Raw genomic sequence first — 144,179 nt, 5'->3', positions numbered from 1 at the left:
ATTATTATCATAACTATATATTTTTAAATACATCACAAATAAAATAGTTACCGAAAAAAAGTTATCATAATATGAAAAACAAAAGCACTGTTTGTTCATTGTCCTAGAGATTTGCAGGACAAATCGTGATTTTACCTTCGTGCCTCGCGAAAATAGAACGCAAGTAATCACACCACGCGACATCGAGTATCAACTTGTGTGTTGGACGAGTATATGCGTCAGTTCGCTTGGTTGGTGCAAAAACTGCTGACCACCGTTCCGACTCGTTTCTCGCACCTTTCTCGCATCTGCAATCAATCTTACACCACTTCCTCGTGGGATTCCTACCCACGTCGCCAGAGAGTTAAGGATGACCTTTGCCTCCAACGTTATACTCATCTTGAAGCTCACTACGCATATTGCGCCTGTTATGTTGAAATGCTAACGCTGTCTAATTTTATTTTCCAAATGGATATGATCGATCAATAACATAAAATCGTTAAAATAAATATAACCTCGTTCGCGAGATGGAAGTTAATGAAACATGCATGAGAGTGTTATTTCCGAAACTTCGCTATTTTTAGGATATTTATCAAAATTTGTAAATATTATATATGCGTTTATCATGTAGCGATGTTAGCAAAAAATTTGTAAAATATGTTAATTACTATTATTATTTACTGATTATTTCTGAAGAATATGTTTCTACTTGTGCCAATAATATAATAATAATAAATATTAAAATCAATGAAGATTAGTCAATCAGAGTAATTGAAGTCGTCCTATGCATTTTTTGTGTGAAGCGATTTAAAAATGAATGAGCTTAATAATACTTAGTAGCAGTTTAACAAGTAACAATTAAAATAAAAGCCGAATTATGCATTGTAAATTACTAAACACCTTTCAAGAGCGAACATGTATATTTTGTAAAATTTATCACAAATAAATGAGTATCGAGAAATTATTAAAAAATATATTCTTTGATACACGAAACAGTTCAGAGCATAGTTAACTGCCAATTTTAAATGAAACTTTTATGCTATTATTTGTAATAGATGTCATGGCTTTAATCAAAATATGATGAAAATAGGTACAGCATAGGGAATTATGTGCAGATTAATGAAAATATTATTGTATATTATGTATATATGTTGTAATCCAAACTAACATTATAATCAACACTAATTCTATAAATGGCTTTATTGTTACGTTGTATTGTATGGCGTTCAACAGCCATAGCCTAAGTTACTCAACATCATGTATGATAAATTAGATTATTTTCGGTAAACTGTATACAAATGTTAGATAATGGGCATTACGTTGCAAACAGCTATTGTAGAAGCCAACAATAATATAATGATACATTAACAACTGTGGCTAATACCAGTATTAATACTGTAGTAAGGGATTATAAATGACATTGCGTGGCAAATTCTCGGATATAACAAAGTGGATGCTAATCTCTGAGGAAATATTATCTAACTGTCTAACGTAACGGAGCAAGCTAGCACTATACTTATGTTTGTAGCTTTAAATGTAAAAACAATTTGTATTGTTCCATATTCTTTTCAACATTGACATTTTAAATAATAATTTTAAAATACATCTATATGTCATTAAAAGATAAGTTAGTTCCTACTGAACTTGAAAACTTGATTTTACTTATAAAGGCAATAAATCGCCTTAAAGAGTTCGATTAAAGTGGCACGAGCGAGGGAAGAAACTTTAGCATGACCGCAAGGAGAGAAGAGAAACGCGAGGAAATAAGTCAGGAATGTTGTGCACTATATCTGAGAAAGGTTTAAGCTTTCCGACACTTTGAGAGCGAAGGAAATGTCGTTTCCGAGACTACCGCTTTCCGATCGGAAAGCTTCCACCCTGTGATTGAACGAGGCTGCTATCACTCGTTTTGTTTCGCGACGATGGAGGGCTGATTTCAAACGAGATCCGAGATAAGGCATATGCGTACTGCCGTCGGAAACTCACCAGTCGGAAATCAGCATTTCCGATCGGAAACCGTAGAGGTTACGTGATAGCTGCCCAGAATAGGTTAATCAGAATAGATAATAATCTCTTAAGAAGCGTTTGTAGAATTATGTTGATTGTTATTTAAGGATTTAATCCTTGCATGTAAGAACAGCTGTAAATTTAACAATCGTATTTATATGTATAATTATACTTTGACTTTTAATTATAATTATACTTTTGATTTTTTTACAAAATTGAATTAAATGATAAATCTCTTTTTACAATAAATAAATTGTATATAAAATTAGAAACTTTACAGTAAAAAAGTCAATTATATATATAATCCTATTCGATTTTTTTTAAATCCAGGAACTATTTGAAATTTCCATATATGTATATTTATACATATACAAGCGCTTTAATGGAATTCGAAATAAAATCTATGTATAAAATAAAACTGGAATGCAAAGCCAAATTGTTAAGATATGTACAACATTGTCGGTGTTCCAAAATTTATTGCTCACACTAAAAATCTATAGCACGCGTTACATATACTATAGATTTCTATAGCAGTGAATTTTGGAACAAAGTCATTATTAATATTAACTTCATGAAGCTTTCTCATAGTATCGATAGCAAAAATAAATCGATAGCGTAATAAATTAAATATTTAGTTTAATTTCACGTCTTCGCTAAATTTTTTGTTTATAACAGTATGGTAAAATTCGTAGCTCATTCGCCATTTGATATATTCCATAGGGCAAAAAGAAAATCATTGAAGAATTATTCGAATTCACATATTATTACGTAAAATCATTATTTGCATGATAGCGCCGTCTTTATATTTGTTGCATAATTAAATAAAATGTAGCAATAATAATTATCTTTTTCAGTATAGCCAAATTTGACAAATCGGATAATTATACTTCAAAAGCTTTAAGGTTACGAGTAAATCCTAAATGTGGTGATTTCGACAATAAAACTGTAAATACCCTGGAAGTACAAAGAAATGAAGACTCTTACAAGAATAAATTAAAGGTTATTCCGCTGTAATTTGTTCGTAATATTTTCTTTCTAATATATCCTTCTATTGTAACTCCGAAGGTCTTTAATAACGATAGACTTTGACAGCCGTGAAAGCTCTCGCGAAAAGTACAGGGCTATCTAGGTTCCAAATTCGGTCGAAACAATTTATTGCATTCAATTTTTAATTAATTCATTATTCGCCGTTTAACGCATTAGTTGTAAAGTTTTAATATTAAAATATATTAGAGGAAAGTGCCCTATTATGAGACAGGATCCTAATATGAGATATGTTAAGCTAAAAGGCCCTATATAGGCCCTATCTGTTGATCCCACCATGAAAAAACCCCGCCATCTCATATTAGGATCCTATCTCATAATAGGGCACTTTCCTCTATCAATGTTATTTTTTATTGCTGTTGAAATTTATAACTTTATCGACAGGCTTTCACTAAAACATTCTGACAAAGACAAACACGTTCTCTCATGATGAGATAAGTTTATAACAAGTAAAGAAATATTAAAATTCTCTGTTCTTGATATTTCCTCTTGTTAACCCTTAAATGCGCAGTTTCTCGTAGTATTTTGTGAGTATACTTTAAATAATCAATAACTACTTAAGGACTCTTAAAAAAATATTTAAAAATTTATTTTTGACTAATTTGAAACCTTTGAACTCTTTAAACCCTTTGAACACTTTGTATACCATTTAAATCCTTTTTGGACTATTTTTGTGATTATGTGAGAGATGTACAAAGAGATATGCAAAGCTGTGCGGTTTCAATTTAACCTATAGGAGAGTACATCGAAAAGTTGCTTTGCATATGTGCACTTAAGGATTACCATTTGAAATAAATTAATAACATTGAAATAATATACTTCTCATTTATATCCTATTGTATTACTCATTATTTGAGCCATCTGAGGAATATCCGATATATGTGACGCAAATCCTGCACACGTCAGGATATTTATTTCTATACATGATAAACGGAAAGAAAAAAGGAAGAGCTCACTGTTGCTAAAGAACAAATTTTATACAGTTTGCGGGTATAATGGCTCAGCGTCGCGTGGAAGTGCGTTGCAACGGGCTTTCAACGACAGCTGAGCAATTGAAAGGCTGCCGAGAAAGTCAATAAATAGAATTCCTACGACACACTGTCGTCGTGTTGCGATTTCTAGGAAGTGTCAGCGCACTCCTGCGTACAATGAGAGGCTTTTAAACTTTCGGGTTCAATGAAGCTTTCGTACAGAACGCTTCCCAAAATTCAGAAGATGAAAAAAGTTTACGTGGCCCGTTTGAGAGAGCTCGCCATAATGAAAACTAAACAAACCTTTCTTAGCTTGTATTTCGGTAATCGCGTTATTACGTAAGAGAGATCTGGTAGCAGAGAAAAGATCCTATGGTATATAGGATATTTCCTTAACAGCCAATTAACCTGAATAATGAAGAACTGTACACAGGACATCCTAATTTTAACAGATATCCTTTAAAGAATTAATTTTTACCAACTTGATAAAAGTTTTTTATTTTCAATATTAGAGAGAATCAAGGTCTCTAAAAAATTCAGTTCAGTCAGAATTAACTAAAAATATGATTTTGCAAATTGCTTAGTTTGATTTAATTATAATTCTTTAATTTTTAAGATTACTGTGAATAAATTCAATCGGACATGACTTTTCTAATTATGTAATTAAAAATACATTCCGTAGATTAGAAACGCTTCGTACAATCAAGTTGAAAAAATAACACTACCTGTATATACATATATGCATTCTGTGTTTTATAATTTACGATGTACAATAAATAGATTAGAGCGAGTGAATACTGGAGGAATGTGCTTCGTAATCAATGGCTGTTAGTGTTACAAGGAATTGTAATAGTGATCGCCATTCTCACTATGGGAACGTGGATTGGACACGAGTGTATAAAAGAAGACATCGTCGAGGACGATCCTGTGGCACTATGGCGTTCGGTTGTCGCACGACTACGAGAAACCATCATTGACATGGGAACGGAATTGCGGTTAGAATTATAATTCATCTAAAATTTAAATACAGTAAAGTATTCTTATTTTAACTTAAAATTAAATTTAGTCTTATATCATTACAGACCGTGTTACCGTACTGAAATGGATACTCAACAAAAGAGAAAAGCGAGCATTCTAAAGCGAAGACGTATTTTGATGAATGAATAACTATTTTTTGTAAGAATAAAAAAAATTAAATAAATGTATTTTATCCTTGCACATAAACCCCGTTTATTTCTTCTAGCAAAATATCAAAAAGAATTTCTGATATTTAAAAATCTATATAAATATATGTATAATATTAACAAATGTATAATATTAATAAATATGAACAATATTGACTTTTGTAAAAGCATTCGACAGCGACAGTTTTATTACAATAATTTAATCACACGGTTATGACATATATGTATATTATTAACAATTTAAATGCTATTCAAAAAATATTAATTAGAGTGATAATTATCGTTTTTTTAAATTTTCCTCTTTGTCATCCTCATGTTCTTCGCAAAAGTAATTATTGCAATAATAAAGCCACATCGCTGTTGAGAGAAATAAACCAATGGGTGCTAAAAACCAACGATATTGCCTGCAACGAGCCATCGTGCCATTTGAAATCCTATAATCCAATATATTGATAAAATATTATTTATAAAGAGAGCTTTTAAATGTAACTAAATGAATAATTTACACGTAATTGATATGTATTAATAACAGATATCAAAAATGTGTTCTTGCGTAATTAAAAAAGCAGTACCTAATTAAGCAATACCGATGATCAACTTGAGTGAATTGGCTCTAATTACATGGACTTTACACATTGCGTTTTACATATTTTTCTTCAGATTTTTTAGCCAGTTATAAAACTATATTATCTGTTTGAATAAAACGTATAAAAAACAAATTTATACAATACTGTTCTCTGATCTCGTATCTCAAATTATAAATTTCCAGCGCCGAGTATTTCCAATTAGAAAAAACCAAGCCAATTAGAAAATGCCAAGAAGTGATACGGCATGTTTCAATTAACAATATATCTGATATTTTTGTAATTTTAATTTAAAAAACTATAATAAAAAACATAATTATAAAATATAATATATAAATATAATATAATCATAATATATAAATATTATAAAATATATGATACAATATAGTATAAAATATATTCTACAATATAGTATAAAATATAAATAATTAATAATTAATGTATATCCCATAAAAATAGAAATCTATAAACTTACTTCTCGCTTAATTATTCAAACTCTTATCAATTTGACATATATCTTGGTAGTCTTGGTTAATGTATTCGAGCATATTCGAAAGCATAATAAAGCATTACCATTCCTGCGCATACTTTGATAATATCGCCCATAGGTACTTCATTTTCTGTAACATATATCTAATCTAAAAAACCGCTCGATACTAAATATTAGTCAATTAATTACAAAAATCCAAAATTTTATATTGCATCTAAGTTGATTACCCTAGTATTTAGGTTATTTTTTGTTTTTCGTTTCACAACTTTCTTTATACGTATATACACATAGAAATCCAAATGTATCTACATCACGTAAATAAATCGTTCGTTAGCTAAATAAAACTAAATCAATCATCCATTAAATTGGATTAATATTTTTAGCGACACGTTGCGAAAACGCTTCGTCAAACTTCTACAAAATAGATTTATTGCGCAAAACTAACAAAAGTGATTAATAAATGCTACATAGAAGATAAAATATCGTGGGAATGTAACGGTCGAATATTAATGGAGATTAGTAACTTGGCATCACTTCTAACGTTATATGAAGCGTGAGGTATAGCCGACAGAACTGACGTTTATTTCCATTCGTGTGTTAACTTATTTATTACTTCACATTACTTCTGCTAACTAGAAAAATTGTATAAAAGAGGAAACTGGGAACTGACGTTATTAAAACAAGCGATGCATGCTAATGCATAAACGTATACTACTTAATAAAAATTGCCACGCTGCATTCTGCTTGTCTACCTATGTTGTCTTCTTAGCCAGTAAAAATGCGCCCAACATTTCTGTAGCTGCGCTCTGCCCTAACGAGAGAGAAATTTATGATGCACGAGAAAAAAAAAAAGAAAATTGCATTATCGGATTAACATTAGCGTAACTTCATTCTTGGAATTATTTGGATTCGGAAATGTCACGCGATTATCCAAATGGACAGAGATTTCAAAAATTAGAGGGACATATTATTTTGCCGTATATTTTTATTATCTTGTTTGTTAAAACATTATAGAAATAATCGCCTACTCATTTTTAAAGCGAGATATTGCCGAGATAAAAAAAATGTGTTGTTTGTAGGTTGTGTTCTAAAAAAGAAAACATGTTATTTGGGATTCAAATGCACAGAAATTCCAATGGAAAATATCATCTTACTATTCTTCTTATAAAGTTTATTTTCTATATGCTTGTCATAAAAGTCGATCACACAAATATCATCTTTATCATCTTATCATATTTTTTCTTTTATCATCTTCTTATCTCGTATAATTTTTTTATATTTACATATACCGCGTGTTGCACGTAAACTTTCAAGATTTAAATTTACACTTGCATTTAGGACAGAGTCTTGGTCTATTGCTATTTTCTTGCATCACGCAGAACATCTCGAAATCTTGTAAATTTATGTGGATCATGCGGATTTATATTAAATTGTGGAAAACATCGATCATACCTCTGTGGCCAAATTCACGATTGAATCGTATAACGATATCGAAAATATCTGAAAATATCGAAGTTATCGAAGATCTTTCAAACAGCTTAGCCATACGCTGTCGCAGGCTCACGGGTTTTGCGTGCGTCCAACATCAGCACTGACATGTCGATAAACAAGGTGCATTCAAATCACGATGCGAAGAAACGTGATACATCGCTCGCTGTCTCATCCGAGAGATTTATAAATGTACGTCGCTATACCGAGGTTACATTCTGATTCGCACGTGGCATACTGAACATAAATAATGTCAAAAAATGGGAAAATAGATTATCTCGATGGTAACGATGATCCCGAGGACATTCAGTGGTTTGAAAATTATGAGAAGCACAGCAAGAGCAAACATCTTGAGAGGCTGAAGAACGAAGATATATTGAATTACATTAAGGACGTTGAACAGAATTGTCACCTCGAGGTGAGCAGTGGCGACGAGGATTATGCCGGCACAAAAAAGTCCAGCAACTGCAGCGTAAGGTGTTCAGGTACACGATTTAGATCATTTAAAAAAATCAAATCTAGAGTGACGTCGAGAAAACATAAAAATACGGCTTTGAGAAGGGAGAGAAAACGGTCTCTCGGTCATAATGCCACGGATGCTCGCAATCGTTGCTGTTCGGCGCGAAAATCTCATTTCCGTGGTAATTCTGATCTTACCGTTCGAGAAAATTCTAGGAGAGATCTAAATACTTCCACTAAATCTATCTATCGACATCCGAATGTATCAAGAAATTCCTACAAGTATCGTGAATCTTCACCGACATTCTACGATTGGTATTCCAGAAAAAACCACAAAATATGGCCTGCAGTTACAGAAACGGCCAGCCTCGAAGTTACCGAAGACTGGCCTCAAAACGCCACTCGCGATTCCAGAATTAGCAGATCCAGAATCACCGATAGAAAATCTGCAAACGTTCATACATTTAAGTCACTGCGCAGAAATAAATTTGACGACAACTCATGTTACGTAAACATTTGCCCAAGTATTGCACCCAACAAGAAGACGACGGGAAGAAATCTTCGTTATTGTAACCGCAAACTTAGAAGAGAAGCACGGATGAGGAAATTAAATGAAGAAAGTAGCATCAGCAACTTTGAGAATCCACAGCCACTTAATAAAATTTATTCCAGTCGAGATACAGCGTTCTCTTATCAAGCTCCACTACGGAACGGAGGCTACAAAAGACGTTATACTTCAGGGTATCGTTATCCTGTAAGGAGATCCAGACGACCGACTTCTTGGGGTTTGAGTTCGCGATCCAACAGGTTGACGGCATCGGCGAGACTGCCCGAAACGAGCTTGTTATTGCAGGGACAAACTTTGCGATGGGAGAATAAAGGACCTCCGTTGAAAGCATCTAGTTCCATTATAGGAGCATCAATCAATAGGCGTTACCGGCGAGAGACGAACGGCAAGAACAACACAAATCAACGGCGACGAAGGCCGGATATTTTAGGGAACCAAGAATCGTTGTGCCATCGCGGATCCGGCCTCTTAAGGGAATCCGGGAAGCTGTGCGAAATGGTACCCACCCAGGAAGATAAGCAATGGCTCGGCTGCTGTTGCGAGAACGCCGAGCGAGACGAGACAGCGGACTGCTCGAGGTATTGCCGTTGCTCCGAAAACGCGAAAGATCTCACTCGGCTGCAACGCGAGAGCGCGCGCGCGCGTCGGCCAGTTCCAATGAGCAAACGAATCAATTATACAGCGGCAACACTCCGCAAAACGTTGCTTAAATCGGTACGGTCACGAAATAACGACGAAGGGGAATCCGAGATCAATTTATCGATGGAAGAATATTCGCAGAATGAGGATACGATAAGGATGTGTGAAAATCATGCATTCAACGTCTTTGATGATGCGAGGACGAATAACTACGACGATACGATCGACTTAAGAGATTTAAAGCCGCGCACATCATTTCGAGACGATCGGGCGCGCAGTGGCTCGAGCGAAGTGGCTCGGGAGTACAAGAAATTGAGCAACGATTTAAAGAGCAGCCAGGGAGAAGCAATGGGAACGCGGACGGCGTTACGAAAAAAGATTACCGCGAGATATCCTGCAGGTAAGGAATTCTCTTACGCGATAAAAAGTCCTGAAAAACGCGTGTCGAGGGACTCTTCAGGATTAAGATACGACGCAGCTGACTCCACATGTGAATGCAAGGAGCCCTTCCACGATCCTCCAGCGGCGTGTTCGACTGGTTCTTGCACCTGCATCGGGAATTGGGAGAATGCGGAGAGAAACAACAGCGATTCATCGCGAAGGATATCCGATACGGTCTACTGCTGCTGTTGCTGCTCCTGCTCGTCATCTACTTCTCACGACGAAAGGGATCCGGTGAAGAAACTCGAGTCCTTCTGCGAGCGGGTGAAGGCGGTAAATCAAGATATATTCCGCAAGCCGTCGAAGTCCACCTGTCGCAACGCAACGAGAACCAATGCGCGGGAATACGCTCACGGCGACGAGAAAAATCAATCCGAGTTCAGCGCTCGGAGGGCCGTCCGTGGAGCAAGATCTATCGAGAGAGAATGGTTAACGGATCCCGCTCGCCTGAGGCTTGAGAAGCCGAGGCGCAGACACGGCGGAGCGAACCCGGAGAAGATTCTTATTTATCCGCCGCGAGGAGAAGGCGGACCGCCTTTGACGCTCTACAAAAGATCGTCGAATATTAACTGTCGCGTGAAGGGCGACGCCAATACGGGATTCCGCTACAATGTGACGTATGTGCAAAAATTCATAAGCCCGATGTGGATTCCTAGCTTGTCGCCGGAAAGCCTTTCACGAGAAGCGGACAAGGAATGCGACTGTTCCGCCGATTATGGCTGAATCGGCGGTTGGCCCGATCGATTTCGTCCATTCGAAAATGAATTTGCTCGGGCTGCAATCACATGGAGCAATTGCGTTAATGGAGGTAGTATGGATGCACTTTCGCGCCGTTCGTAAACCTCGTTTTATTTACTCAATGCATGAATCGAATTGGTCGGTGTAGGAAATGTCGATTTATGAGAGAAAATTATTTCGAAAAATGTCAACTGCTTCACGCAATTCTTTACTAATAGATCTTTCGGTTCGCAAAAATTGTAAAATATAATTCAGACGAAAAATATATTTTTCATTGTAATATATACTTCAGCATTATGTAATCAGTAGAACATTTTATGTGTAAACATTTGTGCGTTAAAAAATACCCTGCGCTGCTTAGACACATACGAATTTATTAATGTAATGTCATATTATTTTTAGATATTAAATTTTTAGTTTATTATTCTTTCATTTAACACATATAAGAATAAAATATTTGAATGTAACAGTAATTTACATTTTGATTATTTTAAGAAACAAAATGGTTTGTAAAAGTAATTATTTTAAAACGCAGCTATTTTTTGTAAAGAAACTTTCTTCTATGACTTTACGAAGAAAAACAATATAAAATTTTATATTATGGAAAATATTTATTTTATAAAATGTATGTAAAATAATAAATATGTATGTATAAAAAAGTCTTTAGTCTTACAATTAGTTTGACTTAAATTAGACTTAGATTTAAATAAAATAGACTGTTAAATAACTGTTTAATTAACAATTGTAAGATACTTTTACGTATTAGAATCTCCCACACAAAAATCTACGCAATTTCTCATCTCGGATATGAAAAAAACAAATTTTAATAGAGACCTACCATCTAAAACGAAACTAGTACTGAGACACTGTACCATTTGTTAATTACTCAGCAAGCAAATCGGATAGCTTTTTCAACAGGAATAAGAGACAAATCGAAATAAATGGTTTTTCCTGTTAACTCATACACTTATGAAAATGGTACATTATTCATTTTACCAAAAACATTAGACAAAGTCTTAAACTTAAGTCTTAAATTTCTCCATTCACTCTGATATATCGAGTTTATGAATATTCAATAAAAGCAGCAAGTATTTTCCTCTCTTTTAATTTTTTCCTCTTTTTTAAATAGAAAAATACTTTTTCCATTTAAAAGAGATATTTTAGTTATACAGCTTATAATAATTATATTTACTACTTAATAATTATTTTGTTTGTTTATTCTAGCTCTATTAATGATTGCAGAATCTTTAGATTATTCTCTTAAAAGTCGTCTCTTTTCTAATATTTAATAAGTCAAAAAGTTGTGATAAAATGTTTCTGCATAAACATTTTATTTTAGATAAACATTTTAAATATTAATCAAATAAATACTAATATCATAATTTCATAAATAAATTATATTTTAGAAATACGTAATTATTTAACTAATTTTCTTATATCATACATCACTTTCCTCTGTTTAATATCTACCATATATACATATGTATACATATTAATCAAGATATCAAAGTTACCATATGTGTTAAATATTATAATTAAAAATATCGTATGCAATTACAGGATAAGAATTTGCAAACGTGTTTTGCCGAAATTTTCATCTCTTACAATCTGCTGATCCATGAAAAATTATAATAAATTTATTACAGATATTTAGCATAGAATTTATACATATAGATTCTACATATATATATAAATTCTACTACATATCTGATGTATATCATATGTCATCTGGGTAGCTTAAGTGTCTTTAGAAGAATCGACTTACAAGGACATTAGCGTAAATCAAATTCTTTAGAGATAAGTCTCAAGCCGTTACTACGTTTATATCTAACCGATTCTTAATTTTGGGAAGGCAATCAAGGTTTATCATGCAGAAACTTTTCTCGAAAATATCCAAAATAAGATAAGCGAAAAGAAAAGATCCACTGTCCGATGTTCTCAATTAAATATAATTTGTATTATTTTATGATCCAATCAGAATCTTTTTAAAAATTCGTTGAACTTCAGCATTATTCAAAATAGAGATTCAAAATATTTCTAGACAATTTCATTTAAAAACTGGATTCCTTTGACCAATTCCATCAAGCGTGAGCATACAACAACAATAGCGCAAACCACTTTGAGCCACTTGTTTCCCGTCATCATTGGAACAAGCAAGAAAATATTTACACGTATCGTTTTTTAGACGCGATTACTTCACAGTGCCGTATCCTATTCTTTTTTTCTCATTGTTCTTTCCGTCACGGTTCCGTGCGTAACAATGATTTTGTAAAGGAAACGTTCAAGCAGGGCAAACGATGACTGGCGTAAAAGAGTTAAAGCACTAATGAGATCGCGCCGAACTTTTTCGTTTATAAATGGCCGATAAACGAATGAGCGGCGCTTTTACGTGTACTCAATTTTCTGCCTTTTAAAGATAAACCGCAATTAAATCTATATATAGATTCTCGTTGTGTTGTTATGTAAAGATTATTCGTTTTTCTTTAGCAAACAGCTATTTTTTCAACAAAACTTGAAGCTTTCTGTCTAGGTATTGTTAAGATCTTGACGAAGATATTTAAGTGCAATCGTATCTTATTTCTCAGATTTTAAAAAAGGTTGAGGTACATTGCATTGTACAATTTATTTGATATAAAATAGTTTAATTAATTTATTAATAAATTATAAATTTATTTTGAATATATTTTGCATATTTATAATTGCTTTAACAAACTTAGTTATATATTGGCGTGATTGTACAAAGCCTGATGATTAATCAGTTTTTGTTAGAGTAGTACACTGCGATAGACGACTTTAAGTTCGCGTCGCAATACAATAAATTAGATTCCCGGCAATATGTCCATGCATTGCGTGCTACAATCGTCCTGAAACTAGAGAAAAAGGTATACTACGATAAAATCGACAGTGACGGATATCCTATATGTACACGGTGCATCTAATATAAAAAAAATCGATAGTTAGTGAAATCCTAAACCATTGCTTACGACCGAAGTGATATCTCGTTTTAAATTTCTTTAATAGAACGCAAAATAGAATAAAATATTTCGGAGGAAAACTGATCATGTATTCAATTTTCAAATATATATTTCATTTACATTTACATTATATATATGTATAATAACTCTATTACTCATATACGGTTTTATATTTATTTAATATTTTGCTTCTCTGATATATTTCAACAATTATTTATTTTAGGAAGAGAATTATTGTACAAAAATAATTCTCTTGGAAAATTACAATTTTGCAATTGCAATATTACTGTTGTTGTCGAAAAGTACTTTTTTAAATATCTTTTACATCTTTTATATCTAGTATTTTTTTATATCTTTAACGATAAAGCCAAAATGTATTTCAGTTTACGTCATTATTTCTTTCCACTGGAGCATATCTTAAGAAAACATTTTCTTTTGATTATATATGGCATACCTATAAATAAATAGAAACTGGCGCAATGTGGCGTAGAACGGGGATGTGTGGCGTGAAAAATTAAAGGAGGCCGAGACCCGCATTGGGTTGTAGCGCAACTGATAATGATGATGATGATGATGATGATGATAAATAAATAGAAAATGTCTTATGCGGTGAACGACGAAAAGACAGAAGCATGCATGAGTTTTCTGCATTATGAGACTATTACTGACATGTGTTTCAAATAGTATATACCAGGTTTTCTTCATCGTTTTTTTTATCACAAATTAACTTTTAATCTTTTTCACGTTAATTTTATACTCGCAACTCGTTGGCTCGCGTAAAGATACACGGGGCGGTCTCGCGCTGCGCGTGTAGGTACTTGAGGCGAGACACTACAGTGTCCCTTGATTTATTGTTACAATTATATCAATTCTTACAAATTTTAACTATTTAATATTAAATATCTGTAAATATCTGTAAATAAATCATTATTTTGTGCAAGATTTACTCCGGATTTAAAAAAGAATCAAATTATATTTTTGATATTTATACGTCTAAAGCGTAAGACAAAACGAAAGTTTCAATTACTTATAAACTAGCACTTATTATACTTCGACAATTTTGTTTAATGATAATTAATTTTAAGTTAAGAATTTATTTTTGAAAATGCACGAGTAAATCTCGGGTATTTTATATGTACACTGTGATGCCATGTATGCTCTTCTTCATCGCAAGATTCTGTTAGCACCCGGTGCGCGTTTTTTTGCGTTTTTAGCGTAAATGCGCTCTGCACTTCTCCCGTCGATAATAATTTGGCATTTTTGCACGAAATTTTTTGAACAAGTTTTTGCTTTCAAATTATACACACATAATACTTTTCCGCACAACGTCAATGCTTACATACACGTACAGAGGCCTGTTATTTCACTCCGTTTTATTCCTGATTAATGTCAATTAAAGATTAACGTATAAATAAAAGGTCATTCAAGCCTTAACATTTCAACTTTAATGAATAAGGATGAAAATCAATACTTATTGCAATAACAATTCTCCTCATATATAATAAAAACGTATAACAATATGCAATTTAAACATAAATTATTTAATAAATAAATATCTACACAAGATATGTGAGACTGACAATGCTGATGAATGTAGCAAGTAAAGATATATTTATGAAAAAAATTGAAAAATATTCAACAAATGATAAATAAAAACGTGAAAGAAAACACATATACGCGGAAATAAGCTGATTCGGAAATAAAATGGCAGAGAACAGTACAATCGTACTGGCTGGAAACTTGACAAATCAACCAACAATTTCAAGTAAATGCAACAGAAGCTATACGGAAGAGAAATTGCAGAAACTATGGACGAAAAACCTACGAACCTCTTCCGCGGTTATACTGCGTAGAATTTCTCCTCTTCAAAATACTTGTGTTCTACTGAATGTATCAAGATAAAACAATATTTCTCGAGAATTCTCAACTACTGTAGCTGCTTTAATATAATAAGTTGATTCCAAAGTTTGAAAGCAGAGACTTGAATGAAATTTTATGTTTTAAAACAAATTATTACCAGATTTTTTATTTTTCTATATGTTAGACAGTTAGATAATAATTGCTAATAAGATTTAAAACTAATAATATATAATATATATTGATACAAAATTTCTATTTAAATTATTTTTCTCTTAAAAATACAGTTTTTATGTTTTTATTACACATATATAAGGGAACCCGGGGCATAATGAGAATGCTAAGGGATTTAAACAAGTTTAAAACATATTAAAAATAAATTAATAAACTTGGTCTTGCACCAAAATATTCTTTGAAATATCCACTATAAGAAAAACACAAGTTATGCAACGTCTCGTCCGGATGGATATATGTGTAGTGCGCCCCCTGCGCAGTTACCAACAGGCGATTTTAAAGACTCTAAAACGCGCGTTTTTCTCGGTCCGCGCGCGAGTCGAGCGTCCCTTCCCCGCCGTAGCGCTTCATTGTTTTTCCTGTTTTGCGATTATCAACAGCGTGATTATTATCCTTGCTAGATTTCCGTCATTTATCGAGTATAAATGGACAAATCTACGCATAAATCAAGGAAGAGGAAGAAGTCATCGTCGTCCAGTCATCGTGATCGCATCGAGGATCTGGAAAACTAGTTATCGCAGCTGATCGAGGTATTATCGAGGAGAGAGGTTAGATATCCACATGTCGCCTCTTTATCGCCGACCGTGTCCTCTGCTCTCGCATGTCACACTGACCGAGAGTCGGATGGGAGAGAAAAATTCTGACGACATCATTAGAGAGGACAGCCCTGGTCGAGCGAGATCTGCCTCTCAGGTGGCAGAAATGGCAAGTCCTGCTAGACAGGTTAGGCCAAGGGATCCGCACGTTACAGGTGTGTACGCTCATCCCAGTTCTGTGGCACAGACAGAGGAGTCGACACAACCTTTTCCGATTAATCGGAATACCTTTTCTTCGGCTGTAGCGGGGTAAATAACCATTCAGATGATGGCTTGCCCACGTTCCCTCCCCGAGCTAGACAATAGTTTTGGCGGAGCCCGCTGCAGCTGAGAATTCGGCGGATACCCTAACTAGAGAGTTTTTCGCTGCCGTATGTCAAACAGCAGATATTCCTGGAACGACCTTGTCGTTCAGCAGTGGCGTGAGCTGGTTTGGAAGAGCCTTCCCGCGGATTAGCGAGAAGCTCTACTTAAAGAAGCACTCTTCCTCGGAGGAATTAGCCTTCATCAAGGCTCCTAAGCTAAACCCAGAGTGCAAATCGGCTTTAAAAAATAGGGCTATAGGCAAGAGAGACGAGTACTGTTGTATCAACCAGGATCAGGTCGGCTTCGCCCTCCTTGCTTTCGGAGAGGCATTGTCGGACCTTCTCAGACGAGAGACGCAAAGGTCCCTCATCGTCGAGGTTTGTGCTGCAGTCGGTAAACTCAACAATGGAGTAAAGAATATAGCAGATTTATACTATCGCCGTCCCTTGTCTAGACGGGCTCATATCAAGCCGGACTTTAATACTTTGGCCAAGACCACAACCGATACCGTTTCGGCAGATAATTTATTAATTAGTAATTCTTTCAGTAAGCAAATTAAGAACAGTCTCGAGGGAAAGTCCTCCAAGGACATTGTCAATGCTTCCTTGACGCTCTCGAAGGAGACTCAGCAGCGAATTAAGTACCCACGAGCAGCAGTAGCCAGTCGTCACACCGCTACAGGTCCCGCTCCAGAAGGTGTTAGAATAAAATCAGGTAACCAGAGCCGGCAGACTATCCGGTTTATTGATCCAAATGGACGGAAAATACATCCGATCCAGTGAATCTTCAAGCGGTTACAGATTATAAGCTACCCTTTAAGCACCATCCACCTCATTAGGAGTTTGAACCCTCCATTCATTTATCAGACAAGGAGATGCAAAGTACTATATGAGTCAGTATAAGGCCTAAATTTGATTTTAAGGAAAACAATTTTTTATGGATATAATTTAGACATTTGTATAATTACTGGTTATATAATGTAACTTTTCATTTGATTATGTATTAATTTATCCACTGATAAATGTAAACAGTTCAAGATTTGACTTTAGTTGACATTCGTACAAGAGAAATGTCGTGACATTGCATCTCTTTGCTGTAAACAGCTATCATGCCAGTGCCAACGGCACGGCGCTGCCACATATTCACGTCGCGTACAGCTGATCGAAAGGCCGTCAAGAAACGCGACAATTCATCAACTTTGATTGAATTTTTGGCCTTATTACACGTCAACGTCGTTTTGTCTTATACCTAACAAGTGCTAGAATGATAGAGCAGATATCCTGGTTGCCGATGTTCACGCTTATCGTCTACATTGCCACGTACAGCGTAGGCTGGAATCCGATTCCGTGGGCATTGATGGGTGAGATGTTCGCTTCGAACATCAAGGCTAGAACTTCTACTATAACTGTTTTCTTTAGCAAAGTTTTGAACTTTATCATAGCCAAGTTCTCCATCAATCTTGAAGAAGCGTTCAATGGCAAGTACGTGATCTTCTGGATATCCGAAGATTTCTGCATCATTAGTATCTTTTTCACGGTATTACTGTTGCCCGAAACAAAAGGCAAGACTCTTCAGCAAATCCAAGATGAACTCAATGGAGTGACTTCAACTATAAACGTCGAAAATAGGACAAAGAAGTGAAGAGAGAACGCTCACGTTCGATCATCCTGACGAATGGTATATGTTGAATACCTGATGAATTCGCGAGACACTTTGAAGTGATTAGATATTTGTAAAAAATGAGTAAGGTAAAGTTTTATAACATATCTAGGGATTTGCTATCATTATACACTGTAGAAGAATCAAGCAGAGTACCAGAAATGCGGATAACATATGTGCCTATACCACTGCCAAATTTATACAGATATAATCATATCTAAATATAGGTAAAAAAGGAATGTTTTCGATGAGCTTGGACCACTGTTCAGTCTTCTGTTACTAATATTGGTTTAATCACAAAAAAAAAAAAACATACGGAAAACGGAAAATGGATCAATTAACGAACAATGGTTCGATGATTTAAACGAAGTAAACGATAAATGAAAATTTAGAAAGAGTAAAACGGAGATTTTATTCTATTTTTGTTTAGATTTCATATGTACGCAGAGATATTTTTTTTTTATTTTTTCTACATGGAACCAAAAATACTTGTTTTCCAAAAACCTTTACACAATGACTAATACGGTTCATAGCAATTATATAATGCAACTGTATATAATGCAAGTCATACCATGCATATTTATAAATATCCTTGCGATATTTCGTTACGTATTATTGTATGCACATATTTGTAATTTTCGTTTTCTAGCGTAAAAAGAAGATGTGCCAGTAAACGTTACTACGTTTTCAAGCAAGTTCCTATTTGATCCGTTATTAGGAAACGTGGAGCAACAATAAGACTCTTTTGCTTGTATTTTATCAAGATTTAGTATTGCGTATGTTGGACGTGGAGTGTAAAAGTAAAGTGAAAAACAGAAAAGATTAATTTTGCGACGTATTTTTTATTCACGGATTAGAGACCAGTCATTTTGTAATACGTCCAAAAAAAAAAAAAAAAAAAACGTAATTATTTACGACGACAAAGATATCGAAATTTAAAAGGAAGTCGTTTAAATTTGATATCTTTAAAAGGCCAATAAATTGATGAAATTACGTGCAAAAAGAGAAATAGAGAGGGAGAAATATAAAGTAACTTTATTATGACTAATATTTTTAACAAAAATTTGACAACAACAAGACAGTTATCGATATATTTAACCATCTAGAGAAGACAATCAAAATATTTAACTATCTAGAGAAGACAATCAAATAATGTTATTTTCAGTTTTTTGAACTTGTTTCTTTACAAATAGTGAGTGAAATTCTCGAAAATTGTATGTTTCGGTACAATTTCCCATAAAATCTATGTTAAAAATGCCAACTTTGAGATTTAATATCTCAATAACTAGACGTCAAATCACCTTAACGAACGGAAAAGTGTGTTTTCTTCTTACACACCCTATCATTTCTTAGGGTTCATATTTGGCTCTATTTATTTTTCAGTTTCTATTCCTCCAGGGAAAAGGGAAAAATTGACGAGATTAACTCTGAACGTATCGCCAAGCCTTTTTTCTGCTTTCTGCAGAAGAAATAGGCTCACACCCGTTGGTGAGAAGAATTTTTTAAGAGGTAGCGGCGCTGAAACCACAGCGTCCTAGATACATTTTTATTTGGGATTCCGGCGCAGGTAATCACCTATTGATCTACTTTATACCCCCACGAGGATCTCTCGCTGGAAGTCCTCTCTAGAAAGTTGGTGACGCTTCTCGCGCTCACAATTGCTCAAGGGTTGCAAACGCTAGCAGCTATATAACTTTCAAACATCACAATTACCGAAACCTTGGTCATCAAAATTCCAGCCAGTCTCAAGACTTCGAAGATTGGAAGACCGCAATCCTTGCTCATCTTTAAACCTTTTGCAGACCAAACCATTCTTAATACCGGTTAACATATTGATCTTCTCTGTATTGCACAGTGCATGATTGGGATTCTGTATCGCAAACAGGATCTCGGGTGCAAATCTGGGCTTTAAATATCTACACATATATCCATCCGGACGAGACGTTGCATAATTTAGAAGTTGAACGAACTTACCTTAAGTGAAGTTCGACTATAATTATGCTGTCTCGTCCGGATGGATAGTCCCACCCTCCCAATCCCCAATTTCAGATTTGCAGCTTTAAAAGTATGAAGCGCTACGGCGGGGAAGGGACGCTCGACTCGCGCGCGGACCGAGAAAAACGCGCGTTTTAGAGTCTTTAAAATCGCCTGTTGGTAACTGCGCAGGGGGCGCACTACACATATATCCATCCGGACGAGACAGCATAATTATAGTCGAACTTCACTTAAGGTAAGTTCGTTCAACTTCTAAATTTTACTACAAAAGAATAGTTTAAAAGGACAAAATTATTGTTTTACTGAAAGCGTGAGTTTTTTTCCTTATTATACATTTTATGCGGGACATAATGGGATATCCCACAAAACTTTTTTATTAATGTTTAAAACTTCTTAAAAGTGATTTATTAGAACTTAGAACACGCAATATATGTAGGAATGTATTATTACACTTTTAATTATATAATAATAATATTTTATTAATAATACTTCTCTTATTATTACACTACACACTTTTCTTATTAAAATATAAATAAAAATCGAAATTTGGTGTAATAATCTTTGGCATCAATATCGCGTAATATAATATAGGTATTTACTGATAGCGTATGAAAGAAAAAATAAAATATTTTAAGAACAAGACGTTATGTCCCGTAGACTAATGCTCCGTTATGCTCTGAAATGTATAAGTTTACTTTAAGTAATATAAATCATGACAAATAATCAATATTTACACAGATACTTTATTATAAATTGACAAGAAAAGATCATTTAATTATGTAAATGTATTTACAGTAATAACAAATATAATTTTATCATTGTTTATCTTGTGCAAATGTATCAAAGAAACTGCAACTCAGTCGCGGAAAGCACAGCGAACGCATATTAAACAATTTGTAGAATCTTTCAGCTATAAATAATATCAAAGTTGATAATAACACGCGGTTAGAGACATCTAAGAGTAATAATTTCGAAACATTTCATTACTATCAGCATCTCTGTAAAGAGATATCCTATTATGCCCCGTGGTTCTGTTATGCTCTGGATTCCTTTATATATATAATATTTGCTAAAATAATTGCTTGATTAAAATAATCTAGAAATATAAGAGCTTATACAGCAATTGCGTATATATCTAAATTAACAAAAATACAACGCAAAAGTATCTAAATATGTACACGATTTCAATACTTTCAATACAAAGTTTGTTTCAATACAAACATATCTTCGAAAATTTTATTAACAAGTTTTAAATGTCAGCATTGCATAAAATAAAATAAAAGTGTAATATTAAATAACGTATAACGTTAGGTAGCATTATGACATTTGCGCTCTGGCAATATATAGATGTCTGCTATAAATGATTAATGCTCACAAGACTCTACAATTTCAAAGCATATATGATCGCGTTATATCGTCTCGATCTAGCCATTTAAGTGATAAATATTTATTAACTCTACTCTACGATCTATTCATAGCCAAATAAACAGTCGCGTTCCGCATTCTGAGGTTTAAAACCATTTCAGAAACTTTTTTTTAAATATGTATTGCTTTCTTGCATTATAATAAATTTTGCATTTTTTATTGCATTCCGAATTTTTTATATTAAATATATTTAAAGAAGAAACGAAAAAAGCAAATAATCGAAAGAAGAATATCCATCTTTTAAATTAATTTAACTTCAAATTTTAATTAATAATTATAATAACTTAATATTGCGTAAACGGTTTTATTGAATCCTAATTCGTGTTTCTTATGATTATCATTCTTTCCTCGCAATTCAATTATGATCACTGCGACTTGCGTAAAAATAGAACGATAAAATAAAATTGGGAAAACACGAAAAATGTAGATAATAATATCAGATAACAGAGACATTACGATCCTCCAAAAGGGGATGCTCAAAAAGTGGATTTTTATATCTGCGCAGGGAGGGTTGGAATAATACGGTTTCATTTATACCTAATGATCGCTGCTTTCAATCTTGTAATGTTCTATCTTCCAAAATCACATCTCTACCTTTTCTCATTCATATCCACGCGTAGTAACGCTTATACCATTGTATACATTACATTATATACAGTGCAATTGGGAGTATTAATCTTGTCCAGCGCGCATGTATTCTCACACATGAAAACTTTGAGAAGTGAGATTCTATGATTTTTTTACAAAATAATGTATTTGAGCAATTAACTACATAAGCTAAACATAGTTCTAGAATTGCAGTAACATAGTTCTAGAATTATTTTAAAATAAATTATGTCAAAATTTAAATAAAATCTTTTAATTTTTTAAGAAAAAACAGGTTTATAATAAAGAATAGATTTTAAAAAATCCTTAAGTTTGTAAATTCTTCATATATTATACTATGTACGAATTATATTGATTATTTTTCGTATTTAGTTGGATTCTTTTCGACCGTAACAAAAAATTTAATACATTCTAATCTACAAACGCACAATCGCTACGTATATAATATTTTCTTGTAGATATACGTTTGTAAAATTTCGGTAATATCCTTTTTGGTAACATAGGTACTTTTTGGTAATATCCTTTTTTACAAGACTTTACCAGGCTCACAAAATATTGTTTATCTCGTAAAATACGGCAACTTTTATAAATAGATTAGTATCATAAAATGCGCCGCGATTTAGTGCTACGGCAAGAATACCTATCTATCTAGAATTCGCAAATTCGCGTAACTGGATTAAACGATGATTAATAGACCGATTTTATCTTGCTGGATTTAAATATAATTTTTATGGCATAAAAATAATTCTAGACTAACTAGAATGGCGATAATAAATTAAATTGCTTTAATTACTATGCTCTATTATTCTTCATCTAATGTTCACGTTGATATGTAAAGGTCTGACGTGTCTTGCATCCTTATCTTAAATTTATCATGATATTGGTAACAGATATCACCAATGGATTTTTAGTAATAATCTCTGATAATTAGATTAAATTAATAAGCAATCCATTGAATATATGATATCACACGATAATTCCAGTTTTAAAATGATTTTCAAGGATACTGATTAAAATCTCACTCCCCTACATTTTTTCTACCCATCTTCAGGATAGTATTTTACTTCAACCACCTTTCGGCTGCAAAGGTGCTTGTGGGGCTTTTAAGGTAGCGATAAAAAAAATCATTAAACGTTGGAAACGTTATTCCAGGCAACATTTTATACCGAACAATTGCACGTTTACGTAATGAAAACGCTTCGAGAGACACTGATTTTAGAAGATCTGATAGGAATGATAAATAATTTAAGGTAAAATCTGTATGTACCTATAAAGAAAATATAACAAGTAACAAACATTTCAATCAAGCGTTCAGTATAACAAAGAGAGAAATTATTGTAATGTTCCTTTGTCTTATCCCAAGAAAAATACTCTTGGATAATGAGCGCACTTTTTTATTAAGAATGCAAAAATAATATGAAACGTGTCTGAGAAAAAAAAAATTAAAGCGTAAGAAAATCAGCGGATTGTACTATTCTTCCAATTATTCAAAGAGATGATAGACTTATTTTTCTCTTCCAGTCATTACGAAATGGCGAGGAAAGCTTTAAAAAGAAGTTTAGAAAAATGGCTTGTAAGATAACTCTCTCAACTACCCTCCAACTACAACGAGCTACTTCCACCCTTTAAAGTTTCCTTTCCATCTTCGACGTTAAAACAGCTACGTTACGCTGGATCAATTCGAATAAATAAACGGTGCAATATGTTCAAAGAAATATTAAATATAAGTCTTCTTCTTTATTTTTCTTCGTCTGAATTTGTATCTTCCAAGTTATCGTTATCTCGGAAAAAATATGTGTACATTTTTGCGGCCGAATAAAAAGTATATGTGTATAAAAAGTATAAATAAATTCCTCGTAAAGGGCAATGGACGGTTTTCTGCTTAACATGAAATGCATTGACCCTTCCCTCTACTCCCTAACTCCGTGACGACACATATCGGATATGCGGACGTCATTATATTACAGTATGCGAGAACGCTCTTCATGCGTCATTCTATGAGACTCAACCCTCGCTTATTACAAGTTATAAAAAACAAATTCTCAATGGATTGTAAAAGCATACTGCGCCTTGTACTGAATTTTCCACGCGATATAGTTGCGCTTAAATCGAATAAAAGTGCGGTTATATATTCTTAGTGGAACGTTTAATCTATTTATGCGGAGACGTTATCTATAGGCTATTCCTGTTTATATATAAGATGTGTCGTGAGATACGTGTAGCTCGATGATTATTCCAAACACGAAAGAGGCGACAAGTGAAGCGATTTCAGGTATATTTTCATACAAACTTCTATAACCATCCTGTTCTCGACTAGAAAATGTGTTACTAGCTAAATTTTGATATACATGATAAGTGTCGTTTATTTTTCTATAAACTCTTGCTTACAAACTAGTATAAACTTTTTTGATAAAATGATATATAAATTCTGCACGATTAGTCAAGCTTCCCTTTTATTTTCTACTCTTATTAAATAATTATTATCTTTTTGTACAATCAATTGGTATTAAGATTAGACTGAGCAGACACATCAACTAAAACCGACGCAAAGATATTTACTGCAAATTGAATCGCCATTTCGTTAGCCATTAATGAATGACCACTCGGTAAATGGTAGGCGACACTCCAAACCGACCGCGATTTAATCCTCTTCCCCACATACATATAATCGAAAGATTGGAAACGCGCGTCAATTTTACAGGGAAGTGTGCTCCGCGCGTGCACAATCGTCATCTAATGGATTTAAGGCCTGTCACACACAAAATGACATAACTGCATATGCATAACATCCTTAATAGCAATAATATCCTGTACATCTATAGAATATACTAAGGATGTACTTAATATACTGAGAACATCCTTATAATATTTTATACTTTACGATATCCTCTGAACATTCTCAGAATATACATTTGCTGTTAGAGTATAAGACTGCCTAGATCAATAAGCATCCAACGTAAAACATGCTGTTATGTAAATCAATATGGCTGGATGCTCATTGGACTAGACACTAGACAGTCTTACGTTATGCATATGCAGCTATAGAATAAACAATTTTAATGGAGAATAGCGTAAGAAAAACAGACGAGATGCGCGCACGTACATTTTGAGAGGAAATTATACTTGTGGTTTGGTAACGAAACATGCATAACGACTGTAATTGCCTTCAAACGACATTAGTTTGACAGCAAATGTCGTTAATCGCTTTAACCAACCCTTACATCCGTCAACCGTCGAGGATTCATTAAGAGACATTTGTCGCGGGGCGTCCGCGGAAAGCGTGCGTGCGCAACTCCAGGCTCGATATAGTCGTCCATAACCGCCCGATTCTAATTTGCCGACTCGTGCAATTTCACGGCTCGAGATTAAATTGTGACGTTAGATTCACCACTGCGTAAAAATGATCGCCGCCACCGCGGCGATGTAAAACAGAGAGCGGAGTAGGAAATGTCCGGAAGCAACGTGAGCGGCGTCGCAGACGATGTATAAAAACACGGCCCGATAACGTGATACGATATAAAAAGAAAAAAAAGAAAAGGAACATGTTTCTCCTCCGGAAAACGCACGTGCGAGCAGCTCTCGTCGTTACAACGAACTAACGTGCGTCGTAAAACACGTCGTAACTTGCCGCATTGGTAGAGTAACATCGGACACGGTAAATACGCGATGGGAGGATGAATCAGATCAATATCGAGCAACTCTGTCCAAGGTTGGATATAGAAATGATTGTCTAACGAAAATAATTAATTGACTTTCGTTCGCTTCAACGTACGTTAAAGAGAGTTAAAAGCGATTAGCAAGCTTTCAAAAATCCATCTATATTAATTTTTAAATTCGTTCCTTTGTTACTTGCAGATTCATCTTGTTAGAATTTTAAATTCCGAAGACCGCGCGTTCGCATTCTGTACTTCACTTCACTTAACAATTGAAGGTAATAAGATTCTCAGGAAATGACGTTGCATGAGACAAGCAAGATACAGAATGAAACGATCAGTGCTAGATACCGAGTTATGAATATGGATTTTTTTTACTGTATTTGAAACAATCATTAAACGTACATAGCTAAAATTTATACAAGTAATTTGTGTATTACAAACAAATAAAATTGAATCTTTATTAATTAAACATTTAATATTATTCAGCATATTAAAAATGTTACTATCAATTTAGCATATTAAAACCGTGGAGTTAAAGTGCAATCAATTTCTTTGCAACAACTTGTAATCGATGTATTCGCTTTGATCGTACTCGCTTTCGTAGTTATGAAAGAGTATGAGCGCACATACGATATATCGAAGAAGATATTTCTTTAAAGTTATGCATCTCGTAAGTTTTGAGAGGATTACTCTGTCAGTCCCCGAGTCCGAGTCACTAATTAATGAAAAGTTTTCCTACGAAATTTGTATGAATAATGATATCCATTATTTCGAGACTGCTAATAAAGACAAAAACAATAAATAAGTATAACTCCCACTATCATTTGTAAAAATCTGTGCGAGCAAGACTCATTATGTTATTTAACAATAGGATAAGTTACAACACCACTGTTTTGAGCTAATTAGCGTTGTAACTTCTCATCCGTCCATTGTGCGTTAACATCAAATCTTTTTTAAGAACAGCATAAGTTAAAGAAAACTCCAATTTGCTACTGAAAATATTAAAGCGCTTAACTTAATTTTTTTTATTATACTATTGATTTAAAATGCGAATCTAACGCGCTCTATTCATGAAATTCACGAAAATGAAAAGTACATATTGTGTGCTTTGTTCTTGTCTTTTTCATCTAAGGTCTCTCGGTCAACGTTCCGTTGACAAAACGTTGGAAAGAGAAAAGCTTCGTTGACTGATGGATCTTGCTTAATGTATATATGCTTTTAGAAAGAGACAACGGTACAGAATATTGTGCCTTTTCATTTACCAACGTTCTATAGCGAAAATATGAACATGATCCAGAAAGGTATGAAAAATCCGACAAAGTTACATCCATATAGATTCGCGCGTTCAGCGCTATGCAATAGAAACGCGCGATAAAAAGCAATTTCTATTCAAAATTTCAACGAATTTTATTCGTAAAAACCATATATTTATTGTGCGTAGTGTTGACAATTGTTAGGATTAATAATTCATAAAAATATTATTTTTCCATTTAGCGCGAATTTACGAGAATTCAACGTCCCTCCAGCCAGCACCGACACCGAGTGTTTTGTGCGACTTAAATAGAAAAACGGTATAATAATATTAATGACGTAACAAAGAATGATATGCATTTATCATAATTTTCTACTTAAAATGCCGCGCATAAATGAATGGACATTAATTGATACCCGATCGTATACAGTGAGTTACCAAGTCTTTGAAATTGAATATTCTCCAATTCTGATGTAAAACAGCTTCGTGTATTACATTATTGACATAGGAAATGCTAAAGTATGCTCAACGTGGAAAACAAAACAAAACAATTCAAATGCACTCATTAATATTAAAACTGTAAAAGATTATTTATCAATAATGATAGTGCACGATATATCATCTATTGCTGAAATAATTTCTTCATAAATTACAATTGCTCTGGTGTACCTATGTACATGCAAATATACACATTAATAATGTCGAGGTGTCCTAACGAGCGAGACTTAATTACTCGAATATTAATCTTTCGATTTAATAAAAACATTTTTTTTCAAGTAAATAAACAAAAGGTCGATTAAAACTTTTATTGCTCTACTTGTGCATTTGATAATTTATTCGCATATATCTTTGCGAGATCCGCTACCTTCTAATATTAGCTTAGTACAGTTAATTATATTTGCAAAGAAAAATTTTTATAATACTTACATAAAATTATAATAATTTTAGTAACATTCAGTAGCGTTCCAGGATAAAATTAAATTCCGTAACCTTCAATAGTATTTAAAAATTATTATTAACAGTTACTTCTATTCTTAGCCAGTTATTCTAAAGCTAGTCATTCAGAGATTCGACGCACACATCGCATACATGTAATTAGTGGTACAGTCAGAATTTAACGACGCGCAAGATAAGCGGCGCGAAGCGCTCCACTCAGTAATTACCTTCGTGGTAATCATAAAAGTAGGACCGGCACCGTTATAACATTATACATTACCTTTCGCACCGCTTTACACCTTCGCTCGTATTAACAACCCTGAAAGAGCATGCGAGCAGCTTTCAAGAGTATCTGCTAAATGTCAACGCGATATTGCCATAATTTCACGACTATTGCAGTTGCCGACTATAGTTATACGATACAACTGTAACTCTTCGCCACCCTATGTCTAGTGATGATCGTCGCAAAGATGTCTGTCGTTCCGATTGTGTTTTGCTTTCAACCTCCACGCTCACCAATTATATGTTTATTTTGCTTAGTTCTGAAGGTAGGCACCAGAGTAATGTTTCAATACAACGAGGTATTTTCCGCAGTTCTTTTCTCGCGGAGAAACATCTCTGGCGTAAGATTTTAGTCAACTATCAGTCTTGATTTGAACGTATAACGTGCGGTAGAGTTATTCGACCATGGAGCTATTTGTCATTTTTTTTTTCGACGAAATCTAATATCATTTTCTTCTTAAATTTCATTGGTATATTACTCTATTTTTTTTTACATAATACTCAAAGTTATGAACAATCTTATTTTACTTCGCCGCAATAGAAATAATAATTAACTTAGATGTAATTTTATATTTAATTGTACTACATAAACATTGTTTGTACGTTACATTTTTACGAAGAATATCGTATAATGGATGGTTACATAAAGTCATAAGGTATTATATTTTTGGTAAAATTAAGAAGAAACTATCATTTTTTTTTAATACAATGGCTTATTACCATTAAAATAAAATAATTTGTAATTATTATTCTTTAATTAATCATTATTTTAGAACAATCTTAATGTGGGATATTCATACCTGAATACGTTATAACCGTGAGACTTAACTGACAACTTTTCGCAGTACTTCCTTAACAGGTAAATGAGGAAATGTGTATGCTTATTTTAAAACGTGAATTATATTTATATATAATAACAACCGTTTTTTTTTTATTAAAGCAGCATCGAAATAAATCGGTAAATAGCGATGTCATGAAAGATCTTCCAAAAAACACTGTCTGTATGACTTGTACATACTTGTGACGAAAAATTTGAGCCTGGACAAAGACTTGTATGTAAACAGTTAGCTGAACTGAATAAATGATATAACAAATGATTGCTTGCAACCTACATTTTGACAATAGAACGATGAAATATCCATTATCAGCTATTTCGACGCTTCAGAATGATAACAAGAAGGTGAAAAACCGAAATTTGATCGCTCGTATGCATTATGGGCATACAATATTAAATCTGAGTTGTTATCTCTAACTAATGCAACAAAAACTTGTATTTTATTATTCTCGACTGCGCGTTTTATTTAACGACATGTAGTAGTACTTATTATTGATAACCCGTGCACATTTGTTCATTTTCATTTGTGTAGATATGATTTTATTCTTGCCTACTTGACATAATTTGACAAAGAATGTAATTACATTGCAGCTATATTATCGTTAGGCTATAATATTAAACGATCAGATTTATCTCATATTCTGTTTTTAATCCTACGCGATCATAATATTTAGAACACATTAAGAATATCTTGAATTGTAATATTCATCAATTAATCACATAAATTAATTAACTATGTTACAACTGGCATAGAATTTTACTAAAAAGTAAGAATGTATTATGTCAATTGTGGTAGAAGATAGTTACCGTAATAACATATCTACAAAAATATTCGTAACATTATAGATAAAAAAAATCATATATTTTTTGTTCTCTATATATAAAAGATTACATTCCAAATTTACAGTATATACTATGATATGATGTAAATATTGTGCGTATATATACAAACATCTATATGTACAATAAATATATATTATAATATATATTGTATATATTATAATACATATTAGTGAATAGCAATTACAATTGACATTTTAATCTAAAAAGCCGACTGATAAATGTATTAATATTGTAAATATTTTAGAAAAGGACAAAAATAATTTATAAAGCTGCTTTTCAGAAATAGCAATTTGTCAAATTTATATCCTTATCGCTAACAACCGCAGTTTTCCCCTTGCGCTAGTATTTATTTATTGGTTGCTTTGACATTTCATATTTATCAGGAGAAAGATAAATAAACCGTATATCACGAAAGCGGAATAAAGGGTATAAAAGCATAAACAGTATTAAATCAATCTTTTGATTATTGTAATTTTGAAAATTATTCAATCTGCGATACAACTTCAGTTTTGTGTAATTCGGTACAATTTTAAATATTATATACAAAACATGATATATATTTATATATATAGATATTGTATATATATATATATATATATATATATATATATATATAATATGTACAGAATAAATAAACTTCCTTTGCCCTCGTTCTTCACCAAACGAACGTCAGTGCCCTCGTGTTAGTCCTGCGCTGCGCTTGTATGTTTGTCACTGTATTAGTGTGATATTGCCACATAGTTTTCTCAGATAAAGAGTCATTATTTCTAACATCTGTTAACTTTAACCGATCATTAACTTTTCAGAATAATCAATAGAAGTTGGCTATTCTGAAAGTTAATGGTCGATTAGAGGTTGACAGACACTAGAAATCCCCCAAACATAGTCTTGTAAGAACAAGAGAATGAAACATCGATCGGTACATTAATCTAAAATAGTAAAACTTTCATTTGGCATGACATGAGCGCTCTTATTTGCTCTTGATATGAGCACTGAGCATAGATATATCACACGTACGTTAGCACTTTCAAAGTCTAATCTAAAAATTGTAAACGAAATTTTGCAAAATAATCATACAAATATAATCTAAAAGGTTGTAAATAAAAAATCAAAATGTTTTAGAGTCAAATTTTATGCCACATCTATGCAATTGAAGAAACAAAGATGTGATTACAAATTAGCGCTCGCCTAACGAAGGCAATAGAGGGATAAATATGAATCTATTTTTCTTTTATTGTTACTTAGAAAATACAGAATTATATCAAAAACAAAAGATTAAAAGCCAAAAATAAAAGTGCACTAACACACACATATATATATTGTTTCTTAAAATCTTGATCTATCTGCGCCAAGTTCCTATCTGTTCTTTCCTGTGCCACATATTTATATACGTTTTCATACGTGATTTTATAGAATATTCATCTCTCTCGACGCTACATAAATCTGCAGGATAGCTCCCAGAAGACACACGCGTCCAATTCGTCGCGTGTCAATATAAAACGACATTAAACTTAAAAAAGAGTATATTCTTATCGTTGCATATTCCTGTATTTATGTATTGCCATAAAATGATTCTCAAAAGAACTAACAGTGTTATTCTCAATTACATATCGTCCAATAAAAATCGTGTTTTAAATAAGCAGTGTTCGCTGCTATTAAATTTAAGTTATACATGATCTTTTCGGAGTAAGAGAATCAAATTTAAACACCATAATTTTTTAGATAAATATTATCTAAAACCATCATCAAACTCATATAAGGGCACATAGAAAAACTTAAGCAGTAAAACGTTAGCAGTAAGAAAATCAACAGTTGGATTTGCTATTACCACTTACCTACGTTATGCCACTTAAGTTTTTGACTGTGATTGGCTGATTTGCTTACCGCTTAAGTTTTACTGCTTAATTTTTTCTATGTGCGATGGCCCTAAAATATTCTTTACATTGTATTCAATCGTATGTTTATTCTTCATATTTCAAAATGTCAACATCGTTACATCTCCTTTGAGCATTTAATGTTACGACCTTGACTTCCGGTGCGCTTCATGCCCACGCGAACTGTGGAAAGGGCAATTCCGACTAGATTAGCATCAGACTCGCTACCGCTGCACATAGACAAGAACTAATAAACTGAGTCTATGGTAAACTGGTGGTCGCGCTCTCTCGCTTCGATTATGGCACGAAGGGTCGTGAAGTGTTCAACTAGCTGTTGTCCCGTCGAAGAACTCCCGTCTAAATACCATCCATGTTTGCAAATCAACTTACTACCAAGCAAGCCATACAGATACGCTTTCTCGGAAGACTGATGTTTTTTTTCCATTTACTTTGATACAAGTGCAAAATTAATTGAGTTAATTGAACAACTAATTGACCAAGAATTCAAACGGACGTTATCTTTACATACTGCAATATGCAATTAAATTAAAATTGTTAATAAAAAATTAATGTATATTTTTAAATTAATATCTGTAGGTACTTTATCAATTATTTACAGAAAATAGTAGTTTAGATGGTTAATAATAACTCGTGATCGCCCGTCGGACGATTTGATCATTATCATGTAAAAAATACATTTTAATCAATACGATAATATTGTAATAAATCTTCTCTTATTCTGTTTTAGTTAATAATTTAATTCTAATTTGTACATCTCAAAATTTAATAGCAGTTAACATACAGATATATACACTGGATATCATTATATTACGGTTTAAAAATTGTTATAAAATAAAATAAATTTTTAAGTAAAATGAATGGATTCTCTAATGACACAATATTGACAATACGTCACGTTTGTATTATGCAAGGTAGTATTTTAAGAGCGTATTAATTGAGAATTATTGCATTGCTTAATACGTATAATTATATGCTTTTACTATACGCATTACTGTGTACTCTTCTGAATTACAAGCCCAATCTTAATCCATATATCAAACACTTTCTGGCTCAATATGAGATTACTCCATACGAGCTTATTTTACCACATTATTTGGTTCTTATTTAAATAGCACAAATAAATTTATTCATCAATGGATGAAATGTCTTTATTAAACGATGCAAATTGTGTGCATTGTTGGTACTCAGATTTCCAGAAAACATTTCATATTTACTCGTAGATATCGTGTGCTTGAAAGAAAGCAGACCATTGAGGATCGGAGAGCAATTTGCAATTACAATGCCTTTCTTAAGTACCACAAAGCAATTCCATGAACCTCATCCTTGTAGCTCTTTCGATCTTTTCAAATGCATGATTGCACGATCTTGACTTGAGAAATTTGAATTGCAATAAGAAATTGAAGCAAGGAATGAAGATATTACGCTCTATTGTCCAGATTTATATACAACGTTTATATAGTCAAAATACTAAACCTTTTTATTGTTATATATGTTACTTTGTAAAATTCTTATTAGTGAATCTATAATTATGATGATAAATGTGTCTTTGGATAAACAATTGCATCTAAATAGATTTTTCTTAAGAAAATGATAAACAAAATAAAAGATTTATAGAAAAATTAATTTAAATTTAAATATCGAGCCTACGGAATAGTTTATTCTATATATTTTAAACTCTTTATTATACAACAGTTAAGAATAAATTACATTATTATTTATGATTCGTACACGAGAGATTATCTTTTAATATTAATTCTAATATTAAATATTAATGTTTTTGTAATCATTTGTTCTGCCAAACTGATTGAGTTATAACATCGACTGTCATGATACAAATTTTCTCATATTTAGAGAGGAAAGTACGATTCAACTTGTTATATCTTTTTGAAGATATCTATGGGATAAAGCTTTCTTTCCTATACGCTAAAATTATACACACTTTCCTAAGTCGTAAACGATATACAAGATGCCCCGCTTTTACTTATCGCGACCTTTTAACTCTCGGTGCGTTTTGATTAAGCTTAAAGTTACTCTTGAGAATCTTTCGAGAAAAGGGGGATACAACTTTATATCATCTCAAATATAAATAACTTTCTTAAACATCAATTAGCAAGATATAAAAGTAAAACTTTTTAAGAAAGTTTTATTAATAACATATATGTACAACTGCAATTTGCAGAAACAATATATCGCCCCATAAATTTGCACAAATGCCAGATTCTTCTCACATAATAAATTAATGTTCAGTAATGTTATATCATATTTTTATAATTTCATATTTTGTTTGATTATAAATAATTGTATGACAAATATAAAATCTGTATATCTATTTAATATTTTGCATTTATAAAGGTCTCCGCACAATAAAAAATATAAGGAACAAGGAACAAATATTAGCGATTAGGACTAAAGAATCAAGAATAAAGTTGGATGCACGATAAAAAATACAGGCAACGGAAACAGGAAATAACACAGACAATAGATTTTTAACTTATCGGAAGTCGTGTATTAATGCTACACCAGCTTTATTCCAGATTTCTTATTTCTAATCGCTAATATCTGTTCCTTGTTCCTTATATTTTTCATTGTGCGGGAGCCTTAATTAAGTAATATATATTTTTAATAAGACTTCTTTTCCTTATAGAATTTTATTTAAAGAAGATTTAATGGAAAGTAATTAATTACAACAAGTTTAAAGTTTCCAGTTCTAAATATGTTTATAGCTACCATTAAAATTTTCTAAAATATTAACTTAAAATGTATTAGGATATAAAATTTTATTACATTATATTATTGTATAAAAATATGTAAATTGTTATAATAAATTAAAGTTATATAATTTTATGATATAATAATTATTATACATAATTATAAATTAAAATATTTAGGTGTTAATTAAATGATTAAATTAATTTATATCATTAAACAAATAAATGCACTGCTTTATGATCGACGAATACAAAAGTCTTATTTTTTTAATTACGTTTCTGTGCTTAGGAAGCTAATTAAGTTCAAGCAATAACGGAGTGCTATTCAATTACCGTCGGATTAGCGTCCGGTTAGCTGGCAATGAGAAAACTTGTCTGCTTAGGACGATTACCGCTTAAGAGCGTCCAAATTATATTTACCTCGAGCTTCGTAATCCACGATTTACCGTGAGTAAATTTCTAACGAGCTTCCAATCAGGATCTCATCTTGCTGCAGGATCCCCCTTGGTCACTTTACCTGTTGCGATACACGCGACTGTGAGTTTTAAAAATAAATACGACGGCAACATTCTTACCCATCATTTGTGCATTGTAATTCTGCAATGATAGTTTTAAATACGCAAAGAAAAATTATAATTTATTCCAAAGCATTCCTACACGGAAAAAAAATGAAGTTGTTTCAATTAAACGTCGACGTCACGGGCTGCCACAAGCATATGTAGTTAATTTAATTGGATATTATTGGACCAAATATTTAAATTATTAAAACAATTATTTGATATTTTTTGTTCATTAATATTGATGTTGCATCAATAAATTTTATCTCAATAACACTGATGCTGTTGATACAAAAAATGATGTTGTTGATACATCATTTTTTCCCGTGTATTTCACATAATGGATATAATATTCTCTATAATATTCTTTGTGTACACTTTTCACTTTTTTTTCATATCTGGAGAGATTTTATTTTTTAAATTCAATTTCTTAACACAATTATCTTACCAAGAAAAATCGTCTTTTAAGATTTTTCAAGAAACAACTCGAATGTTTATTATCTGTTTTATGCCTTTATTTGTGTATTATGCCTCATGTAACCCAGAAATGTTGGGCATTTGCCGCGCGTCATAACAACACCCCGCTTGTACTTCATCACACGGTGCGTTGAAATCTCCCTAGCATCACCGTTTTGTACTATAATCAGCTATATCTTTCACGTCAGACGCTCTTCTGTGTGAATACATTTCATAACACATCTAACTTAAGATATATATCATTGATAAAATGTTGAAACCACAATTGTTAAAGTTTACTGATTTCAGTTTGCATTTATAGGATAATGAAATGCCACGTTTCTGACTTTTATTATTATAAATATTAAAAATATAAATTATAAATATATCTTACATTAAAACAAAAATTTCTATGGAAAGAAGAATATGTATACAATAACTAAATTATATTCAAAATTCAACTCTCTTGTAATGAAATTGCAAATAAATTTTAAGAATTTTAATGTACTTTATATAAATTGTGTCTTTTCAAATAATAGCTTTCATCCTTTATTATTAATATATTCTTTTTTTTCTGTACAAATTATTAGAGTCTTTTACATAGAAATTTTAATTCCTAACACGTCTTCTTTACTTTAAAAGTCGATATTATCTACAGGTTAATATAGCCACCCTCGGTCTCGCGGTGCCAACGCAAGTATTCACCTCTTTCTTTTCCTTGTTTCCTTCGTTAACACACAACAGTCACGCGAGCAATCCTACACATCGGCACATATGCAAATATGAGAAACAAGTGCACATCATATTGCGGTCGAATGTGTGACAAGATGATATCATTACGAACGGACGTGATATGAAAGCACGAAGTTTTCCGAGTTCCAGAATTTATTTTGCCAATCTACCCACGGGATACTGATGCACGCTGTGGGATACACGCAAAATAGATCAATGAGGTATTTCCGCTCTACCAGCGTCATGTTTGTCGACGTTGGGATTGCGAGTGCTTGACCGCCGCATATCTTGCATCGCGATGCAACCATATTCGTAGACGTAGCGGAATGCGCCGGTTTCTTAAAGTTATGGCCTCGACGAACGAAAACTTGGAGCGCTATAAGCTTTCCCACGAGAAGGTAGGAAGTAACGCGCGATTATATCTAACGGCCTGAACGCGAAGATCTAAATATGCAAAGCTGTTGCGTGTCGTGAAATACGCGAGAACTTTGAAATCGATAATGCGTCCTCCGCTTTTGTTTATCAAAGTACCACAGAGCCACCACGGAAATTGCCTACTTTCTTGGGAGCGGTTGTTCCGACGATAACAGTCTAGCGAAAACTAAAGCAAAATGACAACGGAAGATTTTATGCATATAAAACGATACATTTATCTGTGATGCATTTATGCCTCCCGAGAGTGTCGCTTATTTTATAAGTACTTTATCACACACTTTATGTAAAATATATAAATATTCTTGTTCATGTAAAAATATATACATTTGATACACATACACGTGCGTGCACATTATATAATTACAATTAAATTATTATTACATGAATTACACGATATTGTATTATACAACAATTCCTTTATCGAACATTCGAATAATATCGTTGCACACTGGTTTTGTAAAAAAAATAGAAAAAATATAGTTTATTAAATTTTACTCACATTTTATCTGTACCTCTTAATTGCAAAATCTGCATTATTATTACATAAAATTTCATTCCAGAACGTTTAGTAACATTCCAAATAGTACAAAAAATTTCATAATTCCTGATGCATTATAAATGCCGTTTTCGTTTTTACATTTGTTGCAAAAAAAGGCATGGCTTAGTTATGATTACGTAAAATACGAATTATATTTAATAAAATAGAAATATAAAAATTTAATAAAATAAAAAATAATTCTGGATAATACATCTTTATACATTAATAATAATTTAATAAAAAGTAATAATTTAAAAAAGCTTCTTTTTATTTTCTACTACATGCAGAAAAAATAGACTATTATATTTTCATTTAATTTATTTTTATTTAAATTAATTAATTTTTTTCCTGTAATTATTAGCGGAATATATCAAACGCAATTATTTCTCTATTCTGTTAAAGCAACGCTTTCATTCTCTCTTCGCGTTACAATCCTTCTTTTTCATAATATCATTGCCATTCAATACGAGACAACTAATGTTATATTCTCTCATATTTGTCCCAAGAAAAACATGCCCGTTTTTTCTTTCTCTTCTTCTCACGAGCGTGATTTATGAAATTTTCGTGCGAATCCTCCCAGGACCTACCTTCGTCACATCGTGAGATATTTATCTGACGGTTGTGTACCTTGTAAGAATATACAAACACCTAAACCGTATCTGGCGTACTGAGATTTTAAATGTTCTTTAAATTGTCTTGCCGCAGGGAGACGGATTTTATCTTCAGTATTCCCATCTGCGATCGCTGTATATTCGCTGATATTGAAGAAAGAGACAAACTCGATATGCATGCACGAAACACTTGATAAACCACAATTTTTCATATCGACCTTTTTACAGATCAAGTAAAAATCTCAGAATAAAAGTGATACGCGCAAATACCGTAGCGATTTTGAAATCCACTTACTGTCCGCTATCTCTTTAGTACGCTGTCCAATATAACATGCAACGTAAAGCAGCAGATGCGACATAATGTAATTGGAAAATAGCACGCTTCGTTGCGAATGACCGCGCCACAAATGTGACGCGTGAAACATCTCGCACAACTATTAATAATTATTTAACAATTGCGGTCAATGCAATAGGACTTACGTGTTTAATAGTTTATTGTAGAACACATACGTGTTCTATAATGCGGAAAATTGATTAAACAGAATTGTATGCATATCGAATTAAGTGATCATATACTTTGTTCTACTCCGATTATTGCTTTACGTGCATTTGATAAATTTTGTTAATTTATAATTTAAAATAACAACTAACCACATGCTTATTCTAAGTCAAAAATACAATCGATACTATAATAACAGATTTCAACGGTTTGGTTCTTTAAGTGGAATCTTTACGTAAAACGTTTTATCATTAAAAATCCTGTAATGATATAATATTGCTCAACTATGCATATCCCCGTACGCAATGCAAAATGTGAAGCAAGCTCAACAAGTGTACTACTAGTTTTCCTTTGTTCCTCGGAGCCTGCTTAAACGTCAAACTTTTTATGTCGCGCGATATTTCACCGTTTCTCACATTTTAAAATAGATATTAAAATTAACTCCGTTATGCCATTCGTTGAAAACATATGATTCATCGAACATGGAACTTTCTATTATTAAACATGCATTCCAAAAATTGCCTTGGAAAATGCATCAAACTGTAAAAATTTCATCTTGAAGCATATGTAATATATAATGGTATAAAATTCGCAACCACGGTTACAAATTAAATATCTTAGCACAACACACAATCAAAACTCAAATTAAATTTCTCTATAATTTAATTCAATTTAAAATCACGTTTAAAAAATAAAATTTATTATTTATCAAAATTATTTAAATGTATTTGCTAAATAATAACTTCTTCAATTTTTAATTTTTAATTTTTAATTTTAAGTAATTTAATTCAAGATTTTGTAAAGAAATAAAAAGACTGAAGATATTATCCTAAATAAAAAAAAGATTGAAAGAGAAAGTATGATAGCGTAAAGTAATCTATAGTATTTATATGATTGTATGGTAATTATATGTATGGTTATATATAATGGTATTGTAATTTATATAATTATCGTCGCACATTAAAATACCTTTATGCAAATTTCACAATAAAACGAAAAAACATGATCTTATAGAAGAAAATGTTTCATATATGTTTATTAATCTTGTGCTTACGTAAAGTAACGGAGATTGTAGGACAAGAACATTAGCAAGCAAGTAGTACGAGCGTATATGTGTCAGACATACTGATTATACGCGCGGCATCCAAAAATTAGTAATTTTATATATTGACAAGTAATTTTATATATTGCAATTGCAAGAGTAATTTTTGCAAAAAAAACAACGATTAATTAATATCTTAATTTTATTACTGATGTTTCGCGATTCTCATCAAGTTCGGTATAAGCGTTATATCGCAACGGAAAATTTTAATTAACTGCCCATCTTTACGCTCAGAACGTGATTAGCATTTTCTGTACTTTTTAATCAGATTAATTAACTTGTACGAATCCATCCAATTAGCTCTTGCTGTGACCAATTTGCAACATAACTGGAGATTATTGCATTACGAAATATTCCCGCATGGCATGACAACAACATGACAGTCTATCGTAATATATTCACAACAAATGGAAATATTTAACGAATTTATTAGATAAAAACTAGCGAGGGGAAAGTAATATACCTCGAGAATTTTTATTATCTAATTGTCTCATAATTTGCTTTAACGGAATTTTAATTTAATGTCTTGTTACAGATGTAATATCAAAGACTGAACACATGTGGATGACGTCGCGCGTCATCGAAAATTTTCGCTAAAAAGAGATTAATTGCAAATTGGGTCAGGAGTAAGGTAGGAAGAATAATTTCGCCAAAGAGCTTTATTGATATATAAAGCCGATAAAATCTAGCATATTTGCACAAAGAAATAGCCCCACGAAAACTTTCAGATGCAGAAAGGTACGTCGTAGCAGGAGAAATCGACAAGGCATTTGTCATCGCTGAATAACTCAATATATTTGCGTTCGACAGCATAAAATTGCGAATTGAGCCTAGCTATATTCGAACAAATGGACAAATTTAATCTACAAACTTGCTGTAATACGTAGTGTTTACGCAAAATAAGCGGATACCGCAGTATATCCAACCAATGGATTTAACTTTGACATTTATTGATATTTTGCGTTCTGTGGTTATAAATATGATACCTATAGATAAGTAATCTCTTGTGCGCACGAGGAAATAGCAATTTGTAAATTTATCTGGTGATAGACATATTTTTTGTTTTTTGGTTTTTTTGTTTCTTTTTTAAAATTTAATTAAGCTCAAATTTTCTATACAAAAGTTAGATTGAAGGTCCACGGAAATCAACGCTAATCCACGAATATAGGATAGATGTGGGTGTTTTGCAGCTCTTGTAACGAACGTTTCCCCGCAATACCACACATCCGTGTCGGTTTGAACAGAGGATAATACAAATGACAGTAAACCTCCCATATAACATGGGTTTATATAACACGGACTCGTATAACATGACAGAAAAATTTCAATATTTGTTTGTTTTAAAGTAAAATAAAAAATAATATTTTATCGTTTTATTTTTAATATTTTTTTTAAATTTTTTATAATAAATCTTACATTTTTTATAAATATGTGTTTCTAATTACATGTTTATAAATATATGCATACATAAATTATATATGTATATATATAATATAATCTTATGTGACTGTATAACACAGATTCATATAGCACGGGACGCATCCCCTGTGTTATATGAGGATTTACTGTATTTTAAACAGAGGACACTCTGACATATTGTCCAATTATCAAATCTCTATTAAATGATTTAATTATAGAATGGCATTTGTTAAAATTAAATATTGCGAGATAATCAACCATCACGATACGAAAAAATGCGAATCATGTGTCGATAAAACATTAATAGTAAACACTCTTTCGCAAAAAATTACAATCCCGAATTGTCCATTAAATGTAAAAATATTTCCTTGTGTCACAATATTGTACAATATACCATTTTGTTTACTCGAACTGGAGTATGAAATAAAAGCAAATTAAAATTAAAGAGTCAATTTGCAACATCATGAAGATTTCGAACAAACCGCATTATACGATGCAGAAGCTCGATACAAACATTTACATATTGCTGGTATAAATGATAAATTTCGTACGTTAGCGGAAGTTTTGTTAAAGATTAAATAACGTAACATACAAACTTTGTCCGTAATAAACAGTAGAGACGCTGTAGCGCGCAACTTTAATATCCCTGAACTTTAATTAATTAATAAAATATGGCCTCAATATCTTAAATATAAAGATTATTATTAAGATATATTATTGAATCCAATTAGAATTTTAAAATTAAAGTAACGTAATTACGTACAAACATGTATTTAATTATCTTCTTAAAATAATGTGTTTAGTTAAATAAGATGGTCTAGCGTGTCTTGGAGATATTATTGCATAAATAATAGCAAAATCTACGATTATTTTGATTCACCTATTTCTCCGAGGGAGTAGAACGATGTAATCAACTGATAAGACAATTCTCGTACACGAGAGAGACAAGTAGTCACTCTACGAATAATTTATTATTATCGTGTAGCCATTTGTCATGTCGTCAGATTGTAAAAGTAAGATATATGTATATAGCAGAAAGAAATCAGAAGATTCTACCAGTAAAGGTAAGGAAAGTAATCTCGATCGCGTAGAGCTATATCTACACGGTTTGCGTACATTCACCAATGTACATGTAGAACACATTAATTTCAAATCACAAAACACATAAAAGAAAAGAAAATAGGACACATTTGTCGATTTCGACTTTATTTCGTTGTACGTTACAAATGTCAAAATAATTTTAATAATAAAGATAATTCGCAATTGAGACTGAGCAGATATTATAAACATCAATTATAGATTTAAAATAATAAATGTAACATAAAAATAATTTATGTGTTTTACATATATGTATAACTGCTATAAAAATTTAATAATTTATATAGTAAAGAATATATATGTCAATATATGTATAAATGTATTAATTTTGCTATTCTCTATTTATTGGTTCCATGTTTAATCTCTGCTATTCCCGTTGGATTAAATATTATTGATTTCGATTTATATTTAAGATACACTCTGCTAAGTAGACATGAATTTGTGTCGCGAGCAATTTTCAATCGAAAACCTTTGTCTAAGCTATAATATATGTATGTACGAATTATTAAAAACTAACAATAAGCAGAATTATAAAAATTACAAAAAGGAGTTATAAACCAAAGAGGAGTACGCATATCTATCTCTTTAATTAAAACACTCCATTTCATATCCTTTTACATTTAAATAAACCTTTTTTTAATCAGAAATAAATATATATGTATAGAGAAGTGTAGGTATAAGATGAATGTGTGCTTATTTTTTTATTTATGTGTGTATATGTTAATTCAGCTGAATTAATATTTAATTAATATTATTAAGCAATCTTTATATTAAGATTTCCACGTATTAATTTGTAAAATTGCATGTTATTCTTTATTATATTTTAGCAGAGTTAATTTTATTTAATTAAAATTAAATTATTTAATTTAAATTAAAAATAAAGTATAAGCTATAAAAATATTAGAATAGATTGTTGGTTCAAGTAACCACTTAAATTTTAATCAACTAGCTTTTTTTCTACAAAATCTGAAATATACAGCAATTATAACAAGGGAAATAGGCTCTATATGTCGGTTTGGAAATGCCCGCGTATTAATTCATGCATATGTATGTAAACGTGACGATTCTCGTTCTGTTCATCGTTTCGCTATTCCTCCGTATGCAATTTCGGAAACCAGTAAACAAGATTTCGAAATATTATTTCCGTTTTGGAAAGTTTAATCGGATGATAGAGTATTATAATGCGCTTAGGAATGCAAAGTTATTTTCATTCCATTGTTCGAGATACGCAACCTGCGGTTATGGACTCGATGGACACGGATATCCCATGCCAAAATGAGGTGCTCAGATAATTTGATTTGTCAGTGATTATCATTAATAGCTTGTTAACTGGTGGGTATATATTGTAAAATATTATTTTATCGAAAAAGAAGAGAGAGAGAGAGAGAGAGAGAGAGAGAGAGAGAGAGAGAGAGAGAGAGAGAGAGAGAGAGAGAGAGAGAGAGAGAGAGAGAGAGAGAGAGAGAGAGAGAGAGAGAGAGAGAGAGAGAGAGATCAAGTGTTGTGCTTTGAAAAATTTCAATATCGTGAAATTATACCATCCGAATTATTTTATGACTTAAAGGTAAAAAAAGATAACTGTATACAAAGACTCTTGTAAGACTAAAAATTAGTTTACTTATAACATTTATAAGGGAGTATTTATTCTGTATACTTATATATACAATATATATGCAAAAAAGAGTATATAAAGGGAACATTATTTAATTTATTATTAGACTATTTAATTAATCACAATCTTAATTAGGCTCAATCCTGATGAAGATTACTAATCTCTCATGAGTAGGAGCTCCGGAAATTGAGTCTATAATTCGCTATTCCCTTGCATTCCTTTTCTTATTCTTATCGTTCCCTAAGTTGTAATCTCTTTGGTAAGACGCTCTCAAAACTCATCCAATCGTCTTTCCGCGTGTCCCATTTTCTATGCAAATACTATAATGAGAGAATGTATATAGGAAAGAATGTATATAAAACAACTAATGTAATTATTTTCTTTCTCGTCAAATCACATGCACATTGCAGTGATAATAAAATATTAATTGAATTATATTTTATAATTTTACTTTAAAGTATTATTTGTCCTACTAATAATCGAGATATGAGATAAGAAAAAGAAGCAAAGGAGTAAGAGTTGTATGAGATTAATTCTGGAAACTATAAAATTCCATAAGATATAACTTTTGTATACGCAGATATAATATTATAATATCTATAATTTTCTATAGTTACTTTATAGCATTGCAAAATAAAGGGACATTAATAGGTTATAGACCATGATTTCTCAACTGAATTACGATCGAGCTGAAAATAACATTTGCCAATTTATCCTCATGAATATGGAAATTTGCAAATTTCATTAGCGTTGCGGTTGATTACAGTTTGACATTATTTTAATAAATTTATTTTTACAACAAATCGGATAATTGAAATTATTAATTATTGGAGAATGTCATAGCAAAAGATTCTATATCAAATGTTTTACTTCAGAGATTAACATTGTATAAATTTTAAAGATAAGCATCCTGTACTTCTAGGAAACGTTTAATAATAAATTGTAATCTTAATTTGAAATTGTTCCTAATTTTAATTTAAAAAATTGTTAAACTATTCTAAATATTATATAAACAATCAGAAGTGATCTTTTTTCTCGCCAATAATGATTAACAAAGGAGGCGGTTTAATTCAATCTAACTGGCCATTTATTAATGTACAGGATGTTTCCAAATATGTGAGAAGCATTGCAGTGATGGATTCAGGATACAAAAACAATAAAAAAAGTTTACATAAACATGTGTCCTATTTGACCTTGTTGACGAGTTACAGTCATGTTTGTACTCCAGTAATGTGGAGTTGCTTAACGTTACAGATGCTTGAAATGGCCACATTCGGTTTGTATTTGTAAACAATGCTCAATATCTCCGCAATATTTCCCGACCTTGTTGATTTCACACATTCTATTGATTGAGTTTACTCACTTCAGTTCGTTCTCTTGCTTCTATTTAGAAGCACCTAATAATTTACTCAATAGAATGTATAAAATCGAAAAGTATATTCTGGAGATATATTGAGCACTGTTTATAAATACAAACCGAAAATGACCATTTCGAGCACCTCCTATGAAGGTAAGCAGCTGTAAATTACTAAAGCACAAAAATGGCTATAACTCGAAAACAAGATCAAATAGGACATATGTTTATATAAACTTTTTTCATTGTTTTTGTGTCCTGAATCTACCACCGCAATACTTCCCACATATTTAGAAACACCCTATATATTTTCAAATACATAACGTTTCGACAATGGTTTGCGGTCCTTATCAAGTGTATATATATCAAGTGCACTCTTGATAAGGACCACAAACCATGGTCGAAACGTGTATGACGTTGAGAATATATATTATTAAATGGCCAGTTGAATCGAATCAAACTGTCTCCTTTGTTATATAAACAAATTGTGCCAAATATTTGCTAATGTAAAATATTTGCTGAAGATATGAAAACGTTATTTATTATTAAAATATTATTTCTCATCAAGTCGTGATTACTGCAATATTTGCAGATCACACAGATCGCGAGCGCGATTGCCTAATCAAATAATTAAAACGATTGACCATAAGGGAATATATCATAGTCCGCACATTGCATAAGAATTAGCTGGATAATGAAACGTTTGAATAAATTATAAGTTTTCGCGCCGATTAATCTTCTGACTTAATTAGATTACCTGGAGGAATTATTGCAAGAGATTGCATTATACAAAACTTGCTAATTACTTTCATGATTTCTGCACACATGGGAATGCCCTTTGCCCGAGTAAATTATATACACGATCACTGTCAATTTAAACTTGTGGAACGGCCCCCAGCTAGGGACCTCGTTTCAACAACATATACTATATCTAAGTAAGACAATAACGTAAACTAATTATACTCCTAATAATTAGAGACTGATACTTGACCAGCACAATATCAATATAAAACAATTATAATAATGTCATTTAATTCTCTTAGGAAACTTTGGCTGTATTCCGATATTTACTGTCAGCAACTGTCAGTACTGAAAATCTATAGTATACACATGACGTAAAATATAGAAAAATATAGATTTTTAGATTTTTAGATTTTACTGACAGTGAATATCAGAATGCAGCCTTCATTAAATACAAAATGTAAATTAAGAAAACTAGTAAATTTATTTATTTAATATAAAAAAGAACGTTGCATCTCTCTTGTCGTTTTTTTTAAGCACTCAAAAGTGCTTTTAATAGAATCAATCATACTCACACATAATTACGATCTAAACTAAATAAAGAATGTGCAAACTAGCTTTCGGGTATTTTTCTTGCGCGAAGTACGGCGAAGAACATCAAAGAATCTTAATCCTTTGCACTCTGTAATAAATTCGCTATTTTATTTCAACAACTCGATAATTAAATAAAATCCTTTATTTTTAAAAACATTGAATTTCATTATAATACGTCGTCATGTTTAAAGATTTAATAACATAAAAAATACGTTAAACTTTTAGAAATATCCATGTCAAACATAGCTCCACATTCAAGTTACTGGAATAAAATGTGATATCGAGTATAGCTTGACTTCCGAGTAAAGGATTAACGCTACAATAGTGAAATCGAAATAACGATTATTCTGTCGCCAATATCCTGAAAGATTTCTCACGAAATCCCAGACAGAGGGAACTTCACCACGAGTAAAAATTTTCACCACGGAGAAATATCGTGGTTTGTACATGCGAGACCAGCGAGAGAGAGCGAGTTTAACCGTCGATTTTCGAACCGATAAAAACATGAGAAAGGTCCGCGGAATGGACAAGCACGATGGAATTTAAAAAGTTGCTCCACGTCCCGGGGCATACTCCCACTCGATAGAAACTTCGGCACTTATACTCGCGTCCACGTCCCGTAGAGTTCAATAAATACGATGTTCGTCCCCTCGGAGCACATCGGCTTGTTATAGTGGATGACTGTGTTTCGCGCTAACGAGCGACGGGTAGCGGAGTTAGCTCGGTGACGTGAAGTATGCTTCATCGGCGTTGGTGTAAGCCGCATTTGAAACGGCCGCAGGAGAATAGGTAGGTATCGCTGTCGTAAAACATCGGGAATTAAGATTGTCTCCGCGCGAGATTCCCATTCTCCGAACTAAGCCACATTCCGGCTGACGTTTCTCAAAATTGCTTTCGATCGCCCCTCATGCCATGCCGTACAGAAAATAGAATTGACCGGCATATGCCTCTTACAATTCAACACTCTTTCCGCATTTTTATTTTCTGCTTTTATAGAAATAAAGAAATTATTCTGCAAAAAAATATTGTGATATTTGCGTGTTGCATATGATAGATAAGCAGCTTTTAGAACAGCTTCTTGCAGTTTACAGAATTAAGTTGGATTTGTAAAATACAAATAATAATATTTCAAATAATATTTCAAATATTAAAGATTAAAAAATATAAAAAACTGAAACTAATAAATTACAATAATTATTAAATTGCAAACAAATAAAAGCTTCCAAAAACTCGTAAATTAATTTTCTAAATTCTTACTTCAAAATAAATGTTCTTATTGTGAAATATGGAAAATGCAAATTTCTAAAAAAATACTAGTCGAAAATATTTTGTTATTATCTTTTTGTCGTCTAAAAGTCATACGTTAATTGAAAAACAGTATTTGCATTAAAATGTTACAGAATAGCGGCTAGAAAGGTAGAAAATATTGATGCAGAAAACAGGAAATGGTATGTCAATGCGCAAGAAATCACAGAATAAAGAATAAAGGCCAGATATTAAATAAAAATGTTTAATACATTGAAATCTTGTTGCTCGTATTTTGTTTTTAACCAATAATCCAAAGCAGTTGCATTCTTTCTTTTATCTTTTTTTCTTTATGTGTGAAATATTATTAATAAATATAAATTTTAATAATAATTTTTTTAAATATATTTAATATTAGTGTTTTTTAAATTTAATGTTAAATATTTTTATAATCGAAATATTGTTAAACTGAAGTTTATGAACGGATGTTAATTATTTTCAGAAAAAAAATAATTTGAGTCAATTGTTATCGATGTATGCGCGGCAGAATTATTAAAAAAAATTGTTTAACCGTAAGAATTGTTTTAGTCTTTTTTTATTTGCTATGACATTATGTTATTATATTATACCTTTTATCACATGTTAAAGTTTGATAAAATATATAATTAAAGAACTTACGCGTTTTGCATTTTTGTTATGTGCATATCTTCCAACATAAAATGGTATAAAGCACTCAAATTTTGTCACGTAATGCTCTTAGTCTATAATATACTTCTAAAGTAACGTTATTTGCACGTTGCATGACATGTATTAACAAATTGTAGTTAAATCGTAAAAAACGTATTAATGTCGAATAAATGTAGTGCTTTTAATCAGTTTTATAAAAAAAGAGAATCTGTTTCTATCATATAAGGCTACACATATTACATCGGAAGCCTGTTGCTTCTATGATATAATCGAACATTGGCACGGAACTTGCCCGACGACCCTTGTCTGCGGACTAAACGACTGATGTTGGATTAAATTTGCACAAAGCTGAGTTAAGAGGATCATAGATTCCTGTCGTTACAACAAAGTATAGTTTGTACATACGTATAACTGAATATTTGAAAACAAAAAGCTTTTGCAGTTTATTCCACTCTTCAAAAATGACATGACTCAAATAATATTTATAATAATATGAATAATTTCTACCGAACTAATACAAGCTATTACCTCACAATTAGCAAAAAAAACCGTTTATCCTTTTATTACAAGATGTAATAAAATATTTGAAATGGAAATTGACACGACATAATTTTCACAGTAGAAAGAGTGTTCAAATATTTTCTTTATAAATGTCTTAAGCAGATCTAAGCATTATGCTAAAAGACTACAATTATATTTGCACATATATTAGTTTCAAGAGTTTTACTCGGATTAAATCATTTATATGTAAGTTATCTACCTTATATTTTATTAATCTTATTATTTCCTTTGTTCTATGACTTTCTTTACGTAACAGATAATTAACTATGACTTTCTTTACGTAACATAAAGTTTACGTAACAGATAATTAACTTTTCGTGAAAGATCTTCAGGCAGTTTTGTCTTATTAACCGTATGTACATTTTGTAAAGTTTATCAGTATAATGGCCAAATTTATAAGATACACGCAACGTATAAACTCTTAATCTGCGAAAAGCAGCCAAATTAAGGGCTTTAAGAAAGGTAATATTAAATTCATGCTATACTCACTCGACTCTTGATCTTACGAAAAGGCTAACAAATTTACTCTATCATAATTTATTCAATAATGAAGATCATTATCTTTGCAATTCCTTGTTTTAAATTAATTCTGTTTAAAGGAGATTGAAACCATTTCTTTTTAACTCTAAAGATATAATTTTCTATAACATAAATATGGTCACAACTACCAATAATTTAAGCATTTTTTTATATATCTGTAAAACAGAATATATTTTTTATTTGAACAATTTCTGTCTTTATTAAAATATAAGTCTTACCATTTTCAAGTACGAGTGAACATTATTTAGGTTGCCACAAGTTTAAGATTCATAAGAAGCACAATTTTTATACTTTTTTTCACTTTTTAAGCCATAAATTGTAAATTTTATGAAAAAAATAAAAAAAAACGCTAATAATTGATTAATTCTATAAACCATATTTTTAAAAAATTAATTATCATTAATTTTTAATCACTATAGCATTTCTTTTTATTCTTTTCATAAATCTTCTTCCATTTCTTATTAACAATTTCTTATTTACAATACACTAAGAAATGTATCTGTAAATTAAAAATTAAAACTTACCTTTCGGAAGTAAGACCGGAGACTTCAGGGCGATGTAACAGTTAGATCAGAAGGAGCTTGACGATCCGTCTTCAAGTTCGGCAATCCTCAATATCTCAAAGTGAGAGACCTGCTCGGTATGGCGAATACCAGTCGACTGACTGAATCCAAAGCTCCGCGTGGTTGAAGTTATACGTAACGCTAGCGGCGCGGTGACGTCACGGGGCACAAAGACCAATCAGAGGGCTGAGCTTGCACCCCGAACAGGGGTAGAACGGCCCCCACCGATCGGTTTAAAGAGAGCCTGCACCTGGACATGAACGGCGATCGTCTGTTCTCCTTTTATCGCGCGCGATCCCCCCTTTTTGCTCACTTCCTCGACCGCGTACTTCGCCCACGTGAAAAATGTTCAATTGTGACGTCGATGACGTGCCCTCGCACCTTGGTGAATGGGAAGGTGTTATAAGATCGCCGTTATTAAACGGATGGCGCAATATCGCGTTTGGTACGTATGACGAGTTCACTTACTTCGCTGACCAACCATGACCTCGCAGTTTACGCCTCGATTGGTGGTCATCGCCTGACTTGCCTAAAAAATGGGGCGAGTCGATACTTGTAACCCTTTCGCGAAATAAACGAACATGAATTAAAGATGCGTTCTGTTATTACCTTGTGTAATGAAAGGTGGTTAATATGGAACTAAAGCAATCGATGATTTATGTATTAAAACGTAACTTTTACACTCGAAAAAAACTACTTTCTTCCATACTTTAACATAAGTCTTTTCTTTAAGCCTTCCGGACAAAAAAGAAAGATAAAATAATATTTTCTTTTTTTTTAAACAGTACCTATCTTTAACATTTGCAGTAAAGAAATGTCATTTGACCAGGAAGACCTTTAAAAACTGGTTTTTATATTGCGAATTCAAAATTAAAGAAATAAGTACTTGAATATACACAGTTTTCTCTTTTTCTTCTGCTAGCACAATTTAAGAATATAATGAAAAGCATAGTAAGTATAACATAAAACATATTTAAGATTACATTTCTTCACGTTTTAATTCACTTAAGATTGCTTGCAACCAAAAGATAAATGTCATTATATTTCAAAAGACATTCTAGAATATGTCCACGTAAAAAAACATTTAACGTTATTAATACTTCGCACATAAAATTATATACACAAGAGTGATCATGATGTAACAGGACATGAAGCAGATACTATAAAAAAAAACCACTATAAAGGAGCACAGTTTTTATAGTAAAAGTCGCAATCATTATAATGTCCCTATAAAAGCCTGCCGGCATCATTAAGTTCGGCAGTTGTTCCAAAACGCGAAACGTCGTAATGTCCCTTTTTCTATCAACCAGAATACATTAAGCAACCGAGCTGTGCATTATTCTCGGTATTACCGTCCGAGAGAACCTGAATCATTTATCAAGAGAGACGGCATATCCAGAGAGAGAGATGCTATTCTCACCTTCGCATATTAAACCTCGAGCTATCATCAGGCACACCTTTTGTGTAATATAAGTTAATAGTCAATTAAAGCGGGGAAATCAGTCAAGACAATTAATTAAACGTTTCAATTTCTGATAATGATACGAGATCGACAGGGAAATATGTAACAGTTTTATGTGTAATGTCTTCATAATATTAGTTAGGAATCGGGATATAGACACTGTTAGTGCGGAGACGTAATTCTCACCCGAGGAAATAGACGTGATAACCGAATTAGAACCCCCAAAACGCGCTAATCGCTTTTTATCTGTGATCTCGGAAGATTGTAATCTTTATGGAGATTCATGGAACACAACTGGGGTAGGTAACAAACTTTGCTGTTCTGAAACATTGAAAATTTATTAGGCGCGCACACAAATAAAGCATTCGTATTCACTTTTGTACAGAGTGCTTTGACTTTCGTCAATTTGCTATTCTTGGTTATTGTACAATACAAATAATAGCAATATTAGTAGCATTTGCCTTAGTTCTCTAAAGTGCTATAAAGATAAATGTTATCAATGTGATACCACATAAGTTTTAACAGCACTCTTTGAATAAAGACAAAAGTATTTGCTAATCGTCGAACGTGTCATATGTTTGACATTATCGATTAACGAGATTCTCGCATTAAGCAATTGCAGTATATCTCTCTGTTATCGTCCAACTGTCACAAAAAACTGCCGCGATAAAAGCGAAAATTAAATATAAAAATGCACAAAAAATTGTGCTTTATAGCAAGCATATAACAATAATACATAATTAATAAATTCATCGATACACATTGTTTTATTTATACTTACACACAAATAATAACCAAATATTCAAGATAGGAAAAGAGAGAAAGAAAGAGAAAAAGTGAGAATGAGAATAAAAGTGAAAGAAAGAAAGAAAGAGAGAGTTATAAATTTAAATAATAATTTAGAATACGTTGATACTCAGAAACATATAATATCAAATAGTCGTAAAACTCTCGCAAAATTATATAAATCTGTATAATAGTCTATACATATGGTAATTTATATATAATAAGTGCACGAAAAATACATATTTTATACATTGTAATGAAAGAAGAGTACACCCATCATAATAAAGCAATATATGATTAAGGAAGATAATTTAAAAATAAATGTCAGAACATATATTTGTCAGTTTGACATTTAAATATTAATATCCATCCAATTAAGAAGTGAAAAAAGATGATTTATCAATTTAGAGACATATTTTCTCAAAAATGTCAGAGTAACTAATTAAATTTATATTATTCTGATATTCTAATAGATCGCTTACTTTACTTCTCGAATAGAAGGGAACAACAGAAGCGTTTCCGATCGATCGCGATTTGCGCCCATAGTCGCGAATGTTCTTCGTGAACAAAGAAAAAGTTACCTTATAACATAACACTTCTGTAGAGTATTTTTATAAGCTGATGTATTATATAAAAGACAAGTGGAGGGTAGTCGACGCCATTATACTGACCTTTGAGAAAAACGTGTGTGCGGCTTACAAACGCATATGTATGTTCAAGCATCCTCGTTGACATCCTCAAATTGGTTTTCTATATGTGTGTGTGAGTGTGAAAGAGAAGTCGAGAGGCATTATCTTCGATGTTCTATCTTCTCTGTTGAATTGCGTGTGAAGAGAACTGGGTCCGCTGTAGCTGTCACTTAAAAAACACTATACATAGTACCTTAGGCCTAGAAAAATATATTTAAAAAACAGATATAGATTCTCAAAAAAATTGCACAGCAATGTTTTCTTGATTAAAAGATTAAATAACTCTTTATTTGTTGCAACTTTTTAATTCCTTCTCATTAAATTTCTTAACGAATGCACCTCAAATAATATAATAATTAGAGCTATATAAATTAGAATAATAATTAATTGCGGAATTGCGGTTAATATCGATAAACAAATTTTATGAATTATACGAGTTTTTTAATTTATAAACTTTTTATTATGATGTAAGTCATTTCCATAATTAAAACTCTTGAAAAGTGGATTATGACATGTACCTCACGTTATAGTTGAACGATTTATTGTATGTATTATCGTCGAACACATTACAAAGTTAGTTTTCCGATTGAAGAACTGACGGTGGTTTTTCTTAAGGAGTTTAAGAGGAGTGACTATGGCATTTGCAAGAAAATAAAATGGCTTCAGTTTCACGGTCGATCTGTTATGGTCGAGAACCGTTACTAACGTTCAGAGAAGAAAATACCCCCGAGTGACTGTCTCCAACGTTCTTCTTTGAGAAACATGTATATCCTGCAATTCGTACATAGAGAATGTTTCGTGAAATTTGCATCAAATTTACCCATAATATCTGTCTGTTTATCACCTATCTATCCGTTTGTATATGTGGGGGAAACGAAGACAAAACGGTACACTTAACGAAAAAAAATATTTACGCAGAAACAGTAAGCTTTATCATAAAATTATTATAACATAACAAATTAGTATTTATTTCTCCTTATTACCTATTAATCAGACTTTAATCAAATCACAGGTAAAAAAGATATTAAATGATTTTTAATATCTCCCTTTTGGTCCATTTTTATTCATAGCAAGGTAAAACGGATTACTCCTGGAGTCAAAATGGACCTATCCATTTTTTTTCTGTGGCTTTGTCAATATCTTTGGTAGAATTATATTTAGTCAGTCTTCTTTTTAAAGTTGTTTTTGGCACATTATATGAAGACGACGCCTTATTGAGACCCATTGCACCAGTAGTAACTTTTACAATAGCATTTTTTCATACTATTTTCGTCCCAAGACTGTCGATTCATTTTTCTTTTGTAGTTATTTACCATCTAAATTAACAAATAATAATAATAACGCTTAAACACTGTCAAAGCCATAATGTCGTTAACAGACCATGTGTTTTGCTCGATCCGTTTTGCCCAGTCCGTTTTACCTTTTGGGTACTAATTAAATCAATCTCTAAACTTGAAATTATGTTGTATTATTTTTTTAATTTTTTTTACTTTAAAACCAAAAGAAACAATATTAATTTATATATGCATCAGTAAAACTCATTACGATAAACCAAATAAACTGAAGGCTAGTTGAAAATCGCAAAATTTAGATCAAACCATAAAAAAGAAATCTTATCTTGCCAAATTACAGTGCCGAGACGAATGACAGTTTCGAGCGCACTGACCAAATGTGAGTAGAAGACATACTATCTAATAACGCTAATTGCCACCACAGAGTGCTAATGGTTTAAATATATTAAGAGTGGTCCATTGTACCCCTGCAGGTGCCGTTTTGCCTTCGTTTCCCCTACGTGTGTGTTAAAATTGTTTACATTTTGTCATTATTGCAATTGTTTTATTATTCAATATGTTACATATATCGAAAAGCAGTAGATAATATAATCTTAAATTCAGAGAAACGTATTGTTGCAAAATCTCTTAATGCTATACTTGAGATTATTTGAAGTAAATTCCTCTTTATTATTTTATCTTATTTAATTACGTCTATTTGCTATTGAGAGTTTTTTCACGTATTGCTCGACTCCATCCGCATCCTTTTGTTTTACATTATTATACTATACGAGCTAGCAGATCGCCCATCACACAACACGAATGTTCGCTTGATTTATATCATAAATTCAATTGATGTCGAAACTAAAAATATCTCGCCACCGCTTTCCTCGCAGGCGCTTTAGCACATTTTCCGTTAAAATTTGCATGGCATTTTATATCTTAAAATTTATTTCTTACTGATCACGCGCCGAAAAATTGTAATCAGTTGATACAATTTCAATTGTGCGCTTGTGATTTTTCGCGAGAGGCAAAAATCTAATCTTTACGATCGTTTTATTATTACAAAACAAATTAAAATCACATAGAAATAAATTTTTTGCTAAAGTATCAATAAATTCTATTTGCTTCTCTAAAAATTATTTATAATAAAATTATAATACTTTATTGTACAATTAATTATTGCATTGTGCTTCAATATATATATTTTATGTTAAGCAATTTGGTTACAACTCATTCAATTTCTTTTTTATATCTTCAATCTCGCTCGTGAGTTGTAGTAGCATGCAATAATAGCAAAGTGTTGAAAAAATGTCGATATCATATCTTACTTACTCGGTTAGGCGGAGCGCGTGCCCCGAGGGCTTCGTGCCCCGGCGGTCACGGTGTTCTAGAGTCTTAAACGGAAATGTTCCGTTCGTAAAGAGTAAAAGAATGGAAAAGAATGGAAAAATTCGCCACTTGGTAGATAGACTACTTTTAATAGAAATAAAATTGTTTGTTCCGCCTGCTGTCACTGACTTATACATGTAAAGTATCTTTGCTTTTCTTGAACTGCATACTTTTTTACATTGCTTATTGACTATTGTTCTAATTTTATGACCATTTCGGGTAAAATCTTCGTAAATACAGATGTTTAAGTTCGTGACAAAGATTAGTTTACCAGGTATCGATTTTTATTTATAATATTTTTTCTTGACTATTAATTTTATCCCGTCGACCAAATTATTGTTACACTGAATTGTTTGTTATTTAGATTACTTGAGAAGGACCCAATCCTAAGGGTCGAAACGTCCGCGTCGTAACGTTTCAATATACGTATTGCCAATTGTAGTCGAGAATAATAAACTAGACTACTTTTAGTCTATAAAAGATTTAATCCAACACTATATTGATCGATCAAATTTGACGAAGAACCGCATCCTGTCAAAGGTCCTTGTTTATCTCCTTTCAGAAATTGATGGATTCCGATTTAATACTCGATATCCTGTTATCACCATACCGGAAGCACAGCGATCGAGTTAAAGTGACTTGTCGCGTCGTTCATAAATGAACATACATACATCGAACATTTGTGTGTTCATCTCCGATAAATTATTGTATCAACTATCTAATCCGGGAACGGCAAAACCTCTTGTCATCATAGCAACAGACGACTAAATTTTAAAACAGACTAAAATCTTATTGTTAGTCCAAAGATAGACAATTGCATGCATCGACGAACGCTTTAACTTTATATATGGTCTTAAAATGTTTGTTTATTTACTGCAAATTTTTATTAGATTTTAAGTGTCTCATATAATGTATTGACATGTAATATCCAAAATGCACAAAAATAATTAAAACACTTTTGATTTTGCCACATATGCGAAGTAAGCGAAATATTTAACTGTGAAAAAGTAGAATCTATTACGACAGCGACATAACACTTTTCGAAATCTGTTCTTTACATTTTCTCCATTCAACCGTAAAATTGTCCCATAGAAAACAAGATTGAATAGTCTGGATTCAGAAGCCAATAAGGAATGTGTCTCTCTTTTCTTGCGGGAGAAATAGCTGTTTAGATTTGTGTGTTTTATGCCTTGATGCATATGTTCGATCGTGATACTTAGATCGTACTCTCTAAGTTTCGATCTCTCATGTGTGAAGTCATTACGATAATCAAAGACAGAAAAAGGAATTTTTTCAAGAAAAATTATCAACTTTTCCGCTGTGGACGGAACACAAAATCGTTCTTGCCTAGTAATAAAACCGTATTTACATATGCCTTATTAGAAAACACATTATTTATTAGTCCTGTCTTAGAGACATTGCAAAAAAATCGTCTTCATAGCGTTAAGATTTTTAGTGAGATATTTTATATTTATAGTGTATTTCAGATTTTTTAAATTTATGCAATTTTTAATAAACCCGAAATTCTGTTGCAGTCTCAAAATTCTATTACAGTAAAAAGGTTTATTTGAAATTAAACAAATAATAAATTTTTATATAATTTAGTTGCGTTTCTGAAATTTCTTTTATTATTTATATCATATGTATACTTATAAAATATTTATAAAATACTTGTAAAATACAATTTGCGATTGTTCGTAACTCACAAATGACTGGACTTTTGATATTTTTATTAAGATCTGTACTTCGAGTTAATCCCAAGTTAGAATCAGCATGTAGTTAAAATTGGTACAATTCTACAATAGTAATTATTAAGAACATACCTAATCTATAAGTATAATATTTTCATAACTTGCAAATGCAGATTACCCAGTCAGTTTATATGCTTCCGTAAGTCAAACAGAAACATACTAGGAGACATTAAAAGGCACGATTAACAGTCAGACATTCTGACTGTTTTTATAGTAATAACCGCGTGATGAGTTTGCATCCGTTTTAGCACTCTTTTCAGATCGTCTAGCATGTAAATGAACTACTTGGCTATTTATAAGAAAAACATCGGCTACAATAAATACTGTTTACTAAAATAAAGCAAAATAGGTTGAGTATATACTTACTCCGGCATAATTTTTTGCTATAGCAAAGAAAGGTTTAAAATATATTTTAAAAATATATGCGTGTGCATGAAATAGAAGAAACGTTAACTTTAAAACGCTTGTTAGAATTTTCCAAGATGTTTTATATATTGAATATTTAAAAATACTTATAAATAAATAGATTTATTTAATTTTTTAGCATTAAATTATATATTTTTTCTACTATCTTTAGCTTTGGCTTAAGATATTAACAAATAAAAAATAAGATTAAAAGAATAATTTAATTACTATTGATAGCTTCAATTATTTATCTATTTCTTGCGCAAAATAAAAGATAGAAGGTAAAGTTTAAGCTCTCTAAAAGACCTCACATGTTTTTAAGACTCAACTAAGATTTTCTTAAACTTAATTGTGAGATTGGAAAGACCGTCTTTTTATTTTCTTGTTGTCAAGAAGGAGAAAAGAAAGCAGCGGAAATAGAAGTTATTTATATTTTCTCTTCAAACTATAATATTTACTTTCGTTTTCACTTCCGTTCTCTATTTCCATTTTCACTTTTTTTGATTAATAATAATTACAATGTTTTTTTAATTTTTCAACACATTTGTGTGCGCACTTATTCGAAACATTCAACATCACTTTCTTGCGCTTCCTTTAATCATACCTACATCCTCAGACAATTGTCTCTTCACGATACTCATAGTTTATTGCGAGAAAAATCTCAACTTCGATTTGCTCTTTTCTTTAGTTAAGCTATCACAATTGTTAGATACAAAGGATAACATCATCTAAACGGAACCGTTTTAGCGGAATCGTTCAATCAGATCGTAAAGGGAGGGAAAGAATAAAGGATACGATTGTGAGAATCCTGAGAGATAGGTCAGTGCACATCGAAAGAAATAATGGAATCAAACCAGCCCACGGCGTGCGTATCAAGGATCAATATGCCGAAAAACCGTTTTCACGTAATTCCGGAAAAGGGAGGAAAATCTCGAATAAAACGAAAAGAGAATTAACGCATAATCGACCTACATTTTGAAATGAAATCTCTTGACTTTCCATTAACGACATTATTTTCAATTTTTTTGATCGTTGCTTTTTTTGTGAGAAATTTTATCTTTTTGTTTTGAAATTAATAATTAAAATTCATTAATTAAACAAAATAACGTTTGCATCTTTATATTCAAATTATAAAAATGTTTTAAAATATTTATATTGGTGTAAATATTTAATATAAAAGTGTTGCTAAAACAATAACACTTTATTTTATTCATTGCGAAAAAGAGTTTTGATTTACCAAATATGTAAAATATTCTTAATGTCTACCAGCATCTTTATTTATTTGGACAATTTATCATAATACAACATACTACTTATTACTTACAATATCTATAGAATTAATACTACAGTTTCTACATTTATTTATTAATTCTATTTTCTTAGATTACATATAACATTATATATAACTATACGAAATATCTGTTAATATTTCAACAACTTACGACTGTTTACTCTTGCTCAATTTAGACACGATGCGATTATAACAAAAATTAATGAGTAACTTTATTGCAAAGAATACACTTAACAATATTATCAAAAGATTAAAAACAGTAAAAACCAGAAATGCATAGACATCGATCAGATTTTGTTCCACCCAGCTTTGAGATCTCAGCGGCGTTGCTAAACTTCCATTTGGTTGACGGGCGGCGTATTCAATGCTCCAAATAGCTAAATCTAATGGCGGTAATGGTCGATCCCGGAATTCGCTGGATAATCGTTTCATGTTTTTTGTATAACTGTACGAAAAATATTTTACCATTATAAATAATACAATACAAACTTAACTAAAGATAAAGCTACCCACACAGCAAAATATATCACCAAGATATCTAGAAGATATCTGAATGACGGAATATCTGATTGCGCAAGATATCATAAGAATATCTCAGAGACATCTCCAAGATTATAAAAAGCCATGATAATTTTATCTCAGATATGATATCTGATTCTGCATATATATCGGATATCTATGCCTCATTTAAAAGCAGATACCTATGTTACATACAACCCAAATAGCAAGAAGAAAATAATTTTTTTTAAATTCTCGATTTATGAAATTAATTGTTTTTCCGTATTTATTATCTGTTCTCTAAAATGATTCTTAAGAGTTCAAAAGAAATACATTTTTATGTCACCAATTCTGAGTCTTTCTTCAAATACAAAAAAAGTTCTTTTCATAAGAACTCGCAATAAATTCAAAATTATGCTTCGATACTGTTCCAATATTTTGCATTTTGCCATCTCTGCACTGTATGATATCTCGGAGGTATCACGAAAAATATTAAAGCCAAGTATCTCACAGGCTCGCCTTTTATCCTAATGCGTAAGAATTTTTGCTTACGAGAAGGTACTGGCGCATGTAGCCGCATCGTGGCAGCGCATGTTATTAGCGCTCGTCCGAGCGAAAATTTTCTGAGTCCCCTCGCGGCATGTTGCTTTCGCGCCGCGGTCGTTACCTCCGGCGCAGCCCCAGCAAAAGTTTTCTAAGTCCCTTCGCGGCGAGTTGCTTTCGCGCCGCGGTCGTTATCTCCGGCGCCGCCCGAGTGAAAATTTTCTAAGTTTTCTCGCGGTGTCTGGCTTTCGCCGGGACGAATCGGTACGGCGCACAGTGGGGCAAAAGCGTCAAAACTTGGCCAAAAGTAAGAAAATTGAAACCGTAAACAAAATATGTTATGTACATACAATTAATAGAAAACATATCTATATGTAAGTTTCTGATACATATTTGTCATTTTTATTGTTGCTGTCATTGTTATTATTTATCAAAGCTTAACCTTTAAGCGAACCGTTTATAGCTTTATGTAAGATACGTTGTCACTTCGTATTATAATATATCTCACAATTGAAAGTTTCCCAGATCATTCCAGCATGAAAACGATGTCTCCAGGTATTTTAATTATATATTTATATAAATAGTTAAGTTTTATTTCTTATTTTTATAACAAGTAGTACATTGTTTTAGTTTGATGTAAACTTCTTACTAGAATATCAGAGATTTTTAAATATTTATTATTGTTCCCGGCATCTCCCGGCTATGAATTTTTTTTTGTTACTTAATACGTTTATTTGCCTATAATATCGTGAAAGAAAATATTGCGCCTTCGTGTGCCTTTTAAAATTATTTAATATTTTATAACTAGAGTCCAACCGAAATCGAAACCGAAACTTTCATGGAAATCCTAGAAAAGCCATATGTATACACGCTCACATATATGTATATACTATACATTTTTTCTTTATAAATATTTTAATATTTAATTATTAAAATAATAATTGCACATATTATCACAATTCTACTATTACAATCCTATTGAGTTCGACCGAAACCGAAAACCGAAGCTTGGCCTAGAATCCGACCGAAATTACAGGTTGTGAAAATAGAATTGTGTGATAATGTGTGTAATTATTATTTTAATAAATAAATATGATATGCTGGAATCTCCAGAAAACGTAAAAAATTTTGAAAAGATATCAGAAAGTGAAGATTCCGAAACAAGTTCTGATGATGAGTCTCATTAAAAAATATTACCTACTTTTTTATTTAATAATATTAGTTTTTTACTTACATTTATCATTTTATTATATTAATATTGATGTTTTTATTTTTTTATATCGTTTTAATAATGATATAACTATTTGGATTGTTTTATTATTTTGACTTAACATATTCACATGTTTTTTTATTTGGAAATATTATTATTAGTTTATTGTTATTAATAAAAACACAGTTTAATAATGTACACTATACACCGAATATGTTATCGAATGAAATATGAGTATTTTATTCATTAATAAGTGAAATAAGTAATATATTTTCCTGCTAATATAACCTAAACTATTAATATAATCTAAAATATTAAGGCCGCCATTTTGTTTTTAAAAAATTACATACCATATTCACAATCAGCGACCTCGAAAACATATATCTACCGATTTTTATGCAATTCTGATGATTTCCCGACTTATGGCCACGTTTTAGTCGAAATTCCCCACTGTGCGGCGTCCAAGTCCTCTCGGATTGTTTTATTGGCTATGAATAAATTTGAGTTGATCTTTATAAAATATAAGAGCTAACTATAAATCGACCATATATTCGAAGGTAAATGTTGCAAAGATGTCTTTTTCAAAGATATAATGTGATATCGAGTAATGATGTCCTGCAGATATTCTGTGAATATCTGAAAATAAGATATCTCAGATTTGACTTGAAATTGTAGGCATAAAGATATCTGGCTATATCTCAGATATATTTGGTTATGTGGGTAAATATAGGCAAACATATAAACAAAAAATAAAATTCTATATTATATTCTATATTCTTTATAATTCTATATTATTTTTTAGATATTATTTTTACAGGACTTTATATAAAACTAATTATACTATGTTAATTTAGACATTATTGAAGATAATTACATTGTGTTTATTTTTCAAATAATAATTGAATATTAAAATATAATACCTTTTGTTGTAAAATATTTCTTCAATTGCGTGTAGTACGGACTGCGTGGATAGAATTTTAAAATCCAAACGAATACCAACGCCTTTAGCCACTAATATTTCCGCATTGGACTTTTGATCCATAAAAAAAGGTGTTATGATCATAGGTGTACCTTCCCAAATGGCTTCTTGCGTGCTGAGAAGACCACCCTGCGCCCAGAATGCTTTCACATTCTTATGAGCTAAACATAAAAATTTATTCTAACAAATTATGACTCTCAATTATTATAATCAAAATATGAAATTGATTTAAGCATTTTGTTAATTGTAAAAATTACATTTAAATTAATAACTAGTATTTCTTAATCAACAGATTTTGTTGCCTGCAAATTATTTTTAAACAAATTTATTAGAAAATAACTGACTTTTTTATAACAAGATTATATTATAAAATGTAATTGTGTAATTAAAAAAACCAAAATATCGTAATTATACAAAGCTATAAAAGAAAATAAAATTGTTTAGGCATTACGAACTACAAAATAACTAATTGTAAATGAGTTTAATTGCAAACGAGGACAATAATTGATTTTTTGTACCGTATATATTTTTTAAATTGAATTTTCACTATGATAAGTGATATGTGTAAGAATTGTTCAATCCAAAAACTAATTATAAGCGCGACGCGTTTGTGTAAATCTATCGCGATATTTTACTGAAATATTTGAGTGGTGATTTTAATAATATAAAAACGTATAAGTAATTTTTGCAATTACAAATCTCATCCTACTTAATGCTATTTCTAAGATAACACAAAACAATAATATCTAAAAATTGAATTTTATAGATTAACATTCTAATCGTTAATAAAAAATCGCAAGTAAGTCATAAGTAAACTTGAATACGTATAAAAGTTTTTTAAAGAAATGTATAATAAGTAATTAAACATATGTATATTGAAATATATATTATATATATATATATATATATATCATGTTTTATGATTTTCGTATTTTTCTAAGAATCGAGAAACGTACACAGAACTTCTCTTTGCGGTATCCATTTCACAGTCATTACATTGTCCGGTATTTGAAATGGCACTTTAGCTTTAGCATCTAGCTTCCAAATCACTCGTTGCTTCAGTTTCGACAAAGCCAATACTATGCTCTTAATCTTGTTTAGTTCAACAGTTTTGTATTTCAAATTTGTTCCTAACGATATTACGATGACTCCGCTCTTTGCTTCATCAAGAAATATCCGCACATCCTGCAAAATAATGATAAAAACATTTAATAATGTACGAAAATATATATCCTAATTTCCAAAACAGCTCAAAAGTAAGCAATACATTAAGAAAACGTATTATTCTATAAGCAAAAAGCAACGTAAAGGAGACCGGAGTTGGTTGTCTCATGGGATAGTTGTCACATGTTTCTGGATTTCAACTACTAGAAGTGCTATTGTATTGCGACTTCGTAAGCGTATATGTTAGGCAGTGTTTCTCACAATCACGTCGTATGCGTGATTTGGGACGCGTGATGTAACATTTTTCTGTGTTATTTTGAGAATTACTGTTTCCTGTGTTGATGAAATAAATTTTTCGAATTTCACTTAATTGTTAATAGAAGACACAATATTATATTTCTTGTTAAGTTTTTTTAAACTTTATATTTGTAATAGGTTCTGTGAAAAGAAATTGTAAGTCCGAGAATGTTCTAATGTTTTTGATTACGATCTTGTTAAAATTCTGTTTCCTTAGTATACACAATTTATTTGCTAATATTGCAGCTATATTTTTGCTACTTTTTAAGGGGATTCTATAGCGGCAGTGCACTTTATGCACTAAGTGCACACTTTAACTCGTATTTTATTTATTATAAATGTTTAAGAGCAAAAATGCAAAATCGGGCTGTGTCGGGCACTACATATGAGCTTACTGATTAAAAATATCCTAAATGGAATAAGATTCATTCGATATTTTGGCTAAATACTTAGAATCTTATTCCATTTAGGATATTTTTAATCAGTAAGCTCATATGTAGTGTCCGACACAGCCCGATTTTGCATTTTTGCTCTTAAACATTTATAATAAATAAAATACGAGTTAAAGTGTGCACTTAGTGCATAAAGTGCACTGCCGCTGTAGGATCCCCTTAAGTAACAAGAACACTTATTCTTACCTCAGAATATGTTACGACTACGTCTCCAACAATCGGTTGCACGACCTGAGCATGCAATCCTCCAGTCTCCAGGGCATTCGGTGGCAATGGAATCCCAGGCTCGAATGCACAATAACTATTGATTAATACGATACTAATACTGTCTTTTTCTATTTCATGTAATGGCTGGATTGAGTGGCCTATGTATTCCTCGGCGAGCCGTTGAACGATAGGCAAGAAATAATAGTGTCTCATGAAATCGTCCGCGATAAAATACAGAGTATTCCACGTTCTCTGCCACAAACCTACGGGTTTTGCAATATCTGAACTTGCATAAGGTCGAACAGTTGAGTAACTTGGACCACCGATATAATCCTTGAGCCATGGTGCAGCGCCTAACGGAATAAAGCCAACTATGGGTGGCTTACCTTTAGCAACCTGTAAAGAATACTTATACTGAGAAAAAAATACTTAAAAATTTATTTGTGAAATAAAAGCTTTATTTCACAAAAGGTTTATTTCTGTGAAATAAACCTTATATTCCACAAATAAATTTTTAAGTATTTTTTTTCTTTGTGTACAGGGTGACAATGGCAAAGTTGCTAAAACTAAGTAGCTATTATTTGTGTGAATGATTGAGAAGAAATAATGAAATTAATTAAATATTACTCTATAACAAAAAATCCGTTATTTTATTAGCACACAGTGCAAAACATTAGTGCATAATTCATGTCGTTGTATCTATCATCATTTTAATCATCTTATAAAATAAGTTATATAATTTTATATACATATAGTTCCAACTTCTCTTAGATTGTATTCTACAATCCATAGAGAGAGGGCCGCGAGAATTTTTACATTCTTATATTTTTTTCTTATATATATTACAGCCTAAAAAATGCTATTTATTTCAACTAATAAGCGATAATGAAAGTTATCACTGACTGAACAATGACTAAATACTTTCAAAGCTGTACAATGCCGCAAACAAAATTTGACTTACAAAACAATTTCAGTCGCTTAAAAATGCGACGGACTAAATAATTACAGTTTACTAAATATACATCGCTTATCATTACCTTCCACAGTCCATACAAACATTGATGTAGAGTAACGTCTTGCACTATGACATCAAACTTAACAGTCTTGATCATTTCTAAAAGTTCTTTCGCTGCATTAGTTTTTATCACTCTGTCACATCCATAGATGGCCCATTGATATGTACCATACGCCATATGAAATGCATTGTATTTTTCCCACTGTGCCGGACCATAATCCTCGTATTCATCGGAAGAATTCATAAGACCTTCAAAAACCTGAAAACGGTACTTTTTATTTTAGAAGGAAAAGACATGTAGAACTTAATAAATTAGAATTCTCGAAGGTACCTATATTAATCTTACATAAAATATAAAACAATATTTAAAAAAACAACTTATATTCTTTCGCATTTGTGTTTTACAAATTGTAAATAATAGATGCATATCCAGAATATTGTTGAGTCTTGTAATACATATGTACTTACGGCGTATGTCAAGTTCTGTGCGAGTTTACCCTCGACCTTAGTTTCGAGTGTGCTCACTGCGTGTACATGATGGCCTTCGCGAAGCAATCCTTTGACCAAATTTGTCGCCCAAATGTGATGACTGGTCGATGGAAGAGATTGCAGGAGTAAAATCGACAGCGGTTTCGACGATGTAACAAGGCCCATTAAAATACAACAAACAAGGTGAAACAAGATGGTACAACTTGTCATTGTTGGTACGAACGTGAAAGTCTCTCGCGTGATCTTCCGATCAATTCCAGAAACCGTATATATTAGTATACGAGTCCAGCACTACATTCCTCTACTCTTTGTTTCAAGTTAATAGCCCTTTTAACGTGTATTGATAAGCACAAAATTAACAGTAAGTAACAGATAAACTTGAAATTACGTAACTGGCAATTGTCGACATTTTCTCGATAACTTACAAGAAAACGTAAGAGACTTAGGAACCCAAGTATTCTTTTCCCGATATTTTAAATACAATAGATGTTTAAATACAAATAGACTAGTTTTGGATATTCTAGTATGTATCAGTAATATGTATCATAATAAGAAACACGTATTTTTTTCATAAGTAATTTTATGCACATTCATGAAACACACCTTTGAAGAAAATTGACTTTTATGTTTCGACTTTCTAAGTGAATATCAGCGATACAACAGGAGGTATGCAAAAATATTTTAAACAAGACTTTAATAGTCTCAAAGGTACTTTATAACGATGTATTTAGATTTTTTGAAAATACAATGTTATAATTTTTAAAATATCTCCACCATCTATTATATTTAAAAATTTCATAATATTTTTTTCAATTAAATTGAAGCTTATTTAAAGATAAGTTTAATCATGTAGAAAATAATAAAATTATTTTCTAAAAATATACTTTTCAGAAATAAACTATAAAGATATAGTGTATCTATTTATAATATACATATGTACTGTATATCTAATAGTATATCTAAAAGTATATCTAATATAACTAATATATCTAATATATCTATACTGTATATCTAAAAGTATCTAATAAACATATACTGTATATGCACATTATCTGTAACTGCCTTATATACCCACTATTTGCTTTATCAGCTTCTTTTGTTTTTTTTACAATTCCAATGCAATGAATATAGAATGCATATTCAGCACACAGTCATGAATAATTTTTAAGTATACTAATACATGGAAAAAAAAAATTTGCTACTATAGCAAATCTATTCGTTAAACATGGGACAACAAACATTTTTTGCAGCAAGAGCTATTAATTTTGCAATAATAGTAAAACCTTTTGTTGCAATAGCAAAAGTTTTGCTGAACCTTTTGCTACTTAGTAATAAGTCGCAAAAAGATTATGCTACTAGGTATTGCTAAATTATAGCTCTCACAGCAAAAAAATGTTAGTTATTCCTATAGTATCAAGTCCTTTTCTTTCCGTGTATTATACTATAACTATACTAATAATAGCAATACGTTTATGAAAGTAGTAAAATAAAAGTTAACTGATCCAATGACAAATAAACCGAATATTAGTTTGTCATCAAAGTTTATTCGAAAAAATAAAAAATTATTTAGAATGATACAAGGTTACACAGTAAAAAATAAAACGTAATTTTAACATTTTTTACATGTCCCAGAAAGTCCACTCTAAATTTTAAGTTAAAATGACTCATTCATCATGTGTTACTTGTTGACAAATTAGAAATGTTAATTAATTGACACTACTTTACATTTATATTTGTTCTTTTGACTTTATTTTTCAAGTTATATTAACACATAATATTAATTATTTTACAGATTTTACTTAAATTATGTGTAATGAAAATATTTAATTTTAGTAAATTTAATTATTTTGTATGTCAAAGTTTACGATTATTTGAAAATTTACGTTTAACTTTTGTTTATGTGTTAAAATAACTTTAAAACGTGTTGATTTTTTAAAGTAGGGGAGACCGGGGCTAAGCCGACAACGGGGCAAACTTGACACTAGGCTTTTTGCCAATTTAAATCTATCGTAGAAACTTGCCTTTCCTACTGTAAATGCGTCTTTATGTGCCAGTATTATCAACGGAATTTGGTAACATTCTGAGTTATAGTGTAATTTTTAACGCGACATAAGCGTTTTTGATAGTAAAAAGTAATTTTTCTGATCTCTCGAAAATTTCTACTCTTTCATCGAGCTTTACTCTTGCGAATCTACCGGTAAGTGATTTTGATGGGAAATTTGATGCTCTATATGAATCCGATAATCGTTTTTGCATATTTTCAAAATTTTCATGTTTTTGAAGTGACAAAAGTGAAAAACGACGTCCGGGGCAAAGTCAACACCACGCCGTTTCGTCGGCTTCCAGTAACAAACGATGCTTGTCATGCAGCCGTATGGCTCATGACAAATGTATGCGCACGTCCGATCGCGAGTTTACCTGCATTAATTGTTTTTCAGACATGAGTTTAGATGAAGATAATTGAAAGTTCAACAATTTTAGTTTTCATTATTTTAAATGATTGTTCTAGCTACTTTATTCCGAATTTTTGTACTTTTTAAATACACAATAAACAATGTATTTTCATTTTCAGACAGTAAAAAATAAGTTCCAGATCAAATTGTGTCGATCAGACAAAGTGTTGAGTTTGCCCCGGCGGGGTGTCGAGTTTGCCCCGGCATTTTTCAATTCGAAAATTTGTCTTCGCGTCACTTTTCCTTTCCTGGCGGCAAAACAAAGCGACGTACAGCAAAACTTCCCGAATCAATTTTGTACCTGAAGAAACACTCTTTAAATATGTACCATTGAATTTGCCTAAAAATTTTAATTAAATATTAAAAATTGCCTTTGAAAAAATAGTGTCGGCTTAGCCCCGGTCTCCCCTTTTAAAGTAGGTAATTGTGTTAAAAGAACTCAAAATAATATTGAATTTCTAAATAACATATATAAAGTGTTAAGTTATCACGTTGACATAAATGTAACACATGAAAATGTTAAGATAAAAATAACATAGTTGTATGTTAATTTTACATTGAAATAATAATCAAATCTTGGTGACACAAGAAAATTTTAACATATGGACCGCTATGTACACACGATTTTTTACTGTGTATAGAATTAAATGCATTGTTAACGCAATATACACTTCTTTTTAATATAATTTTGATTTATAATCTTTATATAAGCTTTATTTTTTAAATCTTTCATATATGTTCCTTTTCAAATTTTCCTTCAATTTTCTTACTTATTAAACCTTCCGTTTTTTTTGTTTTTAATTTTTTTATTCCTTTTTTTCTCTCCGGCTCAGTCGTGCTCAACTTGTATTCATGCTTAAAAAGAAAATTTATTTTACTGAAGTTAATTGTTTATCCCTCTCTAAAAAAGGCGTGCAAAGTCGATATTCGAATATATCGCGGTTATATTGTTGCCTCTTTTCTCCGTGATGCCGATTGGTTCTCTCGCTGTGCTTACTTCATGAGCAGCTGTCATCGTATATTTTGACAGTTGTGTGTAATGTTAAAGCTAAATAGCGCGCGCAAAGCGCGCGTTTGTAGTGTCTAGTCTCCTCTTCTAAAAAGAGCATGTCATCGATACTCGAATCTATCGAAGTATTGTTGTCGCTTTTCCGTGATGCCGATTGGTTCTCTCTCTGCGCTTACTTCATGAGCGGCTGTCATGGCATATTTTGACAGTTGTGTGGTTAACAGTGTAATAATAACAGTGAAATATTAAAAATAAATAGCGCGCGCGTAGCGCGCGTCTGTGATGTCTAGTATACAAAATATTACATATAATAACATCTAAAAAATAAGAAGTTAACTTCACGCGTGAGAACTCATGCGGCGTTATCAAGTAACTGACGCCTCTCCTCTTCTGTCACTCTGAACCGAGCGAAAAATTCATCAAATCGCGTACTTTACACAAGTATTTCTCGAAAATGAATACCGCAAATTGACACTTATCGCATATTATTTCTATTTTTATGGAGCATTATATACTAGTTTTTAAAAACATTTAGAAAAAACTTTTTTCACAATTCATTATAACGTCTATTTCACAATAGCTCGAAATAGGAATCCCATGTTAAAAGTTGAAACTTTGAAGCTCAGTATCTCGATTTTTAATGCCGCAAGAGGTACTGAAATTTATACCACGCATAAAGCACACCTAAATTAACGTATATTCACAGTTTCAATAAAATTGAGAAAAAATCGATTTTCCGGAGAACGTCCTTAATGGTGCTTTGTTTTAATAAATTTTTCAATTCTTTTTTACTATTTTGTACATTTAATTCTTGTACAAAATAGTAAAATTGTACAATTATACAAAAGTTTATATTTCGATAACCCGTTATTGATACATTTATGCATCGCCGATATAACTATATATATAAAATTGCGTTTGATAATGTAGAAATCTTTAATACACAGCAATGTCGATGATATAAAAATTTATACAATGTTGACAATATAGAAATTTTCGAGCTTACTGATGATAGCTTATTACCATCTGCACGCAAATCAGGAAATAACGCCCAAACATTCCATTTAATCGATAAAAAGTGTTGCAAAGAGTGTTGAATATTTTGTGCAAGCCTCGGGTAAATCCACGGAGAGCACAAACGAGGTATGGACCTCTGGCTGATACATTTGAGTTGCGAATGGATCGGTCAGAGATCGATCAATTTGCAACTCAAAATCGATACACGAAGATATCAATACAATAAGAGCGTTAAAGCGAATGATTTAAATTTACAATACAATACAGCGAGGGAATGCTTATTACAGTTATATTATGACTAGAGAAAAAAGTATATTATTATAAAATCGACAGATATAAACAGATACAGACATATTCTCAAATGCAAGTTAAGAGAATTAAAAAAAATAGGAAACACCGAATTATATACGTAATTTACTATCCAAATTCTGTTGGACTTCCTTTACATCTTATTCTTCTTTTCCTAAAATATGTATGTCTACTTTCAATCTCTCACTCTTACACATATACGGTCAAACTAATACTTTTCTAATCTATTATTCTTTAAAGACGTATAATATTAGACTTACTTAACCAAAAACGCAGTCAAATTAACGTAAATACGATATATTCGAGATCTTGAATACCAAATCATTTAAGAAAAGAGATATTTTTAAAATAAAATTTTATTTATTCAATTTTAAATTAATAAATTTTTTTTATATATGAAGCATTTTAACATTCAAGTTATTTTTATTCTTTCTTCTGCAGTAAATTTTGTACATCCTCATCTTTTTCCTCATCTTTTTCGTTACACTTTCGCTTCTCTTCATCTTTTTCCTCAAAATTTTGTACATTTTTATCTTTTTCCTCATCTTTTTCGTTATACTTTCACTTCTCCTCATCTTTTTCCTCATCTTTTTCGTTACGCTTTCGCTTCCTATACAAAGAATAATTTTTTTTTAGAAATGCCCCTGGTTGCTCTAACTTTTGTAAATTTTGAAATATTGGACTATTTCTAATTTTATTATATTCTTTAGTCTTTTTTTTTACCCTTATTTCATATATAATTCTTTAAGATTTGGTTGATCAGTTCTTGAGTTAAAGGCATTTAAAATTTTGAAAAATTTAATATAAAGAAAGAACCTTTTTACAGATTATCGCCAAATTCAATACCAATCATTTTAATGATACTTTATATAAAATTACCGATTATGTATATTAAGCAAAAATCGGTAACTTCTTCACTGATCATCGCCAAATTCAATACCTTTCTTAAATAATATTCTATCCATCAAATAACTTACACATTTTTTAAGCAAAAATCGATAACCCTTTCACCGACCCTTGCAAAATTCAAAACAACTTTATTTTAATGATACTCTATATAAAATTACATGTACGTCTTATACACTTTTTAAGCAGAAATCGGTAATCCCTTCACCGATCCTCAAAAAATTTAAATTCGACGTTTTCGAACATAAGAAACACATTGGCATCGAAAACTCAAAAAACAATTTTTACTTCGGTCTTTTCTACCCCTATTTCATATATAATTTTTTTAAATTCGGTTGATTAGACTTAGCTTTATATGCGATCAAAATTATGGACCTTTGATCGCGTATAAAGCTGGGTCTAATCAACCAAATCTTTAAAAATTATATATGAAATAGGGGTAGAAAATACTGAAAAATATAATAAAATTAGAAATAGATCGATATCTCCAAATTTGCGGAAGTTAGAGCAACCACAAACATTTCTAAAAAAATTCAAAATTTTTTTAAAAAAGAACCCCTTTACCGATCATCGCCAAATTCAATACCAACCTTCTTTAAATGATACTCTATCGATTAAAAAAAAAAAACAGCCCGATATCTCAATATTTGCGGAAGTTAGAGCAACCACAACATCAAATGTGCACATACACACACACATACGGACATTTTTTTAAGGCGATATTTTGACGTTTTACAACAATCTGAACATATTGGCAGAAAAAACTAAAAAACCAATCTCTTCGTTGGTTTCTTCTACCCCTATTTCATATATAATTTTTTTAAATTTGGTTGACTAATCCCAACTTAAACGCAATCGAAAGTTCATATACGAAATTCACGAAAACAAAGCTTCCTCTATGAGGAAGCAAAATACTAATAACTGTAAAAAATTTTTATAAAAATTTTGATAAACAATATATTATTTAATTTAATACAAAAAGAACTTTTATTTAACAAAAAATATTAAAATATTTCTAATATCTATCATATTGATTTATACAATTGGTTTTTCCATTGAATGCAATACAACATAGTATTAATTACACCTATGTGAACCTAGCACCCGACTTTCGAAAAATTAATTTTTTTACGGAAAACGTTAGCATTTCGTTTGTAGTTGTTTGTAGTGCTTTTCTTTTCGTTTGTAGTTGCACCGTTTAAAAGTTACAACAATTAAAAAAAATAAAAAAACCTAACTTTGCCAATTTTTGAGATATCTTAAATCCGCTTGCGCCATCTTCTTCAGAATCGTTTGTAGTTGTTTGTAGCGCTTTTCTTTTCGTTTGTAGTTGCACCGTTTAAAAGTTACAACAATTTAAAAAAATAATAAGAACCTAACTTTGCCAATTTTGGAGATATCTCAAATCCGCTTGCGCCATCTTCTTCAGAATCGTTTGTAGTTGTTTGTAGTGCTTTTCTTTTCGTTTGTAGTTGCACCGTTTAAAAGTTACAACAATTTAAAAAAATAATAAAAACCTAACTTTGCCAATTTTTGAGATATCTCAAATCCGCTTGCGCCATCTTCTTCAGAATTGTTTGTAGTTGTTTGTAGTGCTTTTTTTTCGTTTGTAGTTGAACCGTTTAAAAGTTACAACAATTTAAAAAAATAATAAAAACCTAACTTTGCCAATTTTGGAGATATCTGAAATTTTTTTCAATTGTTGGAACTTTTAAACGGTGCAACTACAAACGAAAAGAAAAGCACTACAAACAACTACAAACGATTCTGAAGAAGATGGCGCAAGCGGATTTGAGATATCTCAAAAATTGGCAAAGTTAGGTTTTTTTAATTTTTTTTAATTGTTGTAACTTTTAAACGGTGCAACTACAAACGAAAAGAAAAGCACTACAAACAACTACAAACGATTCTGAAGAAGATGGCGCAAGCGGATTTGAGATATCTCAAAAATTGGCAAAGTTAGGTTTTTTATTTTTTTAAATTGTTGTAACTTTTAAACGGTGCAACTACAAACGAAAAGAAAAGCACTACAAACAACTACAAACGATTCTGAAGAAGATGGCGCAAGCGGATTTGAGATATCTCCAAAATTGGCAAAGTTAGGTTTTTATTATTTTTTTAAATTGTTGTAACTTTTAAACGGTGCAACTACAAACAAAAAGAAAAGCACTACATACAACTACAAACGATTCTGAAGAAGATGGCGCAAGCGGATTTGAGATATCTCAAAAATTGGCAAAGTTAGGTTTTTTTATTTTTTTAAATTGTTGTAACTTTTAAACGGTGCAACTACAAACGAAAAGAAAAGCACTACAAACAACTACAAACGATTCTGAAGAAGATGGCGCAAGCGGATTTGAGATATCTCCAAAATTGGCAAAGTTAGGTTTTTATTATTTTTTTAAATTGTTGTAACTTTTAAACGGTGCAACTACAAACGAAAAGAAAAGCACTACATACAACTACAAACGATTCTGAAGAAGATGGCGCAAGCGGATTTGAGATATCTCCAAAATTGGCAAAGTTAGGTTTTTTTATTTTTTTAAATTGTTGTAACTTTTAAACGGTGCAACTACAAACGAAAAGAAAAGCACTACAAACAACTACAAACGATTCTGAAGAAGATGGCGCAAGCGGATTTGAGATATCTCCAAAATTGGCAAAGTTAGGTTTTTTTATTTTTTTAAATTGTTGTAACTTTTAAACGGTGCAACTACAAACGAAAAGAAAAGCACTACAAACAACTACAAACGATTCTGAAGAAGATGGCGTAAGCGGATTTGAGATATCTCAAAGTGGGGTGCGAGTCATTTTTTAAATGTTTATAATTTTTAATGTATTGAACTACAAACGAAATTTTTGTTACTACAAACAACTACAAACGAAATGCTAACGTTTTCCGTAAAAAAATTAATTTTTCGAAAGTCGGGTGCTAGGTTCACATAGGTATTAATTACAATATTTATGCAATTAATATTACATTTTCTATATTTGTATAATAACTTTTTAGATCAACATTAGATGCAGTAACTATACGCAATGTTTGATAATATTTCAACAGCTTAAGCTTGTTTGCCTTTGCGCAATTTAAATGTGGCGTATTAATAATCTATTGAAGCTCCATAAAACATCTGTGGTTGATCTATATGACGTCTAAAATACATCTATCAATACGTCTAATGAAGATCTGCTGGAGGTGTGAAATGCGGAACTATGGATGTCCATTAGACATCCATTAGAAGTTACATGGATATGTCTAATGGAGGTTTTGAATCTCCATGATGGACATCTAATGGACGTCTATTAGAGGTTTTTGTTCTGTGTGGGTGTCATCATCAGTATCTTCTAAATAGAACCGTATAATTGTTCATATGTAATTCTATTCCTTTAGCTCTATTCTGCATAGAGCTATTAAAATAAAGGTTAATATAGTGTAACCACGGTCTTAGACCGTGAGTGTAACAGTTAACAGTATACATATAAACTTACGGCGCAACTAAAGATAAAGTTGAATATGGGAAAACAAAATTTTATAATATATTATTTTTTGAACATTATTTTTATAGAAATTTATAAAACTAATTGTACTATGTTAATTTAGACACTATTGAAGATAATTATATTATGTTACGTTTTATTTTTCAAATAATAAAATTATTAGGTACATTAAAATACAATACCTCTTGTTGTAAAATACATTTTCAATTACCTATAGTACGGACTGCGTAGATAAAGTCTTGAACTGTGTGCGATATCGTTTTCAAAACCCGTTGCTTTCTAAGTAAAAAAATTTTTCCTATTTCGAATTAATGATTAAATTCATTGATTAAACAAAATGTTGTATGAATCTATAAATTCAACCTATAACAATTTTTTAAAATAGTTATATTGGTGTAAATATATAATAAAAATTTTGCTAAAAAATAACACTTTATTTCAATTATTGCAGAAAAGTGTTATAATTTATCAAATATACTTGAATATTTTTAATGTTTACCAGTATCTTTATTTATTTTAGCAATATTTATTATAATACAGCACACTATTAATCACAATATGTGTGCAGTTGATACTACACGTTTTCTATATTTACACACATTAATTCTATTTTCTTAGATTATATCTAACATTACATATAACTATACGAAATGTCTGTTAATATTTCAACAACTTACGACTGTTTAGTCTTGCGCAATTTAGACACAATGCGACTATAATAAAAATTAATGAGTAACTTTATTGCAAAGAATATACTTAACAATATTATCAAGAGATTAAAAACAAGAAATACGTAGATATCAATCAAATTTTGTTCCACCCAGCTCTGAGATCTCAGCGACGTTGCTAAACTTCCATTTGGATGACGGGCGGTGTATTCAATGCTCCAAACAGCTAAATCTAATGGCGGTATTGGTCGATCCCGGAATTCGCTGGATAATCGTTTCATGTTTCTTGTATAACTGCACAAAAAATTTTAATGATATAATACAAACTTATATTTGAACTAAAAATATAACTGTATATGAGAAGACAAAGTGAAAACAAGAAAGTATAAAAATTCTGAAATATGTTATTCTTTTAACATAATTTTTATAGAAATTTATACAACTAACGGATCTATGCTAATTTAAACATTATTGAATATAATTATATTGTATTACGTTTATTTCTCAAATAATAATTGCTATAGATGTATTAAAATACTCGAAATATGATACCTTTTATTGTAAAGTATTTCTTCAATCGCGTGTAATACTGACTGCGTGGACAAAGTTTTAATAGCCAAACGAATACCAACACCTTTAGCTACTATTATTGCTGCATTGGATTTTTGATCCGAAAAGACAGGTGTAACAATTATTGGTACACCTTTCCAAATGGCTTCTTGCGTGCTAAAGAGACCACCATGCGCCCAGATTGCTTTAACATTTTTATGAGCTAAAAAAAATATATTATAATAAATTTTAATTCTCAACTATTATCATCTGACATTGATATAAGCATTTCATTATCTATAAAAATCTTAGTTAAATAAATACAACCGATTTTTGCCTAAAAAGTGTACAAGTTGTAATCTTATATATAAAGTATCATTAAAGGAAGGTTGTTTTGAGTTTGGCGAAGATTGGTGAAGGAATTACCGAGTTCTGCTTAAAAAGTGTATAAGATATACATATAATTTTATATAGAGTATCATTAAAGGAAGGTTGTTTTGAATTTTGAAAGGATCGGTGAAAGGGTTACCGATTTCTGCTTTAAAAATGTGTAAGTTATTTGATGGATAGAATATCATTTAAAAAGTATTGAATTTGGTGAGGATCGGTGAAGGAATTACCGATTTTTGCTTAAAAAGTTACATGTATAAGTTATACATGTAATTTTATATAGAGTATCATTAAAAGAAGGTTGGTATTGAATTTGGCGATAATCGGTAAAAAAGTTCTTTTTTTATAAAATTTTGAATTTTTTGAGAAATGTTCGTGGTTGCTCTAACTTCTGCCAATTTTGAGATATCGGACTATTTATAATTCTATTATATTCTTCAGTCTTTTCTACGCCTATTTTATATATAATTCTTTAAGATTTGGTTGATTAGATCTAGTTTTATACGCGATCAAAGGTCCATATATGCGAAGTCCATATATGGAGCATATAGCCTGGACTCCCAAAGTCAACATCGATTTGGCATTACGTCAATTGTAAAATCCCACTTGTGCTACTAAGCTGACCCTTTTTTAATTCATAAAAAGGTTAAATTTAAAATTAAAAAAAGTGTGCAAATTATAGAAACTTGCACATTGCTTCCTCATCATTACAGATCGCTACTATTGCTTCTATTTTATTTTGCTCATAAAGCTTTCTCTATGAGGAAGCCAAACTAATAAATACTAATAATTATGCATCAAATAAAATACAAGCTTTCTCATAGAGGAGCTTTGTGAGCAAAATAAAATAAAAGCAATGGTAGCGATCTGTAATGATGAGGAAGCAATGTGCAAGTTTCGAATTTTTAAATTAATCTTTTAATTTATCTTCAAAATAAAATTTTCCTAATAAGTCATGCTAGAACTATTTGATTAAAAAAATAATTGTATACACTGAGAAACCCATTTGGTTGGAATAATCAAATTTTGGTTGACACAACATAAGTTATTTGTTTTTATATAAGCAAACAAATACTTTTGTTGGAAGTACAAAATAATTTTGTTGCTAGAATATGTATGTGGAACCAAATATTTTGTTCAAAGAACAAAAGATCCAATTCGGCTACAACCAAATACGGGAACTATTTGTTTGAACAAACAAAATAAATTGTGTTGTACGAAGAAAAATAATTTATTGGGCTACGAATTAACTACGAATTGCAACTATAAGAATAATTTTTGTTTTGGACAACACGAATTTAAATAATATTTGTTAAGGGAACAAAATACTTTCAACAAAAGAAGTTGGTTTCTCTAAACAACCTTATCATTTGCAGAAATCAATTGATTTAATTCAACGAAACAAAACTCGCCAACAAAAAAATTTTGGTTTTATCAACTAATTGGGTCTCTCAGTGTATGGGTTTGTATAAGTCTACTGTAATATTTTTCATATCATGAAACACTGGAATACCGATTTTAATACAATTTGAATTGGAAGTACATGAAAGTACCTAAATGATTTGTCAAATATAAATTTTATTTTGCTCAAAGTTATTTAAGAGAACATGTCACAATAATATCTAAAAATTGCATATTATAGACTAATATTCCAATTGTTAAAAAAAAGTCTAAAGTCACAAACTTAAATATATAAATTTGTTAAAAAATGTATAAATCAATGGATAAAATTAAATAAATATTATATGAAAATGTATATCGAGTTTCATGTTTTTCATGTATTTTTGTATGAGTTTCATGTACTTTTTGTATGTTTTTTAAGAATCGAAAAACGTACACAGAACTTCTTTTTGCGGAATCCACTTCATAATCATTATATTGTTCGGTACTTGAAATGGTAATTTAATATCTAACTTCCAAAGCACTCGTTGCTTCAATTTTGACAGAGCCAGTATAACGGCTTTAGCCTTGTCTATGCCGACACTTTTCCATTCCACGTTTGATCCTAACGATATTACGATGGCTCCGTTCTTTGCTTCGTCAAGAAATACGCGCATGTTCTGCGAGATAAAAATAAAAAACATTTCAATAATATACAAAAATATATCTTAATTCCAAAACAACTAATTAAAAGTAATTGATATGTACATTTACAAAACAGATTATTTTAAGCAAAAAAAATATCAAATTTATTTTAATAAAACTCGTACGATATTCTTTTATAAGTTGTTTTTTATAATTTATTAAATAAATAGAATTTTATTGTTAAAATATTATTGATTTCTTAAATTTAGCAATATATTGCGCAATATTTGTACAAGATACATACATAAGGAACTATATATATAAATTCAAATCATGAATATCAATCAAATTTTTTTAAGCTAAAAAAAGCTTGCTAATTATAGTAGGGGAGACCGGGGCAAAGTCGTCACCGGGGTGGAGTCGTCATTGCAATTATCTCGAAATCTGTATGTTGTATGAACTCGCCATTAATACTGTAAACGCAGCTTATGGTGTCCACGTGACCAACAGAGTTTAGTGAGGTTGTGTGCCATGTTGTAATTCTTATCGAGGCAAACGTGTTTTCGGAGGTCAAAAGTAAAATTGGTAATTGTGTACATGGAGAGGGTCACCTTGGATGACCTTGATATTTTAGTATGTTGTCAAGGTCACCCTCCTGAGTGACCTTCAGAAGATTTCAGAAAGCGCTCGTTGTTTATTCAAAAATTATTAACAAAAAAAGTTTGAGAAATGTAGCAGTTATTTTGAGTATTAAAAGGCATAAATGACTAATATATATGTCAAAATAGTAGCACGTTCATTAATTAGCATATTCATTAATGGGTTTATAACTTTCCAGGCGTGAAAAGCCCACCCGGGGAAAAATAGATAATATATAATTATATATAATTATATATGAGGCATTTCACGCCAATTCGCAAGGGGTTAAACTTCGACCTTTTTATTTTTGATGGCTGCTCGTTTTTTAACAGGTCTTTACGAGTACTATACCCATGTAAGATCGTTTTTATAATAAATGTAGCGTTTCCGAAATAGAGCCTGCGCAAAATGAGGACTGCAAAATTTTTAATGAATTTTTTCGTCTATTAGACAACGTCTAAGAAAAAAATTCATTGAACATAAAATACGCTATTTAAATCATAGTTTAAAAAAAATTACTCCTAATTTTTATAATAATAATTTTAAACTAATAAAGTAAAAAAACACAAAAATTTGAATATCTCGAAAACCCCATTTTCTATTTTTTTTAAATTTATAGAGAATATTTTAGGGAGTTTTAAGACTAGTCCGAAGTTGCGCAGAAAACTTGGGAATTTTTTATAGATTTTTTTGTGAGGCAGTAGTAATATTTGACTCACAAAAGTGTAGTTAAGAACGCGTTTCAGACAATTCTGAATCGATTTAAATATACTTTTTTTTAGTGATTGACGTTACTATGATGAAGATCTCGGCATAGCACACGACAATTGCGATGAACAGTGTGGGAAAGGCGAAAAAAATAGATTTATGAGGAAATTTAATTCAATAAGTACATTTATTTAAGAACATATTATTTATTATTTTATTATTTTGTGCTCAGTATAATTATTCGAAAATGAGTAATCTTTAACAATTAATTTATAATTTTTACTTGGTATTACGCAGTGGACACGTTGAGTCTGAGATATTCTTTTCGTTTGATCGTACCGACCTGTCAAAAATTCGGCGGCGATTTCATAATTTTTTTTGTCCCAATGAGGACTGCAAAATTTTTGTCCCGTCCCAATACGTCAAGTATTGAGACAAAAAAATTATGAAATCGCCGCCGAATTTTTGACAAGTCGGTACGATTAAACGAAAAGAATACCTCAGACTCAATGTGTCCACTGCGTCATACCAAGTAAAAATTATAAATTAATTGTTAAAGATTACTCATTTTCGAATAATTATACTGAGCACAAAATAATAAAATAATAAATAATATGTTCTGAAATAAATGTACTTATTGAATTAAATTTCCTCATAAATCTATTTTTTTCGCCTTTCCCACACTGTTAATCGCAATTGTCGTGTGCTATGCCGAGATCTTCATCATAGTAACGTCAATCACTAAAAAAAAGTATATTTAAATCGATTCAGAATTGTCTGAAACGCGTTCTTAACTACACTTTTGTGAGTCAAATATTACTACTGCCTCACAAAAAAATCTATAAAAAATTCCCAAGTTTTCTGCGCAACTTCGGACTAGTCTTAAAACTCCCTGGAATATTCAATATAAATTTAAAAAAAATAACGATGAGATTTCGCTCGATAAAACAATAGCAATATAAATACAAAAAACGGCCAATTTCGAGCACTTCAAGATGTTAAAAATGTATTAAATAATTTCGAAGTATACAATCAGTCGACGTTTCGGCCTAACGTGGCCTTCTTCAGGACATTAAAATTCTAACCGGTAAACGCATTACAAAACTCTTCTTCGCTTACATTAAATGAATCAAATCACAAACGTTAATATTTAAAATATTTAGATCTCGCCGAGGTATGTGGAGAATTGGTCATAATGAAGTCAGAAGTAATAATCAAGAGTTCTCTCTCGTCAAGTTATCCGCCGATTCACTTTGTCGCACGGACCGTCTTAGTGGCAACTAAACCGAAAGTTAAACATTTATGAAATAACCACTAAATTAATAATTGAGTCTCAACTCGCGACAATCAAACTCACATAAGCGGTCAACCAACAACGACGTGGGTGAATTCCTTCCATCACATCTCAAAAGCGTGTGTTCGTCGCAAAAGATAACAGACGACTGAGGCAATACTCGCATCGCAAGGGCACAATAACCCATAGTTAATGTTGTTAGAAAACAATTAAGATAAACGATACAAAATATCGAAATAAGCATCGTTCAATAGTTCCGTGTCATTGTTTAAATTTATACCATTTTTCTGCTCTTTAATATGAATCATTTCAGCAGTCAATCTCTTTTTATAATTATGTTCGATTTCTAAGATGCGTGCATTATCCCAGTCAAAAGAATGATTAAATTTTGTGGAATGCTCTGAGACAACCGAATGTTTTGACGCGTCCAATCTGATATTATTTTTATGTTCTCTTAATCTGGTTTGTAATTGCCTCTTAGTCTGACCGACGTAAGAGGCATCACAATTCTTGCAGCAGATTTTGTAAATTACGTCATTGTTAGAAAAATGGGCATTCTTATCTTTCTGGACCTTAATAATATTACTGAGCTTATTTAGAATACGATATCCCATCAAATTCTCTGATTTATTAACCACTGAGGCAATAACTTCGGAAGTAGATTTTAAATAAGGTATAACAATGAAACTTTTCTTTTGTTGCGTACATTCCAAATCATTACTCGTGTTACTCCTCTGTATCGATTGAAGTTTCTTCAGCCTTTTGTTAATATGTAAGAATAGAAAATGGGGTTTTCGAGATATTCAAATTTTTGTGTTTTTTTACTTTATTAGTTTAAAATTATTATTATAAAAATTTGGAGTAATTTTTTTTTTAAACTATGATCTAAATAGCGTATTTTATGTTCAATGAATTTTTTTCTTAGACGTTGTCTAATAGACGAAAAAATTCATTAAAAATTTTGCAGTCATTTTGCGCAGGCTCTATTTCGGAAACGCTACATTTATTATAGAAACGATCTTACATGGGTATAGTACTCGTAAAGACCTGTTAAAAAACGAGCAGCCATCAAAAATAAAAAGGTCAAAGTTTGACCCCTTGCGAATTGGCGTGGAATGCCCCATATATATGATTATATGTGATTATATATGAAATTTGGTGCTTTATATAAAATTATATATGGGTCCATATATATATCATTATATATGGGCATATATAATTCCAAATATAACTAGATATGAACAATAGATCATATATGCACTCATGTATGGATACATATAAGATTCATATGGAAGTATATATAACCTTATACGATTATATATGATTATATATAATTATACAGGCGATTAAAATATATTTAAATATATATAAATGTTTCATATACAATTTGACATAATTGTATATGAGTTCATATAATTTACATATAAATTATATATAAGAAGCAAGGGCGGCAGTGTGGTCTAGTGGTAGAGAGCGCCAGACTCGTAATCTGAGGAACCAGGTTCGAGTACACTAGAGCCATGTAAACATGGAATGTTTTTCCGAAGCTGCGCCCCTCCGTGCAAGATAGGCTCTTGTGCGGAGCAAACTGGGCTCCGTCTTTCGGAAAGAGACGTTAAACCGTTGGTCCAAAAGGGTTAAAGTGAGAGGAGAAAGGGTAGTAGTGTAAAGGTTTGGGTAACGTTCTTTATAAAAACGACTTGCAAACCCTGCGGGGATAAGCAATAAAGATAGTTTATGAGTTTTTTTTATATATAAGAAGCATTTATCCATGTAGATTATATATGATTATATACAATCATATATAAACTTTAAATTCGGATTATCCAATAGATGGCATTCGATAGAATTCGTTTCTCGTATTTAAAATTTGACGAACATTGGTATAAAAACTGTATCAAAAGACACGGCATTGTCTCACGTCAAGCAGTGCCAAGTTATAATATATGGAAGAAATCATTTCACTTTTGATTCTACAGTGTAGAGGGGCTACAATAGTGTAGCCCCTCGCAGGGGGGCGGAACCTACTGCCTCCACGCATACACTTTCCACGCGAAACGAGGTGCCACATTTCTCAAACTTTTTTTGTTAATAACTTTTGAATAAACAACGAGCGCTTGCTGAAACCTTCTGAAGGTCACTCAGGAGGGTGATCTTGACAACATACTAAAATATCAAGGTCATCCAAGGTGACCCCCTCCATGTACACAATTACACAATGTGTCCGAGGTCCATGTACGCAAAATTTTTTGCGCGTCAAAAATTTGTAATATCTTAAATATTATTGTGTCCGAATCTCAAAGTAAGTGATTCTAAAGAGTAATGCATGCTGAACACGAATCCAGTGAAGTTTTTTTATTTTCATTGATTTCTAATATTTTATGAGCGACCAAACTTGAAACTTGTGTCCGGAGCAAAGTCGTCACCAAGCCATATTATGGAGGCTTCCGGCGAAAATCAAAGTCAAAGAAGCAGCAGTGGTCGGATTCCGGCGAGGACTTTGATAATATGTGCTGCGTGTGCTCAGAAATGACAGAATAAAGCTGACGAGAAACGTGCGAGCGTAGGGCACATAAGTGTGTGTGCTTTTCTTGTAATTATTTTCCGCCATCGTGTGTTTAATTAATGTTTCCATTTTTCTATTAAAAAATTATTAATAAAATGTATCCTATTATTTCGCGGAATTATGAATTTTTATTTAAAATTCAGTCCGAGACTGGAGTGACGACTCCGCCCCGGCAATTTTGACATTTCAATTTTTGCACCTTTGTCGTTTTCATTCTATACCAATTAAACAAAGCGACGTAGACCAAAAATGTCCGTATAAATTTTGTAGCCAAGGGTTCACTCTTTACAGCGGTATACCACATTTTACTAAAATTATTTGTTTTGTTGTTAAAAATCGGCACCGAAAAAATAGTAACGATTTCGCACGATCTCCCCTATTTCTTTATTATTCTGAATAGAAGAATTCAAATGCAATACAAGAAAGAATGATACGTCCGATTTTGAGAGACTTTGGGTTTTGAGAGAATAAAATATTTTAATCACAACTTCATTAACATTCAATTTCCATAGTAGGTACGCACAGTTTACTTGCTAATATTTCTATTGCAATTTTTGGTAAATTGTGTTTCTCAAATAAAAAGAACAGTTACTTTTACCTCGGGATACGTTACGACTTTGTCCCCGGGAATCGGTTTTATGGCTTGGACATGAAATCCTCCAATTTCCAAAGCGTTCGGCGGCAATGGGATTGCAGGCTCAAACGCAGAGTGACTATTAATTAGTACTATATTAATTCTGTCTTTTTCTATTTCATGTAGTGGCCTGATTGCATGGCCTACGTATTCTTCAGCAAGCCGTTGAACGATAGGTAAGAAATAATAGTATCGTATGAAATCGTCGGCGATAAAATACACAGTATTCCACGTCCTCTGCCATAGGCCTACAGGTTTTGCAATACCCGAACTTGTATAAGGTCGAACAGTCGGATAACTTGAACCGGTATAATCCTTAATCCAAGGTGCAGTGCCGGACGGAATAAGGCCCACTACGGGTGGCTTACCCTTAGCAACCTGTAAAGAATACTTACAGAGTGACAAAAGCAAAGTTGCTAAAAATAAATAACTACTATATTGTAATAAATAGACATAATCAAATTAATCAAAGGTTATTCTGCAGAAGAAACCCACCATTCTTATTAACTCATTGTACAAAATACAATAAATACAACAAATACACATAAATATTAAAAATATAACTCTGTATACTATTTAAAAAAACGATTATTTTGGCTGGTTGCATGACTCAATATATATATGTTTGAAAAATATGGGAACCCATAACAGAGATTTATTTCAAATTCTCCGAAGACATAGTTACGATTAAAAAATGTCTTAATTATTCTGCAAGTTATTCAGATAATCATCACCTCAAAAATATACTGTTGCATCGAAATCTATTGTAATCTACGCTACGAAAATCTGTTTTTTAAATAGTCAGCAGTACATTGTTTCAGTTGAGTACGAAAATCAATCAATAACCGAAGATTGATCACTGGAACAACGCGCGCACAAGCTAACATTTATTAATAATAGCAGAGATTTATAAAAGCCATCGCTTTTTGTAAAAGTGTTGCGATTAATTCTGCAACTATTATATTTCCTTGTATTTTACTTTTATTTAAAATTGATATTATTGCAATAATATTTTCAACATTGTTATTTGTAAGAGTGCGAAAGTGCCGAGCTTCTTATACAGTTTGCGGAGGATCTCTAGACACAGCATTCTACCACTAAACCACTGCAATTAATCCTTGGCCCATTTTTATAATATTTATTTTTACAAGTTTATATATTCCTTTTTCGTTACGTACTAATAAAAATAATTTTTTTTCTACACTATAGTGTTTAATTCATTTTATTCTGTATATTTATATTACAAAATATATAGTTTTATAACTTCGATTACTCTTTATATGTACAGAGAAAGTGCCACGAGACTTCCTCACGTTCTGACATTTTCTCGTATTTTATGTATTACAAAAGCCTAAGAACCACCATTTATTTCAATATCTATCCATTTTCAAGGAACAAACGTAAATAATTATTATTATCGCTGACTTAAATAACGATTGCACATTTTCAAGGCTGTGTAGTATTACGCAAACAAAATTTTACTTATAAAGTTGCTCAGTCGTTTGCAATTTAAAAATGTGCTGAATAATTGCAAATTACTAAATATACATCACTTATCTTTACCTCCCACAATCCATAGAAACAATGATGTAGAGTAATGTCCGACACTATAACGTCAAACTCGACAGTTTTGACCATTTCTAAAAGATTTCTCGCTGCTTTGGTTTTTCTCATTTTGTCACATTTTATGATGCCCCACAGATATGTAGCGTATGACGTATAAAATTCGTTTAAATGTGCCCACTGATCAGGGCTATAATCCATGAATTCAGAAGAAGGAGCCATCGCATCTTCAAAAATCTGAAAATAGTCATGTAAATTTGAAAAATACTCTTTATCCTCTTCTAAAAAGGACATGTCATCGATACTCGAATCTATCCAAATATTGTTGTCGCTTTTCCGCAATTGGTTCTCTTGTTGCGCTTACTTCATGAGCGGCTGCATGGCATATTTTGACAGTTGTGTGGTTAATAGTGTAAAGACCCCCCGCACAATCAAAAATATAAAGAACAAGGAACAAATATTAGCTATTAGAAATAAGAAATCAGGAATAAAGCTGGTGTAGCATCATTAATACACGGCTCCCGATAGGTTAAAAATCTATTGCCTTTGTTTTTCGTGCGTCCAGCTTTATTCCTGATTCTTTAGTTCCAATCGCCAATATCTGTTCCTTTGTTTCTTATATTTTTCATTGTGCGGAGGCCTTAATAATAGTAACAGTGAAATGTTAAAGATGAATAGCGCGCGCGTAGCGTGCGTCTGTGATGTCTATAGTTCACGTGAAAAGTGATAAATTGGAATCTCCACATATTAACTTTATATAAAATAAACTTAATATTTTATATAAAATAATATTTAAAAACAGAAAAGTTGTATTCTCTCTTATTTATTTTACAAATAGGTAATAATTGATTTATATTCCGAATGTCTTCGAGTCTTGTAATATCTACTTACGGCGTACGTCAAGTTCTCCGCTAGTTTACTCTCGACCTTAGTCTCGAGTATGCTCACTGTGTGTACATGATGGCCTTCGCGAAGCATTCCTTTAACCAAATGCTCCGTCCAGATGTGATGACTGATCGATGGAAGAGCTTGTATCAGTAAAACCGACAATGGTTTCGATGCTGTCACAAAACCAATTAAAGCACAACAAACAAAGTAAAACAATAAGATAAAAGAACTTGACATTGTTGAAACAAATGCGCAAAACTCTTATATGGTCTTTCGATCAGATCCTAAGACCGAAAGCAATAGTATGTCTTCCTAGTGTGCATTCTAAGTATTGTGCTTCTCCTTTCCTTCAGGCTAATAGCTTCAAGCTTATCGTGACTAGTATGTAACAGACTGATAATATTGACATGACGACATTTTCTTACAAGGAAACAAATCTAAAAGTTTTGTTCCTTTCTCGATTTTAATTATTTTTGGATATATTGTTATAATATTGATAAGATTTACTTACAAAGGAACCTCGCAAATCTGAAAATTTTAATTTTTATGAAACTTTACATGTAGGGAGAGTAAATATAGATAAATTTAGAAATTTTTAGTTGCGGCCCAAAAATAATTTTAAGGGGTGAAATTACCCTTCATATGTAAAGTGGCTTTTTGCTATTCTCCAAAAGTATTCAAGATATCAAAAAATAATTTATACAAAAGTTTTATAATAAAAACACTTCTATTAATCACATTAATAATATTTCCAAAAAATAATTTTAAATACGTGTCTTTTATTTTTTCGTCTAGAGAACAACATATAATAAAAGCTCATCAAAATCGGAGAGGGACACTTCGGACTTTTTCCTTGTAAGATAGAACTTTAGTGTAGTCTATTTAGCAAATGCAAATAGTGTACATTTCTATTGTGTACGACACTGCAAGATAAAAAAGGTAAAAATAACGATATATTGATAATTTTGAGATAGTTTCTATAATACTTTTTATAAGTAAAAATTGATACTTTTTACTTATAAAAAGTATTATAGAAACTATCTCAAAATTATCAATATGACGAGTATGCATTATAAGTATATATTATATGTAAAAATTTTAAATATATTACATATATTTGTATAACACATTATTACAAATTAGAGCACAAAAAAATTAAAGTTTATAATAAATTAAAATTTTATATATATATAGGGGAGACCGGGGCGGAGTTGTCACTACAATTATCTAGAAATCTGTATGTTGTGTGAACTCGCCATTAATATTGTAAACACTACTTATGGTGCCCATGTGACCAACGGAGTTTAGTGAGATTATATCCCATGTTGTGATTTTCATTAAGACAAACGTGTTTTCGGAGATCAAAAGTAAAATTTTTTGCGCGTCGAAAATTTTAAATATTTTAAGGGTGTTTTACACGGCGCTACTTTTATTCGCTTTGAGCAAGCTTCTTAATTCGTCAGCGAATTTGCTGGTCAAAACTTCTTCTAGACGCTTGTTTTTTATTCGCTAGGGTATAAAATTTTGAAGTCGCGGCGTCTAGTGTTCGCTGCGACAAAGTTGAACATGTCCAACTTTAACGCTCTCGTTAAGCGAATAGCTGGGCGACTTTAGTAGCAGCGTCAAAAGAAGCTCCGTATCAAGACGGTAGCGAATGAATCAGCAAGCGACTGGCAAATGGTTCGGCATTCTGCGCATGCGCAAGATGGTCAACTAACAAAATTCTCTCCAAAACGCTGGCGACTTCATACTATTTACCAGCAACATGTAAATACTTTAACGCTAACGACTTTGTCAGCCAAAAATTCGCTTTAGCAAAGCGAGAAACTGGCGATAAAAGAAGCCAGCGACAAGCGTCGAAAGTAGCACCGTGTACGGCACCCTTTTTAAATATTATTTTCTCTCCGAATCTCGAGATAAGTGATTCTGAAGAGTAATGCATGCTGAACACGAATCCAGTGAAATTTGTTTATTTTTGTTGATTTCTAATATTTCATGAGCGATCAAACTTAAAATCTGTGTTCGGGGCGAAGTCGTCACCAAGCCATATCATGGAGACTTCGGGCGAAAATCAAAGTCAAAGAAGCAGCAGTGGTCGGATTCCGGCGAGGACTTGGATAATATGTGCTGCGTGTGCTCAAAGATGACAGAATAGAGCTGACGAGAAACAGTGCATTTCGTGCGAGCGTAGGGCACATAAGTGTGTGCGCTTTTTTGTAATTATTTTCCGCCATCGTGTTTTTAATTAATGTTTCCATTTTTCTATTAAAAAATAATTAATAAAATGTATCTTATCATTTTTCATGATCGAAATTATGAATTTTCATTTAAAATTCAGTCCGAGAATGGAGTGACGACTCCGCTCCGACAATTTTGACAATTTAATTTTTGCACTTTTGTCGTTTTTATTCTATACTAGTTGAACAAAGTGACGTTGACCAAAAATGTCCGTATAAAGAGTGACCGCAAAAACAGGCCAAAAATAGCCTCTTTTTCACCCTTGAATTTAGACTTCTACTTGGTACTAAATGATAGTCTATAATGAGTCATGAATCCTCAGAAAGTTTCAGATTGAGCCGGCTTTTTATTTTCAAGATATGGACGGTCAAAGTTGTTGATTTCACCAACTTGCGTATTCGCTGTTTTAAAACGTTGAAATGGAAACTTACATAATAATAGGTTCAAAAAACGTATTCGTTTGCTGTTATATGATTATTTACAGGTATACGCGAATATACGTTGGTATAAATGTGAAAAAGATGTATGGTTACATATTAATTTATGCACTGATTCGGAACCCATTTTGTCGGAACATTTTTTTTCAATTTTTTTGCAGGATCATTTCATTTTTCTGCATATCACTTCATAGCACTCCGAAAGTGAGAGGCGAGGGGACTCACTCTAATCACATTTATACTAACATATATTCGCGTATGCCTATAAATAATCACATAACAGCGAACGAATACGTTTTTTGAACCTATTATTATGTAAGTTTCCATTTCAACGTTTTAAAACAGCGCATACGCAAGTTGGTGAAATCAACAACTTTGACCCTCCATATCTTGAAAATAAAAAGCCGGCTCAATCTGAAACTTTCTGAGGATTCATGACTCATTATAGACTATCATTTAGTACCAAGTAGAAGTCTACATTCAAGGGTGAAAAAAGAGGCTATTTTTGCGGTCACTCTTTTGTAGCCAAGGGTTCACTCTTTACAACGGTATACCACATTTTACTAAAATTATTTGTTTTGTTGTTAAAAATTGGCACTGAAAAAATAGTGACAACTTCGCTCCGGTCTCCCCTACTATCTTGCCGGAGCCCATCTTGTTAAAGGTGTTGAAGCAATCGTTGGAACCAAAAGCCTTATCGGACGACATGGTCCGGCTGGATACCATATGTTCCAGGCAATACAAACTCCCAGCAGAAGTTGCCCATCTGAACGCTCGCTTGGCTCACGTGTATCGATATACATATACTGGACTCCCGCTGTAAACCGCATAATTGTATATTTTACATTAAATGTGAAATCTTGACGATATGCTCCATAGAATCTCGGATATTTTTTTCAGAGTTAAAAATTGCCTCGAAAAGACGTGATTCTGGTTTCTCGTATCATTTTGATGTTTTCAATTGAACTTTTCTTGATGTTACACAATAAAAATTTGGATGACTCATCAAATAGAAATTTTAATTAAAATTTTAATTTAAACACGAGGCCGGCTATGAGCTACCCTATAGAAAAAACACTGACTATTTATATTTTTGTTGCTCTGGTAACCGTTAAGATTGAACCGGAGATCGAATCTTGTTTCTAACATAAGTCCAACACTCGTTTAGAATTTGAGCTTTATCCACACTTTACTTTTAAATTAATTTTTAACCAGTTTGATGAGAAGAGAATTTTAAATATGATATAGTTGATACTCGAATTATGAAATATTGCAAATTGAATTGTTTGAGTTCAATTGCTCTTGAGATATTTGATGTATATGAGCATATACATATGTTATCTATATATATAAAGGAAGATGTCCTGACTGACTCACTCATCAACGCCCAGCCCAAACCCCTGAACCGAATTTTTACCAAGAGTATATGAAATAGGGGTAGAATTTTCCGGGGAGTGCCACTAAGAAAGGATTTTTAGAAATTCGAGCCCTAACGGGGTGAAAAGGAGTAAAACGTGTTTTCACGGATTCTTTAATATCGCCCAGGCCAAAGCCCTGAACCGAATTTTTATCAAAAGTATATGAAATAGGGGTAGAATTTTCCGGGGAGTGCTACTATGTGTATAGTTTTTCGTTACCGATTTTCTTGAAACCGGTTTTTCTAATTTTTTTAATTTTTCGGGAAATAATTGATTGAATCTCAAAGAATTATAGACCAAACAGGGGTAGAAATTTCCGGGGAGTGCTATAAAGTGTATAATTTTTCGTTACCGATCTTTTTGGAAGCCGGTATCGAAATTTTTTCAATTTTTCAGGAATTAATTGAATCTTAAAGAATTGTATATGAAGTAGGGGTAGAATTTTCTGGGGAGCGCCATGATGTGTACAGTTTTGTTATTGATCTTTTCGGAAACCGGTTTTTTTAATTTCCCAATTTTTCGGAAAATAATTGATTGAATCTCAAAGAATTATACATGAATAGCACTAAATGCTATGGACATAGTAATTTTATAAGACTATAGCATTTAAACTTGGGCGTCTTGATGGTCCGCAGTTGGTGCGGCAGCATAGTAAAATTAATTAATTTAATATAAAATTTTCTCCGTGTAAGAATTGACCAATCACAGTCTATTATTCTTTTTGCGGTCAAAGAATAATTAACTGTGATTGGCCAATTCTTACGACTTACGACCTACAACATCCATTGTAGACCGGGCATTAAGAAAAACGACAATTAATAAATGAAATTGGCAACTTATGAATTTATGAAGTTGTCTTTTCTATAGATTGAATTTAAAATCGCGCATAATTTCGTACTGTATAAAAGAAATAAAGGATTAAGAGATCGTGATATTAAGAGAAACGGGCTTATATTTTAATAGTATAATCGGATATATTGTCGCGAGAGAGAGAGAGAGAGAGAGAGAGAGAGAGAGAGAGAGAGAGAGAGAGAGAGAGAGAGAGAGAGAGAGAGAGAGAGAGAGAGAGAGAGAGAGAGAGAGAGAGAGAGAGAGAGAGAGAGAGAAAAAAGGTAAGGGTGTATTTTAAATTACCAATCACAGTCAATCTGTCTATCCTTTTTGGCATTTGCCGTTTCTTTACTGGGATAAATTGTTTTTCTTATAGCAAAATTATGAATGTGTCAAACATTTTACATGTTATTTCACAATTTTGCAGTTTGTAATCGATTAAAGAAGCGAGAAAGAGAGAGAAGGAGAAAGAGAAAGAGAAGGAGTGTGTATATTATAAAGTATTTTTCACGTTTATTTCGTGTTGGCAGTTATTCAGGTAATAGTCTTTTTGTGTTACAGCATTATAAATTGTTATCTGCTTTATTTAAAGCAGTAAAATGCTGATATATTGAACAGGTCTTTTTGTGTTACAGCAGAAAATAGTTGGTATAGAAAAGTATATATACAAAAATATATATAGAGTGCTTTAACTGTAATTGTATGATTATAATTGTAAATTATTTTTAATTGTACAGTTTCATATCAACTATTTTTTGCTTTAATAAGACGACTGTTCAATATATCAACGAGTCTATCAACTATTCTTTGTTTTAATAAGACGACTGTTCAATATATCAACGAGTCAATGCTTAAAATATGTAGTTGATTAAATTAAAGCAAAATATATAATAATTTATGCTTTTATGATTTTAAATCATCAATCTAATTTTGTCAATCTGTCTATCTTTTTTGGCATTTTTTATTTTTTTGCTTTGATATATTGTTCCTCTTAATATATTTATGCTTGATTTTGCTTTAATTGTACAGTTTCATACTAACTATTCTTTGCTTTCATAAATATAATTACCAATCACAGTCAATTTGTCTATCCTTTTTGGCATTTGCCGTTTCTTTACTGGGATAAATTGTGTCTCTTATAGCAAAATTATGAATGTGTCAAACATTTTATATGTTATTTTACAATTTTGCAGTTTTTATTTCTTTGCTTTTTTATTTCTTTGCTTTGATATATTGTTCCTCTTAATATATTTATGCTTGATTTTGCTTTAATTGTACAGTTTCATACTAATTATTCTTTGCTTTCATAAATATAATTACCAATCACAGTCAATCTGTCTATCCTGTTTGGCATTTGCCGTTTCTTTACTGGGATAAATTGTTTCTCTTATAGCAAAATTATGAATGTGTCAAACATTTTATATGTTATTTCACAATTTTGCAGTTTGCAATCGATTAAAGAAGCGAGAAAGAGAGAGAAGGAGAAAGAGAAAGAAAAAGAGTGTGTATATTATAAAGTATCTTTCACGTTTATTTCGTGTTCGCAGTTATCCAGGTAATAGTCTTTTTGTGTTACAGCATTATAAATTGTTATCTGCTTTATTTAAAGCAGTAAAATGCTGATATATTGAACAGGTCTTTTTGTGTTACAGCAGAAAATAGTTGGTATAGAAAAGTATATGTACAAAAATATATATAGAGTGCTTTAACTGTAATTGTATGATTATAATTGTAAATTATTTTTAATTGTACAGTTTTATATCAACTATTTTTTGCTTTAATAAGACGACTGTTCAATATATCAACGAGTCTATCAACTATTCTTTGCTTTAATAAGACGACTGTTCAATATATCAACGAGTCAATGTTTAAAATATGTAGTTGATTAAATTAAAGCAAAATATATAATAATTTATGCTTTTATGATTTTAAATCATTAATCTAATTTTGTCAATCTGTCTATCCTTTTTGGCATTTTTTATTTTTTTGCTTTGATATATTGTTCCTCTTAATATATTTATGCTTGATTTTGCTTTAATTGTACAGTTTCATACTAACTATTCTTTGTTTTCATAAATATAATAGATTTTTTGCTGTAATTTAATCAAATTATAAATTGTTATCTGTTTTAGTTAAAGCAGTAAAATGCTGATATATTGAACAGTCTTTTTGTGTTACAGCATTATAAATTGTTATCTGCTTTATTTAAAGCAGTAAAATGCTGATATATTGAACAGTCTTTTTGTGTTACAGCAGAAAATAGTTGGTGTAGAAAAGTATATATACAAAAGTGTATATACAATTTTATGTCTTATGGAAAGCATAAATATAATGTATTCTCTGCTTTAACTGTAATTGTATGATTATAATTGTAAACTACTTTTAATTGTACAGTTTTATATTAATTATTCTTTGCTTTAATAAGAAGACTGTTCAATATATCAACGATTCAATGCTTAAAATATATAGTATACAGATAACAATTTATGCTTTTGATTAAATTAAAGCAAAATATTTAAATCATCAATCTATTTTTGTCAATCTGTCTATCCTTTTTGGCATTTTCTGTTTCTTTGCTTTGATATATTGTTGATTTTAAATTCTCAATCTATTATATATCCATATATAAACACAACACATGTGCATTATATTTATTACACTTTTAAATTCGGATTATCCGATAGATGGCATCCGATTCTTCATATTAGTTCGTATTAGTTTATATTAGTAGATATATGATTATATATGATCATATAAGAAATGGAAAATATAATCTTAAACAATATTATATAGCTATATATGAGAGTATATAATTATATATATGGCCATATATGAGCATATCAAGAGACACGGTAGTGTCTCGCGCCAAGTATACGCGGAGCGAGACCGACCGTGACTCTTTTACGCGACGCGACGGGTTGCGAGTACTCGAGATGTTGAGATCTCGATAACGAGTGAACGGATCAAGTTCTAAGTAGGCTTGATCGATAGCTTGGGGTCGATTTGGGGGGGGGGGGTATCTCTTATAATATTTTCCGCTACGTGCCCTACGAGCGGAGATATTGCGACGCAAAGTCGAAATGTGAAAATTTATTATTAAGATACTCCTACTAACGCCGACGTCTCTCAATATAACATACATATAACAAAGTAATGTCACTTTCACTTTTTCGACACTGGCGCGCTAGTATCGCCAGTTTCGATATGTATCATACATACATATGTATACGTGTGTGTGTACTGCGCGCAGTGCAGATAGTGTGTTCAGAGCGCTGTCAGAGTCAGTTCAGTTAACCTATCGAGAGACACGGTAGTGTCGGAGCGAGACCGACCGTGATTCTTTACGCGACGCGACGATTAATTCAAGGTAATTGTTTTATGTAATTATTTTATATATCTATTTTCTATTCTATATACTAGGTGCGCAACTAAGTTTCCGGGTTTCACACATAGATGGCACCAATAACACATGTACTCGACTTACATGTCTGAAGTTGTCTGAAGTTATAGCTTGGACATCTGTTAACAATAACCAGTCGTTATATAAACACATATCGCAACGCAAAAATATTTTTTCTAACAACGGAGATGTCGAGTTTTGTGCCAAATAAACAGCATTTGCGGGAAGCTTTGCTTTTCTGCTTTAACTTGAAAAAAAAATGCAGCTGAAGCACGTCGTTTGCTTGAGGAGGCTTACGGCGAACATGCACCATCGAAAACTACCTGTGAAGATTGGTTTAAACGCTTCAGAAGTGGCGATTTCGACACTGAGGACAAGGAGCGCTTTGGTGGGACCAGAAAGGAATCGTGTACTATGAGCTGCTGAAACCGGGCGAAACTGTCAATGGGCATCGCTACCGACAACAACTGATCAATTTAAACCATACATTGCTCGAAAAAACGGCCAGAATGGGACACGAGACACGAACGAGTGATATTGCAGCACGACAACGCTCCGTGCCATCGCAGTTCCATCGTCCAGGACACCATCAAAACTCTGAAATGGGATCTGCTACCGCACCCGCCGTATTCGCCAGACCTGGCGCCTTCCGATTATCACTTGTTCCGGTCGATGGCGCATGGCTTGGCTGGGCTACACTTGACCAATTTTGAAGAAGTGCAAAATTGGTTGGATGAATGGTTTCGGTCCAAAGACGCGTCGTTTTATTGTCGCGGTATTCATGTATTGCCAGAGAGATGGCGAAAATGTATAGCTAGCGAGGGACGATACTTTGAATAAACCATTTTTTGTATTTCTCTTGAAATTTTCCATTTTTTATTGATCAAAAAAACCCGGAAACTTAGTTGCGCACCTAGTATTACTGTTACTTACTATACTATATATACTTATACTTACTACGTTTACGCGAGTGTTTACACAGGTTAACCTAGATTGTGCATAACATGGATAATATTGTGATCTCCCGCCTCTCCCCTATTTTCTCAATGTGCATTTCTGACTTTTGGAGGTACGCTGTCAGCCGCAATCTGAAGCGATCTGTATCTCTCAATATATATCAAGATATATTGACGGCAGGGAGCTGATGCCGAAGATATTTTCCCGTTTACGCGAAGGAATTATCGTAAGTTATCGTATCGTTTTTGTAAGTAGGTTAGATTACCAGTTTCTTACAAAATTTTACATAAAACGCGAGATTCACTTATGGGAGCTTTCCAGCAAGCGACACAAGTCGACACAGGTATCGTTTTGTCTTTGTTACTCATTGCCAAAAAAGAAAGATAGAACAACGTTTGTGTCGGCTTGTGTCACTTGCTGGAAAGCTCCCTATGTATGCAAGTTTAACGCCTATTGAGTTAATATGAAATAATTTTCCTAAATTCTGGCTATCGTCGGAGTGTCATAATGAAGAAAGGTGAATGTCTCAGTGATTTAGAGAATTTTTAAGTTATTAAAATACTCCAGTGTCACTTTTGGAGTAACATTGGCGTGACATAAATGTTCTACTGCATAAATTAAATTTTCACAGGTAATTCTATCTATCAGCTTCTTCAGAGATGTTTAGAAGTTCTGAAGCGTGAATTCAGCGAGCTTAAAACAGTAATGGCAGATCAGTTAATGTATGTCAAGGAGGATCTTTCTTATATTACCGCACCATTATACGTTTTACGATTTTATTGTAACTAAGGTAAAGATACTAAATGATAAAACTTATGAAGCAATATCACAATGTTGGCATGTTATTTAAATGTATGTAATATTGTGATTAGGCACGAGGAAAAAGCGAACCTCTGTTCACATTTGACGTTCACGATGATATTCGTGTTATACACGATGCTTCTGTTGAAACCGAGGAATCACATGCCGGAAAAATTTTACTTAGGTATTTATCATTAAAAGAATACTTTGTATAATTCTCTTTTATGTTATTTCTCATTAGATCATGGTACGAGAGGAACAAACACATTTTTCCAGCGAGTAGATGGGAACCTTTTGATCCAACGAAAAGTTGACAAGTATACACTGTCGGATAAAAATAGGAAGAAAGATAAAATCTGATAAACTTAGATTCAACGAATTGTCCAATTTCGTTTAAAGGATTCAGATTCAAAAGACTAATTTAGTAGAGCTACATAATCGAGTAAATGAATTAAATATTATTATATAACTGAATGAATTAAAATCACAGTCCTTAAAAATACAATGTAGCTACAATATATATACATATATATATATATATCTGTATATATATTGTAATATATATATATATATATATATATATATATATATATATATATTACAATCTGTTGCATAATGAATCAATTGTACGATGAAACAAAGTTATTTATCTGGTTATAATATTTACAGTCCTTTGAATCTGAATCCTTTAAACGAAATTGGACAATTCGTTGAATCTAAGTTTATCAGATTTTATCTTTCTTCCTATTTTTATCCGACACTGTATACTTGTCGTAACTTTTCGTTGGATCAAAAGGTTCCCATCTACTCGCTGGAAAAATGTGTTTGTTCCTCTTGTACCATGATCTAATGAGAAAAAATAAAAAAATAACATAAAAGAGAATTATACAAAGTATTCTTTTAATGATAAATACTTAAGTAAAACTTTTCCGCATGTGATTCCTCGATTTCGACAGAAGCATCGTGCATAACACGAATATCATCGTGAACGTCAAATGTGAACAGAGGCCCGCTCTTTCCTCGTACTTATAGATATCCATTAACAGGTGGTACACTTATGGTCGGCAGTCCAGACTCCGGAAAATCGCATTTTGCAAAGAATTATCTGAAGGAATACGGATACGTCAACAGAGACACTTTAGGGAGCTGGCAGAAGTGCATTGCCGCAGTCCAACAATACTTGAATCAAGGAAAAAGTATAGTTATAGACAATACCAATCCCGATCCAGCTTCGAGAAAGAGATACATTGAGGTAGCCAAGAAGCGCAATGTCTCGGTTAGATGTTTCGTCATGACGACAAGTATAGAACACGCGAAACATAATAATAAGGTAATCGGAAATTAACATTAACCGTCATCGTGTGAAAGAATCGTATGAAGTGATGTTTCCGAAAACTCTAATCGATTTATTATTATATCAAGAGACACGGTAGTGTCTCGCGCCAAGTACACGCGGAGCGAGACCGACCGTGACTCTTTTACGCGACGCGACGGGTTGCGAGTACTCGAGATGTTGAGATCTCGATAACGAGTGAACGGATCAAGTTCTAAGAAGGCTTGATCGATAGCTTGGGGTCCAATTAGGGGGGGATTTCTCTTATAATTATTCCGCTACGTGCCCTACGAGCGGAGATATTGCGACGCAAAGTCCAAATGTGAAAATTTATTTTTAAGATACTTCTACGTCGACCGTCTCTCATGCCATGCCATCATTTCATTGGCTGGAGTCGCGTCACTTTCACTTTTTCGACACCAGGGCGGTGCTAGTATCGCCAGTTTCGATATGCACATATATATATATATATATATATGTATACGTGTGTGTACTGCGCGAGTGCAGATAGTGAACCGTTCAGTGCGCTGTCAGTCAGTTCATCAGTTAACCTATCTCGAGAGACACGGACGGTAGTACGCGCGGAGCGAGACCGACCGTGACTCTTTACGCGACGCGACGATTAATTCAAGGTAATTGTTTTATGTAATTATCCTATATAATTATCTTATTCTATATATTACTGTTATTTATTTTACTGTTTACTACGTTTACGTGAGTGTTTACATACAGGTTAACCTATATTTTATATATTGTAAGGATTGTCGAAATGATTCGGAGAGAGATGGATGTTGAAGAAGTATTTAATGAACTCTGGTAAATGTCTTTCGGAACGAACGTAACTGCGACTGGACTCTGCTCAATGCTTGACGAGACTGACTTGCATGGACCTGCACGACGACCGTTAAGGAGGCTCTTACCTCGATCATAAAACGACAGATCTTTATGAAATTAAATTATGTTGTAAAGTGAACCACAACGAACCGATGCCCAAAACTTTAGCATAGGTTGACGATAAAAATTTTAAAAATATCAGTATTGAAATTCGCATTTTTAACACAGGGCATATGGTAAACACTAAAATTTTTACCGGAAGTAATGTATTTTCTTGGCAAGTTTGCGAGCCAGGTAAACAAAAAACTAAGGAATTGTAGTTAAAATAATAATCTTTCTAATGATAAGAAGAAAACTTGGTGTTGACGATGAGTTATAAAAGATATTGTAGTTTTAATATGACGTACGACAGGTTAGGCGAATGATCTTCCGAGTGTCAAAATCGCGCGAATTCTAACCTCACTTGCACATGTCTTTTCTCTGCGCTGTATGGTAGCGGCATAATTATTCTCTCGCGCATTGACAACCTTTATTTTCGAGAATTTTCCTTTCATTTTCCCTCTCAGCATTCTCACGTTATATCTTTCTTTTGGCTCCATCTCTTCATCGCATCAATCGCTACAACGCTACACGGCTACACCTCACTTAGCTACAGACTGCTGCAGACGACGTTGTAACACGCGCATGTTATTATTCTGCTCTTTAGCACTGACGTAGTCAACTGCCTACGAAAGTCATAGAAAATATTTCTGCGCACAGAATTTCCTTATAAGAGTTGCATTGCATCCTATACTTTCGCGCGATGAACATTTCATGGGATTTCTTCAGCAGAAGGACGGTTGGAGAGAAAGTGTTAAAGAAACAGGTAATTTTTACCAAGCTTCCTGTAAACAGCCTGAGCCTAATTTGCTGCAATTTCTGTTTGAATTTGCTGGCAAACTGCTGACGTTAATGTTTACTCATTGGATGTAGTTGTTATCAAAATCAGAGATAATTGAAAGTGACTTTTGATGACGTATGACAGTTTAGCATTCTTAAATTGTAGTTCCATTTAGAAAGAGGCACTTTTCTTGTTGCAATTTTTGGCTTTTACAAATAAACCTTTTGGAGTTCACAATTTAACGCGATAATTTATTTACCCACAGATCTTGATTGCTGCCTTTGCTATAGTCTACGGCAATCCTGTGCGGCTCATAAATGGATACGACAGTTTCGGGAACACATGCGGCATGAAGAATAATTCAAAGTTTGGTAGTATGGAGCTTTCCGGGCAAGACACCAGCGATAAGCCGTCAGTGTCTCATACATTTCCTCCTAATTTATCCAGAGCATCTATTCCTGCGACAATACCTCTGAAAATGCATATTATGTCACATTTCACAGATACTTGTTCTTCCTGGATATAATGAATGTCACGCAGTCATTGAAGATTTGCGTGAAGAAATGCCCCGACAGAATTTTGTCCAAGATGGAGGACATCTGTCAATTTTACAAAGAGACGGGATCGCAGCTGTGCCACGATAGGACGGGCAGTAATTTCAGCGCGTGCAACAGCGAGAGTAGTATATTCAAGAACGGATCTTGCCCTATGCTATCGGTTTATCCCAGCACGCCCGTTTTGAATCGGTGTATCTCTAGGGCGGTGAAGGAATTGAGCGAGACGATAATCTCAAATTTATACGGCTTAATCAACTCGTGGGATGTTATCGAACAGGTTTTGGGAGACATATATAAAACCTGGAGGCAAATTCTGGCGTTATCTTTTCTCGCCTGTGGTAGGAATCTAGCATATTATTGCATGACAATGGATATATACAAACTGTATACAGGGTATATACTTACTTAATCTTTTTCTTCCAGTTTTATCTCTCTTTACAATAGCCATTTTTCATTTATTGGCAAGTATTGTAACGTGGATTATAATCGTACTTGTAAGCATAATTGCTAGCATAGGTGAGTTACATTTTAGAAAAATATTAATATAATCTGGTTCTCTCTTTCTTTTCGATAAATATATATACATTTATAAATTAAGCATGTAAATGAATAATGCTTGCAGCAACAATGTTGTGAATAAATACATCAATAGATAATATGTGCGCTTTTCGCAGAAAGGAATTGAAAAATTAAAGCGAGAAAGGGGTTTATCAAGATAATATTTTTACAAATTACTATAAAATTTTATAGTAAATTGCTTAAATATTGTATACCTATTGCTGATTAATGATTGTTGGTTAAACAAATATAGAAGTAAATTTAGCTATCCACTTAAACTTGGAAATTCACATGTAGTGCTTAGAGAATTTGATACTTTGCAATAGCTTTGATTACAATATAACGTTATTAATTTTACTATTCTCTAGTTTGGAGAATGTACATAGATGCTACATAGACATATTTATATCTGTATCTTTATAATGTAAAAAATTAGTTCGTGGAATATAAATTAATGTAAAATTTAGTTTATAAATTATGAGATTATTGTAAAAATAGCTATTTATGTATTTACCTTTTTTAGATTACTTATATATTTACACACATGTAAATTATCATGTACATAAAAATTGTCACACACACATACAAATTTTATTACAAAAAAATATTATATTATAGCTGGCACGATACTTTTATGGCTGACATATGTTGATATTAAGAAAACCTTGGACAAAACTGATCCAAATGAACTTCTCGAAGAAGCTGTCAGAAATGAAAGAGCATTTCTCGCATTTTCCATTATCGCTACTATTATCACTGTAAGTGTGACATTTTATAATAAAAAAAGAAAGATATATATGTATGTCAGATATACACATTTATTTATATTTTATTATAAATAATAATAAAATAATGGAATTCTCTCTCTCTCTCTCTCTCTCTCTCTCTCTCTCTCTCGTCATAATAATCTTTTTTTATTTTTATTTTATTATTTCTTTCATATTATATTACGCAAACGCATCAGCTTTATGGCGGTACTATTTAAAGAAAGTGCAAAATGTTTAAAAGAATTACCTGGTTTATTTTTCCAACCAATCTTAACATTTATATCTTTGATACTATTTTTTGCCTTCTGGGTATTTATAATTCTTTGTCTTGCAACAGCAAGTAGGTATTTTATAGTATTTAAAGGAAACAAGCTTATTTTATTGTAGGATTATCGATATTCTTCTAGTTCAATAATAGGACCAGTAATACTCTGAATATCTTTTATTTTAATCACACGCTTTCTACACTCGCACGAACGCGTAAATCCGGCCGCGCAGCACACACAGCTTACTAAGAGTACGAGGCTCGCTATGAGAGAGGAGACACCGACTCGTAGCGCCACTCGGTCGCCGCGGACAACTGGCAAACCTTCGACAAAGCTATTTCTTACACTCCCTCCCTTTGTCGATTGTGCCTTACATCAAATGAATATAATATGCATATAAACTAATATTAAAACTGAACAGAATAAAATAAAATTAGCAGAGAGAAGCATTTAACTACTAAGTACAAAACTCAATCTAAAACTTATTGTTAGTTAAATGAAAAATCGGTTTTAATTCTTCTTGGCTTGATCAGTTCGATTTCCTTCTCCTTGCATAGAGTCTGTTCATCACTATTCTGTTCATCACTATTCTGTTCATCACTATTCTGTGAACATAAAATCATAAAAATATTAGTTGCCTAAATCGATTTACGTTAACCCCTGAACAACTTTAACACATGATTTTCAATCTCGTGTTCGTGATTAGATCTCGTAGATAAGTAAACTCTCTCTCAGCTAAGGGTTTTGTCATAATGTCCGCTAGATTCTCCTTAGTAGGTATCCACAGGACTTTGACCTTTTTCTCATCAACGCATTGTTTTATGAAGTCACCATGAGATGCTGCCATGGGTTTCCTAGTTCCCGTTTCTTCTCTGAATATTAGATCCTTCTGTATGTTTTCCAAACTCTGGTCAAATGTTTTGAGTTTATGACTCCCGTCCATTTCAGTGCAGTCTCTTGCAGACCTGTTATCACACCATATGATTACAGGAAACAGAGTTCGCCCCAATATATACCTGATTGATTTGTCCAGTGATATCAATTCCTGACACGCATCGCTCATGGCCAGATATTCTGCCTGGCAAGTAGAAAGTGTTGGACAAGACTGTTTATGGCTTCTCCAAGCGATGGTGTCCCCAAACAATTTTATAATGTATCCACCCGTGGATGTTGAGTTCTCACAATCTCTAAAACTCGAGTCAGTTAATGCTTCTAGAAACTCAGAGTTGGATGTGAATTTTATACCCACATTAGTTGATCCTCTTAAGTATCTGAATATTCTTTTCACATCATTCCAGTCATCCTCAGTGGGTTCCAATTGCCTTCTTGCTAGATAATTAACCGCATAAGCTATATCTGGGCGTGTAGCGTTTGCTAGATACATCAAGCTCCCGATAGCTTCTCTATAAGGCACCCTTTTGATTTCATTATTTGTCTCTATGTTTTCTGTGTTGTGTTTAACCTTTTTATTTCTATTTTTAACTTGTCGAGTTACCATAGGGGTGTTCTGAGGTTTGCACTCTTTCATGTTAAATTTTTCTAAAATTTTCTCGGTATAAGGAGCTTGGTGTATTACAATGTTTCTTTCTTTTCTGTTTCTCTGAATTGTCATTCCAAGGAAGTTTCTTGGATCTCCGAGATCTTTCATGTGAAACACGCTACTCAACTGAGTTTTGATTTGCTTGAGCTTTTCTGTATCATTGCTAGCAATTAACATGTCATCTACATATAGTATAACCATTGCCAGTTTGCCTTTTTGTCTCCAAGTGAATAAGTACGGATCGTGTAGATCATTCTCAAGCCCTAGCTTACGTGCTTCCTCTGAAAATTTTTTATTCCAGTTCTTAGGACTTACTTTTAACCCATACAAAGATTTCTGTAATTTACAGACTTTGGTTAATCTCATATGCTCTGAGTTGCTTACTCCTTCTGGTATTTCCATAAATACCTCCTCTTCAAGGTCTCCGTTCAAGAACGCGGTCTTTACATCTATTTGACACACTTCCAGGTCCTCTTTATTAATTACAGAAATGACAGCTCTTATAAGTGACAGTCTTGAAACTGGAGCATATGTTTCTTTCAGGTCATATATATTTTTGTCTTTGAAACCTCTCGTTACTAGACGGGCTTTATATTTAATCGTGCCATCGCTATCAATTTTCCTTTTAAATACCCACTTTGAATCAACTATATTGGGTCTTCCACCATTTGGTTTTTCTTTGGGTCTATTAACTATTTCCCATACTTTATTTTCTTTCATAGAGTCTAACTCTTCTTTTATAGCTTCAATCCACAAACTTTTATCTTTCGAGTTCACTGCCTCTTCATATGAAATGGGATCTTTTTGAATTGATGCTAAGAGAATATGTCCCAGCTCGTCTTCATTTGTCTGTTCGTCCTCTGAGATTTTTATGTAGCGTGCGAAACTAATGTCGTTGATTTTCTTAGATTTGCTCCTTGTTACAGGACCAATATTTTGGTCGACTTCAACAACCGACTTTCTTTTATTTAACTCGGAATTTTGTTTATCCTCATTCACTTTTGTTTTCTTCGGTCTTCCTCTTTTTTGCTTAGTTTTGTGCACATCTAGACTCTCTGGAGCAGGTTTTTGATTTGTTTGGGCCGTATTGCGCAGATCTTCTATCAACTCATTTTCTGAAAATTCAATCATCATATCGGACGCATGTTCATTTTCTTGTCTCACTACCTCTTTACTTTCAGTTTGACAGTTTTTATACGCGTCTTTATACACCAGTTTCTCAAGGAATCTCACATGTCTTGACTCTAAGAACTTTCTTGAGCTGGGATGCCATAGAATATATCCGGTATCCGTATGTCCTACTAAGACTGCTTTTATACATTACTGAATTTAGTTTTAGTTTTGGTTAGCTTGACATAGGCGATGCATCCAAATCTTGTAATCTCTTCGAGATGACATCGAGCTTTTGATGAGAATTTCAATATTGGAATCTCGTAATCAATTGATTTGTGAGGCGTGACATTGTATGAATGAACAGCTGTTTCTGCTGCTAGTTCCCACATGCTTGTTGGTAAACCAGAATCACACATAAATGCTCTGATTGTTCTCTGAATCGTTTTATTGAACCTCTCGGCTACTCCGTTGAGTTCTGGAGTATACGGTGGACCACAGTCAGGTTCAATATGTTCCTTCTTCATAATCTCGGCAAATCTACCGCCGGTGTACTCTGTACCTCTATCTGATTTTACGTAGCATACTTTTGCGTTTGTTCCCAAGAGATTACGAGCAGATATCAGGTAATTTTCAAACGCTTGACCTGCTTCATCTTTTGATTTTAGGCAATATATTCTGGCATACCGAGAATAATTATCTATCAACGTCATAATGTATCTCTTTCCCCCTGGCCATGAAGTGGGTTTGATTGGGCCCATTAAATCTGAATGTATAATCTGTAATGGCCTTTCTGCTCTGCTTCTATTTTGTTTGAATGGGAGTTTTTCCATTTTTGATAGTATACATACTTCGCAATCTCTTATTGACTCTTCGAATTTTACATGCTGTGCAACCTCTTATCTTTCTTTTGTAGCATTTTCAAATAATTCAAAGATGCATGACCTAGTCTGACATGCCACAACATTCCTTCATTTGGTTTTTTATCTGAATTTGATGTATCAGTAAGATGTTCCATGAACATTCCCTCCAAATTCTCGATAGTATTTAAGTCATCCACTTTGATTGTTCTATGGGATGTCAGGCCAGCGTCATACTCTGCAGTTATTTCCTCTGAATTTACATTTTGAGCATTCGATTCGATGAGTTCTTCAGAATTCTCCCTCCCAATCGCAGACTCTGTTTCTTTTGATACTACTTCATCGTGCTCTGAATTGTCTCCCTCCAAAACTGAGGATCGTTCGACCGTATTATTTGTCTGTGATTGCTTTGAAGACTCATTGTCTATTGCTAGACACGCTGTGCAAGTATAATTATCACACGTATTTACTACAGCGTCATTCTTGTTGATAGATTTTAGGACTTCAAACCTGACAACCCAAATCGGTTTTTCATAGACACCTTCGAATATAGTTTTATCATTTTCTTTGTTGTATACTCGGAATATTTTATTGTCGAGATATATACCAAAACCTGCATCTACGAGTCTTCGCAATGATAATAGATTTTCCGAGATATCTTTTGCTGCAATTACGTTTGTTAATTTGATGGGATTTTCGTTAGAAATGTTATTCAAAAGCAGTAGATTGCCTCTACCATCAATTACAATATCAGCAAAGACATTTTTATTGGCGCTCTTGATAACTCCTTTTTCAAAGATTTTAAAGTCACTCAGAATAAAGCTTTTGTTGACGATATGGTCGGTTGCTCCCGAATCTGCTATAAACTCTATGTACCTTTCATTATTGGAATTGTTATTACCATATTCTGTCTTACCTTGATTTTCCTTGTACTCATCATCATCATATTCATCAGTGGCTGAGTGTCCATCCTCGTTGTCGTATTCAGCCCGTTTGGCCGATGGGCAGCCTCTGGAACCACGATGATTTCCTCGCATTCTAGGACGTCCTCTGCTTTGACCACGGTTGCCTCTGAAGTTGGTCTTGCCTCTGCTATTAGTCTGTTGACTATTAGGTTTGTTCTTTTTGGCCGGAGGTCCGTACGCATCACCGTCTTTGTTGCCATGCCTTTTATATTGTCCTTGAGATGGTCGATTGAATTTGCTCGGGCAATCATCTCCTTTGTGGTCGGTTTCACAATTGCATATGTAACAAAACCACCGATTTGAATTTATTAATGGACACTCTCGTTGCCAATGTCCATCTCTGTTACATCTGAAACATTTATTTTTCTCTCCTTTGAATTTTTGCGAGCTTGCTCTGGATGCCATTGGTTCTCTCGGCTTCGGTTTCTTTGAGTCAGCATCGTTGTCTTCTTGGATGCGAGTCATGACTTTCCTCAGTGCTTCCATACTCATTTCTTTACCCGTAGTTGTAATAACCGCAGAATCTGTACGACGTATTTCGGGCATGACTCCAATGATTGCTTGGTAAAAAGTAGATCGCTTCTCTTGCTCTGTTAGCTTCTGAGGATCGTCGCTTAGCTCGTGTTCTCTTATTATTTGATCAAATCTTTCACAAAAATTGTGGACTCTTTCTCCTTTATTCATCCTGAGATTATACAGTTTTGTTCGTATTGAAGTTGGCGTGGAGCTAACTTCACCTTTTCGACTTTCACGTAACTTCTGAAGGATTTCCATGGGCTCAGTCAAACCCAAGATCTTCTTGTGATATTCCTCATCAATATGACTTATGATTATGTCTTTGACTGAATTCTTTCTCAAAGTAGTCTCGATTTCTGAAACTCCAGTCGGTTGCGGCGCTTTAGGATCAATCAGATAGAGTAACATCCAGCTTGTTAATTCTGTTTTGAGACAGTCCAACTAAATTTCAAAACTCGCTTTTGAGGTTAATTTATAGTTCCTCTGAATTTTCGGTCTGACATTTATCATGCTACCCGTGCTGCTACAGTTTCCGTGTACATTCTGGATAGACTTCAGCTTAGACTTCTCGGATTCAAGGATTTTGTTGTGTGCCAGTGCTAGTTTGTCCACTGCATCTTTCACCAAGAATCGAGTAGGCTGATTGATAGACACATTCGATGACAGACTTTTAGCCAACTCTTGAGCTTGTGAAATGACCTTCTGTAACTCTTCAGTATTCTTTTCCGACCCAGTTTCATTGTCGTTATCCATCTCTGAATGTGTTGATGTTGTCCCGGTAGTATTCTCAGAACTTCTTTGTTTTGTGGTTGTCGCTATGATATAAAACACTCTATTATTATTATTATTATTATTATTATCCGGATTTTGTTTCCAATATTGTCAGATCTGACTACTCCCTCTTAAGTATAAAAAGTTTCAAATTCTACATAATTCAAACTTTTAAACGCTTCAATCAATCATAGCACTCTGAATTTTCGGTCAAGCATAGACGACTAACATGTTTTGAGGATGTTATGCTTACCTTTGTTGATTTGATCAGGATTCGACTCGTCTGATTCGACCCTTAATCTCATGTATTCTGCAAATTCTTGATTTGGATCCTCAGTTATGTCAGTCATCTGTTCCAGGATTGTGAAACATCATCCATTAGAATTTACTAATTAATACCATACATTATATACCAGTATTAGTATAATACTATATATTTGTACTAGGGCAGGCATCCATATATAGTTTAACTCAATTGTTATTTGATTGTACTCTGACTTTTCTCTCTCTTTTATTAACTCCTCCTCTTAAGTTAGGACCGGGTACTTCTGAATTTGTTAAAGAATGATGTTTCGTGCTTCTGAACCAACACAATCGCATTGCAACCGTATTAATCCGAAGCGAGTAATCAGGTTCTCTAATCGTATACACCACACATGCACACCACTTAGCGAAGTTTGACCCCGGGTGTTACCCCGAAAGCCAGTCGGTTTTGGGTTGCGCAAGCACACGTATGGGTCACGACTTCGATACTACCAATCCCCCTAGTCAATGAACAAATTACTTACCGAACACAAGTGTTCATCTGCACATTGACCCCAGAACTTAATGAATTTGTTCAAAAAAAAAAAAATTTCCAATCAATTCAAGTCTCTGTAGTGAACAAGAGAAACAAAAGAGATCAACTCCCAAAGAAGGTCAGTAGTCAAGTCTAACCGCAAGGCAAGTCAGTTATTGACACCAAACCATAAGAAAAATTCTCATTTCACTTTTAACAGCAGACTTAGAAATCAGTTTACTCAGTGCATTTTTCATATTAATTTTTGACCGAGTACTTCCCTCATTTCACCATCTCTTAATTTAAACCCACTCTCTATTTTCCAATACCTTACATCTCACTTAAAATTTTCCAGCTTACTCGAAATCCCCAATGAGAAAAAATATTGAAAATTTTTATTCATTTATTATTTGTATATACTCTAGCACTTATCTTCACAAATTCAATCTTCACGAAATGAGAGAATTTTATCAACCACAACTTGACTCTTAACACTTTTCAATCTCTCGGAATGTCAATCTGAACTTCAATTATACTAGCAAGCACGGTATTGAATGTGAATCTCTTTTTACATCTATACGAGAGAAAGCATAGCATGCAAGGGACCAAGAGCATTCCACAAGATATATATATATACCGGCCTGGGAAATGAGCAGAAAAATCGTCAACAACTCACTCCGTTCTGTGCGAACGCAAGCCGTCCGCCAGCACGAAGAACAATAAAAACTCTGACCGAAGCGCTACGCATCAGCTCAAGGAGCTGCTACGCGCGCGAGAGAGAGACCGCGATGCCCAAACGCACGGCGCACACATATAAACACGCGAGAAAGAGACGGAACTAAACAATGTTGTACATGTTAATATTTTATTTCTCAACCTTACACCCTTAAATTCGCCCCAATCCGCGTCTCACCAAAATTCCTTGTCACTATAAAAAATATTTACTCGCGAACAGGTACCGAGCCTGTCGTATCTACAAAAGCACTCGAGTGTCGGTTTTAACATCAAGACCGCGCCACGCGCATGCACACACGTACACGTCTCCCCCGGTCGCTCTCTGAGAAAATAACCTCCGCACGATTCTGGAAACCCCCGGTTTGCCTGGCTCACAACCATAACATATGCGTCTTTCCTCTATTTGATCTTGCATTATCGTTAATGTGCATTTTTATAATTTTATTAATACACTTTTTCATACAGTTTTTTATTAAATTGTATCGAAATTTCAACTCTACGTTTTGGCTGTAATTTAACGTTGAACGAACTTTTGCGCGTCTTAGTTCCCACACTTATTCACTTTTTGATTTTTTTACCCTCTGTATTTTTATTCATCTGAATGGAAAAAATTTTTCACATAAAAATTCGTTAACTTACCTCTGAATAATACTCATTCACCAGGCGTTACAAGAAAAGAACAAAGGCACGTCCAGAGACGCCGCTCGACCGGCTTCAACTCGTTACCCCAAGTAGAACAAGTTAATCACAGAAACGTCAAGGTGACATTAAAATGATGAATTTTATGCCATCATATGGTCAACGTCAAGAATCAGTTTGAAATGACTGACTTATGACATGCTGTTTTACGAGACTCGCGATATATGTAACAGTATATATTGTTACAAATTGCATGATCAGTCATAATTTTCTTCAGTTCTCATAACATATTTCGAGTATATTCTTAAATAGAACGAAAAGATCAAATAAAAGTCAAAGAGAAGTAGTGATTAGTCAAGATTAGATGCTTCTAATGGGCCATTTTGACGTCACGATGACGCGTAAAAAATGATTACAGAATGATGTCATTTTGATATTTTCATGACTGATTTGTTCTACTTGGGACTGGTCGGCAGGTTTTTTTTTGACGAAACCACGGGTACTGCTACCATGTAGGATTATCGATATTCTTCTAGTTCAATAATAGGACCAGTAATACTCTGAATCAGTACAAAATTACCTTTTTTAAAAAAGGTAAAAAAAAGTGCCAAGTACACGCAATGTATTTTGTAAATTCAATCGAAAAATTATCTCACAAAATTGTCTCACAAAAATTGTCTCACAAAATTGTCTCACAAAAATTGTCTCACAAAATTATTAAATTACAAAATTGTTATTTTATTCAATCCAAGTGATATCTACCTCGAAAAAACCTAAATAACAAGTGGTATCTATTTAAAAAAAAAATACGTGAAATTATTTAATACTGCGCCAATTACAAAGAGAGAATATATATATATATATACCTTAACAAAATTATTTTTATATCACGAAATTGCGTTACCAAACTCAATCTAAGTGATATATACCTTAACAAAATTATATCACAAAATTGTTTTACCTAACTCAACCTAAGTGATATGTTATTTCAAAAAAATATATGAAATCTTTAAATTACGCCAACTACAAAGAGAATATATATATTGCTTTGAAAAATAATTGTAGTGCAACTACTCTTAAAAAATAAAACAAAATTGTGTTACCTAACTCAACCCAAGTGGTATGTATCTTTGTATTCCTGAGGATCTTTCTATCAACCCAAGTGGTAGTAGTTTTAATTCTCCTTGATAAAATTATAATATTACAAAGAATCATTTAATCATTTTAATCACAAAGAATTAAAGAGGTAACATTATAAAATAAAAATATTTAATTAAAATAAAATAAATAAATTTTTCTTGTAAAAAACTTGGCGCTGCTTTTTTAAAGTCTATCCAGACAAATTTGCATCGCGCATAAACATAAGCGTAAGAAATTGATTGGTTCATATATATGTGCAAAAGGAAATAGACCAATCCATCTCTTTATGCATATGCTTATGCACCTATGCAAGTTTGTCTAGATTAATCTTAAAAAAGCAGCGCCAAGTTTTTTACAAGAAAAATTTATTTATTTTATTTTAATTAAATATTTTTATTTTATAATGTTACCTCTTTAATTCTTTGTGATTAAAATGATTAAATGATTCTTTGTAATATTATAATTTTATCAAAGAGAATTAAAACTACTACCACTTGGGTTGATAGAAAGATCCTCAGGAATACAAAGATACATACCACTTGGGTTGAGTTAGGTAACACAATTTTGTTTTATTTTTTAAGAGTAGTTGCACTACAATTATTTTTCAAAGCAATATATATATTCTCTTTGTAGTTGGCGTAATTTAAAGATTTCATATATTTTTTTGAAATAACATATCACTTAGGTTGAGTTAGGTAAAACAATTTTGTGATATAATTTTGTTAAGGTATATATCACTTAGATTGAGTTTGGTAACGCAATTTCGTGATATAAAAATAATTTTGTTAAGGTATATATATATATATATATTCTCTCTTTGTAATTGGCGCAGTATTAAATAATTTCACGTATTTTTTTTTTAAATAGATACCACTTGTTATTTAGGTTTTTTCGAGGTAGATATCACTTGGATTGAATAAAATAACAATTTTGTAATTTAATAATTTTGTGAGACAATTTTTGTGAGACAATTTTGTGAGACAATTTTTGTGAGACAATTTTGTGAGATAATTTTTCGATTGAATTTACAAAATACATTGCGTGTACTTGGCACTTTTTTTTACCTTTTTTAAAAAAGGTAATTTTGTACTGATATCACCTATTTTGTAGTGTTAAGCAAGGATCTGCAAAACATTTTTATTTTTTATTTTTTAATTATTCACAAAATTAGCAATAACAACAAATACATAAAAATTAATAATATTTAAGTAAAAGTAAATTATACATTTCTCACAAAAATTGAAGGAACACTAAATTTATCTTTAAAAATAGGCAAAACTCGAGCAGCGGTAACTTTGTTAAAAATGAATAAAATTTAAATTTCAAGCTTAAAACCTCTACTTTCGAAAGGTTACTATTATTCGTCCAATTTTTATTATGTCTAGACATAATTTTAATTCAGCGGATTTTTATTATGTCATGACATAATTTTAATTCTGCCGCTAGGGAATTTTTAAGTCGATTCTTATGAATCAAGCTTGAATTTGATGTCTAGGTGTCCCAGGTTGCCGATAACGAAGTCCACATAGTGCGCTCCATAGTTTTCGGTGTCCAGGTGTATTAATACCTTGAATTCGATGTCCACGTGTTCCAGGTTGCCGATGACGGGTTCCAGATAGTGCGCTCCAGTTTTCGGTGTCCAGGTGTAATAATACGTTGAATTCGATGTCTAGGTGTCCCACGTTGCCGATGACGAGGTCCACATAGTGCGCTCCGTAGTTTTCGGTGTCTACGTGTATTAATACCTTGAATTCGATATCTACGTGTCCTACATTTAGATTTAAAGTTATTAATACACCTAGACACCAAAAACTACAAAGCGCACTATGTGAACCTCATCATCGGCAACCTGGGACACGTAGACATCGAATTCGAGGTATTATTACACCTAGACACCGAAAATTACGGAGCGCGCTATCTGGACCTCGTCATCAGCAACCTGGGACACCTAGACATCAATTTCAAGGTATTAATACACGTAGACACCGAAAACTACGGAGCGTACTATGTGGACCTCGTCATCGGCAACCTGGGACACCTAGACATCGAATTCAAGGTATTAATACACGTAGACACCGAAAACTACGGAGCTCACTATCTAGACATCGTCATCGGCAACCTGGGACACCTAGACATCGCATTCAACGTATTATTACACCTGGACACCGAAAACTACGAAGCGCACTATGTGGACCTTGTCATCGGCAACCTGGGACACCTAGACATCGAATTCAACGTACGATTACACCTGGACACCGAAAACTATGAAGCGCACTATCTGGATCCCGTCATCGGCAACCTGGGACACGTGGACATCGAATTCAAGGTATTAATACACGTAGACACCGAAAACTACGGAGCGCACTATGTGGACCTCGTCATCGGCAACCTGGAACACCTAGACATCGAATTCAACGTACGATTACACCTGGACACCGAAAACTATGAAACGCACTATCTGGATCCCGCAATCGGCAACCTGGGACACGTGGACATCAAATTCAAAGTATTAATACACGTAAACACCGAATACTACGGAGCGCACTATGTGGACCTCGTCATCGGCAACCTGGGACACGTAGACATCGAATTCAACGTATTATTACACCTGGACACCGAAAACTATCTTCTTCTTCTTCTTCTTATATTTGCATTGGCTCCTGCCTCTAGTACGAGGACAATATGGCCAGCATTTACCCCTGTTTGCGTAAAAGTCTGAATGACTGTTAGCGTGGCAAAGTCTAAATGGAAATCACTAAAAAACTGAGTGAGAATCAATGCAGACAGTATCAGTCGCAATACTTAAAAAATTTTCGTTCCGGACAAAACACGTCCGAACAGGTCCGCGCACGTTGAGCGAATGACACCGAAAACTATGAAGCGCACTATCTGGACCTCGTCATCGGCAACCTAGGATACCTAGACATCGAATTCAAGCTTGATTCATAAGAATCGACTTAAAAATTCCCTAGCGGCACTTTCTGCCAAGCGTAGGGTTCCTTCTTTTCCGGCAGCGGTGGTAATACGATGTAAGGATACGAAATCTCTCCAGATAAACATGAAGCAATTGACTCAATATGTATTATATATATATACCTAATTTACCTAAATAGAAATATTTCTCCTGACCGATAAGTCTATCGACCTAATTTAATTTACCTACTAGATCGATCGAAATACGCGCGCGATATCGAAACTGGCGATACCTGCGCCGCCAGTGTCGAAAAAGTGAAAGCGACATTTCTCTGTTATCTGTTTGTTACATGTATGTTATAATATATTGAATTGAGAGCGTTGACGTAGACGTATCTTAATAAAAAATTTTCACATTTGGACTTTGCGTCACAATATCTCCGCTCGTAGGGCACGTAGCGGAAAATATTATAGGAGATACCCCCCCAAAGTCGACCCCAAGCTATCGATCAAGCCTACTTAGAACTTGATCCGTTCACTCGTTATCGAGATCTCAACATCTTGGGTACTCGCAACCCGTCGCGTCGCGTAAAAGAGTCACGGTCGGTCTCGCTCCGCGTGTACTTGGCACGAGACACTACCGTGTCTCTTGATATCTTTTATTTTAATCACACGCTTTCTACACTTGCACGAACGCGTAAATCCGGCCGCGCAGCACACACAGCTTACTAAGAGTACGAGGCTCGCTATGAGAGAGGAGACACCGACTCGTAGCGCCACTCGGTCGCCGCGGACAACTGGCAAACCTTCGACAAAGCTATTTCTTACATTTATGACCAAAAATAAATTCTCTATGCTTTTTTATAGATTATCCTGAGACAAAATCAGTGCAAATGTACAAAAATACTATGTTTGATCCTGTAAACTTAAGCCTGATTGGTGACAAGGCTCCATTAATTGAGGAGAAAAAAAATAGATTTTTCTCTTGATTCTTTCAAAAGTAATGTGTCTTGACATATATACACATGTATGTGTCTTATAATTTACACAGATAGTCAAATAAAATAGATTATTAAACATTTCAGCTTTTACTCTCGTGGAATACGTTGATTACAATTAACAATAAAATTTATATAATAGAAAAATATCCAAAGTGAGACGAATTTTCATTCCGTTTAAAATCGATTGTTAACAATGTTTTATATCGAAACTGCTTTGAGTAATTAAAACCAAAACGTCTAAATTGTTAGAAAAGATACTGTAATATTAATATAATTATATTAAGGATCCTATTTGGATATGCGCTATAGTTTTTCTATGTGTGCGCAGACCTGTAAATAATTTGATAACAGAGAGAACGTTTATTTGCAATTTTTCAGCATGTTCGAGAATATTAACATGATATTACATCCCGATGCTGTGGTTTACTCAAGAGGCTAATATAACTATATATCGATTACGCGAAACAAGTTCAGTTACTTTTAATCTTCCGTCATAGGGGGAATCGGAATTCTAATATTCTTTATCGGACTCTTCGTTTATGTGCGACAAAGATGGAGAGGAGAGGAGACTCAAGTATTAATATCCAAATACGATGGCGATGTTAGAACAAGAAACGAAATGTAGTTATTGCTTCTTCTTACCCGCGTGATCTTACCCGCGTGATTATTATAAGTCAGACGCTAAGATTTAAATTTGTTTTCTCATACATTCACATTATTTCTTGTATATGTCATGACTAAAACGCAAAAAGTTGTTTATTCTTTCCGTTAATTTAATATAATACAACATATCGAAATTTGCATGCAGGTTGACAATCTTCCGTGCAAAGTGAGATTTACCACGTCCATAAAAATATTGCGTAACTTTACATTGCTGTCAAAAATAACATTAATAAAAATAACATTCCATATTTTTATTGGCGTCGGACTTATTTATATTAATCGTGCCTTCTTACGTGCCATGGATAGAGCTAAAAGTATTTTTACTTCCTTTTTATTTTATTTTATACGTCATTTACTTCCTTTGTGTATATTCAAGCTTCCTTCTTTAATTTCGGATATAATTATAGAGCAGAGATAAGACTGTATTAATGTCTTATAAATATTTGAAACAGTTAATTAATGTACCATAAGGGTACTAGAAAGTACCTACTTTAGCTAGTACAGATAATAATAGATTTTCAATAAGTAATAGTTGAAATTGTCAATAAGATGTTAAAATGAAAATTTATTCCTATATTTGTCAAGATAAAGGAATGACACATCGAACTTCTCGCTATGGACAAAGTGATTTATTATAAAAGCACGAAGGTTATGAAATGATCTTTGAGCAGATTGTAAATAAATTAATGACGTTTCTGCAGGACTTGTGTACATACATACTCTTTCCACAATACCGATCCCATTATAACTCTCGTGATCGTGTTCGAAAATGGGAAGCAGAAGGATAAAGAAACTCTAAAGAAACTCATATCACGTCGTTAATGATGGATCTTTCTACGCAAATTAGATGAAATAAAAGTTTATGAATGTCTCAAATTATCAAAATAAATGTCTGCGTGAAAGTAAATGTTTGTGAAACTATTGGATTATGCCAAAGACCTAATTATGTTAAAAAACTCACTAATATAAGTTTATCATGCGATATACATACAGTTATATAAGATAATATACAATGAAGTACTCTAACGGACAGTACATTAGGTAGTGCAATAAACAATACAATAAAAGTATTTCTTACTGAAATATTGACGTCTTTTATTCGTGCTATTTTATTTTATTAATTACAGCTAATCTCTCACTCTCTTTCTCACGTTCTCGCACGCACCGTTCAAAAGAAGTAAATCTACGACGTACAATATATATTTATGTTGTGTTTGTGTATGTCTATGTGTTCCGCAAAGTTCTTTCAAAAAACGCTAGAAAAAAAAGAATAAGTATTCGCATATTTCGCTTTATTTTTTTCGCTCTTTTAATACAAACCTAATTATATCTTATATCTTATCGTGTTTCGGCCCGAATGCGAGATCACGAAGAACACATGAGCGATTCCTCACGAAACATCGTATGGCATTGAGGAGTCGTCCCGATGAAACTTTGAATCGATTCGAAACGCGAGTAAACAGTACTCCTCGGCAGAACGCGTGATATCTTTTTTGATGACCCTCGTCTCGTTCTGTATGTCTTACTGGCAGTGGTTTAGATCACGACGAAATTTGGCAGTGCGCGATACATGAGCGCTCGGAGAGAATATCGCTGGTCTTAAAAAAAACTATAAAAATTAAATAATTATATATATATATATATATTAGGGTGTCATTTTTTTTGGAGCAACTTTTTTTTTTCATTTCACGAATAGCATATATACTTGCAGGAAGGTAAAATAAGATACCTGTTAAAGTTTGAGCCCTTAATATTAATTAATATTAACAGGTCGCTTTATCGCGATTTTTTATTTTTCATTTAGTAAGATAAAAAAAATTTTATAACTATCCTATCTAACAAACAGTAATACAGCATTGCTTCACATAGATTTTTGTAGTAAATTTACCGCTCTACAAAAAAGATCTCATCATTTTTTCATAAATTCAACCGTTCAAAAGATATTCAAAGTTAAAGTTTGATAAATTTTATAATATCGACTATCAAAAATTATGAAATAATCAATACATATTTTTGTAGAAAATTTAACGATCTACAAAAAAGGTCTTATATTTTTTTCATAAAAATAACCATTTAGACGATATTAAGGTTTAAAGTTCAAAGTGTATAAAAATTATTCTTTTTTTTCATATTATAACAAAATTATGAGCTTTATTTATTTAATAATTTACGGAAAATTTAATAATTTACGGAAAAAATAAAAAAATATCCGATAAAGCTCATATGAAAAAAAAGAATAATTTTTATACACTTTGAACTTAAAACCTTAATATCGTCTAAATGGTTTTATTTATGAAAACAATTTAAGACCTTTTTTGTAGATCGTTAAATTTTCTACAAAAATATGTATTGATTATTTCATAATTTTTGATAGTCGATATGATACAAAATTCATAAGAAGCAAAAACAAGTTTTATAAAATTTATCAAACTTTAACTTTGAATGTCTTTTGAACGGTTGAATTTATGAAAAAATGATAAGAGATCTTTTTTGTAGGGCGGTAAATTTACTACAAAAATCTATGTGGAGCAATGCTGTATTACTGTTTGTTAGATAGTTATAAAATTTTTTCTATCTTACTAAATGAAAAATAAAAAATTGCGATAAGCGACCTGTTAATATTATTTTCTAATTTACCTAAATATAAATCTTCTTCCTGACCGATAAGTCTATCGACCAGTGTCGAAAAAGTGAAAGTTACATTTCTCTAATATATATATGTCATATATTGAGAGACGTTGACGTTAGTAGAAATATCTTAATATAATATTTTCACATTTCAACTTTGCGTCGCAATATTTCCGCTCATAGGGCACGTAGCGGAAAAATAAAAACACGTTGGCCTTTGGCCAACTCGAACGTGAGTACCCCATACGTACAAGAGTAAAGTACTAGTTAAAATACAGATAGCGAATTGGTTTTAGTCTTAAAATGTTTCACAATTTATGTGCTTTTATAATATGCACAATGAGATTTCCGTGCTCATCTCCTTCGGCCGACCCGAACATGAGCATTCTATATATACAAGAGTAAAGTACCAGTTAAAATACAGATAGCGAATTGGTTTTAGTCTTAAAATGTTCCACAATTTATGTGTTTTTAAAATATGCGCAATGAGATTTCCGTGTTTATCCCCTTTGGCCGACCTGAACATAAGTACCTCATACGTACAAGAGTAAAGTACCAGTTAAAATATAGATAGCAAATTGGTTTTAGTCTTAAAATGTTCCACAATTTATATGCTTTTAAAATATGCACAATGAGATTTCCGCGCTTATCCCCTTTGGCTGACCTGAACGTGAGTACCCCATACGTACAAGAGTAAAGTATTAGTTAAAATACAGATAGCGAATTGGTTTTAATTTTAAAATGTTCCACAATTTATGTGCTTTTAAAATATGCGCAATGAAATTTCCGTGTTTATCCCCTTTGGCCGACCCGAACATGAGTACCTCATACATACAAGAGTAAAGTACCAGTTAAAATATAGATAGCAAATTGGTTTTAGTCTTAAAATGTTCCACAATTTATATGCTTTTAAAATATGCACAATGAGATTTCCGCGCTTATCCCCTTTGGCTGACCTGAACGTGAGTATCCCATACGTACAAGAGTAAAGTATTAGTTAAAATACAGATAGCGAATTGGTTTTAGTTTTAAAATGTTCCACAATTTATGTGCTTTTAAAATATGCGCAATGAGATTTCCGTGTTTATCCCCTTTGGCCGACCCGAACATGAGTAGGGGAGACCGGGGCTAAACAGTCCGTTTTTTTTCGGTGCCGATTTTTAACAACAAAATAAATAATTGTAGTTAAATGTGGTATACCACTGTAAAGAGTGAACCTTTAGCTACAAAATTTATATAGGAAATTTTTGTCTACGTCGCTTTGTTTAACCGGTATAGAGCAAAAACGACAACGGTGGAAAAATTGAAATCTCAAAAATGCCGGGGTATAACAGTCTGCACTGCATTTTCAATACATATACGTACATCTAATTCTAAAAAATAATAGGATACATGCAATAATTGTTTTTTAAGAGAAAAATATAAAAAATTATTTAAAATTTTTATGCGAAACATTATTAAAAAATAGTTACGAGGGTTCCTCTTTCCGCAGAAGTCACTCGCCCGACTTGTTTCACTCCTCGACGTCCGATGACTCTATTCGGTGTCTGAACGGTTGTAATTCCCGTCTCATCCATATTCCATATGCAGTGAGCCCGAAAATGCCTTGGAAATGCACCCGGACTGCTTACTGACCGATTAGCCCCAAACACAAGTTTCAGGTTTGATCGCCCACGAAATATTAGACATCAACGATAATGAAAAAACTACACTGGATTCGTGTTCAGCATTCATTACTCTTTATAATCACGTACCTCGAGATTTGGAGAGCAAATATTATTGCAGATATTACAAAATTTCCACGCGCAGAAAATGTAACTTTCACCTTTCGAAAACACGTTTGCCCTCGTAAAAATCATAACACGGCAGGTAACCTGCCGAAACTCCGTTGGTCACATGGGTACTATAAGCAGCGTTTACAATGTTAATAGCGAGTTCGCACAATATACAGGTTCCGAGATATTTGATTAGACGTATTTACCCCGTAGACGTTTTAGCCCCGGTCTCCCCTACCTCATACGTACAAGAGTAAAGTATCAGTTAAAATATAGATAGCAAATTGGTTTTAGTCTTAAAATGTTCCACAATTTATATGCTTTTAAAATATACACAATGAGATTTCCGTGCTTATCCCCTTTGGCCACTCTGAACGTGAGTACCCCATACGTACAAGAGTGAAGTATCAGTTAAAATACTGATAGCAAACTGATTTTAGTCTTAAAATATCCCTCAATTTATGTGTTTTTGAAATATGAACAGTGAAATATTTGTGCTCATCCCCTTCGGCTGATACTCTTGTAAGTATGGTGGTGGTCACGTTCGAGGAGATTTATCGGTTTTTATAAACTATACATTTCAGAAAGATATGTTTCAGACAAAAGTTGTAGGGCTTAAAAATATCTATTTACTAGTCTTATTAGTTTGACCGTAGGTAACGATGTCAATGTTACATGATGAAGGTCACCTTGAATTTTTTAAATTAAAACTTTCACTTTTTATTGCGCATGCTTGTAGCTTACATTTAGAGCTTTTCACTATAACTAACACTATAATAAAGCTATCTTTAGTTATGAATTTCGTGGTATTTTAAAAAAATTTTGTACTTTTAATTGAAAAAATATATCTTGTAAAGTATTTATTTTTCGATAACTTTACTTTAATACTTTTATATACAGAATAATGTAAGAAATTGATTGTTGAAAAAGAAATTTCACAAAATTTGATTGCTTTTTGTAGGCGTATTCAATTTTATAAATGTAAAAATTAATATTCCATGTATAAAAATATGAAGGTTAAATTATTGAAAAGTGAATAAAAAGTGATTACTTTATGAGATATTTTATATTTTTAAGACAAAATTTGAAATATCTCGAAATATATTCTTTACAAAAAATAGCTTTCTTATAGTGTTTTGAAAATGTCTTTCATTGAAAATAAAGTCACGCAAAGATCGCGCTTTGTAGTATTCTACATATTTTATATTTTTTTTCTTCTTATTTGTGCGTAGGATTTATAAGGATTTCAGCAGAATTCTCTCTAGGAGAATTTTGGATAAGGTAAGTATTTTTTTTCCATTACTTATATAAAACTGTTGTACAAACAAGTGCTGTGCGCAAATACAAAGGAGCTGTGCGTCTACAAGGAACGGGTGCTTGTGCGTCTACAAGAAACGGGTGCTGTGCGAGTACAGGAAACGGGTGCTGTGTGCCTACAGGAAACGGGTGCTGTGCGCCTGAAGGGAACGGGTGCTGTGCGTCTGCAGGAAACGGGTGCTGTGCGTCTGAAGAGAACGGGTGCTGTGCGCCTGCAAGAAACGGGTGCTGTGCGCCTGCAAGGAACGGCTGCTGTGCGCTTGCAAGGAACGGGTGCTGTGCGCCTGCAAGGAACGGGTGCTGTGCGCCTGCAAGGAACGGCTGCTGTGCGCCTGCAAGGAACGGCTGCTGTGCGCCTGCAAGGAACGGGTGCTGTGCGCCTGCAAGGAACGGCTGCTGTGCGCCTGCAAGGAACGGGTGCTGTGCGTCTGCAAGGAACGGGTGCTGTGCGCTTGTGAAAAAGGCTGTTAGACATTTTTCAATCCGTTCATTTTTAATAAAATGTCGGTGAAAAAGAATATTACTTTACGGCCTGTTGAAAGAGATATAATTAGCAGAGGCGAATGTCTTATGGATGATCATATGGATCATTTCCAACAACTTTTAATTAATTGTTCGGACTATAAACCTGTCGAAACATGGCGAATACAATTGCCTGATATAATTCAACCTGTATCACAAGATAAAAAACACATTCAAATATTGTATAGTTCGTCACATTGCGTGTGTAGCTATTATGATACAAAAAATATATTTATATATGATTCTTCAAGTAATAAAACATTGTGTAAAGATCATGAGCAATTCTTGGAAAAATTATTTCCAACACATGACTTTAAAAAACATCCCGTCAAATTTCCTACTGTGCAACATCAATTGAACAGTAGAGATTGTGGTGTTTTTGCTATAGCTTTTGCTACTTCGTTGTTATTCAATATTAAACCTGACAAAGTAAAGTATGAACATAAGTTTATGCGTTCACATTTGTTACAAATTTTGGAAAATAATGTTATTGAACATTTTCCTCAGGATTTGCAATGTGCTAATCCTCAAAAGGTACTTCCATTAGCAGTGATAAGAGATAGAGAGGCTAAAGCGACTGCTCAACGTATGAAAAGACATTTTAAAAGTAATTACGCTAAAAAATGTCAGGCAGAAAAACAGGATTTAGAAAATCGGGCTACAAAGCAGCAACGATGCAAACAGAATTTACCAAATAATCGTGCTCAAGATTCACAATGTGCTATTTCTCAAAGAGTACTTTCATTAGCGATAATAAAAGCGACAGAAACTGAAGAAATTGCTAAAAGTGCAAAGACACATTCTGAAACTAATTATGCTACAAAATCTCGTGCAGAGCAACAGGATTTAAACAATCGCGCTATTATAAAGCGTCAGCGATCCAAACAGAATTTAGATAAGAAAGTAATTTTAAAGCCTGAAGAAAAAGATATAATTATTCAAGGCGAATGGATTGCGGACGATCATATGGATCATTTCCATACACTTTTGCGAAGTTGTTCAGATTATAAACCTGTTGGAACATGGCGAATCCAATTGCCTCAATTAATTCAACGTATACCAGAAGATAGAAAACATATACAAATATTGCACAGTTCGTCAGCTCCATTAAATTGTACAGATCCAGAACTTAGAAATCGAACTGGACATTGGGTATGTAGTTATTACGATACAAAAAAAATATATATCTATGATTCACAAAATAAAAAAGAATTGCACGAACATCACGAGATATTCTTGAGAAAATTATTTCCAACATACGACTTTGAGAAACATCCTGTCGAATTTCCTACTGTACAATATCAACCAAACTGTAATGATTGCGGAGTTTTTGTTATAGCTTTTGCGATTTCATTATTGTTTAATATTAAACCTGACGAAGTTAGATATGATCATAGAGTAATGCGTTCACATTTGTTGAAGATTTTCGAATCGAATACAATTGAACATTTTCCTCAAGCTTCGCAAAGTGATGTTCAGACAGTGCTTCCATTAGCAGTAATAAGAGATAGAGAGGCTAAAGCGACTGCTCTACGTATAAATAAACATTTATCTTATACAGATTCCTGTGAAAACATTAGTAATACTGGAAATAATTGTGCTGAGAAACGTTGTCGAGAGGAACAGGACTCGTTAGAAAATGATCGTGCTAAAAAACGGCGTCGATATCAGAATTCAAAAAACAATTGTGTTAATAATACTAAAATTAATCGCGCTAAGAAACGTTGTCGAGAGGAACAAGACTCGTCAGAAAATGATGGTGCTAAAAAACGGCGTCGATATCAGAATTTAGAAGACAATCGTGCTAAAAAACGACGTCAGTATAAAGACAACTTAGCAAATAATCGCCTTAATAAGCGAAAACGTTATCTTATACATTCTCAGCAAGAACGAGATAGACAAAGAAAATATTATCTTATACATTCTCAGCAAAAACGAGATAGACAAAGAAAATATTATCTTCTACATTCTCAGCAAGAACGAGATAGACAAAGAAAATATTCTGATCGTAAATGGCTTTATAAGAAGCGATATTACGAGAGAAAGAATTCTAAATACGTACCTGCAAACAAAAATCACGATATTGCCAAAAATATTACTGGAAAATATGCAAAGTTTTGGTCACGAAATTACATACAATTTCTTATTCCTGTGGCAATTGAAGACATCGAAAACAAACTTAATATTAAAAATCCTACTGAAAGACGATTAAAAGCCGAAAGAATCTTACGTTGGTGTATGCGTATTCGAGATAGTTTTGTCAGCAAGATCTCTAAAATATTAGCTTCACTTAAAAAGAAATCAGACGTGTGCTTGACTTTTGCCGCTGAATGCTCTATAAATGACGATAAAATACGTGCATTATGTGGCACATCGGGACATACAGCTTCATCCGAAAATTATTTTATCGACACATATCGTAACATTACTTCATCACAACTGTTGGTAATTAACGAGAAAGGTAAAACTATGAATGTATTACCTTTGCAACAAGCACGAGTCAAAAAATCATGGTTATGCAATGCTTTGTGTAAAATTTATGATTATCCGTTGATGAAGATTCTAATCGATCGTTATGAAAAATTCCTGAAAACGATATTTACCTGTACTTTAAAGAAAATACCACAATTGTTAACAGATATTCATACATGTACGATAAAGAATTCTGATAGAAAGGGTCACACACATGCCTGTTACATTGATGCAACTCTTTGCAAAGCTCTATTTCTTCCTGTTTTATTATTATCACCTCATTTTCCAATGGTGAGATATATTAAACGTTTAATTTATCAAATGACAAGTTTATACGACAAAATGTTAAATCTGGAGAAGGCTTTAACTTCTGTTGATTTAGACACGTTAAACGAAATTATAATTTCGGCACAACAAAAAGCATATATGTACAAACATCAGCAGAATCGTACTACTTTGAGTGAAGATGAAATCATGTCTCGCTTTAAAAACGCATTTAAGGCTTTTACTAAACGCTCCATGGACACACCTCGATATGTTTGTGCATCATGTGAGAGACTTTTATATAGAAGAAGTGTCTCTGAATTTAATAAGCTTAAAGCACGACTAGATATTTTAATTTGGAGAGATTTAATGGTGCATTTAGAAAAACATAATATTACTCCGCAATACATATGTCATTACTGTGAAAAAAAATTCCGTGACGGATTAATGCCTGCGTATTGCATTTTAAATGATCGTATTGTATATGATCCACCTGAAGTAATATCATGTCTTAACCAGTTTGAAAAAATTCTCATACAAAGAGCTAAAGCTTTTCAAACTGTCGTTACAATGAAACCTGTTAGTAACAAGAAATTGCCTCACAGACAAATGGTACAAAAAGTAAAAGGTAGAACATTTCATTTACCGTTACCTTTACAAGAAACATTGAACAAAATATGTCCTGATACTGATCCAATTAATATCAATCACGAATTGTACTTTTTACGTGTTAGAGGTATTCCGACAAAATCAAAAATGATTTGGGAAGAAATGGTAGACGTTAACAAGGTTTTTGACGCCTTAGTGTGGTTAAAAGAACATAATCCTTTATATTCTCATATTGTATTGCCAAATACTTGTAAGGAGTTTTATTTACAAACGTCATTATTATTCGATCCAGAGTTTGAAGTACAGGAGACAGAAAATGCTACTGAATCTGATTTGGATGACAAACGCGAATCGAGCCCAAAAAGTCCAACGCAAGAAAACAACGTAGACGCTACTTTAAATAATGAGCGTAAGGCAATGTTAACTCAGGTTCTTGACGAAAATAATGATTATTACGAGCAATATACTATTTATCCTTTATATGAAAAAAAAGTATGTAAAACTGATACCGCCTTATATCAAATGTTAAAAATAGCCGATTTGCCCTTGGACAATCGTGAGGCATCTTTAGATCTATTGTGTTTTCCAGATTTATTTCCTCTTGGTATTAATGGACGACACCAAGCTAGACGGGTTAAACTTCACGACCATGAATTTGATCAATGTTGTTTGATGTCCAAACGTTCAGAATTCAGATTAAATATACAATTCGTATTTTTTCTGTATAATCTATACACTTTTCGTCAAATAAATCGTGGTATTTATAGCAAACTATGTACAACTAAGCGTTATACGGCTTCAGAATATTTAGAAGCACTACATACAGATGTATTAGAATCTGACTTGAGTACAATATTCGCCACTAGGGGGAAGTGGGGATCATTGATACGATTTTTTTCAAGAGTTAAATAAATAACTTTGCAGATAGATTAAGATAAATGTAATAGGTTAAATTTAAAGGCTTGTCCTTCTACTTACGTGTTTTGATTGCCTTTTTGCTGTAGGTTAATAATAAGAAATGTTATAACATTTTTTGTAAAAAATGAAATTCGTATCAATGTGCCTCATATACGGGGTACAATGATACGGGCATGGGGCACTGATTCTCAGTGATCTATATTAATATTATTCAGAAATAAATTGGATTATTATTAAAACAAGCTATGTTTATTGTATATAGAGATATAGAGATATTTATTTATACGGAATTAACAATTTTACGGCATCTTCATCAATATAGACCCTATCGGTCTTTTTTTGGTACGTTCTTACCATTTTCGTCTAAAATAAAATAAAAATATCTTACTTAATACTATAAACTACATAGATACATATTGATATGTATCAAAGTGCTCCACGAGTCAGTGTACGAATCTGCCCCACAGCGTCATACATAATAAAATATATTCTCAGCCGAAAATAATACAAAGTCATGTCAATATTTTCGACAAATTAGTAAGAGATATACTGTTTCTTACTTTTGACGAAATATTTATTTAGTATTAATCAGATTAATGTGAAAAATCACGCTTCAAAGACTTTTGAAAATATTTACCTGAGAGTACGCAAAACACGTTTATACCTGTCATTCATCAAGTGGCTACTGCTCGCGTACGAAATTTGGTTAGGTTATTCGTGTATCATAACGCCATATATGCATGGATACGTGACCTTCTTAGATGTTTCTCATGCAGAGATATGATGACTGTATCAATGTTCCCGCTGTATCAATGATCCCCACTTCCCCCTATAAGAAATACGGAACAATACTGGCGTATACCAAGGAGTAATTTAAGATGTATGACGCAAGAATACGGACCTGCGACATGGTTTGTAACATGGAGTCCTGCTGAATGGCTGATGCCTGATTTAGCTGCGTATCTTCGTGAAGTAAATGGATGGCCTGACGATTCGACGCCCATTAGTGTACTCGTTGCTAAGGATCTCGTGTCAACGTCAAGGTTTCTTGATAATAAATTTAAAGCATTCCTTGATTTTATTTGTTCCAAAGATAACCCGATCGGAAAAGTAGCGCGCATTACTTCTGGCGACGAGAATACCAAGGTAGAGGTATACAACATTTTCATTTATTAATTTGGATTGAAGGTGCGCCAATTATCGGGAAATCTTCTGTTGAAGAAGTTTCTCAATTTATTTTGCAACACATAACTTGTGAAATGCCAGCTCCAAAGATTTCACCATTGTTATACAGGCGAGTCAATACGCATCAACGACACAAACATAACGATTATTGTCTTCGTTCTAAAAAAGTAGGACGCAAAACGATTCGTGTGTGTCGTTTCGGGTTTCCTCGTCCTGTCACGGAAACGTTGATTTTGAAAGATGTCATAAGTTCGATAGCAGGTAGGAAACGATTGAAACATAGAAGTAGGCTTTATCATGTTCCTCGAAAACATGATGAGATCAATATAAATGATTATCATCCTGTTCTTCTTACGGTATTAGAAGGAAATGTCGATATACAATACGTAAGTGAAACATCCACGTTGCTTACTTGGTATATTACTAAGTACGTAAATAAACCAGGAAAATGTGAAATATCTGATGCTGTCCTTGATAGTAAAAATAAGAAAAAGAAATCATTGCGTCAAGAACTTTGGAATTTTACTTTGCGAGCCACGAGTAATAGGGAATGTGGATCTCTTGAAGCCTGTGATGGAATGTGTGGTATTCCTTTATGGGGGACTGATTCAAAAACGACTATAAAATGGTTAGATGTTAATCAGATAAGACGTAGAAAAGTTAAAACTTATAAGGAAATTGAAGCTCTTGACGGAGATTCTACAAATATATTTTGTCCATCTATAATAGATGAACATTATCCACTGAGACCGAAAGAATTGGAATCTATGTTTTTATATGAGTTTGTACAGTGGTATGATATTTTGAAAAATAAACCACGAGGTAAAAATATTGAATACTACACGATGGAGAATGGTTATTATCTAAAACGGCGACAGCGTGGATGTCTTATTAATTACTATAAATGTCAATACGCAGCCGGAAAATTATTTCTTTTCATTACTGCTCATGTTTAAACCGTGGCGGAAAATAGAAGATCTTAAAGATGGATGTGATACATATACAGAAGCATTTCACAAGGGAAAGTCATATCTTACGGAAGCATTGCAATATCATGAAAAATTAGAGGAAGTGCAAAAAGCATTTGAAACTGCGAAGCAATTAGTTGACCAATATTTAAATGATTTGGAAAAACAGCATGAGTCTCAAGATGATCCCGATAATCCAATAGATGTTCAAAATATTGAGGCTGGTGAAGCGATGCAAGATTTTAAGGATCTTGGTGACAAATTAGATCAGGAAATCGATGTATCTGAAATGATTTCAAATATGAACGCAGATCAAAGAAGAATATTTGACAGAGTGATCAACGCCGTAACGATATCGCCGGATGATGAACAATTTAAACAATTACTATTATACGTTAGCGGAGAAGGAGGTACTGGTAAAAGTTTCTTAATTAAAACAATTAAATGCTGGATAAAACAAAATCTCAACAAGGATATTGCTGTAACAGCACCTACTGGTATAGCGGCGTTTAATATCGCTGCTTTAACAAATCACAGGCAATACCAGTTACCTGTTGAACATGGTGATCAGTCTCCTAAGTATACACTATTATCTGATCACGTTTTGAAAGTTTTACGGGCAGATCTTAAAGATGTTAGTCTTATTATAATTGATGAAGTGTCAATGATATCTAATTTAACTTTCATGTATATACATTTACGACTATGTCAAATATTTGATACCATGGATGACGATTTCTTTGGTGGAAAGCATGTTCTTTTATTTGGAGATCTGCTTCAATTACCTCCTGTACGTGAAAATTTTATCTTTGTTCCACTATTAAAAGCAGAATTTGATAAATGTATTGGCAGTGTAGGGACTACTCCTGAGGAATGGTTGTGGCAAAAATTTCAATATGATGAATTGACGATTAATATGCGTCAGCAAGGAGATAGATCTTATCGTGAATTACTCTCGAGAGTTCGTGTTGGTTTATTGACAACTTCTGATTCTGAGATTCTCGAGAAAAGAAAAATATCATTGAAAGGTCAGTCTTTCGATGCAAGATTATACGAATTGTGTAATTTTATTGATAATTTGCCGCCTGATACTGTTTGTTTACTGTCTACTCGTTATTTGTGCGATGTTCTTAACACTGCAATGCTAAGTCGTATTGCTTTGAAAGAAATATTATTAATTGCTGAAGATACGGTTGACTGTGATAAATATATTAAACGAACAGTACAAAAGCGATTGACGGATAATGAAGACGATGATACTAATACAGCTGGGCTTTTGAAACAAATTACAATTAAAATTGGAGCGAAAGTTATGATAAGACGCAATATTGATGTCACTTTGGGCCTCGTAAATGGTACAATTGCTACAGTTATTTCTGTTGTGCAGGATACATCTACCGATTATGTAGAAAAGCTTAAACTTCTCTTACCGTCTGGTTTGGAGTATTCTATTGAAAGAGTAAGTGTCAAGTTTAAAGTAATGGAGAAAGCATATGTTATCAGAAAACAATTTCCCATAACTCTCAGTTATGGCATAACCGTTCATAAAAGTCAAGGATTAAGCTTGCAAAACGCTGTTATGGATATAGACAATTCTATATTTAGTTGTGGTCAGGTATATGTTGCGTTATCCAGAGTAACGTCTCTGGATGGATTGCATTTAATTAACTTTGATCCTTCATCTGTAACGGCAAGTGAAAGAGCTATTACCGAATATAATTGGCTAAAACAAAAATTTCTACCGCAAGCACAAACGATTACTATTTCGAAAAAACGTTTTCGAAAAGTAAAAGATGTTCCGTGGATATTGTCGAAAATAATCAATGCCGGTCAAGAGTCAGACCAACAAGCTGGAAAAAGTACTGCTGAGCCGATACCTGCTTTGCAAAATAAAGATGGAGTTTCATGCTACGCAAATTCTGTAATACAATGTTTCTTGCAGTCAAGTATTATTAGGAAAGTGTTGCTTAAAGTTGATAAAGATGATTTAAGTATATTAGCGCATAAATATGACAAACGATTATATCTAATTTGAATGCTGATGCGATACGGACAGATTTAGGAGAGCGCTTTACGAGTCGTGGTGATGAAAAACCGGCAAAACGAGACGCTCTTGAATTTCTTATTGCCATTTGCACAAAATATAATTACATAAGAAATTTGGTCGGGCATCAAGTTACTTGTACTACTAAGTGCATTAGCAACTCATGTGGTTATACGACAAAAATTATTACTGATAACAACATAGTTGTTCCAATTTCTATTAATATAATTTGAAGAAGAAAAGTTATTATCTTAATAATTTATTAAAGGATACATTTTTAAATTGGGGTCCATTATACGGAAAAACATGCCAATATTGTGCAGGAAATCTAGTATTTAGAAATGAATTAACGTTGGCGAAAGAAATAGTTATCATTCATTTAATTTTGTTCTCGTCACAGGATAATAAATTAGTGAAAATACCACAGACATTTAATTTAACTGCCATACCAACGACTAAGATATCGATAGCTAAACAGCAGTATAAAGTAATAAATACTATATTTCATCAGGGTACATATATTGAAGATGGTCATTATACAAGTATGTGTAGAGAAAGGACATTTTGGATTGAATTTGATGATGGAAAAATTATAGAAAATAAACGATGGCCTACAGGTGCTAAAGGTATTTATATATTATTTTTGGAAAAAGTTGGTAAAAAATAATTTATACAAGCAACATAATATAGATGCATATTTTACATAAAAGCAATGTCCGGCAATGTATATATATCCCACATAGCACGTAATATTACAGAAATATTGCAGTAATATTGCAATATAGTAGAAATATTACGTATTACAATGAAATATTTCAGAAATATTACTGATGTATTATACGTTTTTAAATAATATTGAAATATTACAGTAATATTGCTGCAATATATTGTTGAAATATAATACTTTAAGTAGCAAAATAATGACAAATGACATTTTAATGACATCTTATTGACGTCATTAAGACGTTATTAAGGTATCACACAATCATACGTACGTATTGCACAGATAATATATACCAGTTAAAGAATTTTGGACTGAAAGAAAGAAAAATCTGAATCAAAAAATGTGATGGAATCAAAAGACTGACTTGTACTTTCGGGGAATAAAAGTGATTAAGACAAATTTTATAAGTGGTATTTAATTTTATAACTTGTTATTTGTTTTGTAATAATAAAAGGTAATTATATATACAATTAATTTTTAATTAAAAGCCAGTAAGTAAATTGATAATAAAATAAATGGATAAAATTTAAAATTCATATTTCTTATATAATCAATATTAAACTTTTCAAATTACGAGTTTGTCACACGGATAAACAGAACGTTTCTGTGTGCGTAAGTGGAGGGAAGAACGCTAGTGTGTGTGGCTATGCGCTTGGTCGCAGCACCGACCCCCACCATTCCCGGTCTTCTCTCGCTGTCTCTTGCAGGAGTCGGTTGGCGAGCTCGATCGTGTTCGGACGTGTTTTGTCCGAAAGCAAATTTTTTTCAAAGTATTGCGACTGTTACTGTCTGCATTGTTTAACTATCAGTACCTTGTATCGGCGCCTTTCGAGGCCTACAACCTTTGTAATTACGCCGCTTGCGGCTTATAAGACTAGTGGTTCGCCCTGGCCGTTTTTAGAGCAGCACTACTGCTTGAAGGCCATCATTACATAGGAAGAAGAAGCTGTCTCTTGCATGGCTCCGTGGGACCACGCAATCACGTAGTACGACACCGCACAGAAACAATCGTTTTAATTTCAGGTAATTTTTCTTTATTTAATAAATATTCCCAGATAGCAATGCCTGATGATCAGATTTCATCACGTCATGATCTTCTGATATTGACCGAAATGTGATGTATGTCTTGTGATCATATTGTGATGATACACATCATGAGTACAAGTTAACATGTATATGAGGAAATATATGAACTCAGATATTGACGTTACTTAGCCAACTCATGATAATCACATGCTGACCCTGGTGGAAATAATTTTACAACAATTACCGCGAGCGCTAGTACCGCACGCTGCCGCGACGCGGCTATACCACGCGTCATTTTCTCGTAATCAAAAATCATCACGCGCTAGTATAAGAGGCGAGCTTGTGAGAAGCCTAATTACAATGCAGCCAATTCTTTGCTGCAGATCAGCTTAAGTGATACCTCTGGTATCACATAGTGCAGAGATCTGCGAAGCAATTTTTGATAAATTGTTGGATACGTCTTACTTATTTATTTACATGTTTTTAAATAATTTTATTAAGCATGAAATATTTAAAATTGTTGTCATTTCTTGAGCTTTATATGCACACAATATGCAGTATTTCATTGAACATTTATGTGTTCATTATGTCACTATTTTGTAAACTTTTATAGATTTCATAACATGTCTGCATTCTGAGCAACATATGAGCCCGCATCTGTGTCTATTCTTGCCATCATGTTTTTAATAAACGTGAGTACAATATGTACTCAGAACGAACACATTTTGCTATCTGGGATTGTTCACACAAATATTTTTAAAAGTATTTTCGTATAATTATTACTAATATGTACATTGTACATATATATTTGGCGATTTGTCGTTAAATCCAAAAATAGAGATTACGTGGCATGGTCTGCAAAAACCAAAAACCACGTTTATATCATAAAAATTATTTCAATGACCATCTTAAAATACATATATTTGCCTTTGTAACCTTATTGAACGAGTCTCTAATGAAATTATTTATTAACGGCTTTATTCTTAAATCTTGATGCTAACTTAACCTCAAAATTTTTAACAGTTTAATCCAACTGGAGCCCTCAGTTGCAGATACGTGATAGAAATATGCCGATCTCAAATCTTCTAAAAAGCAGTTTAATCATTAATTAAGTGATTTAACCATGATTATTTAACTATTTACGTGATTTTATAATAATTATTGTTCTTATACTATATACTAGCTGGTTACAGTATTGCTTTCCATCAGTGGATGTTCATGCAGTCCAGAGCAGCATCAAGTAGTTTGATAGAAGAGCAAAAGATTTATTTATTAGATACGTAAGTAAGAAAAAGTAAAATTTGATATAAACCATGCTTTCCAATATTAAAATCGTCAATAATGAAAATCCAAAGTATACGTGTAACATTTATAACTACAGATTTTCAGTATACATAGATAGTGAATATCGGAATACAGATTCATACTTAACCTACTTTTATGTTTAAATATATAATTAGATGTAAATAATAATTACTGTTTTTGTATTATGTTGCAGTGTTACGTTGCTTTCCATCAGTAGAAGTTCACGCAGAGCAGTACCAAGCAGTTTGATTTCTATCAAACTCTTCTGAGCGACAGCTTTATTTATTAGATACATAAGTAAGAAAAATTTAAACTTGGTATAAACTGCGTTCCAATATTTTAATATCCAGTACTGAAAATCTAAAGTGTATGTATAACATTAACCATAGATTTTCAGTATAGACAGTGAATATTGGAACACGTCATACTTAACCCCGTACTCTTATGTTTGAATATGTAATTATGTATGAAATAAACAGGGTGATTTATTTCGTGTGCCAATCATCTCCGCTCTAATTATCTCAGAAAGTATTGATTTATTGGAAAAATGTTTCGGATAAAAGTTGGAGGGTTCAAGGAGGACCAATAGACAATTTTATTAGATTTTGAGTCCGAAACCTGTGTTAAGCCTAATAGGATCCAAGTCAAATTATTTAAATATAAATCCTTTTTTTATTGTATCATCTTTTTCTACTAATTAATATGAACAACTTTTGTCTGAAACATTTTTTTATTTGCCTTATACTTTTTGAGATATTCAAGGAAAACTTGGTTTCAAGAATATACTGTTGCAATAGTATTCTAATTTCTTTAAATAATTGTGTACACATGAAAGCTTCAAGGAAATGTATACACAAATATTAAAAGAAATTGGGGTATTATTGCAATAGCATATTCTTGAGACCATATTAAGTCAAAAAGTCTTGTATCATTTTTCCCTCCGACAAGCATTTATCAAGATATCATAAGCTAAATATTAAAAAATTACCAAATTTTTCTTGAATATCTCAAAAAGTATAAGGCAAATAAAAAATGTTTCAGACAAAAGTTGTTTATATTAATTAGTAGAAAAAGATGATGTAATAAAAAATGGGAATTTTATTTAAAAAATTTGACTTGGACCCTACTGGGCTCAACATGGGTTCCAGACTCAAAATCTAAGATCATCCATTATTCCTCTATGAACCCTCCAACTTTTATCTGAAACATTTTTCCAATAAACCAATACTTTAGGAGATAATTGGCACACAAAATAAAACTCACCTTGTATAATCAGATATAAATAATAATTACAGTTATTGTATTATGTTATAGTGTTACGTAACTCTTTATCAGTGGAAATTCATACAGTGCAGAGCAGAGCAGTGCAGAGCATGGAGCAGTTTTGAAGAAGAAAGAGATAGAAAGATAATATCAATATTATTTTCTTAATATTATATGTAATACTCCACTTTTAAAAAAGGCGTGTTAACTGAGTGAATTTCGTTTGTATCGAAAAATTGAAGCCTCTTTTCCGCGATGCCGATTGGTTATCTCGATGCGTTGTGCGAGTTATTTGCAGCTGTCATTGTATATTTTGACAGTTGTGTGTATCAAGGGTTAATAGTGTAATAGTAATAGCATAATGTTAAAGCTAAATGGCGCGCGCGAAGCGCGCGCGTCTGTAATGTCTAGTATTATTAAAAATAACAATTTGATAAAATTTAATAAAATTTATTAAAATGGTTTAATTTTTAGCAATATTAAATAAATATTGTCTAATATTACACAAATAATATTATTGCGTTAACAATATCAATATTATTTTAATATTGTATGTAACAATACTATTAAAAATAATTTAATAAAATTTAATAAAAATTATTAAAATGGTTTAATTCCTAGCAATATTGTATAAATATCACGCAAATATTACCGTAATATTACTGATATATATTACAGTAATATTACTGATATTCATTTGCGCGGACATTTTAATATTACCGAGATATCTCAGTAATATTACTGCAATATTTCTGTTATATTTTATTGTAATATTGCAATGGAAAAATAATATTGCTGCAATATTACTGAAATATTATGTGCTATGTGGGATATATATATTAACAACTTCAGACACATTTCTTTATAAGGTGTAATTTTTTTCTGTTAAGATTAAGATGCGTAACACTACAAAAAGGCGTAATATCCGTACAAAATTACCTTTTTCAAAAAAAGGTAAAAAATGCGCCAAGTACACGCATAGTAGTATATATGTATTATGTTGTTACCTCGAAAAAAAAACAAAGTGCTAGTATTATACCTCGAAATAACACCCTGTACATACTGTTTATAAAATGCGTAATACTACAAAAAGGCGTGATATCTGTACAAAATTACCTTTTTTTAAAAAAAGGTAAAGAAAGGCGCCAAGTACACGCATAGTAGTGTATATGTTGTTACCTCGAAAAAAAACAGTGGTAATATTATACCTCAAAAAAATCTAAGTAACAAGTGGTAGACGTATAATCTTTGTATCTCGAAAAATCTCGAAAAAACCTAAGCAATAGTACCTTTACCTCGAAAAAACCGAAGTAACAAGTGGTAGAAGTAATCTTTGTGTCTCGAAAAATCTCGAAAAAACCTTAGCAGTAGCATTTTTATTTCCAAAAAATTATAACTCAAGTGATACACATCACAAAATTACGTTACCTTATCAAAGATGAGTCGCGCTTCAAGTGATCTATTTTACAATTACAAAAAAGAAATGATATCTCTTTTTAAATTATATGTTGTTACCTCGAAAAAAAACAGTGGTAATATTATACCTAAAAAAAATCTAAGTAACAAGTGGTAGACGTAATCTTTGTATCTCGAAAAATCTCGAAAAAACCTAAACAGTAGTATCTTTATCTCGAAAAAACCGAAGTAACAAGTGGTAGACGTAATCTCTGTATCTCGAAAAATCTCGAAAAAACCTAAGCAGTAGGATTTTAATTTCTAAAAAATTATAACTCAAGTGATACACATCACAAAATTACGTTACCTTATCAAAGATGAGTCGCGCTTCAAGTGATCTATTACAATTACAAAAAAGAAATGATATCTCTTTTTAAATTACAGCGCCAATTACAGAGAGAACATACACTGAGAAAAAAAATTTGTCAATCCCAAGAAATATTTAGTCCGATACGTTCAACTAAACATTTTAGTTACTTAACTAAACATTAGGTGAATTAATTAATTCTTGATTAAGAAAACGAAATAAATTGTTGAAACAACTAATATTTAGTTAACTAACTAAAATGTTTAGTTGAACGTATCGGATTAAATATTTCTTGGGATTAACAATTTTTTTTTCTCAGTGTATTTTTTGAGATACAAAGATTACGTCTATCTCTTGTTACTTAGGTTTTTTCGAGGTATAATATTACCACTGTTTTTTTTCGAGTTTAAATACAAAGTTTATTTTCAATAGAATAAAAGATTGAATCATGACAAATTACAGAGGTAACAGTACAAAATACAAATATTTTATTAAAATATTTAAACCCAACACACACAAGGGAATACAAGGTATTTAAATACAAAGTTTATATATGTATTTTAAAAGATTTAATCGCATCGTAAAGAATTACAGAGGTAACAGTACAAAATAAAAATATTTTATTAAAATACATAAATTTTTCTTGTCAAAAAACTTGGCGCTGCTAGACCTGAAAATTAGGTCAGCGTGGTGTGTATATGCGAGCGAGTGATGTGTGTGTGGGTGGGTGATGTGTGTGTGTGTGTGTGTGTGTGTGTGTGTGTGTGTGTGTGTGTGTGTGTGTGTGTATGACGGTGAATAATGTGGCTTATGATTAAGTATAGGATTTTAGATTCTTAAAGCGATTAGAATTAAGTATAGAATAAGTATAGAATAAGTATAGAATAAGTAATATTTACATTTGTAAAAGGTCTCTCTCTCTCGAATAATGCGGCTTATGATTAAGTATAGGATAAAAGGTCTCTCTCTCTCTCTCTCTCTCTCTCTCTCTTTCTCTCTCTCTCTAGCAGCGCCAAGTTTTTTGACAAGAAAAATTTATGTAGGGGAGACCGGGGCTAAAACGTCTACGGGGTAAATACGTCTAATCAAATATCTCGGAACCTGTATATTGTGCGAACTCGCTATTAACATTGTAAACGCTGCTTATAGTACCCATGTGACCAACGGAGTTTCGGCAGGTTACCTGCCGTGTTATGATTTTTACGAGGGCAAACGTGTTTTCGAAAGGTGAAAGTTACATTTTCTGCGCGTGGAAATTTTGTAATATCTGCAATAATATTTGCTCTCCAAATCTCGAGGTACGTGATTATAAAGAGTAATGCATGCTGAACACGAATCCAGTGTAGTTTTTTCATTATCGTTGATGTCTAATATTTCGTGGGCGATCAAACCTGAAACTTGTGTTTGGGGCTAATCGGTCAGTAAGCAGTCCGGGTGCATTTCCAAGGCATTTTCGGGCTCACTGCATATGGAATATGGATGAGACGGGAATTTTAATAAAATATTTGTATTTTGTACTGTTACCTCTGTAATTTGTCATGATTCAATCTTTTATTCTATTGAAAATAAACTTTGTATTTAAACTCGAAAAAAAACAGTGGTAATATTATACCTCGAAAAAACCTAAGTAACAAGAGGTAGACGTAATCTTTGTATCTCAAAAAATACACTGAGAAAAAAAAATTGTTAATCCCAAGAAATATTTAATCCGATACGTTCAACTAAACATTTTAGTTAGTTAACTAAATATTAGTTGTTTCAACAATTTATTTCGTTTTCTTAATCAAAAATTAATTAATTCACCTAATGTTTAGTTAAGTAACTAAAATGTTTAGTTGAACGTATCGGACTAAATATTTCTTGGGATTGACAAATTTTTTTCTCAGTGTATGTTCTCTCTGTAATTGGCGCTGTAATTTAAAAAGAGATATCATTTCTTTTTTGTAATTGTAATAGATCACTTGAAGCGCGACTCATCTTTGATAAGGTAACGTAATTTTGTGATGTGTATCACTTGAGTTATAATTTTTTAGAAATTAAAATGCTACTGCTTAGGTTTTTTCGAGATTTTTCGAGATACAAAGATTACGTCTACTACTTGTTACTTCGGTTTTTTCGAGATAAAGATACTACTGTTTAGGTTTTTTCGAGATTTTTCGAGATACAAAGATTACGTCTACCACTTGTTACTTAGATTTTTTTGAGGTATAATATTACCACTGTTTCTTTTCGAGGTAACAACATATAATTTAAAAAGAGATATCATTTCTTTTTTGTAATTGTAAAATAGATCACTTGAAGCGCGACTCATCTTTGATAAGGTAACGTAATTTTGTGATGTGTATCACTTGAGTTATAATTTTTTGGAAATAAAAATGCTACTGCTAAGGTTTTTTCGAGATTTTTCGAGACACAAAGATTACGTCTACCACTTGTTACTTCGGTTTTTTCGAGGTTACAGTGTCGCGAGTTGACTGATCCAAGCCACATTCCAATCAACGAGATTATTATCAACTCCTACGTGTAAGTAGATTTTAGATATATACATCTCTACTCAAAATTATTTAGCTTTGGATATGTAATTATACTTTGATGTTACTCCTTTGCAGGTAAATGGTCGACAGAAGCTTACAATGTGGTACATATTTTTAACAATATTTCTATATGTAGTATATTTGATGAACCAATAAATGGTAAACATAAATTCAAAATCTTGCTAATAGTTATATGAAATGACTGTTTTATGATAGTTCAAACATATATACATATATACATATTAGATTTTATAATATATTATTAAAAATTACAAAGTGCAGTTTTCTTTATTTTAATTATGTTTAATATAGAATATTCATAAATAAATCCGCGATTTATCTTTTATGTCCTTTTCCGATCGTTTCCAATAATCTCCATTCCGTTGTCATACTTACGTGATATACATACGTGTCCCACATAGCACATAATATTGCAGAAATATTGCAGTAATATTGCAATATAGTGGAAATATTACGTATTACAATGAAATATTTCAGAAATATTACTGATATATTACACGTTTTTAAATAATATTGAAATATTACAGTAATATTGCTGCAATATATTGTTGAAATATAATAAAAATATTATTTAAAAAATATTATTTTACTAAAATTTTATTAAAATATTATTAAAGTTAATATATATATACATACATATACATGTTATTCTTGGTAAGATACAATAGTATGTAATATTGGCAAAATAAATTTATCTTTGGTCGGAATTTTATAAGCTTTTGCTTTTATATTTTGACACAACCATGATTCTATACATCTATTTTGTTTGGCTATGACTATTCCAAAATGTTGTGATTCGCATGGTGTAGTGAACAAATTTGTATCAGGTATCAGTTTTTTTCCTATAATATACAGATTATTATTTTGACTTTTAGCAATATTGTGGACGCAGATAATAGTATTGTCCTTCAATAAAACGCAGTTATTTTTGTTATCGTCACAATTTAAATATAATGAATCTATATGCAATATTTTATATTGTTCTTCATAATCTCGTTCATGATCCAATGGACCATCTTTGTGGTCTTTCTGTAGAAATTTTTTATTATGTATTTCGGAACGGCTAATACAAAAATTTAATTTATTTAATCTTTTAGCAATTTGTTGAAGTGGTTTATCTCCTTTTCGGACCAGTTTCTTTAAACCACAAATATAACTTTCAAATTGGAATGCGCTAAAACCATCTAGAGCACCAAATTGTTTTACATCAGATGTTAAATGTAGCAAATTGTGGACATTATGAGAAACATATTTAGCTCCGTAAATTGTTGCGAAAGATTGAACAAAAATGTTTAAAAGTTTTCTGCGTATTCAAGTAATTGATGATTTTTACTATATTCAGTGCTGGCTAAAATACGAATCGCAATATGCAATGTTAAGAAATGCTCATAAACATTTTTATTCAGTATATTTTTTAAAATTATTGGACCTGAATATAACAAAAATTGCCTGAATTCTGTGGCTTTCCATAACTTAATGAATTCAAGCGATCTTGCTTTTCTAGGAAAGTCAGACGGCGTATATTTCTTTAAATTAAGTAATTTTTCTGAAATTTGTTGTACATTTAAGCTAGATAAACGTGTATTTAATGGTCCCCTTATCCATAAAAATAACAGTTTTCTCATGATCCCCAAACACACTAAATGCATGTAGTCAAGAACCACATTAGTTACTGCACCGAAATGAGGTATATTTCTTAAAATAGTTTCGGCTATCTGATAATTTTCAGAATAACCGAAATTTCGAAATACCTCGTCATCTCTTAATAATGGATGATTATTTTCCATTGGGAAGCAATTAGTATCGGCAATGCGATCGCCATGAATTAAACATTTCGTACAACTATTATAACCAGTATGATTCTTCACTTGTAAGATAAATGCCTTCGCTGGGGCATCACATACTAGAGCATGCAGTCTGATTTTATAACATATTTCATTGTATACGTATCCAGTATTGATTAATAATATCATCTCGTTTACAAAAGCTTCAAGGAATTTATTCGAATCTGCTGGTTTGCTTTGACCATAATATATGCCTATGACTCGTACTTTTGGTAAAAGCTCATCGGAACAAAAAATAGGCCAAATTACTTTTCCACTAGAGACTCCAATTGGCGCCCCATCTGTAGATACTATTAAATTTATTGTTAAGTTATCAATTTTTGAACTTATCCTGTCTTCTATCATTTTACAAATGGCTGGTTCAACACCAAAATGACAGTAGGAGCCTTTATCCATAGGAGTAATATTTATTGCTCTTGGAGTTGACATAAGCGTACGTCCATCTTTGGGAAATTTTACATTGGTTCTTTTATTTAAAATTTGCAATAAGCTTGTTAGTGCATTTAGATAAATTTTATGATCTGCAGCCCATTGTTTAATTTCGGACTTAAAGTCATTTTGCTCAAGTTTATATGGGATATTGCTTGCAACTCCAATATCTTCTCGATTATTGATCTCGGTATCTTCGACATTCTCGGTATCCTCAAAATAAAATAACGGAAAAATAAAAATAAAGCTAAGGAAGGTAAACAGCTAAAATTCGAGCAAAAAAATTTTAGATGTTAGTTTAAAATTAAAATTTAATAAACATGTGTATATAACTTTTTTATTGTAATGCGACTTTTTTAAATTTGACCATTAGCCATGTCTCTCTCAATCTTTTATATCTATTTTGCGTAATTTATTAATATAATTTTATCGATTAGAACGTTCTGAAGAAGACCAAGTAGGTCAAAACGTAAATGCATACATATGTTTATTAAATTTTAATTTTAAACTAACATCTAAAATTTTTTTGCTCGAATTTTGGCCGTTTAACCTTTTTTAGCTTTGCTATTATCGAGCGTATGTATCTTGTTCTTAATAAAAATAAAATAACGGAAAGTAAAAATAAAATAACAGAATATACATAATTATTTTATTTTAAATAGTTGCAATTATAAAAGTAGACCTTTTACAAGTTTGTAGTAATATTCTAATACAATTATTGCAATTTTACAATAATTTTATAAAATTTTTATTTTCTTTTACATGCTTTATTAATTATACTTACATTTTCTTCGTTTTCTGATTGTATTTCTGATTCCTCGCTTGTATTATATCTATTACAAATTTCCTCATTTAACAATTCGCAATCTTCTATGGAAACTTGATGTGCGTTAATGACATTGCTGGTATGTTGTAAAGTGACAATCTCCTCTGTATCAGTATGTAATAAATTGCAAGAGAAATCTATTTGGCTGTCGTCATCACTTGCTATACTACAAGCCCTATTTCCTTTAACGTTTTTATATATTTTTTTAAATTCATTTAAGCTTTGTTTATGTGCTAAACGACGTTTGTGTCTGTCCGTGTAATCTGTCCGCATAACTTCGCCGTCTGTTTCTTCACTAGATGACATTTTGATGAATGTATGGTATGTATGTAACACTTAGAAAAAGTCAGGTTCGACAGTTTGCAGATCTTGCTGTATACTTTCCTCTGAAATAAAAATATAAAAAATTTATAAGTTTATAATTTTATTTTATCAATTATCTAAAAAATTAAGTAATTTTATTGTTTAAAATGTTGCTTATTTTTTATTCTATTTTAATGTTTGCTTTTCAATATAACCTCTATAATGAATTGATGTGTTTTAAGAAACTGGAGTGAACATGAAACATACTTCTGAGCGTATGTTTGTACATATATACTAATTATCTATATCTTTTAAGCATTCAGCACTAGGTTAAGCATATACATACAATTCGCCGGTGTCCAAGTTATTATTTATCAAATCTGGCACTGATATCAGATGTGACTCGGCAAACTTGGCTCACTCGGCTCCACTCGGCTCACTCGGCGGATTCGGTCGGGTCGGCCCTTCCAGGGCTGCGTTCGGAAACGTTTCGAGTGCACATGAGTATACTCCCTTCTCTTTCTATCTTAGCGAGTTAGAAGGAGAAGGGAGTATACTCATGTGCACTCGAAACGTTTCCGAACGCAGCCCAAGTCTTCCAAAGAGCTTACGCGCGCATGCGCATTTTGCACATGTAGGTTATGTATACTGTTTTTGCACAATCCACGTATGTACTGTCGAAGTGAGAGGAGAACCTGGAGAACATATATCTCGCAGTCTCGCTATGCCTGGCTTTGTGTGAACTGTGAACTGTGAAGTGTTACCTGTGATATTGCGATATTGCATTACTGACTGGGGTGGCTCTCCATGAATAGCATGGTATAGCATTCATTAAATTATAGTAAGGGCCAATTTCACCAACTACGGTTAGCTTAACCGACGGTTAAAGTTAACAGGATTGACCAAGAATCGAAATAAATCCACCCTGCTAACTTTTAACCGTCGGTTAAGCTAACCGTGGTTGGTGAAATTGGCTCTTTAACACGCGATTGGTTATACGCACGTCTTTTTTAATACTATTTTATTTTCTTATTTTTCAGTTTCTTTAGTTCCTCTTTTTTAAGTGAAATTAAATTTATGCTTTTAACCAAGAAAGATATATAGCTGTGAGTGATTGAAAGGTCGTAACCACGGTCTTACACAAAGATCATAACAAACTGAAAGATCCGTTACGAGATTCGAATGGTTCGATCCCGGCCTTCATGATCTTCCTGCGTATACCTCGATTAAGAGGTTCCCTGTTTAAAGGAAAGTTTAAGGCTTAAAAATCCGCAAGGTTGTTTAATAATCCGTTTAAGAGGTTAAAAGAAAGAAGTTCAAAAAGAATTTTAGAACTGGAACACGTGTCGTATTGCCCAAAGGAGAAGTAGAAGGCACTTAATTTTCCTCACCCGAGAGATAACATCAAAAAAAGGCTGCAATTTGCTTGACTGCACGGTAATGGCTATGTTTTATTTTATCTCTATGTATGGACATACTGTTTCTCAGTGAGGATAAAAAAATATGTTGAAGACAAAAT

General features: G+C 32.4%; 6 protein-coding genes, 2 long non-coding RNA genes and 1 pseudogene across 12 annotated transcripts in view; 4 read left to right on the top strand and 5 right to left on the bottom strand.

Moving 5' to 3' along the window:
* Tk (tachykinins) overlaps window positions 1-50,108 on the bottom strand; it is a 71,445-nt gene extending 21,337 nt beyond the window's left edge. For all 3 annotated transcript variants that reach the window (XM_071717003.1, XM_071717005.1, XM_071717004.1), the window contains exon 1: window positions 49,958-50,108. The gene's annotated coding sequence lies outside the window, so the exon portion shown is untranslated. The remainder of the gene's footprint in view (window positions 1-49,957) is intronic.
* On the top strand, window positions 2,663-5,168 carry LOC139778887 (uncharacterized). The gene is made up of 4 exons (XM_071717023.1): window positions 2,663-2,754; window positions 2,841-2,985; window positions 4,782-4,996; window positions 5,084-5,168. Exons 1-4 carry the CDS (start codon window positions 2,663-2,665, stop codon window positions 5,166-5,168), a joined length of 537 nt encoding a protein of 178 aa, XP_071573124.1.
* Window positions 16,220-20,521, top strand: LOC139778886 (uncharacterized). The gene is made up of 3 exons (XM_071717021.1): window positions 16,220-16,381; window positions 16,554-17,274; window positions 19,603-20,521. Exons 1-3 carry the CDS (start codon window positions 16,220-16,222, stop codon window positions 19,755-19,757), a joined length of 1,038 nt encoding a protein of 345 aa, XP_071573122.1. The 3' UTR covers window positions 19,758-20,521.
* LOC139778880 (uncharacterized) lies at window positions 17,593-18,513 on the top strand. The gene is made up of 2 exons (XR_011719715.1): window positions 17,593-18,041; window positions 18,122-18,513. It is a non-coding gene; the product is annotated as an uncharacterized lncRNA (long non-coding RNA).
* Window positions 50,109-59,002: 8,894 nt separating the features above from the next.
* LOC139778875 (UDP-glycosyltransferase UGT5-like) lies at window positions 59,003-66,311 on the bottom strand. 3 transcript variants are annotated; one of them, XM_071717006.1, is made up of 6 exons: window positions 65,877-66,308; window positions 65,431-65,667; window positions 64,373-64,789; window positions 63,230-63,458; window positions 62,215-62,434; window positions 59,003-59,488 (listed from the first exon to the last, which is right to left on the bottom strand). In XM_071717006.1, exons 1-6 carry the CDS (start codon window positions 66,105-66,107, stop codon window positions 59,191-59,193), a joined length of 1,632 nt encoding a protein of 543 aa, XP_071573107.1. In that variant the 5' UTR covers window positions 66,108-66,308; the 3' UTR covers window positions 59,003-59,190. The 3 variants fall into 3 exon arrangements, with proteins under 3 accessions (XP_071573107.1, XP_071573109.1, XP_071573108.1); XM_071717008.1 differs by lacking the exon at window positions 59,003-59,488 and adding an exon at window positions 61,338-61,782 and having other exon boundaries at window positions 65,877-66,309; XM_071717007.1 differs by lacking the exon at window positions 59,003-59,488 and adding an exon at window positions 61,791-61,930 and having other exon boundaries at window positions 65,877-66,311.
* Window positions 66,312-74,561: 8,250 nt separating this feature from the next.
* On the bottom strand, window positions 74,562-89,559 carry LOC139778873 (UDP-glycosyltransferase UGT5-like). The gene is made up of 6 exons (XM_071717002.1): window positions 87,017-89,559; window positions 86,126-86,362; window positions 84,527-84,940; window positions 78,534-78,756; window positions 76,310-76,529; window positions 74,562-76,051 (listed from the first exon to the last, which is right to left on the bottom strand). Exons 1-6 carry the CDS (start codon window positions 87,248-87,250, stop codon window positions 75,763-75,765), a joined length of 1,617 nt encoding a protein of 538 aa, XP_071573103.1. The 5' UTR covers window positions 87,251-89,559; the 3' UTR covers window positions 74,562-75,762.
* A 12,892-nt stretch (window positions 89,560-102,451) lies between these two features.
* On the bottom strand, window positions 102,452-142,421 carry LOC139778872 (uncharacterized). Its single transcript, XM_071717001.1, has 4 exons — window positions 142,316-142,421; window positions 108,306-108,402; window positions 106,717-108,096; window positions 102,452-102,895 (listed from the first exon to the last, which is right to left on the bottom strand). The coding sequence occupies exons 3-4, from the start codon at window positions 107,687-107,689 to the stop codon at window positions 102,891-102,893; spliced, it is 978 nt and encodes a 325-aa protein (XP_071573102.1). The 5' UTR covers window positions 107,690-108,096; window positions 108,306-108,402; window positions 142,316-142,421; the 3' UTR covers window positions 102,452-102,890.
* LOC139778879 (uncharacterized) lies at window positions 105,144-106,705 on the bottom strand (annotated as a pseudogene).
* LOC139778877 (uncharacterized) lies at window positions 133,561-135,560 on the top strand. Its single transcript, XR_011719713.1, has 3 exons — window positions 133,561-133,653; window positions 133,872-133,975; window positions 134,993-135,560. It is a non-coding gene; the product is annotated as an uncharacterized lncRNA (long non-coding RNA).
* Window positions 142,422-144,179: the final 1,758 nt, after the last annotated feature.

The sequence above is a fragment of the Temnothorax nylanderi genome, unplaced genomic scaffold (genome assembly GCF_030848795.1).
Source record: "Temnothorax nylanderi isolate EJ_2023f unplaced genomic scaffold, tnyl_v1.0 TNYL_tig0200_pilon, whole genome shotgun sequence".
NCBI lineage: Eukaryota > Metazoa > Arthropoda > Insecta > Hymenoptera > Formicidae > Temnothorax > Temnothorax nylanderi.
This window is presented reverse-complemented; position numbering and strand designations above follow the sequence as displayed.

Bases quoted from the DNA above. Each gene is read 5' to 3' on its own strand.
- LOC139778872 (XM_071717001.1), bottom strand. From the start codon at position 107,689: ATGTTACTCTATCTGATTGATCCTAAAGCGCCGCAACCGACTGGAGTT.
- LOC139778886 (XM_071717021.1), top strand. From the start codon at position 16,220: ATGTCGCCTCTTTATCGCCGACCGTGTCCTCTGCTCTCGCATGTCACA. The intron at 16,382-16,553 runs GTTAGGCCAAGG...TCCCCGAGCTAG, and splicing joins TGGCAAGTCCTGCTAGACAG to ACAATAGTTTTGGCGGAGCC. The intron at 17,275-19,602 runs GTAACCAGAGCC...TTTATTTTTCAG, and splicing joins AGGTGTTAGAATAAAATCAG to TTTCTATTCCTCCAGGGAAA.
- LOC139778887 (XM_071717023.1), top strand. From the start codon at position 2,663: ATGGTAAAATTCGTAGCTCATTCGCCATTTGATATATTCCATAGGGCA. The intron at 2,755-2,840 runs GTAAAATCATTA...TATCTTTTTCAG, and splicing joins TCGAATTCACATATTATTAC to TATAGCCAAATTTGACAAAT. The intron at 2,986-4,781 runs GTTATTCCGCTG...TACAATAAATAG, and splicing joins CTTACAAGAATAAATTAAAG to ATTAGAGCGAGTGAATACTG.
- LOC139778873 (XM_071717002.1), bottom strand. From the start codon at position 87,250: ATGTCAAGTTCTTTTATCTTATTGTTTTACTTTGTTTGTTGTGCTTTA. The intron at 86,363-87,016 runs GTAAGTAGATAT...GACTATTTTCAG, and splicing joins CGGAGAACTTGACGTACGCC to ATTTTTGAAGATGCGATGGC. The intron at 76,530-78,533 runs GTACGTTTTTCG...TATTTTTTTTAG, and splicing joins TCCGCAAAAAGAAGTTCTGT to CTCATAAAAATGTTAAAGCA.
- LOC139778875 (XM_071717006.1), bottom strand. From the start codon at position 66,107: ATGACAAGTTGTACCATCTTGTTTCACCTTGTTTGTTGTATTTTAATG. The intron at 62,435-63,229 runs GTACGTTTCTCG...TTTTATGTTTAG, and splicing joins ACCGCAAAGAGAAGTTCTGT to CTCATAAGAATGTGAAAGCA. The intron at 59,489-62,214 runs GTATTATATTTT...TTTTTCGTACAG, and splicing joins GAAATATTTTACAACAAAAG to TTATACAAAAAACATGAAAC.